This window comes from Taudactylus pleione, unplaced genomic scaffold, assembly GCF_031769625.1.
Source record: "Taudactylus pleione unplaced genomic scaffold, aTauple2 ptg000079l, whole genome shotgun sequence".
Classification (NCBI taxonomy): domain Eukaryota; kingdom Metazoa; phylum Chordata; class Amphibia; order Anura; family Myobatrachidae; genus Taudactylus; species Taudactylus pleione.
Genome location: NW_028284481.1, coordinates 3,792,241 through 3,936,419, shown reverse-complemented (window position 1 = coordinate 3,936,419; position 144,179 = coordinate 3,792,241). Strand labels below are relative to the sequence as shown.

Genomic DNA, 144,179 nt, shown 5'->3' with positions numbered 1-144,179 from the left:
GCTGTGTGGCAGACCCTGGCGCTGAAATGATTGCTTTGTTAAAGTGTGCATGTCCTGTTTATACAACATAAGGGTGGGTGGGAGGGCCCAAGGACAATTCCATCTTGCACCTCTTTTTTCTTTGCATTATGTACAGTTTGGGGCCTAGTTTTTCAAACTGCCATCCTGTCTGCCACTGCAGTGTCACTCCTAGATGGGTTATGTGTTTGTGCCGCCCACTCGTATCTCTTAGCATAGTCATCCAGCTACCTCGGTTCAACCTTTTGGACATAAAAACACTATTGTGAGGTGTGAGGTGTTCAGAATAGACTGGAAATGAGTGGAAATTAAGGTTATTGAGGTTAATAATAGCAAAGGAGCAGAAAAACCAACAAATTCTGTGATTTTAGCTGTTAAAAAAATACAGATCCAAAACCCAGAACCCAAAACACGGAATGGTGGTTTTGGCAAAACCAATCCAGATCCAAAACACGAAGAAAGATCCAGATCCAAAACCAAAACACAAAAAGTGGCCAGTGCACACCCCTATTCCAAATACATGAGAAGGGACAAAAACAATTGTTCAAATTGGTTAAACATGTTTGATTGAACCATTTGTCTTTTTCCCCCCAGTGTTCATGAGTAAATTGTCAATTTGATCCCATACACCAGATGCTCTTAAACCCAGTCCTCAGGACCCCACATAGGTCACATTTTACAGGTCACCCATTAAGCGTACAGGTATATTCGTTACTCAGACACATTTTAAAAGATTGACAGGTGTAGATAATTATCTCACTTGATTTTGTGCAGAGACCTGGAAAACGTACTGTTTGGGGCCCTGAGGACAGACTGAAACTGTACACTACCAGATTTTCATTCCAGCCAGCCAGATAATTGTATAGTATATGCCCAGCATAAAATTTAGCAGCAATCTTCTCATCCATGTCACTGCTTGACAGGCCCATCCTGTTATCTGGTAACCTAGAACAAGTTTATGTTGACACAGATGGGTCATTAGGGGGATCATTTGACCAACGTCTGTGCTCTTGCAGGTTATCCATCTAACCTGGCCTGAGAACTCCAAGAATGGAACCCAAGACTAGTGATCACATCAGGTGTTTACAACTCCATCTTTGAGTACCTACAGCAGTTCATTCGGATTTGTTTAAACTGGGCACAGATGAGTTAATTTATTCTAGTAAATGGAGGGGAGGAACCTTAAATACACCACAACTGTTGTGCTGAAATGGTCATGGGCAAGACTATGGTTACTGTAAGTGATTTTCTGCACCAACATTGCCAGGTAATAAACACTGATCTGTTATAGGTCCCAGTATTCCAGTCATCATTACAGCAGTGTGCAGGTAACAGAACACCTGCTGCAGGTGATGGAGGTGTCAGGACACTATGCAGGTGCACGTACCTAGTAACCCCACTTCTGCCAGCCATGAGAGCCACACTGTGGCTAAGGGAAGAGACATCCTATTATACAGCACCCTCCCTCTGACACGAGTGGGTACGATATACCATGCGGCCGGCGGTTCGATTCCCGTCAGCCCGACAGGAGCAGAGTGCGAAGCAGCGGAAGCCCGACAGCGCTGGAAATCCCGATCGTGGATAGGTAAGTATAGACTAACCTAACGCTCCTTAGGGGTGCCTAACCCCAACTTCCCCGCTGCCTAAACCCCAAGTCCCCCCCGCGGGTGCCTAACCCTAACCCTCCCGGGGGGGTGCCTAGCCCTAAGTCCCCCCCAGGAGCCCTAAACCTAACCCTCCCCCCCGCGGCTGTCCACTCGCGGCGCCCGGCATCACTACGATTGTGATGCCGGTCTTCCGGCGTCGGGGAAATGCGGGCGTCTACATCTAGACGCCCGGCATTTCACCCATGCCAGGTGAAGACAGTCGTGAAGCCGGCTGCCGGCTTCCCGATTGCTTCCCCTCTGACATGCTGTACAATATATGAGGATACAGGACATTCCATACACATAGCACTGAGGATAGTGCAGATTGTCCTGCCCAAAGAGCAGTTTACAACATAATACAGGCAATAATTTACCATATCAGGAGTTTACAGGCCACATGCACCATAGTCTTTAGTTAACCCATATAGGTTTCCCTTCTTTACAAAAGTTGGGATTTTAGAAACTAAAGAACTCAATATAATTTAACATTCCTGCAGCCCCATCACCATACAGTTACTTCAGTGCACTGTCAACTTGTACAACATGCCCAGATTACTGAGTGCAGGTGCCAGTTATTGCCCATAGAGACAGATCCCACCACATGGACACAATGTATACCGAGACTGACACCATATGCCTGCAGGAGCTGGTGATGGGTTATACCTACAGCTCAGGGAGCAATATGTCCTTATTCTCTGGCTGACAGGTTTCTGTCTGACAGTGTTCCGGATAAAGAACATTTTATGTAATACATTGCAGAGTCCCTGACATCAATACCAACCTTATGTAGTGCCACTTATATAGTGCCCCCAGGGTACATAAGGATAATTACAAAAAAAAAAAAAAAGCTGGAAGAAGAGGAACTGTGCTTAAAAACCAGGACACAGAACCCTATAGACATCTCACCTGTCCATAACCTCACACCCCAACTCCTCAGATTTAAGGGCAACCTTCTCAAACAGAGAGTCCATAGCAGCCTTCTCACTGTCTGACAGAGCCATCCTGTTACCTGGTGACCTCTCTTCCTTAGCTCAGTGCCCACAGAATACAGAGCTCAGCCTGCACTAATAACTAGGGCTCTAGGAGCACCTTTATATAGGCACACATGGGTCATTAGGGGACCATGTGACTGACACACCTGTGCTCATGCAGGATCACCCTAATACCTGGCCTGTCTGACAATCCTAGGACTGGAGCCTGAGACTAGTGATTACATCAGGGGATCACAACTCCAGTCCTCAAGTGCCATTGACAGGTTATGTTTTCAGAATTTATTTAATGATGAACAGGGGAGTTGATCTATTATACTGGGTCAGTAATTATCCCACCTGTTTCCACATGCAGAAATCCTGAAAGCATGGCCTGCTGGTGGTGCCTGATGATGTTACACTTATTGCACCCGTGGCTGGTTTATTGTATACATTAAACATCTCTTGTGCTATGTGCTGATAAGTGTCACTTATATTTAGCAGCATGTGAGACTGAGTAATATAATGACACCCAGCATGTGCCACATTTATCCTGTGCATGAAAACTGCGCTTCTCCTATTTGTCACATATACACCTATGAGTCCCCGGTGCCTCATTGCCTATAGGTAGTGACTGTAGTTTAGACTAAAAAAGTTTATGACAGAAATTATATACAGTATAAGACAGAAAGTTGATTTGTTATCTAGATAATGTGAGGGAAGAATGTTTTCCATTATGTATTTTGACTCCCTCTAACCATAGCACTGCAGAGATTATTAACAGTTTGTATCATGATGGATATTTTCATTTTAAATGAAAATATCTGAGCTATATTCACACTTGTGAAAGACTTCTCCTGGGGATACTTACATTGCATTTGCCCCCAGTGCCAGATTCGGGAGCTGGCAGAGGAGGGATAGTAAGATCCCTCTCCTGCAAATATGTCTCCATAGGCATAAAGTGGTTTAAATCATCTGAAGATGGTGTAAACCGACTGGGCCAAATGCCAGTAAGCTTTGCTTTTCGGAGTTTGGTACATAAGGGCCAGGTCGTAGTCCCCCATTGATAATAACTGATCTGCAGCGCTAATTAGCCTTCTGCAGGGGATTTCTGTGACATCTCCTGCATTACGCTGTTAGTACATACTGTAGCAGCAATTCATAAAATTATGCAGCAACTGCAGTTTCTACATTAGTACATGAAAATATGCTTGATAAATAGGCCCCTAAACCTATATGTTATGCTACTTTCTTTCATTTTGATGGATTTGATTGCTCTCCCTCTCCCTATCAGACTCTCCACCTCTCTACAAATCTTCAAATGGGCTCTCAAGACCCCACTACTTCATCAAGGCCTTCCAGCACTCATCCTAACCCACCTCATGCTCTTTCCTCCCTATCTTCCCCTTCTGTGACACACCCGTCTCTCTGCCCCTCCCCTTCTGTGTCACACCTGTCTGTCTGCCCCTCCCCTTCTGTGTCACGCCTGTCTGTCTCCCCCTCCCCTTCTGTGTCATGCCCGTCAGTCTGCCCCTCCCCTTCTGTGTCACGCCTGTCTGTCTGCCCCTCCCCTTCTGTGTCACGCCTGTCTGTCTGCCCCTCCCCTTAGAATGTAAGCTCTCACGAGCAGGGCCCTCTTCCCTCATGTGCTTCTCCTTACATTTTCTTCTACTCCTTACTCCCCATAAGGGCACCTAACACGTGACTGCCAACTCCCGGCTGCTTATTGTGAGTGCTTTAATCAGTATTGCAGCAATGTATATAAGTCGTGTCCTTGTCCTGCACTGTAATGTACTGTAAGTTACTTTGTCACCTATTAGTACTATGTAAGGTGCTGCAGAACACTTGTGGTGCCAAATAAAGGATAATAACAACAGAGAATTATTTTATTTTATTGTCATCATCCCCTAATTAAACTGTTTAGTGAGAAAGGTGCCACATCATGTATGGCTGCACCCATTTGTGAGTGGGTCTAGCATGTGAGATGCACCCACTCACAGGAGCATGGCATAGCACCCAGCAGCTGGAACTAAAGTAGTCACTACTGTATTAGGATGGCGGGACAGTCCCATAATAGCTGCATTTCTTGTCAGGCTGTATATAGATGCTAAAATGTAACACACAAATTAAAGTGCTTCTACTTTACTTTGTACATCTCTCATGTAAATAACACAAACAATCTATTTTCTATCATAGAGATAGATGTATGAAGGACTTAATTTTTACATAACATCAAGTCGTCTTATACACACACATTCCGCAGCATATATCCTAACCCACTGCTCCATGCTCCTTCCTCACTATCTACCCCTCTGTGTCGCCCCTGTCTGTCTGCCCTTCCCCTTTAGAATGTAAGCTCTCACGAGCAGGGCCCTCATCCCTCATGTGCTTCTCCTCCCCTAATTATAGTATCATTTACTCCTAACTCCCCACAATAGCACCTAACACCTGGTTGCTCATGTCCTGCTGCTTGTGTTTTGCAGCTGAGTTTATAACCTTGTCCTTGTCCTGCATTGTTTTGTATTACTATTAACTGTTTTTCTTGTGTGCTCATTTATGTACTGTGTAAGGCGCTGCGGAACCTTTGTGGCGCCATATAAATAAAGGATAATAATAATAATATGCCTGGTGGGGTATAAAACCCAGAGTGCGAATCCAGGGGCACTGAGAAGGGGAGAGCGGGTACTAAGTATCCAGGCCCTCGCTTGCTGTAGGGGCCCCTCTTACCTCACAGACAGCAACCCAGGATACACTGCTGTGTGCTAGGCTGCAGTTGGAAACCGCTCGCTAGCCATAGCAGTCCCCCATGCCTGTGGGGGGGGGGGGGGGAAAGGAGCAATAACATTGATCACATCCTCACCTGGCTTTGTCTTGGGCTGAGAGGCTCACAACGCACCCCTTCCCCAGCACAAAAAGTTTGTGTTTTTTTTTTCCCTAAGAGGCCATGCCTCCCATGATTAGGCCATGCCCCTTCCCAGCTCTCTACACCCCTGGGTAGATCATGTCACACTGGGATATTTATTAGTATGGTGGTTTATAAAGGCATTCCCTGGGTTATATGATGTTAACGGGGAAGGAGCTTGTGGGTTGGTTCTTGATAGAGTTTCTGGTTCTCTTCTGCATTGGCCTCCATTATTGTGTGTCAGCCTTTCCGGTGGGCGGAGAGAACGGTAACAGTTTCTGTCTTGCTTTAGGTTTTCAGGTGCTCTCCCCACCAATGCACGGGTTCAGCCGGTTCTACCCTACCTCCACCCCAGCTGGGTCTTCTATGTGTGTCATTGGGAGGGGAGTTGGACACCATGAATGCTGCGTTGGCAGTTGGACTCCCATCTAGGCCTGATGAGTAGCTCTGGCAGATGGTGCTACTGTGCAGGATACGCCAACATAGTGGTGAACTTACCACCAGTCACCACATATGTACTTATTGCATATGCAATCAGTACAGCAAAGGACAGCTCTTCCAATAAGAGCTGTCCTTTGTGATCTCCACGTTTATCCCTAATCCATCATTGGGATCTCATTTGGACCAGCACCACTCACTTTACTCCAGTCTTATGGTTTACTTATTCAAGCACGCCGCAGCAACTCCTGCATGTTTATCATGACATGATCTTTCTATACAAGTCTGTTAAATACTTACAAGCTGGTTAATATTCCTGATCACTCTATTGAGAGACCAGTGTCTGAGCTTTTACTTACTGTTGATAGCAAGTCTCAGTTCCAAATGGGCTAACAGTTATTGCTCATTGTATGGGCAGCACAGACGGTGTAATGGTTAGCGTTACTGCCTCACAGCACTGAGGTCATGGGTTCGATTCCCACTATGGCCCTAACTGTGCGGAGTTTGTATATTCTCCCTGTGCTTGCGTGGGTTTCCTCCGGGTACTCCGGTTTCCTCCCACACTCCAAAAATATACTGGTAGGTTAATTGGCTCTCCTCAAAATTGACCATAGTGTGTATGTTTGTAGAAAATATAGATTGTAAGCTCCACTGGGGCAGGGACAGATGTGAATGGTAAGATATTCTCTGTAAAGCGCTGCGGAATATGTGTGCGCTATATAAATAACTGGTAATAAATAAATAAAAATAAATAATATACCCACATTATATGCTTTCATAGTTTTTTTTTTTTCTGGAGCTAGAAACCAAATACTTGGATGATTCGTCCATATATCCTACATTCTGTTTTTAACTTTTTGTATGAAATTGAAGCAATAAATGCCATTTCCATCATATACTTAAAGTCAATTACATGTGTTTTACACCAGCCTCCATATTATGCACTAAGATGAGTTTTACTTTGTTTTTATATTTGGATAAATTAGCTCACACTATGAAAATTCTCTTATTTATTAATTTTAATGTACTTTATGGCCATTAGTCTTACAGAAGAGATGGGTGAACAGTGCTGTATCAGGAGGCTGACACCCTACATTTGAACCAGCTGCTTTGTGACAGTACCACACTGATCTGTTTTCTATTGTGCACTTATCCAGTGTTATAGTATTACTTTTCTGCATACTGCTGGCAACCCCCATAAAATATTTACAGGGGTATTAAATATGAAACATTAACTTCACTGTTGAAGTTACAGTTTTCATATCGGAGTCTTTACCTGCGTTAAAGTATCGGGCGTGCTCCCACTTTACTCATATTTAATATAAAATTACCGAAAAGGGACACTCCGAAGTTGGATTTGCGGAAAGTTAAAAAAAAATTGTAAGGAAAAATTCATAAGACCCCCTAAAGTAGTAAAAACATGGGGGATCACTATGGGTACCCCCGTTTTAGCCTTTCATTGAAAGTCGGGGATTTAAATAGCCGCAGCAGGTGTTTTTTTTCTGACATTGAAGTAATGCAGAAGAGCACAGGTTATTTTTTTTGTTTTTTTTAAGTGGTCCCATCAAATTTGGGGTACATGAAAATGGGTACTAGCATATTTTGATGTCCCTAAAGTAAGTTTTTAAAAATTCTGCATTTGTGCACCTGCCGCTATAATTCTATTCTAGAAAACATCTGCCGCATACTTAAATAGCCCTGAACCTATTGTTAAAAATTGGGGTAAAAAAAAAAAAAAGGGAAATTGTTTAAGTTTTTTGGGGTGTCCTTATTTTTTTTAAAAACTTTTTTTGACAGTTTTTTTTAAAAGTCAGTCCCAGGGGTGCAGACTTTTTTTTAAGCCTGCACCCCTAAACCCCAATTCTGCACTTTTTTTCGACACCTATTCAATGGTGAAAAGTTATCCCCATTTTTTTTATCAAAGACTTTTCAAAACTGCGATAAGTCTTTGAAATTGAATACGGTGTAAAACTAAAACCCGCGATAATGACATCATACCTCCGATATTAACGCATAAATGATGTTATCGCACCCATATTGAATACCCCTGATAGTGTATTTTAGTCTGCAAGTCATGTAATGAAGACTTACTAATGTCACTAGATCCTGGACAAATATTTGTTAACCTGCCAGATGCCTTTAGTGTATACTGATCACTACTATGACTATCCCAAGCTTCCAAGTACCAGACTCCATACAAGATCAAGTTATTCTAGAGTTACCCTTTGATATAATCGGCCATGTTCAAATACCTCATGACAGGCCTGAAGAGGAAGCACCAACCCCACATTAATTCAAAGAAGATTCCACTGTATTTAGAGATTGCATTACACCTGCAGCTGACCAGAACACAAGAGACCTCAGTGTCCCATAAACAGCCTACAGGTTACTGGCACCATCTGAAGAGTGAATCATTATCAAACCAGTTGGGTCATGATAACCACATCAGCATATGCAGGAATCAGCCTACACTTGTCCTCCATTATAAATCCAGAAATGATCTGACCACTTGACCAAAGCAAATTTACTGCATAAGTGTTGTGGTGTTGCCTTAGGCACAACTATACATTGAGATCTAGAGTTTAGAAATGTATTTTATTTAATAAGAAACATGCCCATTTCAGCACAACACATGATCAAGTAACACTCAGCATTGTGTTGGTCTTCAAGCATCATGCAGGTGGTTAGACACCAAGGTGACTGGAGCCATGTTATTGAAGACCTCACATTCTGGATACAGCAGACCATTCCTTCTCTTCCCTCTAGCTAGAGATCATGTTAGCAGCAACTGCACTGAGGAACTTGTCACAGGCCACCCGGTCTGTATCAGGGAAGTGTTTGACAATGACCTCTAGGAGGCAGTCACACATCAGCTGGGGAGAAGAAGAGTATTAGCTCCATTTAGTATAAAGCCATCCATGAACATATCATGCTGCACATACAGAAATATTGTGTGAGACTGTTGTACAGGAGAGTCCTATGATAGTCATTTGGACAATGACTTTAAACAAGCATCCTACAGTGTTTTGTACCCATTGTGTTATGTCAGCTATCAGGGTTTTACCATGCATGTAGGAGGGAGGGGGTGAGAATGATACAGCAATTAAGGATAGGTTTGGAGATTACCTATACATAATTCAGGCAGGATTTCTTTACCATTTTATTTCTTGGGCATCTTGAAGCAGTGGCGTCACAAGGGGGTGCAGGCCGTACCAGGGTGTCACACCAAGGTGCTGGCTTCCCCTCAGTGACAGGAGCTGGGTGCTGCACTATAGCACTTAGCTCCTGTTACAGCAAAGAAGCTTACACTCCGTACCTCTGGCAACCCCCCCCCCCAGTGATAATCATGGGCTGGGAGGCCACACCCTCTTTTTGGCAGTGCATGGCATCCCTCCCCACATCAGGTGTCACCATGGGGAGGGATGCCAGTCTTGAATACAGACATTGAAGAGATTAGGATCAATCCATGGGATAGCCACCGACCTCCCCTGTGACTAGGGACACCTCTATTACCCGGTTTATCCCTCTGACACAGCAGCATTTATGGTTTACACTTGTGATAACTTTGGGTAGTCAGCAGGTTATGTTCAGCTCTGTCAACATGGGTTTGGTATTGTAGGAAATAATTCCTGTTGCATATAAACGAGAGCTCCCAGCTCCACTGTGCATATACTCCATAAGTATGAATCTGTAGCAGAGACCTGGTAATCACATCTATCAGGCTTCCTGTACAGGCAATGTTCCTTTACATATTATACAGGTCACATGCTCACCTTGATTGTATCTACAGTCAGTTTCAGCTTGTTTGTGTGCATGTCTCGGAGGCTGGACAGGTTCCCTGCAAGGTCTCCCAGGTTCTTCAGGGCTTCTACACATGCACCAATGATCTTCCCTCCCTGGGTGTGTAGATACTTGGAGCCAGGACTCAGGTCATTGTCACCAAAATGGGACTTGGTCTCAGGGTGGTTCTGGAAGAGTCTGAGAGAAGATCAGTAGTTACATTGTAGAGGTTACATAAAGCCAGAATGTAAATCCTTACAGCCCCTGATTTATAGGAGGAGACAGCCTAAAGCTGGGCATCCACTATACAATTCTGTCAGATCTCTGTCCAATCTGGCAGGTTGGAATTAAAACCTGGTAGTTTATGGGAGCAAATTACAGTCTATCATGGTTTTAAACACTGAAAAAAGGAAAAAAAAAAATTGTTCAAATTGGTTAAATTTGTGTGTTTTAACCAATTTGTCTGAACAACCATTTTTGGCCATTTTCCAGTGTTTGTGAGCAAGTGGACAATTGTCATTTGCTCCCATACAGTACCAGGTTCTCATTCCAACCAGTCAGATTGGACAAGATTGTATAGTGGATGCCCAGCTTTAGACTGAGGTGTGGGGATCTGCACATCCTATTTTTACATAGAGTAATGATACTGATCTCCAAATGAGAGCTGATCCATTACACTTTATATACACAGTATGACAGTCATACATGGTGCTGTACTAGTCATTGTATTGCTGGGAAGACTGCACAGAATAGATCAGCCAGGATGGGGATTGGATCCTTTATAAGATAGGAATATGCCATTATACAGGGGTTAGCTCCATATGAACCAAGGGCCTGATTCAGAGCCGGACGCTATTTGTGCTCGTTCAGAAAAAGGGGCAGGCTATTTAAATTGAGCGCTCGCTTTTTGCGGTCTGTTGATGCCTCTATGTCTGAGCGAGCGAACGAAACATGCACTCGCTATTTTGTAAAGACACCCCCTGGCCGCTCGCATCCTAAGTCATCTCCGCTATTTGATTAATCGAGTACATCGAAAGGCGTCTGAACTGCTCGCAGTGCTTGTGGTAGGTTTATCCTACCGCAATCATGTGAACAGTTCAGGCTAAGACAACCAAGTGACGTGGTCGATGCCGCTTTGTTAATTAGGCACACCCTAAAAACGCCCGTTTGGCACGCCTGCGTTCGGATCTCCACTCCCCGTTTTCAAGCACCTTCCCCTGTTACCACCCACAAACACCTCATCCTGTCACTCAAATTAGCAGGTACTCGCTATTTGGCGAGCGCTCGATTTCCGATCGCACTGACTGTTTGGCGCATGCGCATTATGACCCATACGCAGATGTGCGAACATTGCTCGGCGCGAACGAGCGGCCGCTTACGAGCGGCTCAGAATCAGGCCCCAAGTTTATATTCAAGTGCTATCATAGCTATAGTGCTTAAGAGGACCAGATAACAGATTATTTACCCAATAGTGAGACAGCAATTGTATATCCTAAACAATATTTTATTAACAGAACATACAGATTAGCCATTTATCATTAGAACGCAGGTGTCAGAGCCTGGGGAATCAGTAATGGGTTAAACAAAGGGAACATTTAAATAAACTTAGGGAGTCTATTTACTAAGCAGTGTTAGGAGACAGTGAAGTGTGGTAAGGTGCCAGCCAGTCAGCTCCCAACTGTCAATTTTCAAACAGCCTGTGAGATGACAGTTAGGAGCTGATTGGCTGATACCTTATCACTTTTCACTCTGACTCCTAACACTGCTTAGTAAATAGACCCCTTAGAGTTAAAATGTTTTTAGGTGGATACCAAGAACATAATGAGACAGGCAGAAATCATACGAAACTTGGATGCAAGTACGCCAGGCAATAAACACCCCAAACATGGTCAGACTCCACTATGCTGCCATCACCTGGAAGGGAGTACAGAATATCTCCATTCTATAGGGAGACAGTGCAGCTGCCTAATGCAGCATTACAGAAAGGACAGTGAGTGTTATAGGGCAAAGTGTCCCAGGATCTTCCATCAGTCCATCTTCCCAGCAGATCAGTATTTGTACATAGCACAGACATCACTTACCCCAGACACATCTATTAGGTTCTATTTATTGTAATAAACATAGTAATGTAGGAATAAACTACCTAAAGGTGAAACATAGCTATATAGTCATTAAGAGCTGCACCAGTAGCCCATTATCAGTTATTGTATTGTTTTCACTAGATAACTGATCATAGGAATAGAATTGATGTCAGTTACAGATTACAGCTAGAGAAGTAGGGGGAAACCATGACAGCACTATAGGGGGGTCTCACCTGTCCATTGCCTCACACCCTAATTAAGTTTTAGCAGCAATCATCTCAGAGTCCATGTCACTGTCCAACAGACCCATCCTGATAACTGGTGACCTAGAACATCTTTAAAACAAGCATGACTGGGTCATGCATGTTATCCCTCTAACCTGGCCTGTCTGAGAACTCTAAAGATTGGAGCCCAAGATTAAGATTGGCATTTATCAACACCTCAAAACAAAAGAAGAAAAAACCCACACACCTAATTGAATAGCAAAAATCTCGCACCAGCAGGTATTGGATTTTTGCTATACACACACCCCCAAAATGTGCAATAATTTAGCAGATCTAGAATTTATAGGCCACATGCAGATTTGTTTTAGTTGGCATTTTAAAAACTCAATAGAACTGAACATTCCTTCAGCACCCCCCATTTTTAAGTACAATTGAAAATTCTCAGCACTGTCACAGGTAACTAGTACAAGATGCCCAGATTACTGAGTGTAGGTTCCAGTTACTGCCCATAGAGACAGATATCACCACAGACAATGTATACTGAGAGGCACCCAGAAGACAGGTCAGTGACACCATATGACTGCAGGAGCTGGTGATAGCCTGAGCTGTAAGCATAACCTGTCATACTATGTGACAGGTGTCTCAAGAGTCAGAGAGACCATCATGTTACAGATAAACATTTTATGTAATACTGTACATTGTGCACTGCTGTAAGAATATAGTCCCCGACACTACTACCACCATTAGTCAGGGTATATTAAAAAAAAATGGGATTTAAAAAAAAAAAAAGAAAAAAAAAAAAACACATTTCAGGCAGAAAAAGTTATTGTACTTTAACACCAGGACACAGAACCCAATAGCTGTCTCACCTGTCCATAGCCTCACACCCCAACTCCTCAGATTTAAGGGCAACCTTCTCAAACAGAGCATCCATAGCAGCCTTCTCACTGTCTGACAGAACCATCCTGTTACCTGGTGACCTCTCTTCCTTAGCTCAGGGCCCACAGACTACAGAGCTCAGCCTGCACTAATAACTAGGGCTCTAGGAGCACCTTTATATAGGCACACATGGGTCATTAGGGGACAATGTGACTGACACACCTGTGCTCATGCAGGATCTCCCTAATACCTGGCCTGTCTGATAATCCTAGGACTGGAGCCGGAGACTAGTGATTAAATCAGGGCACAGGTTCTCAATACTCGGTCCTCAGGACCCCAAACAGTCCATGCTTTCCAGGTTTCCTCACAGAATCGCAAGTGAAATAATTAGCTTCACCTGCGGATCTTTTAAAATGTGTCAGTGACTAATGACTACACCTGTGCACCTGCTGGGTGACCTACAAAATGCGAACTGTGTGGGGTCCTGAGGACCGAGTTTGAGAACCACTGGATCAGGGGATCACAACTCCAATCCTCAAGTGCAATTAACAGGTCATGTTTTCAGTATTTCTTTAATGATGAACAACGGAGTTGATCTTTTATACTTTGTCAGTAATTATCCCACATAATTCCACAAGCAGAAATCCTGAAAGTATGACCTGATGGTAATGGATGATGATGTCACACTTATTGTATCTGTGGCTGGTTTATTGTGTACCATGGGCATAGCTATAGTTCCTGGAATGACATTTTAAGCAATTGGGCCAGGCCTGTAAATGGGGACTCATCTGTGCTTATATAGGTGGTGGTCTCGGTCTCTCCCTCGCAGTAATGCTCCACACTCCTGTTGCACCCTCACAGGCACAGCTGTAAGTGGGCTTCTCATGGATTACAGCCTTTGTGAATCAAGATGATATGGGGGTTTGAGATTAAGAAGATCTCCACATAAAGTGGCATTTCCCGCTTCTATCATTATATAGACCAGGCATGTTGAACATGCTGCCCGAATAAACATTTTATGCGGCCCGACAGTGTGGGCCCAAATATATCTAATATGCGGCTACACCTCTGTCACGAGCGGAGCTCAGCTCCGACTGGGAAGTGTTTACTTTATTTAAAACTGGCAACGTTGGTCTCTGAAGCGAACAGAGACTAAAGAAGCCTCTGACCGCTTCAGAGGCCAGCGTACCCAATAATGCAGTGCATGGGTGACGTCATGACGTCACCCGCATCTCCCTCGATGAGAGGAGCCTGCGTCTGCCGCTCTGGATCTGATTAGATCCAGTCAGCGGCAGTGTCTATGCGGGACGGTGGGAGTGATGACGTTGTGGATTGGAGCGGTACCTAACGACCATCGTGAAGAAAGGTAAGTACTGCACAGGTGAGTGGGGCCTATTCTATACTGGGAGGGGGCACAGCATAAGGGGCACTACTAGGGGCATTACTGGGGGTACAACATAAGGTGCATTACTAGGGGCATTACTGGGGGCACTGCATAAAGGGCACTACTAGGGGCATTACTGGGGGCACTGCATAAAGGGCACTACTGGGGGCACTACTAGGGACATTACTGAGGGCACTGCATAAGGGGCACTACTATTTATTTATTACCAGTTATTTATATAGCGCACACATATTCCGCAGCACTTTACAGAGCATATTTGGCCATTCACATCAGTCCCTGCCCCAGTGGAGCTTACAATCTATATTCCCTATCACATGCTCACACATACATACTAGGGTTAGTTTTTTGGTAGGAGCTAATTAACCTGCTAGTATATTTTTGTGGGTGGAAACCGGAGCACCCGAAGGTAACCCATGCAAGCACAGGGGCATTACTGGGGGCACAACATAAGGGGCACTACTAGGGACATTACTGGGGCTCTCCATAAGGGGCACTGCATAAAGGGCATTATTGGGGGAACTACAAAAGGGGCAATACTGGGGGCACATTATGGGGCACTACTAGGGACATTATGGGGGGCTCTGCATAAGGGGCATTACTAGGCATATTACAGGGGGCTCTGCATAAGTGGCACTACTATGGACATTACTGGGACTCTCCAAAAGGGGCACTGCCTGTGGCGTCCCTCTCTGCAGTGTCACCAAAAAGGGGCGTGGCCTCGTAGCCCAAACCCCAGTGGTCCCGTTCTTGTTACTGCAGGGGGGTGCAGAAGGTGCCTTGTGGCAGTGTCGGCTCCCTTACAATGTCAGTAGCCGAGTGCTGCACTCAATGCTACAGTGCAGCACTCGGCTCCTGTCACTGAAGGGGAGTCTGCACCTTGGTGACACCCGGGTGCAGGCCGCACCCCCCACACCCCCTTTGTGATGCCACTGGGCTCTACATAAGGGACATTATTGGGGGCACTGCAAAAGGGGCATTACTGGGGGTACATTATGGGGCACTACTAGGGACATTACTGGGGGCACAACTAAAGGGGCACTACTGGGGGCTCTGCATAAGGGGCACAACACAAGGGGCATTACTGGGGCACTGCATAACGGGCATTGCATAATGGGCACAATTTCAGGGGCATTGCATAAGGGGCTCTAATACAGGGGGAATTGCATAAGGGGCTCTAATACAGAGGGCACTGCATTGGTTTTTATTTATAATAAACCTTTAAAAATTGCATATAAGACTTTTTTTATTGCGGCCCACACACTCTTATGGGGCATACACACGGTTCAACTTGCTTGAACATTCGTTGAACGTTTTTTCACTTTTAAAAATTAATGATATCGATGAACGATGTTAACGATTTCACCAACGATCATGAACGGTTTCATTAACGATGAACGATATTTGACAGTATTAAAATGATGAAGAATTCAAATGCCAATGATTGGTCCAAGTGTTCTTGAGGGGTGTATACTGGGCAGATGTTTCAAGAATGTTGGGATGGGCTACCATGAGGGAATAAAAGCCTGGGGACATTTTAAAACTCTGCATTTCTTGCTCTGTGGTTAGTTTGGTTTGGTTTATACCTGCTGAACGTTGTTGCATTGCTAATTTGCTCGGCTTTGTTTTTGGCTATTGTATCATGGATGCCAATCGTCAGCGAATGATTGTGGCGGACGCAGGAGTCGTGATCTTGTCTGAGAGGGAGAGGGCAGAGAGGAGGAGAAGGTCTCGCTCCTGTTGGACAAAGGAGTGACTGCTGTGGAGGAATACCATGTCCCATTTGCCTCGGTTTATGGAGATATGCAAGAATAATCCGGGCGACTACCGGAATTTCTTGCGGATGGACGAGGTGACGTTTCAGGAGTTGCTGCGCCTTGTGACCCCTGTTATCCAGAGACAGGATACCAACATGAAGAGAGCGACATCGGCTGAGGAGAGGCTGGTGGCTACCCTGTGCTTTCTAGTTACCGGAAGATCCTTGGATGATCTGAAATTCTGCACCTTGATTTCACCACAGGCTTTGCGTGTCCTCTTCCCCGAGACGTGTAAGGCCATATTCAAGGCCCTCAAGTCTGAGTATTTAAAGGTAATATCATTTTGCACTATGATATATATATATGCATTCAATGAGACACTGCACATTAGGTGCACTGATACCGCTTCTCCCTCACGTATTAATTGTGGTCTGACCGGTAAATGACAGGGGCGCTCTGCGCCCATCATTATCGGCGCAATCTACAAGATAGCATTGCAGATAGCCCAAACTATGTACGAATGCTCAGTTCGCCTGACCCTAGCAGTGCCACTGTAATGCTTCCTGCTTTGCCTCGAGGAAAAGTTGGAAATAGTCACGATGAGATGTATTAACAGGTCATCATGCTGAAGCAGGGCAGTGCTAACTTCCCCCTCCGGCAATCCCTGATAGAGATCACAGCGCATCAGTCTAGTGGTGATGAGCTGTGTTTCTTTACCTGCCACCTCCACTGACCATGTTTGAAATTTAGCAAAGATCACAAGGTAACCTGAACGTTCATGCATAGCACTTAGCAATCAACTGCTATATTGTACATAGTAGCAGCCCCGCCATTTACTGCCCAACACCCCAATTATACATGGGGGTGAAGCAGTATCTGTCCACATAACAGTTGCTGCTGCAGCTTCATCAGGTAATAATACATCTCCACCTTTGTATTAGAACTCAGGAGCACTATTTAAACACCCAGTTTAAAAAAAAAAAGTCCTTAAATGTGATGATTTAATAAAAATTAGTGTGTAAAACATTATAACTTTATTTCTTTCTATTTTCAGTTTCCTTCTACAGTCACAGAATGGCAGGGCATCGCTAGTGAATTCGAAAGGAAATGGAACTTCCCTCACTGTGCTGGTGCCATTGATGGCAAGCATGTGAGAATAAACCAGCAACAATGGTTTGTTGTACTACAACTTTAAAGGCTATTTTAGCATAGTCCTTATGGCAATAGTTACAGTCAATTATGAGTTTTTATTTGTGGACGTTGGGAAGAACAGACGCGCCTCAGATGGTGGATCTTTTAAAAACAGGTTTTGTTACGAACGGATGGTAAAGAAAACCCTAAATCTCCAATCGCCAGATCAATGTATTCATGGGCGGAGTTATGTCTTTGTTATGGATGAGGCTTTCACTTTACACAAATATGTCTTAAAAGCTTATGCCCAAAGGACATGGACGACCGAAAGGCGTATATTTAATTACAGGCTGTCCAGAGCACGACAGACAGTGGAAAAATGCATTCAGGAACCTCAGCAACAGATTTAGGGTATTTCATACAGCAATATACGAGGATTGATAAAAATTAATTGGGCGATGCTTGCCTCATGTGTTCTGCACAATTTATTATTGAGGACCACCCAAAGGTAAGCGAGATTTCCATCGGAGATTTTTACCAGAACCTGTAGCTCAAAACTGGCCCTCTCAATCGGCCGCCAGTTCCACATGCTGGCTCAGCAAGGGCAAAGGAAGTCAGAAATCTGTACCTTGCATATTTCAATGGTGAAGGTGCCATTTCCTAATTGTTAAAAATAAAAAAAATCCTAATCAGTTCTGTTGAAAATTACTAAAAAAAAAAAAAAAATTCAGAAAAAAAATAAATTTTTGGTTTGTTTTCATGTGTCAATAGGTATTTTGGTTTAACTGAATACAAAATTAAGAAATGTATGACTATTGAAGAAATTCATATTAGATTATAAATTCAATGTTTAAAATTTGACTATAAAATGGTTGTATCTTCATTAATGCATAGGTCATTAAACAATGCTTTTAGTTTTGTAAGGCCTCTAGTCCTGGGGGTGAGCAATAAGCAGACCTCCAGCTGTTACACTAAATATCCCAGCATGCCTTCCAATAGTTTTAGCATGGTCAATTAGAAAAACTGACAGGGCATGCTGGGATGTGTAGTGCTACAACAACTGGGGGGCTGCTTATTGCCCACCCCTACTCCAGGTGGACAACACAGAACTACAGGAGAGCCTGACTTCAGGTGGTAGGTACCCCAAACCACCTCTTCCTGCCACACAACAACCCTCCTTCAGTGTTGTGCAAATACCAACTCCCTGGGTGTTTTACCCTAATCGCCACCTAGGTATGGTGGCTTTACACCCCCCACAATAGACACATACTTTCACAAATCATTCCACGGTCGAAATACACTACTAGATAGTAGGGGTGTGCATCGGCCACTTTTCGTGTTTTGTGTTTTGGTTTTGGATCTGGATCTTTCTTCGTGTTTTGGATCTGGATTGGTTTTGCCAAAACCACCCTTCCGTGTTTTGGGTTCTGGGTTTTGTGTTTTGGATCTGTATTTTTTTGAAAAAAAGCATAAAAACAGCTAAAATCACAGAATTTGTAGGTTTTTCTGCTCCTATGCTATTATTAACCTCAATAACCTTAATTTCCACTCATTTCCAGTCTATTCTGAACACCTCACACCTCACAATAGTGTTTTTATGTCCAAAAGGTTGCACCGAGGTAGCTGGATGACTATGCTAAGCGACACGAGTGGGCGGCACAAACACGTGACCCATCTAGGAGTGACACTGCAGTGGCAGGCAGGATGGCAGTTAGAAAAACTAGGCCCCAAACTGTACATAATGCAAAGAAAAAAAGAGGTGCAAGATGGAATTGTCCTTGGGCCCTCCCACCCACCCTTATGTTGTATAAACAGGACATGCACACTTTAACAAATCAATCATTTCAGCGCCAGGGTCTGCCACACAACTGTGGCTGAAATGATTGGTTCGTTTGGGCCCCCACAAAACAAGCTGGCAATTAATGTGTCCCTGCACAAACTGGCTCTACGGAGGCAAGATGTCATCCTCATCCTCCTCATCCACCGATTCCTCACCCTCTTCAGTGTGTACATCCTCATCCTCACAAAGTATTAACTCGTCCCCACTTGAATCCACCACCACAGGTCCCTCTGTACCTTCTGGAGGCTGGTCTCCCTGGAAGAGCTGATAATTCATTTTGATGAACATCATCTTCTCCACATTCTGTGGAAGCAACCTCCTACGCCTTTCGCTGACAAGGTTCCCGGCTGCACTAAACACTCTTTCGGAGTACACACTGGAGGGGGGGCAACTCAGGTAAAATAGAGCCAGTTTGTACAGGGGCCTCCAAATTGCCTCTTTTTCCTGCCAGTACAGGTATGGACTGTCTGACATGCCTACTTGGATGCTGTCACCGATGTAATCCTCCACCATTCTGTCAATGGTGACAGTATCATATGCAGTGACAGTAGACATGTCAGAAATTGTTGCCAGGTCCTTCAGTCCGGACCAGATGTCCAAACTTGGTCCTGCCTGCCCTGCATCACCGCCAGCGGGTTGCTTAGGATACCTAAGTTTTTTCCTGGCAGCCCCAGTTGCGGGAGAAAATGAAGAAGGAGCCGTTGACGTGTCACGTTCCGCTTCAGCTGACAGTGTGTTCACCAGCAGGTCTTTGCACCTCTGCAGGCTTGTGTCGGCCGGAAAGAGAGACACCACATAGGCTTTAAACCTAGGATCGAGCACGGTGGCCAAAATGTAGTGGTCTGATTTCAACAGATTGACCACCCTGGAATCCTGGCAAAGCGAATGAAGGGCTTCATCCACAAGTCCCACATGCCGAGCGGAATCGCTCCGTCTTAGCTCCTCCTTCACTTTCTCCAGCTGCTTCTGCAAAAGCCTGATGAGGGGAATGACCTGACTCAAGCTGGCAGTGTCTGAACTGACTTCACGTGTGGCAAGTTCGAAGGGCTGAAGAACCTTGCACAACACGGAAATCATTCTCCACTGCGCTTGAGTCAGGTGCATACCCCCTCCTTTGCCTATGTCATAGGTGGATGTATAGGCTTGTATGGCCTTTTGCTGCTCCTCCATCCTCTGAAGCATATAGAGGGTTGAGTTCCACCGCGTCACAACCTCTTGCTTCAGGTGATGGCGGGGCAGGTTCAAGAGTGTTTGCTGGCGCTCCAGTCTTCGGCACGCAGTCGCTGAATGGCGAAAGTGGCCAGAAATTTTTCGGGCCACCCAAAGCGTCTCCTGCACGCCCCTGTCGCTTTTCAGAAAATTCTGCACCACCAAGTTTATTGTGTGAGCAAAACATGGGACGTGCTGGAATTTGCCCAGATGTAATGCCCGCACAATATTGGTGGCGTTGTCAGATATCACAAATCCCCAGGAGAGTCTAAGTGGGGTAAGCCACTGGGCGATGATTTCCCTCAGTTTCTCTAAGAGGTTGTCGGCGGTGTGCCTCTTACTGAAACCGGTGATACACAGCGTAGCCTGCCTTGTAACGAGCTGGCGTTTCTGAGATGCTGCTACTGGTGACGCTGCTGCTGTTGCTGCGTAAGGTGATACATCTACCCAGTGGGCTGTCACAGTCATATAGTCCTTAGTCTGCCCTGTTCCACTTGTCCACATGTCCGTGGTTAAGTGGACATTGTGTACAACGGCATTTTTCAGGACACTGAGGACACTTTTTCTGACGTTTCTGTACAGTCTCGGTATCGCCTGCCTAGTGAAGTGGAATCTAGACGGGATTTGGAACCGGGGACACACTACCTCCATCAATTGTCTAAATCCCACTGCACTAATGGCGGATACCGGACGCACGTCTAACACCAACATAGCAGTCAAGGCCTCAGTTATACGTTTTGCTTCAGGATGACTGCTGTCGTACTTCATCCTCCTCGCTAAGGACTGTTGGAGGGTCAATTGTTTAGTAAAAGTAGTGGTGTTCCTACTTCCTCTCTGGGATGATGAACGACTCCCAGCAGCAGCAGCAACAGCAGCAGCGGCAGCAGTAGGCGTAGCAATGCAGGATCCTCCGGAGGAATCCCGGATAGGAGAGTCAGTCATGCCAGTGATATGGCCTGCAGGACTACTTCCGATCCTGACTAAGGAGGAAATTGACGAGGAGGGAGTTGACGGTGTGGTTTGCAGGCGCTTGGATACAACAGGACAACGGGATTTAGGTGTCCCTGGACTGCTTACGGTCTGAGCCAAAGTTTCTGAACTTGACAGTAACTTTTTATGAACGCGCTGCAGGTGCCGTATAAGGGAGGATGTTCCTAGGTGGTTGACGTCCCTACCCCTACTTATTTCACCTTTACATATGGTACATATGGCAAGACAGTTGTTGTCCGGATTTGGATAGAAATATTGCCAGACCAAAGAGGTGGAATGTTTGGTCTTCTGCCCAGGCATGACCGTGATGGGCTTTTTCATCCCACGGACAACAACTGTCTCCCCCGGAGCCTGATTTAAACAAACCACATCACCATCAGAATCCTCCTCGCCAACTTCCTCCTCAGCGCCAGCTACACCAGTATCCTCATCCTGTTGTACTTCAACAGTGACATCTTCAATTTGCATATCAGCAAGTGGACTGTGGGTGCTCCTTTCAGCACTTGCAGGGGGCGTGCAAATGGTGGAAAGAGCCACCTCTTCCCGTCCAGTGCTGGGAAGGTCAGGCATCGCAACCACCACCACACTTGGACTCTCTTTGGGGATTTGTGATATCTTCTTAGAAAGCACAGTTCTTCGCTGTGCTTTTGCCAGCTTAACTCTTTTGATTTTTTTAGTGGGAGGAGTGCTTCCATCGTCATGTGAAGCTGAACCACTAGTCATGAACATACTAGGGATCGACCTTAGCCGTTCCTTGCCACTCCGTGTCGTAAATGGCATATTGGCAAGTTTACGTTTCTCTTCAGCTGATTTAAATGTCTTTTTCAAGGTCATTTTCCTGAACTTTGCCATTTGGGATTGTATGTGCCCTCTACTATGACATTGGGCATCGGCCTTGGCAGACGACGTTGATGGCATGTTATCGTCTATGTCATGACTAGTGGCAGCAGCTTCAGCACTAGGAGGAAGTGGTTCTTGATCTTTCTCTATTTTATTTTTATCGGAGAAAGTTTGGTCCTCCATTTATGTTATATCGATTTGATATATACGTGCGGCTAAACACAGAAAATAAATTTTTTTTTGGTTCGGACTGGAGTGTACTTTGTGGGTTACAGCACCCTTTAACGGTCAAGCCAGCCGGCCCTTTACTTATGACACAGGCGCACGCTTGGCACTACTTTGTTGATGCACGTGCGGCTACTGCGCACACAATTCACAAACACAGAAAATAATTTTTTTTTGGTTTGGACTGGAGTGTACTTTCGGGGGTTACAGCACCCTTTAACGGTCAAGCCAGCCGGCCCTTTACTTATGACACAGGCGCACGCTTGGCACTACTTTGTTGATGCACGTGCGGCTACTGCGCACACAATTCACAAACACAGAAAATAATTTTTTTTTAGGTTTGGACTGGAGTGTACTTTCGGGAGTTACAGCACCCTTAACGGTCAAGCCAGCCGGCCCTTTACTTATGACACAGGCGCACGCTTGGCACTACTTTGTTGATGCACGTGCGGCTACTGCGCACACAATTCACAAACACAGAAAATAATTTTTTTTTGGTTTGGACTGGAGTGTACTTTCAGGGGTTACAGCACCCTTTAACGGTCAAGCCAGCCGGCCCTTTACTTATGACACAGGCGCACGCTTGGCACTACTTTGTTGATGCACGTGCGGCTACTGCGCACACAATTCACAAACACAGAAAATAATTTTTTTTTGGTTTGGACTGGAGTGTACTTTCGGGGGTTACAGCACCCTTTAACGGTCAAGCCAGCTGGCCCTTTACTTATGACACAGGCGCACTCTTGGCACTACTTTGTTGATGCACGTGCGGCTACTGCGCAAACAATTCACAAACACAGAAAATAATTTTTTTTTAGGTTTGGACTGGAGTGTACTTTCGGGGGTTACAGCACCCTTAACGGTCAAGCCAGCCGGCCCTTTACTTATGACACAGGCGCACGCTTGGCACTACTTTGTTGATGCACGTGCGGCTACTGCGCACACAATTCACAACCACAGAAAATAATTTTTTTTTGGTTTGGACTGGAGTGTACTTTCGGGGGTTACAGCACCCTTTAACGGTCAAGCCAGCCGGCCCTTTACTTATGACACAGGCGCACGCTTGGCACTACTTTGTTGATGCACGTGCGGCTACTGCGCACACAATTCACAAACACAGAAAATAATTTTTTTTTAGGTTTGGACTGGAGTGTACTTTCGGGGGTTACAGCACCCTTAACGGTCAAGCCAGCCGGCCCTTTACTTATGACACAGGCGCACGCTTGGCACTACTTTGTTGATGCACGTGCGGCTACTGCGCACACAATTCACAAACACAGAAAATAATTTTTTTTTTGGTTTGGACTGGAGTGTACTTTCGGGGGTTACAGCACCCTTAACGGTCAAGCCAGCCGGCCCTTTACTTATGACACAGGCGCACGCTTGGCACTACTTTGTTGATGCACGTGCGGCTACTGCGCACACAATTCACAAACACAGAAAATAATTTTTTTTTTGGTTTGGACTGGAGTGTACTTTCGGGGGTTACAGCACCCTTAACGGTCAAGCCAGCCGGCCCTTTACTTATGACACAGGCGAACGCTTGACACTACTTTGTTGATGCACGTGCGGCTACTGCGCACACAATTCACAAACACAGAAAATAATTTTTTTTTGGTTTGGACTGGAGTGTACTTTCAGGGGTTACAGCACCCTTTAACGGTCAAGCCAGCCGGCCCTTTACTTATGACACAGGCGCACGCTTGGCACTACTTTGTTGATGCACGTGCGGCTACTGCGCACACAATTCACAAACACAGAAAATAATTTTTTTTTGGTTTGGACTGGAGTGTACTTTCGGGGGTTACAGCACCCTTTAACGGTCAAGCCAGCCGGCCCTTTACTTATGACACAGGGGCACTCTTGGCACTACTTTGTTGATGCACGTGCGGCTACTGCGCACACAATTCACAAACACAGAAAATAATTTTTTTTTAGGTTTGGACTGGAGTGTACTTTCGGGGGTTACAGCACCCTTAACGGTCAAGCCAGCCGGCCCTTTACTTATGACACAGGCGCACGCTTGGCACTACTTTGTTGATGCACGTGCGGCTACTGCGCACACAATTCACAAACACAGAAAATAATTTTTTTTTAGGTTTGGACTGGAGTGTACTTTCGGGGGTTACAGCACCCTTAACGGTCAAGCCAGCCGGCCCTTTACTTATGACACAGGCGCACGCTTGGCACTACTTTGTTGATGCACGTGCGGCTACTGCGCACACAATTCACAAACACAGAAAATAATTTTTTTTTTGGTTTGGACTGGAGTGTACTTTCGGGGGTTACAGCACCCTTAACGGTCAAGCCAGCCGGCCCTTTACTTATGACACAGGCGCACGCTTGGCACTACTTTGTTGATGCACGTGCGGCTACTGCGCACACAATTCACAAACACAGAAAATATATTATTTTTTTAGCACTTGGGGGGAGCACCCCTGATGGACAGAGCACCCCCTGGACAACACTACAGCACCCCTTTAGGACTGGGACACTGCACAGGACTTTGGAACTGACTGCACAACACAGTCCAGCCAGCCCCTATGGACTTTGAAGTAGTGGACACAGCCCCTATTAACAACAGCAGCACAGCACAACACAGCCAGCCCCTATGGACTTTGAAGTAGTGGACAACAGCAGCACTACACTACACTACACTACACAGCACTAACTCCCACCCTCCCTCTTCACTGTCCACAGCCGAGTGAGAAAATGGCGCCGACGCGGGTACCTTATATAGGATCCAAAACCCGCGAGACTCGGAAGGCGGGATGATGACGTTTTGCCTCGATGTCAGATCCGAGTCAGGCGGGAAAAGTCGAGCCTGACTCGGATCGGACTCGGATCGGGGGGGCTCGGGGGGGTTCGGATTTCAGAAATCCGAACCCGCTCACCCCTACTAGATAGTAGAAAGAAAGTACGATTACAGCATTGTAATCGTACAGTTGGTCCTCAGCCCCTGTACTGCCGACATTGAGTAATATATCGTTCAGTGCAGGCACCCTCACTCATCCCCAACCTGGCCAATCTGTTGTTAGCAGCAGATTGTTCTGGTGATGATTGATGTCAGAGAACCACCAGCAGGAGCATACATTGCTGGTCATTTTTTACATTAAACTTCCAGAATTATGCACTAATGAGCATTTTAACGAAGACATTATGGTTCAATCGCTCATTAATATCAAGAGGATACATGTGCCCTGGTCTTAACCTTTTTGACCCCCCCCCAAAAATTTTTTTTTTTTTTTTTTTTTTTAAATATACACCAAAAGTAAAGACCATTTGGAGTTTTTGATTTTCATATAATTTGTACTGCATAGTATTGCCTTCAGTTCTGTGGGCAAAAACTATAGTATCTTAGTCTGCAAGTTCTGGAATGAAGACTTGATGGTGTGACCAGCTAGGTGCCCCTAGTGTGAACTGGCTATGATGAATATATCAAGCTTCCACATCACAGACTCCATACAAGATCAACTCCCCCAGCCCACCCCCCCTACTAACGCACCTATGGCTACACTATGGGAGGTTCCCATCAGTACTGTAATGAAATAAAATAAAAAAATTCCTACTGTGCAAGGATACCCCAATAGGTTCACACCCTGGAACAGTTACAGTACAAGCTCAACATACAGAAGGTATCCTCATCAACTGGCTCTTGTCATAGCAAGGCGACTGGCACAGAGCATATTTGGATAGTGTGAACCCAAGTCTCAAAGCCAGGAGCAACAAAACTACATTTCTAGCTCGCATTTACAATATGTATCTATTTCTGTGCAATGGACTAAAATAAAAAGGGGCAATAGGATGCAGTGGTCGCAGCTTCTTCTCACGCCAAGTTCTGTTGTGCTTCATCTGTGACAGTTTTAAAACTAGTTCCTGTACAGTTAAAGTCACAGCCCAGTATTTGTAGTACACCAACTGGGTGTTTTGCTACATTTGTGATGTGACCATGATCCTCTGAGCAGCTGAAGTGCTCTGGGAGTCTTGTGCAGTATGACATATGGACGCTAGGCGTACTTGCCTACCCTCCCGATTTGGTCGGGAGCCCCCCGAAAATCGGGTACCGCTCCCGACCTCCCAGGATGGCAGGCAAGTCTCCAGGCTGCCGCCGGCCCCTCCTGTCCCACCGCAAGTCTCCCGGCAGCGAAGGGGGGCGGTGACGCGATTCACGTCATTTTGGCACCGCCCCCCGCTTCACACTGCCTGCAATATCGGCAGTGTGTAGCGGGGCAGGGCCAAAATGACACGAATTGCGTGGCTCCGCCCCGCCCGCAAAAACTTCCCATCTTGCCGGCCCTGCCCCCATCTGCTGCCAGTAATAAATAACCTGTGCACCAACTAGAAGATCTGGAAAACATGCACTATTAGAGATGCACTGCTATAGAGCCCAATATGTACATATACAGTATGTCCAGGGCAGTGCTAGGTTCTTCTGCTGCTCCTCCAGGCTCCTGGATTTGCGCCCACATCTAAAATATATACATTCAGCTCAGGCAGGATGGCCCTACTGCCGCATCTAATGGTTTATTGTGATCACTGGTCCTGTATATGCTGGAATTATTACACAATATACATTGTATGCTGCTTATTAAAGCTGGTTAAGTACCAATTCTGCCCTCTTCATTGACAAGCCCAACTAGCTCTAAAATTAAGCATTTGGAAACCCCCCTCTGGAAATCCTGCGTTTGCCACTGTAAGTGATTTTAAATAACCTTCTTTAGTATTCAATTAGACAAGTCATCTAGAGTTTCCCTTTAGACACGGCTGATTATACAAAGTAGCTCATGTCAAGCCTGAAGAGGAAGCCCCCACCCCACATTAGTGCCATGATAATTCGTCCCTACATATGATGGAAAGCTCCAAGATCTGTTGGTATCACACCTGCAGCTGATCAGGACACCGAGAAGAGACTACAGAGTCCCAAACACATCCTACAAGTTACTGGAACCATCTGAACAGTGAACCATTGTCAAATATGGTGGACAGTGGGCAGGGGACCATATGCAGCCTCTGTTTGGGCCCTCTCCATCGGCGGCTCAGCGGCACTAAGCGCTGTAGAATCTGGCTTCATGCCAGAATCTACTGATCATGCACGGATCTCCAGGAAAATGGTGCCCGCTTTCCAGGGGACATCTTTTCTGCACAAAGTGCAGATCCCTGGGAAAATGTCCCCCGCCATTTTTCCCAGTGAGTGCTTGCTGCTCTGCAGCACCAATCCGGCACTGTGGAGCAGCATTTCGGGAATCAGCGGAGAGGGAAGTATAATTACCTATGGGTGCAGGGTGTGTGGTGTGGTCCCCCCTGGACCCATGTGCCCTGCACACATTATAAAGATGCCTATGACAGTGGGGGTCAGATTGATGACTGCATCCACAGGCATCAGTCTACAGTCACCCTCCATTACCCAAAATAAATTAGCTGCATCAGTGTGTTGTGGCCTTGCTCTAAACACAGCTATACAAGGAGGAGGTGTACAGTTTAGAAAATAATTTTATTTGATAGCCGGACACATGTACTTATTTCAGTACAAAACATGATCAAGTAACGCTCAGCATTGATTTAGTCTTCAAGCATCATACAGGTGGTTAGACACCAAGGTGACAGGAGCCATGTTATTGAAGACCTCACACTCTGGATACAGCAGACCATTCCTCCTCTTCCCTCTAGCTGGAGATCAGGTTAGCAGCAACTGCACTGAGGAACTTGTCACAGGCCGCCCGGTCTGCATCAGGGAAGTGTTTGACAATGACCTCTAGGAGGCAGTCACACATCAGCTGGGGAGAAGAAGAGTATTAGCTCCATTTAGTATAAAGCCATCCATGAACATATTGTGCTGCACATACAGAAATATTGTGGAGGTAACTTATAGCTAGACCAATCAGGATTTTACTTATTTCTCAGGTGTTTGAGGAAACAGAAGCAATTTTAAGACCACATGGTTTTGCCATAGCTGCTGACCTCTGATCTGTTACCGATATTGGTGAAGGCTAATACGAAGATGGTTTTATAGTCTCCATGTTTTAAAGGCAACAGGTCTACTCAGCTTGTCCTACCATTCCCAACATTACCTACTAACAGGTACCAACTGAGATGCAGATTGAGCTTTAGGAGGTCACCAGGCATAAGACACTAAAGCATTCACTGCTGATTCAAATCTATTGTTTAAGATATACTGTAACATAGCAGCCTGGTCACATTAGCTCAGTGACTAACTTATCAGAACCACTGCTTCCTTGTGAAATGGTTATAGAGCAATACGTCTGGACTTTCCAGTGAATTCCAACCAGTTAGACAGTACAAATATCCAGCTATGCATCTTATGTTGTAGCTGCTATAATGGCAATCTAGGTATACTGTATATTGGGTCATAGGAGTTACACTAAGAAATGATGTAGGACAATTACCACCAGCTGCCTGAGGGAAGTGCTAGTAGCCATCTTAATAGGTAGCCAACAGCACTTGGCCCTCCAATTTGCTAATAGGAAGAGTCTACTTGCATCTTGAACTAGTAGCCAAAGCCCACTAGGTTGATTGAGGTCTTTATTGGGACATAGGGTTAACTATAACAAAGGAATCGTTATTTATGAAAGTTTTGATGGCACCATTCTATCTTTGTGACATAACCCAGTTCCATGACTACAGAATGCCATCCACAGCAGCATTTATGGTTTACACTTGTGATAACTTTGGGTAGTCAGTAGGTTATGTTCAGCTCTGTCAACATGGGTTTGGTATTGTAGGAAATAATTCCTGTTGCATATAAACGAGAGCTCCCAGCTCCACTGTGCATATACTCCATAAGTATGAATCTGTAGCAGAGACCTGGTAATCACATCTATCAGGCTTCCTGTACAGGCAATGTTCCTTTACATATTATCATATTATACAGGTCACATGCTCACCTTGATTGTATCTACAGTCAGTTTCAGCTTGTTTGTGTGCATGTCTCGGAGGCTGGACAGGTTCCCTGCAAGGTCTCCCAGGTTCTTCAGGGCTTCTACACATGCACCAATGATCTTCCCTCCCTGGGTGTGTAGATACTTGGAGCCAGGACTCAGGTCATTGTCACCAAAATGGGACTTGGTCTCAGGGTGGTTCTGGAAGAGTCTGAGAGAAGATCAGTAGTTACATTGTAGAGGTTACATAAAGCCAGAATGTAAATCCTTACAGCCCCTGATTTATGGGAAGAGACAGCCTAAGACTGAGGTGTGGGGATCTGTACCTCCTATTCTTACATAGAGTAATGATCCTGTTCTCCAAATGAGAGCTGATCCATTACACTTTATATATGGCTAGTACAGCACCGTGTGACAGTCATTCTATTCTGTGCCCCCAGCAATATATCACCTCTGATGGGGACTGTATGCATTAGAAGATGGGTATATACTATTATACAGGGGTCAGCCTCAGTGGAGCTAGAATTATATGGTATATTACATAATATAAATATATTACACAGTGTATCACAGCTACTGTAAACTGCACTAGTCAAATAGTGAAATAGCCAGGTCCTAAATAATTTTACAAGACAGAATATACATATTAGCCATGTATCATTAGAACACAGCCATCATAGTCTTGGAACGAGCTGTACAAATGAGACATTTTAATTAACTTTGGGTTAAATGATTTCAGCTGGATATTAAAGGGCCCCCTACACAGTGCGATAATGCAGGTGATCCGACTGATTATAGCAGGCAAATCGCACCAGTCAGATCACCTGCTTTATCGCACAGTGTATGGCCCAGATGTTGGACTGAGCGCGCTCACATGGGGTCGTACATTGCACCCCCTGATCTTTCTGCAGGACCATTCGATCAGGGGATGTGTGGCTAAGGGGAGGGATGCAGGAGAGATCTCTATACAGCTCCCTCCCTCTGACATGCTGTTTAATACAGAGGATACAGGATTTCTCCAGTTGAAACCAGGACATTCCATATACATGCTATTGCACTGAAGTAGTTTTGAACACAATATGCACACAAGTTAGTCAAAAGTGTATAAGCCACATACATCACCAATAATTAACCCTTACAGATTTCTGTTCTCTTACATCAGATTCATGAAACTCAATATATTAACATCCCATCGCCAACACTTCTGAGCACTGTCACATGGACAAGATACCCATAATACTGAGTGTAGGCTCCAGTTACTGCCCAGAAACAGGCCCCACCATAGACACAATGCTTACTAAGAGGCACCCAGGAGAGACAGGTAAGTGACACCATATGACTGCAGGAGCCAGTGATGGGTTATACCTACAGCTCATGGAGCAATATGTCCTTATTCCCTGAGTGACAGATTTCTGTCTTAGGGGTCTATTTACCAAGCAGTGTTAGGAGACAGCGAAATGTGATAAGGTGCCAGCCAATCAGCTCCCAACTGCCATCTCACAGGCTGTGTTTGAAAAATGACAGTTGGGAGCTGATTGGCTGGTACCTTATCACATTTCACTCTGTCTCCGAACACTGCTTACTAACTAGACCCCTAAGTATTAACTGTCATTTTTCAAACACAGCCTGTGAGATGACAGTTGGGAGCCGATTGGCTGGCACCTTATTACTTTCTTATCTCCTTTCACTTTGTCTCCTAACACTGCTTAATAAATAGACCCCTTAATATCTACACAGATACTTGGAGGATCCATCATGTTTTAGCTATAGAATATTTTGTAATGAATTGTGCACAGATGTAAAAAGACCAGAGTACCAGATGCTACTACCACCCCTAGCCAGAATACATTAGAACAGGAATGTAGAAAAAAAAAAAAAAGCTGACAGTGATAAATTCCAGCTTGAAAAAGAGGAACTGATTAAAAACCAGGACACAGAACCCTATAGTGGTCTCACCTGTCCATAGCCTCACACCCCAACTCCTCAGATTTAAGGGCAACCTTCTCAAACAGAGAGTCCATAGCAGCCTTCTCACTGTCTGACAGAACCATCCTGTTACCTGGTGACCTCTCTTCCTTAGCTCAGTGCCCACAGACTACAGAGCTCAGCCTGCACTAATAACCAGGGCTCTAGGAGCACCTTTATATAGGCACACATGGGTCATTAGGGGACCATGTGACTGACACACCTGTGCTCATGCAGGATCTCCTTAATACCTGTCCTGATTGAGAATCCTAGGACTGGAGCCTTATGCCGGCCATACATAGTGCGATTTGTTGTTGGTAAGATGTGTTGTACGATTTCCCTTGAAATTCCTCATATGATGTGGTCATAGGGTGTACAATTGATCATTAAGATCATACGATAAGATGCATACATGTGCACATTGTACACAATAGATCGTAATCAAAAGCTGCATACACACGTAAAGATTTTCTGTCCAACCATCCAACTAGTTGATTGGTTGGAATGAAAATCTGGTAACGTATGGGAGTAACTGATGATCAGCAATTTTCTCCTAAATGCCAGAAAACAGATGAAAATGGTCGTCAGCATCGTAAACACACAGAATCAACACACGATGTGCACGATCAATTGTTACGATTGATCAAAATCGTCCACATTGTGCAAAAAAACGCGCCGTCTATGGGCTGTTTAAGACTAGTGATTAGATCAGGGAATACCAACTCCAATCCTCAAACACCATCAACGTGTTTTCATGATTTCTTTAATGATGACCAGGTGAGTGGATCTTTTATACTGGGTCAGTAATTATCCAAAAAGAACAGAAAGGTGCACAGATCAGAGTAGATGGGGTTAATTGTCTAAAGGAGCAGCTATCTTAAGTGGAAACTGCAATCCACAAAAAAATAGAGATGTGCGCCGACGCCCGTGTGTTGGTTTTGGATCTGGATCTACCCTGGTTTTGGATCTGGATTGGTTTTACCAAAACCTCACCTCTGTGCTTTATTTTCGTGTTTTGGTTTTGGATCTGGATTTTTTCTTAAAAAACCATAAAAACAGCTAAAATCACATAAAATGGGCCTGTTTTTGTACCTACAGTATAATTAACATTCATTTCCAGTCATTTCCAATCAATTTGACCACCTCACAATATTATTTGCTTCATCTAGTTAAGGCCAAAAGGTTGCATCCAGCTAGCTGGCTGATTAAGCTAAGTGACACAGTAAGCGGCACTAACATGTGGGTTAAATACAACAATAGTGCACTTACTGTGACAGCAGTGTCGGCAGAGCGGAGTTGCTGATGGTGTCCTCAGTACATGGAATGGCAGTGCTGCGGTGCTGGCAGTGTCCTCAGTGAAGGGTACCGATGATGTTGGAAGTGTGGGGGTGCCAGCGGTGTCTTTAGTGCAGGTTTGCTGGCTGTGTCGGCAGTGCAGGGGTGCCAGTGGTGTCTTAGTGCAGGTTTGTTGGCTGCGTCGGCAGTGCGAGGGTGCCAACCGTGTCTTAGTGCAGGTTTGCAGGCTGTGTCGGCAGTGCAGAGGTGCCAGCGGTGTCTTAGTGCAGGTTTGCTGACTGTGTCAGCAGTGCAGGGGTGTTCTCAATGCAGGGTGACGGCGGTGTCAGCAGAGCGGGGGTGCCAGCGGTGTCCTCATTGCAGGTTTGCTGACTGTGATGGCAGTGCAGGGGTGCTGGTGGTGTCCTCACTGTGGGAGTGTCGGCAGTGTGGGGGTGCTGGTGCTGTCCTCAGCGTGGGAGTGTCGGCAGTGTGGGGGTCGCTGACGGTGTCCTCAGTACGTTAGGCAGCAGTGCAGGAGTGTCGGCAGTGGTGGTGTCGGCAGCGGCAGATGCTGCCAGTGGGGGTGCCGGCGGTGTCGGCAGCGGGGGGTGCCGGCGGTGGTGGGGGCTAATGGGCGCCATCTACTTTTCTGCTGTTTTCATATGAACAATTGAACAATTTTTCCAACGATTTGAACAATTTTACAAATGATTTGAACGATTTCAGCCTGTATTAAAATGAATGAAATCGACCAAATCTGACTGCAAACACATCAGATGTCAGATATCGTTATCTGACATGCGGGAAGGCGCATCGTTCATCGTTGCAGACACATATGTCAGATTTTCTTTCAGATATGAACGATTTAACAATTTTTAAAATCGTTAACGTTCAAATCTGAAAGAAAATCTGAACGTGTGTATGCACCATAACTTGTACCAAGTTTCCACCAACAACCTGGGTCCGACCAGAGTTTTAGGACATGGCTTCAACCCAGATAAGACCCCGTCTATACCCCTTTCACACCTGAGCTAAAACCCGGGTTATTGCAGGGTCAACCCGGGTAGCTCTTTGGTGTAAAAGGGGAGAGGGTTGGATCGCCGGGTCGAGTGACCCGGCAATCCAACCCAGGTAACTTGCGGGGTTTAACATGGGAGTAACGGAGCGTGCCGCATGCCGGCCGATTGGTCTGGCTTCAGTGGCGCTTTAACCGACAGACGCACGCTTGGCGCTGCTGCTTTGAGGATGCACATACAGTGCACACAATTCACAAACACAGAAGAAAATGTTTTATTTTTGTTGGAGTGCACTTTGGGGGTTACACCACCCTTTAACAGACAGACGCACGCTAGGCGCTGCTGCTTTGAGGATGCAGGTGCGGTTACTGCGCATACATTTCGCACAAAAACACAGAAAAAAAGATTATTTTATTGTTGTTGGAGCGCACTTTGGGAGTTACACCACCCTTTAACAGACAGACGCACGCTAGGCGCTGCTGCTTTGAGGATGCAGGTGCGGCTACTGCGCATACATTTCGCACACAAACATAGAAAAAAAGAAGATTATTTTATTGTTGTTGGAGTGCACTTTGGGGGTTACACCACTCTTTAACAGACAGATGCTTGGAGCTGCTGCTTTGAGGATGCAGGTGCGGCTACAGCCCACACAATTCACAGAGACAGAAAAAAATATATATATATTTTTTGTGGAGCGCACTTTGAGGGTTACACCACCCTTTAACAGACAGACACACGCTTGTTGCTGCTGCTTTGAGAACAGTATCATATGCAGTGACAGTAGACATGTCAGAAATTGTTGGCACGTCCTTCAGTCCAGACCAGATGTCCAAACCGGCCCTTGACTTATGACACAGACGCACGCTTGGCGCTGCTACTGTGTTGATGCACGTGCGGCTACATCGCACACAAGTCGCAAACACAGAAAAAAAATAGTTTTTTATTTTTTGGAGCACTTTGGGGGTTACACCACCCTTTAAGAGATGAGCCAGCCGGCCCTTTACTTATGGAACAGAGGCGCACGCTTGGCGCTGCTCCTTTGTTGATGCACGTGCAGCCACTTTAATGGTCAAGCCAGCCGACCCTTTACTTATGACACAGGCACACGTGTGGCGCTACTTTGTTGATGCACGTGCGGCCACAGTGTACACAATTCACAAACACAGGAAAAAAAAATTTTTTTTGGAGTGCACTTTGGGGGGAGCACCCCTGATGCACAGATCACCCCTGAACAACACTACAGCACCCCTCTAGGACTACAGCCTTTATGGGACACTGCACAACACAGTCCAGCCAGCCCCTATAGACTTTGGAGTGGACACAGCCCCTATGGACAACTGACTGCACAACACAGCCCAGCCAGCCCCTATGGACAACAGCAGCACTACACAGCCCAGCCAGCCCTAGCTCCCACCCTCCCTCTTCACTGTCCACAGCCGGAGTGAGAAATGGCGCCGACGCGGGGACCTTTTATAGAATCCAAAACCCGCGAGATCCGGAAGGTGGGATGATGACGTTTTGCCTCGATTTCAGATCTGAGTCAGGTGGGAAAAGTCGAGCCTGACTCGGATACGCCTCGGATCGAGGGGGTTCGGATTTCAGAAATATGAACCCGCTCATCCCTAACAGAAACCAAGTCCAAGTGAATAAATAAGGATCCCACGGTCTGTATTTTAACTGTGTAATAAATAGTGATCAAGCCACATCAATTTAGGCTTAGTAGATCATATAGTCGGTAATTACTGCTGACAACCTGAGCGTCACTATACACCTAACCTTCCAACTTGAAGTGTCTGCTTTGGAAAGTGATCACGTTGCTGCAGCAGTCCAGGAGATCCTCGAGCCGTTTTACCACCCGCCTGCTATATTACTGCTGGAGCTCCGGTCTATGCGGTAAGAACATTACACGCTACGCAGTTGAATCACTGAGTTTAAACTACCGGCTACATGATCTACAGAGCCTAAATTGATGTTGTTAGATTGCTATTTATTACACAGTTAAAATACAGACCCTGGGATCCTTATTTATTAACCAGGACTTGGGGGAGATGTATTAAGTGCTGAAGCAGCATCAGTGCACGTTATGTGCGCTGATACCGCCTCTCTCCCATGTATGATTGGGGGGCTGGGAGGTAATGACAGGGGTGCTATCTGCCCCTGTCATTATAGGTGCTGCTATCTACAAGATAGCAGCACCGATATGCTGGGCAATGTATGAACGGTCAGTTCGCTTGACCATTCCGCCAGCTGCAGCTATCGCTATCGACAGCTGCAGACTGGCGATGCCCTATCACCACAGCAGGGACAGCAGTGTCCCTGCTGCCAGCTCCAGGGCTGCACGCGGGATCTCTCATTAGTAATGAGATCCTGCACATGCTCAGTGGAGCCGGCCGAGAGTGAGGCACATCACATCAGCAGTAGGCTGATGCGTTGTGATCTCTAACAGGGATCGCCGGAGGGGGGAGTTATCACTCCCCCACTCTGGCTGATGAAATGGTAATACATCTCATCGTTAGTGCTTCCCGCTTTGCCTCGTTAAAGAGGTGAAGCAAGAAGCGTTATAGCGGCACGTTATAATCAGACTTGGATCACTCGGACTCGGATCACTTGTTTAGGTGCGGTAACTTGTTTCTTGGGACCATAATCATTCTGGACATATCCTTTGAGAATTTGGGTCTTTGAAACCACACCAGAATAAATTACCTGCATTTACCTATTCAGCTATCATTCTGATGTATGTACTATAACTGCAACATTGTTATTATGTTTTTTTTAAATCTGCATCTATGTTTAATTTTTTAGTATTTGTATCTGTTGAATAAATGTTAAATGTATGATCTACCAGTGCAATCTTTACATTTTTTCTCCAGAAATTATCCCACTGATTCCACATGCAGAAATCCTGAAAGCATGCCCTGATGGTGGTTCCCGATGTCACACTGATACCCCTTTTACACTAGGCTCAAAATCCCGATTACTGCACGTGAGGGCGCATCAACCAGAGTTTTGTCTAGTGCGAAAAGGACCTTAAAAAAAAAACATTTCGAGGCCACCGGTATTTCAAGCCGGGTAGTTAGCAGTGTGTAACACGGGAGCTACCCGGCTTGAATGTAAGTGCTGCCGGGTCTGACCCTGGTTATGTGATCCAGCGTTCCACCCACCCACATCTGCAGGTCCTGTGTCCTCCTGAACGGCGGAGGACATGAGAAGCCAGGTAAGCACAGCACCGGGGAGGAGAGCAGCAGCCGGTGGTGCTGTAACGTCTGCGGTGCCGGGACCACACAGTATCAGCAGCCACGGCATTGCTGTCCTCACGTGGAGGGGTGAGGCTGGAAAATGGCTCATATACTCGCATCACCTGACTGCAGTGGTGCTACTAGGGGCCAAACACTAAATTATATATATACACATACAGTATGGAGCAGTTATTTCTATAGCACACACACATTCTGCTGCACTTTACATATAGTAAGTGTCCATCTCACTCTGCACCAGTGGAGCTTACAATCTATGGGCCTGATTCATTATCGGTAGCTATTCCGAATGCGGCTGCGATTACGCACGCAGGTCTGCTGCGAAAATATGTCAGTGAATGCAATGCCATTGCACTGCCAGCATAGAGACTCCCACTACCGCTATCTCACATCTGTAATACCGTGCAGCCCTGTGTATACATCGGGAACATCGAGTAACATCGGCCCCTCACTCACAATTACAACAGGTCTGACCTTACTCAGAAATTGCTAACCTGATCGCAGGCAGTGAGTACACCTGTGTATGCCATCGCCGTGGCTAATTTATGCATGGCCAAGTAGCGGTGTTCAAACGGACAGGCACGCCTGCTTTTCTCCGACCACTCCCTTGTCACCATCACCAAATGCTGCAGTGATGTCACTCACTTCACAGTGGCTTTGCATCTCCGCAAGCTATTGCAGAGCAATCGCAATGCTAACTCACGCATGCGCAGTACGCAACAATTGGCCATCTGCATATGCCATCATAGTAGCAATCCATGCTGAATCACAACTTTGAGTTAAAAAAAAAAAAATAAAAAAATTTGTAAAAGGAAAAAATTTGGAGTGATGTATTTTTCAAATAACGTGGATGTATTTGAGAAAATAAACAAAGATTATGCAAGACCTGACCCAGGTTCAGTGTAAATGGAGCCGACCTGGGAATAACCTGGGTCAAAGTGGCAGTGTAAATGGGGTCTGACCTGTGTTGGAACCAAGGCCCTCATTCAGAGCAGCTTGCTGCTGGCGGGCACTCGCTCTGAATGTGGGTGTGGGGGAGTTCTTTCTTTGCAGCTTCCATTCTGAGATGACATTATAAATAGTAAAGATTTGTGGAGTATTTTAAGGTTTCTTTGGTGGCTACATAGCAAATGTTAAAGCACTGTATAGAGCAATAACTTCCTCTCTACAGTACAGTACTCTGCAAGATGGGTATTAAAGGAAAAGGATAGTTGTGTTTTCTCCATCAACCCTTTGCTGAACAGGGCAAATTACTTAAACAATAGGTTCCACATTGTTTAATTATTTCATTGCTGAATAGAGCCCATTGCATGATTAACTGGGTATCTGAAGAGGGAAATGAACCATGAATTTTATAGACCACAAATATAGGTGTTAATGTATCAATCAGTGAGAAGCGTCGAGAAAGAGGTCCAGTGGAGAAGTTGCCCATAGCAGCCTATCAGCTTTGAAGTAGCATTTATCAATTACAGTCTATAAAATAGGTAGGAGCTGGTCACCATGGGCAACATCTCCACTTTGATACATAAATCCCACAATGGTGGCACAGACTGGCATGTGAGTATAGGCCCTCAGACTATCATTCATGAATGTAATTTTTAAATACCATATTCAACTAGACAAGTCATTCTAGAGTTTCCCTTTAAACATGGCTGATAATAGAGTAGCTCTCATCAGGCCTAAAGGGGAAGCCCCCACCCCACATAATTCCATGAAGAATCATCCCTATACATGATGGAAAGCACCAAGATCTGTTGGCATTACACCTGCAGCTGACCAGGACACCAAGAAGAGACTACAGAGTCCATAATACAGCCTACAGGTTACTGGTACCATCTAAAGAGAGACAACTGTCAAGAATAGTGGACAGCGGGGCAAGAACAATAACCACATCAGCATACGAAGAAGTCTACACTAGTCCTCTGGATGCTTGACCCAAAACAAGTTTGCTGCATCGGTGATGTGGTGTTGCTTTAGGCACGGCTTTGCAAGGAGGAGATCTACAGTTTAGGAAATAATTTTATTTAATAGAAGGACACATACTCATTAAGTACAACACATGATCAAGTAACACTCAGCATTGTGTTGTCCTTCAACCATTATGCAGGTAGTTAGACCCCAAGGTGACAGGAGCCATGTTATTGAAGACCTCACATTCTGGATACAGCAGACCATTCCTCCTCTTCCCTCTAGCTGGAGATCAGGTTAGCAGCAACTGCACTGAGGAACTTGTCACAGGCCGCCCGGTCTGCATCAGGGAAGTGTTTGACAATGACCTCTAGGAGGCAGTCACACATCAGCTGGGGAGAAGAAGAGTATCAGTTCCATATAGTATAATGCAATCCATGAACATATTGTGCTGCACACAGAAATATTGAGAGATTCTGCTGGGCAGGAGAGTCTTATGCTGCAGTCACCTGGACTGAGGGGCCCATACTAGTGGCTGTGGGCCAGATTCAGACCTGGATGCTAAGCCACGATCGTTCGCTGCCAAAAGGGGCCGGGTATGCAATTTCCGCTATCGCACTGTGTGGTGTAAGGACACCCTCTGTCTTAGAGAGCGACTGCATCTCCAGGAAGTGAATGATTAATCGGTAAAATTGAGATACATCGGAGCTGCACGCAGTGCTTGAGGTAGACCCTACCCTGCTGCAAGCACTGCAATCCGTGCTGACTGAACTACAACCAGGTGATGTTTACAATGACACCTCAATGCCAGTTATGCATGCCCTTTAAATGCAGTTTTGATGCCCAGATATGCCTGCGTTCACAAGCACCTTCCCGTTACCACCCACAAACGACGCTGTCACTCAAGGTAGCGCTCAGTCTGTGCTACGAGTGCACAGTTGCCGATCGCAGTGACTGGCACGCACACTGCGATGCATACGCACAACGCAAACCATCGGCAGCTACGAGCCAATGCTTCTTAGCGTTGAGTCTGAATCAGGCCCTGTGTCTCCAAGCATTCTACAGCGATGTTACACCTATTGGGCAAGGTGTATTATATGGAAAATATGGTAAAAAACCCTGTTTCCAGGGTTTTACTGCATTTTCTGCATGCACTATTGTCTTGGCTGCCAGGCTCTGGTGCGGTGGGCAACACCAGCTTTTGCTGGAGTTACCCTATAGAAGCTTATGGGCTTCTACTGCATCGCGCTGCCATGAGGGATCCGATTGGAGCCCTGTGGCCGTCGCGTCACTCTGCACAGATGGACTTCTCAGTCATAAACCCGCAAGTCCAGGGTGCAGCGGAGATCGCAAAGGACAGGTCTTTTTGGAAGAGCTGTCTTTTGCTGTACTGATTGCGTATGTTAGTGCATATGTGATCAGTACAAATGCGGTGACAAATAGGGGAACCACTCCAACTGTCAGTGAGTCCTGGTCAGCAATGTTTGGCACCATTTGTAAGGTTATTTGCTGTGGCTCCCAATTTGAGAATAGCATCTACTTGTACATTGACCTGATGGCCAAAGCCCACTACAGGAGGTTGTTTGAAGTCTGTATATTGGGGCACAAGGTTGGCTGCAACATAAGGAACAGATGCACATTTATGCAAGTTCTGATGGCACCATAACTGCAAAATGTCAACAACAGCAGAGGTTGGTTACTCCCTTGTGATATATTTGGGCTCAGTAGGTTATGTTCAGCTCTGGCAACATTGGTTTGGTATTATAGGAAATCAAATTCCAGTTGTACATTAACAAGTGAACACCAAGCTCCACTGCATAAGTATATGAATCTGTAGCAGAGACCTGGTAATCACATCTATCAGGCTTCCTATACAGGCAACGTTCCTTTGCATATTACACAGGTCACATGCTCACCTTGATTGCATCTACAGTCAGTTTCAGCTTGTTTGTGTGCATGTCTCGGAGGCTGGACAGGTTCCCTGCTAGGTCTCCCAGGTTCTTCAGGGCTTCTACACAGGCACTAATGATCTTCCCTCCCTGGGTGTGTAGATACTTGGAGCCAGGACTCAGGTCATTGTCACCGAAATGGGACTTGGTCTCAGGGTGGTTCTGGAAGAGTGAGAAGATCAGTAGTTACATTGTAGAGGTTACATAAAGCCAGAATGTAAATCATTACAGCCCCTGATTTATGGGAAGAGACAGCCTAAGACTGAGGTGTGGGGAGCTGCAATTCCTATTCTTACATAGAGTAATGATACTGTTCTCCAAATGAGAATATAATATATCTGTCAGATTATAGTGTAATGAACAAATTTTTTGAACTTCAAAAATTTTTTTGCATATTCCCTTAATGAAAATTGTTGAGTTGACAAGTCTGACTGAACTACAAACGTGAACAAAAATCGTTCGTTTGACTCAGAAAGTGAACAATTTTTTCAAACGATTATCGTGTGTATGCAGTTTAAGACTAGTGATCAGATCAAGTGTTTCCAACTCCATCTTTGAGCACCCACAGCTTATGTTTTGATTTGTTTCATTATGCAGTTATTCCATTTTACTAGGTCAGTAACCATCCAACAAAACCCTGAAAACATGTCCTGTTGGTGGTTCTAAAGAATTGCTAAAGAATTGGCATTGAAATCCCTGGATTAGATTTACAACTGCAAGAGATTGCAGCTTTGAGAAATGCTACATTTAAAATTATATACATACACAAAGTGCACTGCTGATAGTCAGCATTAACCCTCCCATCCTTGGCAGAGCCCTAGAATACACCCCATCTTTGTTGCACTGAACCAGTCATGAGTGAGACACCATAATGACTAAGGAGCATATGCATCAAAGCTTGATGTAAGATAAAATTGTGAGATATACATCACCAATCAGCTTCTAACTTACATTTTGCAGGCTGTGTTTAAAAGCCGATTGGTTGGGGATATACATCTCACATCAAGCTTTGATACATATGCCCCTAATTCTGTTGTATGTCCCAGTATTCCAACACACACTATAGCAGTCTGCAGGTAAAACAACCTGCTGCAGGTGATGGATTTGTAAGAACACTGCAGGTGCACATGCCTAATATCCCCACTCCCACAAGACATGAGGACCAGTGGATGCTCCAGAGGTGATTCTGCAGCACAGTCCAAAATTCAAATAAGGAAACCACACAAACTAATTGGGCAACATATTTCAATCTACACAGACTTATAAATGTGGGAAGGGAATAATAGGACAAGACCTGAGTAATGGTCAGAAAAAAATAAAAGTAGAGAAGATGGATATTCTACAGTGATGAACAGTTATATGAAAAACAATGTTATTAAATAGTTCACAGAGATGGTCCCATGAGAATAAGTGGAGTATACAGAGACTTGTAGGACCCAGCATGTTCAAGGTAAAGAACATTTTATGTAATGCATTGTGTACAGCTGTTAGAGAACCAGAGTTCCTGATGTTATTACCACTCTTAGTCAGGGTACAGTAGAATAATGGGAAATAAAAATAGCACAATGCCAGCTGGAAAAAAAGGGATGGTACTTAAAATCCAGGAGGTAGAACCCTATAGATATCTCACCTGTCCATAGCCTCACACCCCAACTCCTCAGATTTAAGGGCAACCTTCTCAAACAAAGAGTCCATAGCAGTCTTCTCACTATCTGACAGAACCATCCTGTGACCTCTCTTCCTTGGTTCAGTGCCCACAGAGCTCAGCCTGCACTAATAACCAGGGCTCTAGGAGCACCTTTATATAGGCACACATGGGTCATTAGGGGACCATGTGACTGACACACCTGTGCTCATGCAGGATCTCCCTAATACCTGGCCAGTCTGGTAATCCTAGGACTGGAGCCTGAGACTAGTGATTACATCAGGGAATAACAACTCCAATCCTTAAGTGCCATCAGCAGGTCATGTTTTCAGGGTTTTTTTTTTAGAGATGAACAGGGGAGTTGATCTATTATACTCTGATAGTAATTATCCCGCATTTCCACATACAGAAATACTGAAAGCATGCCCTGCTGGTGGTGCCTGATGATGTCACACTTATAACTCTTTTACACCAGAGCTAAAACCCAGGTTATTGCAGGATTAACCCGGGCAGCTCCTTGGTGTAAAAGGGGAGAGGGTTGGATCGCTGGGTCGAGTGACCCGGCAATCCAACCCAGGTAAATTGCAGGGTTTAACACAGGAGTAACCCGTGAAACCCTGCTGTGTGTACGGCGCACTCCGGGTCTTGATGACCTGCAGTGCGCCGCAAGCTGGCCGATTGGTCCGGCTTCAGTGGCGCTTGGAGATGACGTCATCTCCAAGCGTCCACTTTCACACTGGAAAAGCTGGTTCTATGCAGACCCGACTGCGGTGTGAGCGGCGCCGACTCGGGAATATCCAGAGTCGGCACCGGCTAAATTCCGGGTCTGATCCGGATAGGAACCCTGTACCAACTCCAGGTCAGACCCAGAATTTTGGTGGAAAAGGGGTATTATTGTACCCGTGGCTGGTTTATTACATTATATTAAACATCTCTTGTGCTATGTGCTGATAAGTGTCACTTGTATTTATCAGCATGTGAGACTGAGTAATATAATAACACCCAGCATGTGCCACATTTATCTTGTGCATGAAAACAGTTTTTCCTCCTGCCTTTTTTTACTCTGTCCCTATTACTTTCTCTATATAGCAGAAGTTCCCAAACTCCATCCTCATGGCACCCTTAAGGTGCCCATCCACTAGACGATTAAGTTGAGCGATTGAACAATAACAATCATTCAATCGTTTGCAAATTGTTTGCAAAAATGTCTAAAACAACCAGCGATGCGCGTGCCCGGTGGTCGTTTAGACATCTATCATCGTGCAAACATGCTGGTCAACCTGCCGATAACGTCAGGTTGAGCATGTTTGCAGATGATTGATGAGCCTGCACTGAACGACTGCATGTCTGCTAGTGGATGGGCACCTTAAGAGTCCAGGTTTTAAGGATATACATGCTTGACCACAGGCGACTTAATTAGTACCTCAGTCAATTAGAATTAGCCACCTGTGCTTAACCATGGTTAACTCTAAAACCTGAACTGTTGGGGCGTCTTGATGACTACATTTGGGAATCTCTATTCTGTATAGCCCTGCTTTTGGTCACCATGTCCCATCCAACACGTACCAAGCAACTCCCTGTCTGGTTTAATGGCCGCTCTAATGGGGCACATTCACTAGCAGACTTTGAAATGACTGCACGATTACAACATTGTAATCCTGCAGTCATTTCACAGTCTGTGCTGTGCCTACACTGAACGTTCAGTCGTTCAGTGTAGGAACATCAATCATCCCCCATGTTGGGCAATCTGTCGTTATCGTCAGGTTGACGAGCATGTTCGGCTAGCGGGAGTGCGCATCGCTGGACGTTTACGACATTAATGTGCCAGATTCATGAGCGATTGAACGATAACGATATCGTTATCGTTCAATTGCTCATAGAAATCGGCAAGTGGATGTGCGCCTTAGGAATGAGAACGCATCCATGGCTCATCCTGGCTGCAGACGCCTGGCCTCTGCTAGTGGGGTTTCCAGATCACTCTCTCAGTGATACAACATGTCAACTTCCTCATGGCGCCCAGCCAGGAACAAAGCTTAGGTGCACAATACTGTGGCAGCAGTATGCAGGGCAGTAACTAGGTTAGTGTGACCAGTGCCATGGCACAGGTCACACAGGGCAGGGCAGGGGGCACTGTTTGGGCCTATCAATTTTCCTGTTTATTTTTTTTAACACTTTATTTATTAAAGCAATGCATATTAATAAACAGTATACAAAATAGTAAAAAAAATAAATAAATATTAGTACAAATTGTGTCTCTTCAGGAATACATTAAATAATTCAAATATCATAGACCAACATGTTGTATAACAAACTGTGTTTCTGACATTGTACCTTCAGAAAAAGGGAATGATCAGGTCATGTTTTCAGCATTTCTTTAATGATGAACAGGGGAGTTGATCTATTATACTTGGTCAGTAATTAATCCCAGTAATTATCCCACCTGCTTTCCATACTTGACGACAATCATAAATGTTGGTGCCCCCCCCACCCCCCAAAATTAAAATTTACCACTCCCCCAGCACCTATACCAGCCCCAGCTGCCGCCGCCCCCCTATGCAGTTCATTTTATACAGTGCCCCCAGTAGTGGTCACCCTATGCAGTGCCCTCAGTAGAGGTACCCCTAAGCAGTGCCCACCTATGTAGCTCCAGTTATGGTCCCCGTATGCAGTGCCCCCAGTAGTGCCCCTTATACAGTGCCCCCAGTAGTGGTCCCCCTGTGCAGTGCCCCATATACAGTGCCCTCAGCAGTGGTCCCCCTATGCAGTGCCCCCAGTAGTAATAATGCCCCTGGTAATAATACCCCTAAAAGTAATGCCCCCCTGTAGAAGTGCCTCCAATAGTAATGCCCCCTGCAGTGCCCCCAGTAGTAAGGGCTCCTGTAGTGCCCACAGTTGTAATGCCCTTGTAGTCCCCCCAGTAGTAATGCTCCCTGCAGTGTCCCAGTAGTAATGTCCCTTGAAGTGCCCCCAGTAGTAATGGCCCCTATAGTGCCCCCAGTTGTAGTGCTCCCAATAGTGCCCCCAGTAGTAAGGCCCCTGTAGTGCCCCTGTATGAGGCCACCAGTAGTAAGGCCGCTGTAGTGCCCACATAGGATGTCCCCAGTAGTAAGGCCCCTGTAATGCCCCCTGTAGTGCCCCCAGTATTAAGCCCCCCTGTACGCACGCATGCACGCACACACAACACCTACCTTAAACCCCGCTCCAGTGCCTGCTTCCGTCCATCCCTGGCTCCCGCTCCTAGGAACTATGGGAGTGACATCATGACGTCACTCCCATAGTGCACTGCGGGACCCGGAAGCCGGAGCCCAGGAGTGAGCTCCGTCCTTCGGCTGCCGCTGGTGCCGGGGGGGTGGGGGGAGCAGAGAAAAGGAGCGCTGATCAGCGGCGCTCCTTCTCCATGCAGCTCCTCCTCAGCAATGCCCGGAGCGGCTGGGAGACAATGGAGCCAGGTGCCCCCTTCAGGGCTGGCACCCGGTGGCAAATTACTCCATTGTCTCCGGGAGTTCCGCCACTGTCTCATATGCTGCTAAAAAAGGGACACTTAGCACATGTGTCACAGCATCAGGCACCTCCATCAGGTCATGCTTTCAGGATTTCTGCATGTGGAAATAGGTGGGATGTTTACTGACTGAGTATAATACTGTAGCTAAACTCCCCTGTTCTATATTACAGAAATCCTGAATACATGACCTGTTGATGGCATTTGAGCATTGCCGTTGTGATTCCCTGATCCAGAGGTTCCCAAACTCGGTCCTCAAGGCTCCCCAACAGTTCAGGTTTTGGAGATATCCATGGTTTAGCACAGGTGGTTAAATTAAATTGACTAATGTACTAATTAAGCAACCTGTGCTCAACCATGATATCTCTAAAACCTGAACTGGTGGGGAGCCTTGGGGACAATGTTTGGGAGCCTCTGCCCTGATCTACTGTAATCCTAGTTTCAGGCTCCAGTTCTAGGATTATCAGACAGGCCAGGTATTAGGGAGATCCTGCATGAGCACAGGTGTGTCAGTCACATGGTCCCCTAATGACCCATGTGTGCCTATATAAAGGTGCTCCTAGAGTCCTGGCTATTAGTGTAGGCTGAACTCTGTGAGCACTGAGCTAAGGAAGAGAGGTCACTTGGTAACAGGATGGTTCTGTCAGACAGTGAGAAGGCTGCTATGGATTCTCTGTTTGAGAAGGTTAACCATAAATCTGAGGAGTTGGGGTGTGAGGCTATGGACAGGTGAGACATCTATAGGGTTCTGTGCCCTGGTTTTTATGTACAGTTCCTCTTTTTGAGCCTACAATTTGTCATTTATTTTTTCCATCTTATTATTGTACTGTTTCCTGACTATAAGAGTGGTGGTAGTAGTATCAGGGACTCTGAATTTCTAACAGAAACCTGTCTCCCAGGTAATAAAGACATATTGCTCCCTGAGCTGTAGTTATAACCAATCACCAGCTCCTGCAGTCATATGGTGTCACTAACCTGTCTCTTCTAGGTGCTTCTCAGTATACATTGTCTATGTTGTGGGATCTGTCTATGGGCAGTAAATGGAATCTAAACTCCGTAATCTGGGCATCTCACTAGTTAAATGTGACAATGCTCAGAATTATTTGTTTTTAAAAAACGAAGGGGTCTATGTACTAAGCAGTGATAAGGCGCCAGCCACTCAGCTACCAACTGTCATCTTGCAGGCTGTGTTTGAAAAATGACAGTTGGGAGCTGATTGGCTGGCACCTTATCACAGACATCACTTTTCACTGTCTACTAACACTGCTTAGTACATAGACCCCCAAAGTCTGTCACTGAGGGGGAGTTGGCATTTTTAGTGTCGCCCCTTGTCAGGTGAGGCCTGCAATCCTCTTGTGATGCCACTGTGCTGGCAGTCAGAATCCTGCTGCTGGCATCCTGACTGGGTTAGGATACCAACACCTCTTGGTTAGTATGCCAAGCCTTTCCCTCTCCACTTGTGCTGGGATTCTAAACACCGGTATATTAACTGTTGGGATATTAACTGAATCCCAGGTATAGAATGTGCCGGTTTCCTCATATTGTACAGAATGTCAGAGGGAGGGAGTTGCAGGGCCGGTGCAAGGTACCAGGGCACCCTAGGCAAACGTTCAGAATGCTGCTCCCTGCAGTGCCCCCCAGTAGTGCTGCTCCCTGCAGAGCCCCCCAGTAGTGCTGCTCCCTGCAGTAAGCCCCCCCTGCTGCATGCACACATACACAAAAAAAATACTTGCCTTAAACCCCGCTCCAGGGGCACCAAAAGGAGAGGGGGGGAGCAGGTACAGATTGCACAGGCTTCCTGATGGGCCTGGCTCTTGCGTGCTGGCCCCCCTCCCTCATTGCAGCCCAGCACTCAGCGTGTGAGCTGCAGTGGGAGATTGCTTGTGGCTGCTGAGCAGCGGCCACAGCAGTCTCCTATGCCTGTGGGGGGAGCGATCACACTGATCGTGCCCCCCGCTGGCTTTGAGCAGGGCTAAGGGGGCTCAGAGTGCCCCCTCCCCAGCGCTTGCAAAGCAAAGTTTTGGGGGTTTTTTGGGAAGGGGGTGTGGCCACACCTCCCATGATTAGGTCACTCCCCCTGTTACCCGGGCCTGCCTGCTGCTGTTTGGCACCTGCTCCTTGGAACTATGGGAGTGACATGTCACTCCCATAGTGCACTGCAGGACCCGGAAGCCTGAGCTCAGGAGTGAGCTCCGTCCTCCGGCTAGTGCACCTCGGCAAATGGAGGGTGTAGGGGGTGCAATAGCAACTGCACTTCCTGCACCCTCCGTAGGTGGACTCAGAAGCGGCCTCCAGTGGCCGGCGCCCCTAAGTAGCTGCCTAAGCTTGCCTAGTGGAAGTGCCAGCCCTGGGGAGCTGTATAATAGGACATCTCTCCTCCATCCCTCCCCTTAGCCATTGTGGTTCTCAAAGTGGGGTTACTAGGTACGTGCACCTGCATAGTGTCCTGACACCTCCATCATCTGAAGCCGGTGTTACCTGCAGACTGCTGTAGTAATGACTGGAATACTGGGACATACAGTAGATCAGTATATTACCTGGCAGTGTTATAATGCAGGAGCTCACTTGCAGTAACTAGTGTTTAGTGTCATCAATGACCGGTTCAGTGCAACAAAGATGGTGTATTCAAGGGCTCCGCCAAGGAAGGGAATTGCTGGCTAAGATAGCGCTCTAATATTTATTTTACATGAATGTAACATTTATCTCACAGCATGAATTGTCCACTTGTAGATCTAACCCTGGGCTTTCAAAGTAAATCCATAAGTACCACCAACAGGTCGTGTTTTCAGGGTTTCATTCTTGGGTTATAGTTGGGAGCATTCTAGACTAAAGGGCCCTCCATACAACAGCAATCGTGCAATTTGCAATCAATTGCTGATGTATGGGGGCCTTAACTTTTATACATAATTAAACAAATCACAACATGAGCTGTGGGTACTCAAAGATGGAGTTGAAAACACCTGATCTAATTGCTAATCTCAGGCTCCAATCCTAGGAGTTCACAGGCAGGCCAGGTTAGAGGGATATCCTGCATGAGCAGTTGTTGGCACATTATCTCCTAATGACCCATTTGTGCTTGTATAAAGGTGTTCTAGGTCACCAGGTAACAGGATGGGTCTGTCAGGCAGTGATACAGACTCTGAGAATATTGCTGCTAAATCCTAGAAACTGGGGTGTGAGGCTATGGACAGGTGGGACCCCTATAGAGCTGTCATGGTTTCCCCACTACCACCCAAATTCTCTAGCTGTAATCTGTAACTGACATCACTTCTATTCCCATGATCAGATATTTAGTGCTAACAATGAAACAACTGTTACTGATGCAGCTTTGTATTACCCAATATGTAGCAATGTTTCACCTATAGGTATTAGCAGGGCTATCTTTCTGGAAAAATAGGCTCAGGAACTGTGGAAGGAGCTACTGGGGATGGAGCTATAGAAATACTATTAAATGCTTGTATATCTATTTATACATATAGTATTTAGAGAAGAAGACACTCAAAAGTCTTTAAAATGAAACTTATCTTATGAAAAATACATTTTGGCTTGTCTTGGATGCAGGGGTGGATCTAGACTGTTCTTTTAGGGGGGGTGATAGGCACTGGATGCAAGCTAATAGGAGCTTGCGGACCGGCAGCAGCTGCTGGTTCGCCCGCTCCCATTGGCTTGTGACTAGTGCTAGATTAGAATGAGCAGCGCTGTCATTCTCAAGGGCTGCTGCGGACGGTTGTGCGGTAACAAATTCGAAGCTCCTTCCACCTGGGCCCCCTCAGCAAAATTGGCCAGACCTGCTCTTCTGGAATTTGCCAGGAGGGGGTGTTCAGAGAAGGTTTAACAAGTCCCATATGAGAGCCATCTGTATGTAATTGTGTCGTGATACTATTGCTGGGCACTTGCATACACAAACTGCAAGTCTCATGGAGTGTATGGAGTGAGCTTCAGTATATAATAAAGCTGGTAGGACTGGAGAGGCAGCTACTTGTATACAGACTATCACTTGAGTGAGCACTGCTCCTACCTTAGCAGCTGAAACCCGGAGCAGGTCTACAGAGCTGCCTCACACAGGGAGGTAATTTTCATACTACAGTGCACTGCCGGGGATGACTATGACACCTCCCATTCCTGAAAACCCACCCCGAGTGTTTGTCTCACTGTACTACACTGCTGGTCCCCAGCTCCTGTCCTGCCTCACCCCATCCTCGCTATAGCCGGGTACAGTGGCAAACGCAGGATTTCTAGAGGGGAGTTTCCAAATGTTGATTTTAGAGTGAGTATGGCCAGTCCATGAAGAGGGCATAATTAGCATTTATCCAGCTTTATTGTGTCATAATTCCAGCACATACAGGACCAGAGATCACAGTAAGACATTATATGTAGCAGTAGGGCCATCCTGCCTGAGCTGAATGGTTTTTATTTTAGATGTGTGCACCATTCCATATACATAAGGGGCAGTGAGGGCACACAGCCTGCACGGTGTTCAGTGCAGGACTGACTGCTAGGGGAAGCAATCTCTCCAATCAGCCCCTCCCTGGAACTGCCACTGGTTGGAGGTTCAGGAACTGCATTCCTGCTGAAAAACAGCACTGGGTATTAGTCTTAAGCTGGCCACACACTAGACCAACTTACATCCAACCAGCCAACTTGTTGATTGGTTGGAATGAAAATCTGGTGAGGAATGAAAGCAAATGACAATCAGCAATTTGCTCCCAAATGCCAGATAATGGACAAAAACTGAACAAATTGTTTAGATCAAACATTTAACATACTTGTCTGACCGACCATTTTCATCTATTTTCTGGCATTTAGGAGCAAATTGCTGATCATCAGTTACTCCCATACGTTACCAGATTTTCACTCCAACCAGTTGGCTGGTTGGATATAAGTTGGTCTAGTGCAGGGGTTCCCAACCACGGTCCTCAAGGCACACTAACAGTCCAGGCTTTGAGGATAGCCATACTGGAGCACAGGTGACTTAATTAGTACCTCAGTTATTTTGATTTAACCATCTGTGCTCAAGCCTGGATATCACCAAAACCAGGACTGTTAGTGTGCCTTGAGGACCGAAGTTGGGAATCACTGGTCTAGTGTGGCCAGCTTTAGGCCAGGGTGTACTAATCATCACATCCACTATGTGGTACATTCAGCCCTCTTATTGAGAACATACTAGGGTTAATTACCCCTGTATGTAATTAGATATGTGATTAAAATGGCAAAGTACAGCTCTCCTAATGAGCTGTCCTTTTGAGATACCCAGACATCCCCATTTCCTAGGCAATGTCCCAGTAGTCCCTCTGGTGTCCTCTGCATGTGCAGAAAGATGCAGGAGCCACAGGGGGAGATGGGAGGGATCTGATTGGATACCTCTCAGGGGGCATCCTGAACAGAAACCCATAGGCTTTTACTGGGTAACGCCACCTAAGATGGTGTTACCCACTGGGACAGAGCACCAGAATGCATCGCATTGTGGTGCTTAGTACATATATGGAACATGTAGTAAATCCCTGAAAATTGAATTTTTTGGGGGGGTTTTACTGCATTTTTCAGTTTAGTATATATTGTCACATACTATGATGATCCCATAAAGCAGGGATGGGGAACTTTTCTTTTTTTTATCCTGCTAAGGGCCATTTTGATATATATAACATTATTTGCAGGCCTAGTTTAGGCCATGCCCCCTCCATGTGATGTCACATGGCAGCGGGGCCACAATCGCCAGTGATGACAGCAATGCCCGGAGCATCCTGAGGATGCTCCGGGGAGCTGTAAGGACAGCGGTGTGACTGTATGAAGTGCCCTAAGGACTCTCCAGACAGCACTGCTGCATAAATTCTGGCTGCAGGGTGCCTAGAATGTGAGGCTAGCAGGAAAAAAAAGCTCTGAAGGCCAGACCAAATGATTCCACAGGCCTTATACAGCCCCTGGGCCTGAGGTTCCCCATTCCTGGCACAAAGAATAGAATCCAATGGCTTTGTCTGGGGGAAGTAATGCCTGTCTGCAAATAAGGACTGGCTGCTGGGAAGATGGACTAATGACAGATCCTGGGATGCTTTCCCCCATAACCACTAGCTCTCCTGCCTGTAATGGGGCTACAGGAGGCAGCTGCAATGTGTTCTATATAGAGAATGTAGATATTTTGTACTCCCAGGTGATGATGGCATCGGGGAGTCTGACCCTGTTTGGTATGTTTACAGCTCAGTGTACTTTCATTCATGGCTCAAGGTTTTTCTAGTAGACCTATTGCAAGCTTAGTATCCAGATGGAGACTTTAAACACAACATTTATTGAAATGTTCATTTGAATGACCCATCCCTGATTCCCCCAGGCTCTGATGCCTGTGTTCTAATGATACATTGCTAATCTGTATATTCTGTGTCTTGGTAAAATATTTAGGACATGGATATTTCACTATTTGATGTACTGTATAATGGGGATATCTGGGTCTCTTGCACAGTTTAGCTGTGATAGCACATGCATATAATTCTAGGTCACATAGGCTGATCCCTGTATAATATATTCCAATCTTATAATGCATACAATACCCATTATAGGTGATATATTGTTGGGAACACTAAACAGAATAGAATGACTAGTACAGCACCATGTGTGACAGATATATATAAAAGTGTAATGGATCAGCTCTCATTTGGAGAACAGTATCATTACTCTATGTAAGAATAGGAGGTGCAGATCCCCAGACCTCAGTCTTAGGCTGTCTCTTCCCATAAATCAGGGGCTGTAAGGATTTACATTCTGGCTTTATGTAACCTCTACAATGTAACTACTGATCTTCTCTCAGACTCTTCCAGAACCACCCTGAGACCAAGTCCCATTTTGGTGACAATGACCTGAGTCCTGGCTCCAAGTATCTACACACCCAGGGCGGGAAGATCATTAGTGCCTGTGTAGAAGCCCTGAAGAACCTGGGAGACCTTGCAGGGAACCTGTCCAGCCTCCGAGACATGCACACAAACAAGCTGAAACTGACTGTAGATACAATCAAGGTGAGCATGTGACCTGTGTAATATGCAAAGGAACGTTACCTGTGTAGGAAGCCTGATAGTTGAGCTTACCAGGAATCTGCTACAGATTTGTATATTTATCATTGCCCAGTGGATCTTTGAGTTTTCTGTTAATATGCAACAGGAATTCTATTTCCTACTTTAACAAACCTGTTGACAGAGCTGCATATAGCCTGACTGCCCAAATATATCACAACTGAGTAACCAACAGACACTGCAGTGGATGACATTCTGCAGTCATGGAACTGGGTTATGTCAATAGAATGGTGCCATCAGAATTCTCATAAAGCACATAAGGCTAACTATATAACATAGGGAACATATCTCCCCGTCTAATGACCTCGATCAACTTGGTGGGCTTTGGCTGCCAGTTGGATGTACAAATAGACTTTTCCTAAAGAAGTTGGATGTCCAAGTACTGCCAGCTGGCTATTAAGATGGCTTCTAGCACTTCCCTCAGGCAGCTGGTGGACTCTGGTAACTGTCCTACATCCTTTCTTAGTGTAACCCCTATGACCAATATACAGCATCCCTAGATTGCCATCATAGCAGCTACATCATAAGATGCCATGCCCCACACAAGTGCTATGCCCACCTGGTTATTGGTATTTTTAACTGAAAGGAATTTACTGCAAAGACAAAACTTAATGCTCTGTAACCATTTTACCTCCACAAGGAAGTAGCAATTGTTCTGATAAGGTATCAGTGAGCTTATGATTAGGCTGGTATGCTACAGTATATGTATGAAACTATAGATGTGAATTGGCAATAAAAGCTTTAGTGTCTGTCTGCTCACCTTCCATATATCAGTTTGCAGATGAGTAGATACCTGATGTTACATAACCTATTACTGGGTATGTTAAACTGATTAACAGGCTTTCAAATAAACTGAGCCTCTTGTTAGACCAACTCATCCAGGCTTCATTGTTAGGGGTTCAGCAAAGGCAGCTGGGAATAGTAGGACAAGCTGACCAAGTACAGTAGTTCTGTTGCCTTCAGAGCCTGATCATAATACTAAAACTCTGTTGGCAATATATTTCCACCAATATAGGTAACTGGCTGATACCTTAAAGTTCACATCACCTTGTGTCAGAGGGATAGACCAAATAGGGTTACAGATGTGTAACTAACCACTGGCTAAACCATGAGTTAATTATTTTTTTTAATCTGGAGTCACCTCAGTTAAGTCCTGCCTGGAATAGCTATAGGTTACCTCCAAACCTATCCTGATTAGCTGCTTGATATGTCACCAGGATCATTAGTCACCCTGCCCTTACACATGCCTTAAAGCATTGTAAAAGAGCGGAAATCACACAATGGGTGCACAAATACTGCAGAATGTTAGTAGAATGCTTGCAGACACAACAATTTGCATTGGCCCCTCAGTCCAGGTGACTGCAACATGGGACTCCTGAATTTTGCTCAATATTTGTGTAACACCATTTTTATAGATGGCTTTATACTAAATGGAGCTAATACTCTTCTTCTCCCCAGCTGATGTGTGACTGCCTCCTAGAGGTCATTGTCAAACACTTCCCTGATGCAGACTGGGCGGCCTGTGAGAAGTTCCTCAGTGCAGTTGCTGCTAACCTGATCTCCAGCTAGAGGGAAGAGGAATGGTCTGCTGTATCCAGAATGTGAGGTCTTCAATAACATGGCTCCTGTCACCTTGGTGTCTAATCACATGCATGATGCTTGAAGGACAACAAAATGCTGAGTTACTTGATCATGTGTTGTACTGAAATGGGTACATGTGTTCTGTTATTAAATAAAACCATTTCCTAAACTGTAGATCTCCTCCTTGTATAACTGTGCTTATAGCAACACCACAACACACTGATGCAGATAAAGTTTTGGCCAGATCACTTCTGGATTTATAATGGAGGACTAGTGTAGACAGTTGCAGTTGTTGCACCACTGTCCACCATGCTTGACAATGGTCCACTCTCCAGATGGTACCATTAGCTATTTCAGGGAACTGCAGTCTGTGTCCTGGTCAGTTGTGAGTGTAATGCCAACAGGTCTTAGAGCTTTCCATCCAATGCAGGGATGAATCTTAGAATTAATGTGGGTGGGGGCCTCCTCTTCAGGCCTGACATGAGCTACTTGATGTGATCAGCCATGAATAAAGGAAAATGCTAAAATTGCTTGTCTGATTGCTGTATTTTTAATCTTAATGATCAAGTAAGTCTGAGAGGCCTCTACTCACAGGCCAGCCTCTATCACAATTTATTTGTAGTCTCATGTTCTTAGATCATTGCTCTTTGGCATATCCAGGTTGACCATAATGATTGAAGTCTATTGTTTAGGAAGGTGTCTGACCACTCTTACAATAATAGCTCTTATGAAGGGTGGTCTTGCCTCTTCATCAATATAGCATTGAGATCTCCCCTGACCTTGATTGATTATTTGTATGAGCTTGTAAATATTACAGGGTATGAAGTCGTATAGGTTATCTTGCACTGTAGGCATAACTTACAGTTCCATTACTAATGTGACCCTCCCGTAGTGTAGCTATAGATGCGTTGGGGGCTAATGATGAATGTGATTTGGAACCTTGGTATATTGTTGGTGGTCATATACACTAGGGACATTTTATTGGCCTATAAATTTTTATTCATTACAGGCTAAACCTCTAGTGTTAGCCCACAAAACTAAATGTAATGCTATGAGGTACGAAATACACCTAGTTTTGCCTTTAATGGTAATGCTATATTAGACTTTGCCAGCAAAAACCTAAACTCTGGTTGGGGCAGTGTAGTCTATAGAAGAAAATAATTATATTATGCGCTCACCTATCTATAGAAAATGGAAAGTAACAATGTTGCGATATTACTCTGTAAAAAATGAAAAAAAATAGCATACAGTATCGTTTAATTTATTATTGGGAGACACAATGCTCCAATGTCTATAGTAACTATAAAAAGTTCTGAATGTAGATGGTTATAAAGGGAAATTAGACTCCTTCAGGGTGTCTCTATCTGTAGTGTCCCTGAAACAAACTGCATCTCCTCTAACATATAAAGTCCAGCGTGGGGTATGGGTGATAGGTGTGCCCTTTGAGGGGGTTACCTTCCATAATTAACTACGTCACCCTGTAGTTAGTAATAATCGTCAATGGTGATGTTGGTAAAAATACTGGGTAAAGGATGTACCCTTGTAGATTGATCTGTGTTATGGTATCTAACACCTCTGGAAATCCAGAATATAATCACCCTGCTGTGGGTAGGGATGTGAGGAGACCTAGGTTACTAGGCACCTCTCCATATGTAACCCATACGTCTCCTAAAATGTGTTGCTGTAATAGTCTGATGGGGGGGGGGGTGTGCCTGTGTAGCCACGGCGTCCCGCGTGTGAGGCTTACCCGTCGATGTCTTCAAAAAATCCCCGTGCTCCGACACTAGCACTCCGGAGGTAATGAGTGGTGGTATCCCTTGATTACCCACCGGTGCGGCCGCACTCTCGCAGTGTCCTCCGGCTGGGGCACAAGCAGGGGCTGGTGTCCAGATGTCTGAGTCTGCAGTATGGAGAAATCCTGTCTCCAGTGGCAGCGTGGAGCTGTGCGCCAAGAGTGTCCCTGCTACTGATCAGCGTGTGTCTGCTGGGTCATGTGCTAAGGCCACACCCCCAGCAAGCCCATGCCCCCTCTTTAGCCACAGTCCTTAGGGGGGGTTTATTATGCTGCACTGGGTGTCACTGACCTCAGTGCCCCTACTAATGTTCACCCCTATGGGATGTAAAGCAGAGTGATTGTGCCAATAACTACTGTCCCTGTGATGCACAAAATGACATTTGTTTAATTTCTTCTGTACAATTAATTTGCCAAGATCAATGTCCATGCCACCTTCTCCAATCCTCCAGAAGCTGCTCCATATCATTTTGTCAAACAACTTAGGGCAGACTTCAGCAGTCAGTGGCTCTGGTGTTATACCTGCCCATATGATGCCATAATGGATGTCCTGCACCTGACCATAATGACATCACTGCCGCCAAGCTGGAGGAAACCAGTATCTGTATTTCCATGAATGGGGCTGACTTGCTGAAGACTAGTGTACACAGTGTTTCCACAATCTTACAACAAAGCACCAACCACTACCCCATAAGCAGCGTGAGGTTGGTGAATCAGAACTGTACCGGTACAATAGTGACACATGGTACACTACATTCCCATCTCTGAACCATTGCTAATGTCATGGCTTCCATTGAAGTCTGCTCAATCCCAAACATTACTCAAACGCCTGCAGCACCTAATTTAGAATCTGTATGAGATGCCACTCAAATACTGATGTGATCTTGTAAAAGGGGAGGGAGGCAATATGGGTACACACTTGAATGACCTGGCAATTTTGTTAAAAGGGTGGGAGGTGAACTGGTAAAGCATAAATTGTGCAGTGTTTACATGATGTATCATAAGATTCAGGGGGTCTATTTACTAAGCAGTGTTAGAAGAAGTGATAAGGTGCCAGCCAATCAGCTCCCAACTGCCATCTCACAGGCTGTTTGAAAAATGACAGTTGGGAGCTGATTGGCTGGCACCTTATCACTTTTCCCAACTGTCATTTTTCAAACACAGCCTGTGAGATGGCAGTTAGGAGGTGATTGGCTGGCACCTTATCACTTTTCAATTCTAACACTGATTAGTAAATAGACCCCTCAATGTTACAGTACCACATTCTGGGCTGCATGTACTAGGGGGACAATGCATCCAAAAGGCCACATTTCCCGTAAGTACTAAGGTGTCCATAAGGAATTATTTTTCAGAGCTTGGACCGAATGTGCCATTGCCCAATAGAAGCCAATAGACTTTTCACATTGTGCACTGAGCGTCAACAAATACCTCCCACCAACCCCTGCGGTGTGTGTCACATGAAGTATGCACAGAGGGACTCCCAGGTCAAAACCCCATACATCTAATGATTGCAAAGGACAGCTATCTTTAGAAGAGCTCTCCTTTTCCACTAACATACTGATATTAGTGCCAGTGTGTACCTGATACATGGAGGGATGTACCACATCCAAAATGCAATACATCTCACCCTGTATGCCGTATCATGCTGTCTGATGTGCAGCACATCAGATGGGAAGATGTGACCACACAATTCATCAAACAGTGAATTGGTACAGACAATAGAATGGTCCTTGCAATCCATCGTGGCTCACAGGATTGGTCAATCAGGAGCATATCTATAATGGGAGCAGGGTGTGTGGTACACATGGGTCCAGGGGGCCCACACATAGTCTCCAATGTGCTGTTCTGCAAAGCAGTGAGAAAATGGTGGTGGCCATTTTCCCGGTGACTCACGCATGTGTCCTGCTAGCCCCGGGAGAACAGTGTGGGCACCATTTTCCAGGAGACCTGCACAGTAGATTCTGGCACTAACCCAGAATCTACTGAAGTGAACACGCCACAGCACCACTAGAGAGATGAGGTAGCCCGCACTGAGTTTGCACACAAGCCCCCTCTCTTAAAATGCCCCTGTGGCCAATATATGCTATAGTGTGTACCCAGCTCTACAGAAAATTCAATTTATATATTGATATTTTTAGCTCTCAAATACATTAGTTGTTCCTAAACAATCTGTAAAGTCCTAATGGCTGAGAATAAACACTAATGACACAGACACGTGGAGGGCAAAAAAGGTAAGCTTTATTTACCTCACTATGAATTAAATAAAACATATGATGAAGAAAGAACAGCCCCACTCACAGTATCAGTCTGCCAGATCTACTCATCAGGCCTAGATGGGAGCCCAACTGCCAACACGTCACACAGCACTCATGGTATCCATCTCCTCTCCCAATGACACACACTGAAGGCCCAATTGGCTGACACCATCAGGGTAGAATAAGCTAAATCCGTGCATTGGTGGGGAGGGCAAATCAAGATCTATAGCAAGATGGCCACTCTCACCGGTTTTTTTTTTTTTTTTTTTCAGTCAAATGAGATTCCATGAGCCAAAAAAGCCACCTGGGCCTTAACTAGGGTAGTGAAACCAGGGCTATAGCACAGGGCACCGCAGGCCAATGGGTGCTGTTTAGGCCTGTCAATTTTCTGTTATCATTCTCACTTGTAGCTGCCTCTTGTTTTATCCTCAGCATCTCCTGGCCTTCTTTCTCTCTTCCCTGGCCCTTCCCTATGAAGCCATGGGCCTTTTTTGGGGTGTGCTTCTTATGTCCCTATTTGTAAAATTGGGGGAGGGTGGGGTGCCAATGCTCTTTCTGGCACAGGGCACCGATAAGTCTAGTTATGGCTCTTACTGCCACCATACTTCTAAACCAATGCCCTTCGCACTACCTATTAATCTTCTAGAAACAAATTTAAACCCTCTTCATGAAGGTGAACACCATCAGATTTATAGAGATGGCCATTTTGTTTTGTTTTTTTAATATCAAAGGGTGATCATTCCACTACCTTCCATGACTAAAACACAATGGGCCACAGAATTAAGATACCTTTGGGCAATATCTAAATCTACCACACTCTGCTGACAATGCCACATCCATTTAGGAGTAATTTGTGACCAAATAAACTGACAAAAGGTCCAAAAAGCCACCAAGTGTTCCAAATCATGTCTAATGGCCAAATGTAAATCCAGGGAGGTTTGATCAACCCAAATTAATTAAAATGAAAAAAAATTGATAACCATGAACCTCAATAAGATAAAACAAATAGCCCAATAATGACCAATGCATTCCCCAAACGCCCAGCCAACAAACTAATGACAACTCAAGAAAAAGGTCCAAACTAGAAGCAAATGCATTTGGCATCCAATCTTCTCTCTGCAACAAACTATGCAGATAATGCTAAAAACAAACAAACTATTCAAACCAAAAATTAAGAGGCAGAAAATGAAAAGCAAGAAGGAATAGAGAAGTGGGAGAGGGGGGAGGTGCCCTTACTTGACTTGAGGTGAAACACAAAAAACCTACCAGAGTAGCAAAAGCTGAAAGTTGATTAAAACCAGCAGGGACCCAAAGGTGGCGAGTTTATATACATTAGATTTCCAACGCACAAATAAACCCACCGCAGCAGCCGAAGTAGTAGTGCACATTCTGAGACAATTGGTCCAAAAACTAGAAAGTGCATTAGCAACCAAATTGCTGGCAAACAGGCTGCTTGTTGACAATTTATTTCATGAACTACGCCAAGATTATCACACCAAATATTACATTTCTACCCTGCAATAATTCAAGTAGCAGGAGTTTTTGAATAAAGCTTTGTGATACCCAGTCCCCCGGCCATGGGACTGCGCACCACAGCCCACTTAGGTAAGCCCCAAAACTAGAGGAGTCAGCAGCATTGGAAAACAAATAAAGGACCAAATATGGGCCCTCATTCAGAGCCGTACGCTCTGAGCAGAGCGCACGCTCTGAATGAGGGCCGGGCTCCATTTTCATGGAGCGTCCTCCTGGACGCTCGTATAGCTGTGGGTCACCACCCACAGGCTATACGAGCATGCATTGTGATGGTCGAGACCATCGCGACCATCGAATTTGCGAGCCGGAGCCTGCGGTTGAGGTTTTCAACCGCAAGCTCCGGAGTGATTTTGGCTCTATCAGAGCCAAAATCACTCCCACTGACATCACTAGTGATGTCAGTGGGCCGGCTTTTGACGGGAGGCGTTCCCGTGGGAACGCCCCCGTCAGGGAGGCACGCCCCTGGCACGCCCACCAAAGGGGGCATGCTGTCAATCAACATTGACAGCACGCCCCCTTTGATCGGACACAACGAGCGAAGGACTTTCCTTCGCTCGTCGCATCTGGCGCATGCGCACGACAGAGCTCCCTCCGTCGTGCGCATGCTCAGTCCATAACATCGACCCACTTGCGAGCGGACAGCCGCTCGCGAGTGGGTCTGAATCAGGCCCATGGTGTTCCTATCTGGAGGGGAAATCCAGATCTGAACACTTAACTTCTCCTGTGGGTGGGCTTCTTCTTGCAGATTACCTTCAGACCTCTGCAGATAGACAAAATGATGGAGTATGAAAGCTCCGGATAGCGCATACTAAGGGGTCTATTTACTAAGCAGTGTTAGGAGACAGAGTGAAAAGTGGTAAGGTACCAGCCAATCAGCTCCCAACTGTCATTTTTCAAACACAGCCTGTGAGATGGCAGTTGGGAGCTGATTGGCTGGTACCTTATCACTTTTCACTCTGTCTCCTAACACTGCTTAGTAACTAGACCCCTACAACTTGTGACAAAAACAACCTTACCCATGTGTATAACCCTGCACACAAAAATTTCAACAAAAATAGCAACGACAGTGCCTGACCCAAGGAACCCCATGAACAAGCAGCAAGCAACGTAAAAACCGTCAGGGAGGTGGAAACCCATGAAATGGAAGGAATCCGGGTGCAAGGGTAACATCCAGTCAGCAGACTCAACATCTATCTTAAGCTGCATACACAAGGGATGATTTTCCTGAGCGATAACGATATATCGTTCATTTTTATGCAGTGAACGATTGACCAACAATGCACGTTCCCGCATGAACTATAATGATATCTATGGTATTTCATGCATGCAGGCCAACTTGGACGAAAAAAAAGCCCTCACTGAAACCTCTCATTAAAAACTCAGCAGCCTCATGGATAGGATACCAGGACTGCCATTAATCCATAGCATGCACAGAAACCTGGTAAGGAGCCCTATTTAGGACTAGTGTAGTGGTGAGAAGGGGAACACAAGAACCCACCAAAGCAAAAACCAGCACATTCTAAGGAGGACGCAGCAGGCTACAAATCACCTGACAAATTTAGCCCAGCCACAGCTCTACTTTTAGCAAAGTCAGCCTGGGTAGCAAGCAACCCAGACCCCTGAACATAATTACTGTGACCAGCCTGGCTGGCACCTGGAGGAGACCAATATAGTAGCGCCCTGCTGCTGTTTCTGCCTGACCCTGAGGGAGATGGCATGCCACAAAATGGGACAGCTCTTTTAAAATGGCTGCCATGTGGGGCAGCAGCTGATGAACAAACTGCCTGCTGCCTACCAGCAGTCCCCCCTGCCATGGGGTTAATAGCTGCATTCCCCCTCCTCCCAGTGTGAGTCCTCCAGCAGCTCCAGACAGTAGTGCCCTACTGCTGTTTCTGCCTGATCCTGAGGGAGGTGGCATGCCACAAAAAGGGATGGCTCTCCCAAAATTGCTCCCATGTAATGCCTCCCGATCTGTGTTGAGAGGCCCTGGCTGCTGAACAGACTGCCGGTTGACTACGAGCAGTCCCCCCCCCCCCCCTCCGTCATGCTACTTGCCATGGGAGTCATAGCTACAAGCCCCCTTCTCCCAGTGTGAGTCCACCATCCTGCACTGCCTACAGCTGCCACAGTATTGTGCGCCTAAGTGGTTGTTTCTGGATGAGAGCCCCGAGGAAGCCGGCATGTCGGATCGCTGAGGCGGTGATTGGGAAACCCCACGGTCAGAGGCGCTGGTGACCAGGCGCCTGTAGTCAAGATCAGCAATGGATCCATCCTCAATGCTGGAGCAACCATGATCAAAACAGGCAGGGAGATTCTTGGTAAGTGTTGGGTGGGACATGGTGACCAAAAGCAGAGCTGTACAGCGTTATCCAGCACAAGATAAATGGTGCACATGCTATTTGTCATTATATCAATCAGTGTCACATGCTGCTAAAGATAAGCGACACTTATCAGAACATAGAGAAACAGGGCCGTAGCTAGGGTAGTGCGGCTGGTGCCATCGCACAGGGCACCACAGGTCAGGGGGCGCTGTTTGGGCCTGTCAAATTTCTGTTTATTATCATTCTTGCTTGTTGCGTCCTCTTATTTCATCCCCAGCATCTCCTGGCCTCTCCTATCTCTTCCCTGGCCCTTCCCCATGAAGCCATGGCCCTTTTTTGGGGCATTATGTACTTTGAAAAATGAGGGGGGCACCAATGCTCTTTCTGGCACGTGGCACCAAAAAGTCCAGTTACGGCTCTGTAGAGAACCACTGCTTTATATATCTCATGTCCTATCTCGATCCTCAGGACCCCACATAGTTCATGATTTACAGGTCACTCAGGAGGTTCACAGGTGTATTCATTACTCACTGACACATTTTAAAAGATCCAAAGGTGGAGATAATTATTTCACTTGCGGTTCTCAAACTCAGTCCTCAGGACCCCTAACAGTGCATGTTTTCCAGGTCTCCTCACAGAATCACAAGTGAGATATTCGCTCCCCCTGTGGATCTTTTAAAATGTGTCAGTGAGTAATGAATACACCTGTGCACCTGCTATAGGTGACCTGAAAAACGTGAACTGTTTGGGGTCCTGAGGACCGAGTTTGAGAACCACTGAGTTACATCATCAGGCACCACCATCAGGTCATGTTTTCAGGATTTCTGCATGTGGAAACAGGTGTGATAATTACTGACCCAGTATAATAGATCAACTCCTTTTTTGATCTTTAATGATCTGTTGATGGCACTTGAGGATTGGAGTTGTGATCCCCTGGTCTAATCAATAGTCTTAGGCTCCAGTCCTAGGATTCTCAGACAGGCCAGGTATTAGGAGGATCCTGCATGAGCACAGGTGTGTCAGTCACATGGTCCCCTAATGACCCATGTGTGCCTATATAAAGGTGCTCCTAGAGCCCTGGTTATTAGTGTAGACTGAGCTCTGTATTCTGTGAGGACTGAGCTAAGGAAGAGAGGTCACCAGGTAACAGGATGGTTCTGTCAGACAGTGAGAAGGCTGCTATGGACTCTCTGTTTGAGAAGGTTGCCCTTAAATCTGAGGAGTTGGGGTGTGAGGTTATGGAAAGGTGAGACATCTATAGGGTTCTATATCCTGATTTTTAATCACAGTCCCTCTTTTTCCAGCTAAAATCCTGACTAATAGTGGTAGTAACATCATTGAACTTTACAGCTGTGCATAATGCATTACATAAACTGTTCTTTATCTGGAATATGATGGGTCCTTCAAGTGTCTGTGTATAGTTCCCTGAGCTGTAGGTATAACCAGGGCCGGACTAAGGTCTGTGGGGGCCCCTGGGCAACAAACATGTGGGGGCCCCTATTAAATGTGACAAACTGGGGGTATGCGCAATGGGGACCTTATGCAGAGCCCCCAGTAGTGTCAGTGCCCACAGTGGTAGTTCCCCGTATGCAGTGCACCCAGTAGTAGTGCCCCTATGCAATACTCCCATTAGTAGTGCCCCCTGTAGTAATGCCCTCTGTATAAATGCCCCCAGTAGTAATACCCCTGTAGTTGTGCCCCAAATAGTAATGCCCCCCCAGTAGTAATTGGGCGTGTGCCCAATAGTAATGCCCTAGTAGTAATGCCCCCTGTATAAATCCCCCAGTAGAAATACCCATGTAGTTGTGCCCCCAATAGTAATGCCTCCAGTAGTTATTCCCCCTTTAGTAGAGCCCTCTGTAGAAATGCCCCCAGTAGTAATGCCCCTCTATTAGTGCCCCAATACTAATGCTCCCTCTCTAGTAGAGCCCCCAATAGAGATGCCCCCAGCAGTAATGCTTCCCCCCCCCGAATAATGTTCCCAGTAGTAATTCCCCCCCCCAGTAGTAATGCCCCCAGTAGTAATGCCTCCCCCCTCCCCGAGTAATGCCTCCAGTAGTAATGCTCCCCCCTGAATAATGCCTCCAGTAGTAATGCTCCCCCCTGAATAATGCCCCCAGTAGTAATGCTTCCCCCCTCCCCAAGTATGCCCCAGTAGTAATGCTCCCCCCTGAAGTGCCCCCCGCCAGTAATGCCCCCCGTAGTAATGCCTCCCCCCTCCCTGAGTAATGCCCCAGGTATAATGCTCCCCCCCGAGTAATGTCCCCTTTAGTAATGCCCCCCGCCAGTAATGCCCCCAGTAGGCCGCTTGCACTAAAATAAATAAATAAAGCTCATACTTACCTGAACCTTAGCCCCGCGTCTGCTGCAGTCCGCTCGGCTGCTCCTCCACACTATGGCAGAGACGTCATGACGTCTCTGCCATAGTGCTCTGCGTGAGCCGGAAGCTGGAGCTCATGTGAGCTCAAGCCCCCGACTCCGGCTGCCGCTGCGGGGATGGAGCCGGGCGTCCGCTGTTTACAGCGGGCGTCTGCTAAAAGGAGCCTCCCTGCGGCGCCGGGGTTAGGTTGGCCAGAGGAGGAGGAGGAGGAGGAGGAGGAGGAGGAGGAACTGGCTCCGCCTCCTCCGGTCCACTTTAACCCCGATGGGTGTGGGGGGCCTTAACGTGTGGGGGCCCAGGGATGATCGCCTTTGTCGCCCCCCCTGTTAATCCGGCCCTGGGTATTACCCATCACCAGCTCCTCCAGTCATATGGGGTCACTGACCTGTCTCCTCTTGGTGCCTTTCAGGATACATTATGTATGTGGTGAGATTTGTCTATGGGCAGTAACTGGAACCTACACTAAGTAATCTGGGGATCTTGTACTAGCTATATGTGACAGAAATCCGAATCATAAATTGTACTTAAAAATGAAGTGTTGAAGATGGGGGGGGGGGGGGGGGGGGTCTGCAGGAACCCCCCCCCCCCCCCCCCCTTCATAAATTCTGTACATGGGATAATTGACAATGATGCATGTGGCCTATACACTTCTAAACAGCTAAACTATTGCACATAGTGTTGTAAACTACTTTCAGGTGTATCCTTAGTGCTGTGCCCATTCTATGTCTATGCAATGTGATGGCTTCAACTGGAAAAATCCTGTATCCTCATATTGTACAGAATGTCAGAGGGAGGAAGCTGTATAATATGCCCATGTTAAACCCTGCTAGTTACCTGGGTTGGATTGCCGGGTCACTCGACCCGGCGATCCAACTCTCTCCACTTTTACACCAGAGAGCTGCCCGGGTTAACCCTGCAATAACCTCGGTTTTAGCTTCGGTGTAAAAGGGGTATTAGTTACCATAGTGTCTCTCCCATCATAGGTTCTGTTCTAAAATCGTTTGATAATTGTTCAAACATCATTTGAAAATCGTTTGAACGATGATGGATGTCTAAAAGACCAAATTTTCAAACATGATGGTCAACCTGTCGATATCGTCAGGTTCAGCATGTTTCCAGATGATTGATTGTGCCTGCAGTGTAGCGAACGTTATCGTTCAGTCTTTTCACTGTTGGGTAGTGGATACCCTCCTTAACTTGCAGGTTTTAACACTGGAATGACCCGTGAAACCTTGCAGTGTAAGCGGCGCAATCTGGGTTGCGATGACTTGGATCGCATTGCATGCTGGCCGATTTAGCTGGCTTCAGTGGTGCTTGGAGATGTCATCTCCAAGCATCCACTTCCACGCCATAAGAGCCAGGTCACTGCAGACCTGGTTGCGGTGTGAATGGTGCAGACTCTGGAATATCCTGGGTCAGCAGCGGCTAAATTCCAGGTCTGATCCGGTTTGGAAGCCTGTTCCAACCTCTGGGTCAGACCCGGAATTTAGGTATAAAAGTGATATGAGGCGGTCTCTTTCCATAAATCAGGGGCTGGAAGGATATACATTCTGGCTTTATGTAACTCTACAATGTAACTACTGATCTTCTCTCAGACTCTTCCAGAACCACCCTGAGACCAAGTCCCATTTCGGTGACAATGACCTGAGTCCTGGCTCCAAGTATCTACACACCCAGGGAGGGAAGATCATTATTGCCTGTGTAGAAGCCCTTAAGAACCTGGGAGACCTTGCAGGGAACCTGTCCAGCCTCCGAGACATGTACACAAACAAGCTGAAACTGACTGTAGATACAATCAAGGTGAGCATGTGACCTGTATAATATGCAAAGGAACGTTACCTGTATACAGTGGTGGAACTCTCAGACAATGGAGTCATTTGCCGCCGGGCTCCAGTCCTTAAGGGGGCACCTGGCTCCATTGTCCCAGGGCCATTCCGGGCACTGGTGGGGGCTTTCTACAGGGGGCATTAGTGAGGGCACTAGGAGTTTACTACTGGGGGTACTGCATAGGGGGACCATTACTGGGTGGCACTGCACAGGGGGACCTCTACAGAGGGCACTGAACAGGGGGACCACTACTGGGGGAACTGCGTAGGGGGGGTGGCAGCTGGGGCTGGCATAGGTGCTGGGGGGTGGTACATTTCAGTTTAGGGGGCGCCAACATTTATCTTGCCTCCGGGCACCTGGGATGAAGTTACGCCACTGCCTGTATAGGAAGCCTGATGGATGTAATTACCAGGTCTCTACACATTCATATACTTATTACTGCACAGTACAGCTTGGAGTCCTCTTGTTACAATGCAACAGGAATTCCTAAAATACTAAACCTGTGACAGAGGTGAACATAATCTGATCACCCGAACATATCATAAGGGAGTAACCAACATATGCTGTGGTGGATGGCATTCTGCACTTACCCCCCCCCCCCCACACCCTCCTTTGCAATTTTCTAGATACATACCAGTGATATTATTGCCGGTGTGTAAAGTGTCAGATGCATTGTTTGATATATCCAGCCCTCAGTAAGCTAATGTGACTAGGCTGGTAGGTACAGTATATGGTGGTGGTTCTCAAACTTTTTTACATTGGCACTCTAGAGTATCGGCTTTGTTCTCATGGCACCCCTAAGGCTAAAGTTTGAGAAATTCTGAAAAAAATGGAAGTGAAGTAGATTGTTCTAACATGTCATCCTCTGGTTCAGTTATGTGGTGGACAGGTTTGCGCTCCTGTTTGGCCACATATTTACATTACATTGACCATAAATTTGATTTGGTGCTGGACCACCAACCTGAGGCACCCCAGAGTGCCACGGTGCACAGTTTGGGAACCACTGGTCTAGGGTAAAACTCTAGAAGTGAATTGGCAATGAAAGCTGATACCTGGTGACCTCCTAAAGATCAGTCTGCATCTGAGTGGGTACCTGACATGTTATGCAACCTATTACTGGGTAAGTGGCTAAATTTTGTGACAAAGGGGCCTATTCATCAACGCTAAAATGTTTTAAGGACACTTTTCCTTAACTTTTTTTTAATTCAATAACACAGGAGATATCACTGACAACTTCTAGTTAAGTCTGTCTGTTAATTTCCACACTCTCCATACTTTTTGATGTGTATGCAGAAATTGGGCTATTCATCAGATTCTGAAAATAGTGTTTGGTTTTGTTTTTTTTCAATTTGATGGTATTGCCATACGCCATTCTCAGGTGGTGTATAGCGGGTTATACATACCTGCTTGCAGGTTCTTCTCAACTCCCTGGTCCCTCCTCTGGCTGCTCTGACGCTGTTCTCCTGGCAGAACACAGTAGTTAAAAAAAAAAAAAAAAAAAAAAAAAAAAAATCTTCAGTCTGCCTGGCTGCACTGTCCACTGCAGACCGGGGCTGGGCGGGAGGTCAGGGTCCACGGCTGCAGCCTTTGACAGGTGGCCAAGTAGGGAGTGGATGGACACAATTACTACAGCTGTAATCAGAGCAGCATGCACCACTCTTGTGAACGTAACTATGCATGCGCAGCACTGATTACAGCTGCGGTAAGTTAGAGCAGGCAGGGAAACTATCTATTTTCTGAAAAGCTGTCATCGCAAAAATGACAGCTTTTTGGAATAGATACTGATGGAGAGGAGGAATGATTAATTCCTCTGGTACTTGGGTAGAACTCCATGTGAGTTCTGAACCTAATTACCTCCATCTGTGGCTTTTTTTTTTTTTTTTTTTGGTAATGATGAATAGGCCCCAAAGTCTTTAAATTGAACATCTTGTGTTAGACCAGCTTGTCCAGGCCTCCATTGTAGGGAATCAGCAGAGGTGGCTAGGAATGATAGGACAAGGTCAGAGAGGGACCTGTTGCCTTCGCTCTGAAGGCAACAGGTCCCTCTCTGACCTTGTCCTATCATTCCTAGCCGCCTCTGCTGATCCCCTACAATGGAATACTGGAACTTTATTGTGGCTGTAGACTTCCACCAATATAGGTAATGGGTGAACTTTAAGATGTCTATCACTTTTTGTCAGAGGGATGGGCGCAGCAGGGTCACAGATCTCAGGGGAGGTCAGCAGAAATAGCTAACCCATGGATTGATCCTAATTGCTGCAATGTTTTGTGTCAAGATGCCTTAAGTTAAATATTTGTCTGGGTTAACATTAGGTTACTATCAAACCTATCCTGAATTTCTGCATGCTATACTTTGGTACATTTTTACCCCCTGCCTCATATGGTTAAACATTGATTGCTGACATCACCCACAATGGGTACAACATGCTGTAGGCTGTTAGTAAAATGCTTGGAGACACAACCATTGGTATGGGCCCCTCTATACAGGTGACTGTAACATAAGATTCTCCTGCGCATCAGAATCTCACACAATAAGTACATGGATTGCGTTATACTAAATGGATCTAATACTCTTCTTCTCCCCAGCTGATGTGTGACTGCCTCTTAGAGGTCATTGTCAAGCACTTCCCTGATGCAGACCGGGCGGCCTGTGACAAGTTCCTCAGTGCAGTTGCTGCTAACCTGATCTCCAGCTAGAGGGAAGAGGAGGAATGGTCTGCTGTATCCAGAATGTGAGGTCTTCAATAACATGGCTCCTGTCACCTTGGTGTCTAACCACCTGCATGATGCTTGAAGACACACACAATGCTGAGTGTTACTCTATCACATGTTGTACTGAAATGGGTACATGTGTTAAATAAAAACATTTCCTATACTCTATCTCCTTTTTATAAAGCTGTTCCCTATGCAACACCAGAACATACTGATGCAGCTAATTTGTTTTGGGTCAAGCAGGCAAATCACTTCTGGATTTATAATGGAGGGCTAGTGTAGATGGATACCTGCATGTGCTGATGTAGTTGCAGTACTTATTCTGACACCAGAATATCAGGTAACTTGTAGGATGTTTCCAGGACACTGCAGTCTCTTCTCTGTCCTGGTCAGCTGCAGGCAGGGCTGCCATCAGAAATGGTGGGGCCCGGGACTGTCATAATAGGCAGGGCCCCCCTCAACCTTCACAAACCCCCACCACTTCCCAGAACCCCCCTTCCCCCGCTACCATACCTATACACAATATATATGTGTGTTGCCCCCTGTAGCTTCCCCCCGTGCAGGCGCACACACACAAAAAAAAACTTACCTTTATCCCGCTCCTGTGAAGCCACCGACCGCCCTGTCGCCCGCTCCTCAGCACTATGGGAGTGACGTCATGACGTCGCTCCCATAGTGCACTGCGGGACCCGGAAGACTGAGTGAGCTCCGTCCTCTGGCTGCTGCCGGGGGTTTGAGTAGGAGCCGGGCGTCCGCTGGTAACACAATCTCAGCGGGCGCCCGGCATAAGGAAGGTGCAGGGGGTGCGATCGCTGGGCCGGCGGGCCCCATAGCAACCGCACCCCCTTCACCCTCCATAGTTACGCCATTAGCTGCCGGGTCCGGCTGGGTGAGGTGACAAGTCACTTAACTGTGACTAATGTGCGGCGGCAGATGTATAGTAGAGGATGCTGCCAGACCTGTCACTGTGGCACTTGCGGCCAGGGGGTTAGTAGTAGTGGCTGGCAGTATGTAGCAGGCGCTGGGCGGGCCCCCCGAGTGTCCGGGCCTGGTACTGCAGTACTGGCAGTCCCCCCACCCCCCCCGCTGGCGGCCCTGTAATGCCAACAGATATTACAGCTTTCCATCACATGTAGGGACGAGGCCTATAATCGCAAGCTAACCTGTGCCACTGTTATAGATGTGATCTAAAAATGTCATGGTTCATTCCTCTATTTTGTAATAGCCTTTTATAGTAATGCTGTATTATATTCTGCAGGTGGCTACATTGAAAGCAACAGTTTAGTAAAACACCCTACAGTAAATCTAGTTTGGGGAGTGTAGTCTCTGGCTACTGTATCTCAGCAGTGTCTGTGGATCTTTGTTTCAGGTGGTGAGTATAAAATACCTCCTGGCCTTTACTTACCTCACATCCACAGGCTGTTAAAGAGAGGAGGGGCCCATGTGCAGTCTCCATGTAGTCGCCTCTGTCACCAGCCCAGTCTACTAGGCTGGGTCAGTCCACTAAGCCTGCACAATTTTGGGGGAAAATGGCACTAGGTGATATCTTTGCTGTGCGTGCGATGGTGTCTGTGGTGCCAGCGCTGAGGTAAGTACACTCTATACATGCAAGGTGTGTACACATTATAGCTATGATCATGCTCTCTGCTACACTGGTATGCCCTTGCTGTACTTGGACTATACCTGCACAGCACGTCCCCAAACTTAATCTGCAGATGCAGGTCAGTGACACTTATACATCCTAATACAGAGGTATTTAAAGACCTGTTTAATAGGCACAGGCCCAAAAAAGGGGACACTGCATTCTACTTTAAATGGTTCCCAGAGTATCTACCATGTATAACCACATGTAACAATGAAATCATTTATCATCGGCAGAATAAAATCCAGGGACATGTATAACTTGTGGCTAAGTAAGCCTGAAGACTGACATTTAAGTATGAGGGACATTAAACCACAAGTGTTTTGAATTTTGCGAGTTTAATAACGTGTTGGATATTGCCCCTTTAAGTTTTAGCTGGTCTTGCACAGCCAATGAATGTTTCATGGGGAGTGGTCTAAGAGTATATAATGGAGTGATGTATGTAAATCTGCCTCTTTGTTGCAGCTTTTCCCCACCCTCCTTCCCTCTGTTTTTCATTTGTTGAATGTATGATGGTTGGTTTGGTGGTTGCGGAAAAGAATGACACTTGGAGTTACTTTGTTAATAGTTAGGCTTAGTGGGTGCGCTCTCATTAAAGTGGAGTAAGGCGACAGCCCATTGTCCTGGATGGGAAATGGCTATACCACCAGGACCGGTGGTTAAAGGTAAAGGAGAGTTGATCACCAATGCTTGGCTTGCGTGTGTGTTTGAGCTGTTTGGCTTTTGTTGTCCTGTGTGTTCTTCTTGTGCCGTCAACATTATTAGTATTAACTTATAGTCTAAAATTTAATGACTTGTCAAATATACATTTGACAAAATATTTAAACTGAGTTATAAAAAGGAAGAAAGGCAGTTGATGGTGCACTTCTCAAGAAAAGAATATAATTTAAAAATTAACCTTTATTAGGTATTCATTAAAATAATATCCCTTTAATAAATTAATGGTAAGCTTAGCAAAATATTAAACAATAAATAAATATCAATAGTATTGAATATTCATCTCATATTATTGCCTATTAATCTTAATAAACGAGAATACTCAAAACTGCATCTCTTATTACAATGTGGATAGCGATTATTTTCCCTGACAGCTACTTTGTTCAATTAATATTACACTTGATTATTACAGCCCAATGTTATTTTTCATATGTTTTTTGAGCAGATAATATCGCTGTCTTTATTTATTCAAGTAACAGATTAACTAATCATATAGAGCCTTATAACTAATACTGTGGAACTTCATATAATATATCAACAACAGAGTCTGCCCTCCAGCGTTTATTATTGTCACTGCCCAGGCTGATACAATTCTATAGCCATTTGATTCATTAATACATTTTTAACATTGTACCAAAGCGGGTGAATGCAGAGTTCCCTGTTAGCTTTATTTGTTCAATTGTTGATAGAGTAGGATCTTTAAACTAATACTGTGGAGCTTCATACAATATATGATCACCAGCGCTTGCCTAATCACTACTAGTCATTGGCAGAGTTTAACGTTGGGACACAAAAAACAGACTCATAATATTGATTAGTTCCATACATAGACATTTACGTCTACCCTCCGGCGCTTATTTTTTTTATTACTGCCTGGCTGACTTAAAATAGTTTTTGCATTAACTATGGGACACGTGCCAGACACCTGCGTCCCAGCCTAACCCCAGAGCCTTGTAAATGAAGCCAAGCACGGTTACTTGTCTTTCTTTGGGCTGCACCCACTCTATGGCATGCCTTACCACGCACAATAAGACTTTCCTCTAGTCTCCAATCCTTCAAACATTCCCTGAAAACTCACCTCTTTAGGCAAACTTATCAGATTCCAGAATAAATAAAAGCAGCGAGAGTGTCAGTAAAAATAAAAAAACGGGCAGCATGGAGGGCAGTGAGGACCTGGATGGGGAGTGTAGTGCCGCAGAATAGGCGGAGATCTGAAGCAAAGAGAAGGGTCTCAATGAGGGCACTCAGGCAGGGCTGGAGGCTTGATCAGCCCCCATAAAACTGCTGATGTGAGTCCTGTCACTGCCTCCCTGTCTGGATTAACAGACCAATGAATTTTATATAGATAAGGTAGATAATCAAATGTCCTGACTAATACCCCTTTTCCACTAGCTCCAATAACCTGGGTTTTTGCACATGAGTGCGCAGCATCTCGGGTTATTGTGCTGTGAAAGGGCAGGGTTGAAATAAGCCAGGTCATCAGAAGGGGTAACGCATGTTCAACCCTTCGCAAGTGATGCAATGTTAACAGGTAACCCAGGTTGATGCCACCTGAGTCCCGTTCCTTGCATAGGTAGAGCTGGTGCTTGGAGAGGAGATCAACACGTGACACCAGGTTGGGCCGTCTACCTGACTGGTCTCAGCCGGGTCACATCTGGGATGGGTGCATGAACCTAATCCTGGGTGTGACCCATCAATTTAGTGGAAAAGGGGTAAAACCGTAGAGAATATTCCTTCCATGACGTAGGTGCCCACTAAGAAAGGATTTTTCAAAATTCTCCTCCTAAGGGTGAAAAGGGCTAAAATGTTTCCTCTCCCTGTGCAGTGTTATGGCTGACTTAATATAGCGGTGAGTAAGAGAACGCATTACTATAGAGGTGAAGGATTAATGTGTTATTGGAGAGGTGAAATGGAAACATAAATATCTAAGGTTTACCCAGGTGAAACTGGGCACATCAGCTAGTAATAAATTTGAATGCATATACACATATCCATATGTCACACATACATTATGCATATAAACACACCCGTTCCAGCAACTGCGGCTTATATATGGGGAGGGGACCAGGCAACGTGTTAGGCACCCACCTAGCAACAAAATTCTGTGATTCTCAGGTCAATTGGGAGTGGCCCAAATTACATGATTCTAACGCCTCCTGCCCATGTTCCTGTGAATCGTGGGCGGGCTTAGTAACATGGCACCCCTGGTCTTGTGTCTGTCAAAGGGGTTTCTATGTGCTCAGAAACTATCCCTTCATGCTCCACTGTGTCTTATCTGGAGTAAACCCTGTTGGTAATTGGGAGGTTGTCTTGCACTCTATTCCCAGATCTCTGAGCATGTACAGGAATCCTGGAGGGAACATTTTCCCATTTCTCTCCATAGCTACGGGTGTGCGACCAGTGTGGGCACACTGTGCACAGGGCTCATTGGGCAGCACTGTCACCACCCCACAGGCCCCTGCTTCTGGGTGCCTGGAATAGCACCCTGCAGCCAGTATTATTGTGGCAGTGCTACCTATAGCACCCATTGGATGCCATAATTACAATTGCCAGAAGCGTCTTGAAGATGCTTTGGGCACTGTAGTCATTTGGGGTGCCTGCAGTCCTGCGCCCTTATGTGTGACGACATGATATATGTAAAGGGGGTGTGGCTGGCACAGGGCGATCAGAGCCCTTGTTACGGCTCTGCCTCTACGGGGGAGATTCACTTGTTTTCGCCCGCAGATGATGGTGCTGGGCACCTGACAGCGCGATTCAATTGTTGCGCTGTACAGTCAGGTGAGCACACATTTCTGCTCGTAGCCCCCAGGCAGGCGGGCAGAATTGTGCGAGAAGTCGGCACTTTGGGGCGCCCGATGCAGTACTTTAGGTAGGGTTTAGCCATGTAAAGCAGATAAACTTGTCTACTTGAGCGCGATATGCATGGACGCCCAAAAACAATTGAATATCACACCCCGATCTCCCACCATTTTAGATGGGAACTAGGGTGCAATAAAACAATTGAATCGCCTCCTAAGAGACCCATGTTCCATGCCTTAGAGAACCATCTTATTGCCTATGATCTTGTTCTGTGTCTCAGGTATTATGTCCTCTGCTAAATGCAGATGCTGCAGGATTATGATCTGAAAAGATTCATCTAAATGTTGACTAATTAATAACATGAGCTGCAGGAATAATAATTTAATTAATCATCTGTTAACAGTGTTAAGGTGCCCATCCACTATCAGATATGAAAACAACTGCAGGATTACGACATTGTAATCGTGCAGTCGTTTGTCAGTCTGTGATGGGCCTGCACTGAATGAGCAGTCGTTCAGTGCAGGCTCATCAATTATCTACAATCATGCTCAACCTGACGTTATCGTCAGGTTGACCAGCATGTTTGCACAATGATAGATGTCTAAACGACCAGCGGGCACGCGCATCGCTGGTCGTTTTAGACATTTTTGCAAATGATTTGCAAACTATTTATGAACGATTTAAAGATTGTTATCGTTCAATCGCTCAACTTAATCGTCTAGTGGATGGGCACCTTTAAAGTGGGAATCAGTTCAATGTGATGTTATGCTGGATATCACCGTGGTTTCTGGTCGCACACATTACCGTCTATAGCAGGGGTCTTCAACCTTGGCCCTCCAGCTGCTGTGGAACTACACATCCCAGCATGCACTGCCACCTTTTTGATATAACAGCATGCTAAAACGATGGCAGTGCATGCTGGGATGCAGGGCCGGATTATAGGCGGGGCGTTAGGGGCGGTTGTCCTGGGGCCCCCCCACACTGTTCCCAGACATGCCACTGCTACAAACATGGAGAACAGCATTTAGCTGTCTCCGCTCTGGTCCTCTTCGGCGGCTTAGCTGTCCGCGGCCGCCGAGGAGCTTCACTAGTCAGAGCCACTGAAAATCTCTTTATGCTAAAGCCTCGGCAGCTCGGCTCTGACTGTCAAAGTCTTGCGAGATGATGATGTCAAGTCTCGCGAGAGTTTGACTGTCAGAAGCCGAGGCTGCAGCATAAGGAAGATTCTCAGTGGCTCTTTCGTCCTCAGCCTTCCCCCCGTGATGCCGCCCAGACTCAGCAGTGCAGTTATACAGAGCTGACATGCAGGTAGCCCACATACATACATACATACATACATTATACTATATATATATATATATATATATATATATATATATAGTCAATCATGATCCGGCACTCAATGGTACAAATGTTTACTTCACCGGGTGCCCTCCTCAATGAGCCTGATGTCCTCAAGCACACTGTCACATAACAATCCCTCTGGCGGCACTCCGGATAAGAAACTTCAGACAAGCAAAGCTGTGTTTAGCAACGTTTCAGCGCCATTAATAAGTGCTTTTGTCAAACTTACAATACGTATTGTAAGCTTGACAAAAGCGCTTATTAAAGGCGCTGAAACGTTGCTAAACACAGCTTTGCTTGTCTGAAGTTTCTTATCCGGAGTGCCGCCAGAGGGATTGTTATATATACACACACAAACACACTCAGTATATATAGCTATATAATACATATTCATATATATATCCTGTGTGTGTGTGTGTGTGTGTGTATATTACTTTTGCCCTCAAATATCAAATTGCTGGAATGTCAGGTTCATATGTATATTTATATATACTGTGTGTTTATATGTACACATACAGTATATATAGGTGAGTTTGTATGTGTGTGTATGTATATATATATATATATATATATATATACACACACAGTATATATTCAGTAGCTTTTATAATATATATATATGTGTGTGTGTGTATGTATATATGGTATGTGTGTATATGTATATATATATATATATATATATATATATATATACACACACACACACCATTTGGGTTTTGGACTGTATATATATTTAGCTGTTTTATAGGGGCCCGCAGTTCCACAGCAGCTGGAGGGCCAAGGTTGAAGACCCCTGGTCTATAGTGTTCAGTAGAGAAACTTTACTAACTTTCCTGTGCACCCCTATGGGATATAAAAGTGAATGTGCAGATAACTCTAATGTCCATGTGACATACAGAATGACATATGGTATAAATAGATAGGTACAGCGCTTGGTCTAAGGTGATCGTATTTATGATCAAATAACCTGATAGAATAGATGGGTATATGTACCACAGTGTGTTTTACACCAACATTGTGGTTATGTGAAGGAGCAATGGTCATAAGACTGCTAGGGTAATAATGGTAATGTTTACTTCAATTATTGGCAGAAAATACATAACAACAACACAACTAAATACAAATGGTAATAACCATGAAGTTATTAAATAAGCAATGTAATCAATTGTTGCCTCAAAGGGTAAATAAGATAAGTGTTCCCAGTGTTCAACAGAGAGAGTCTATTTGTAGCATATGATGAAAGTCAAGAAAAATAAAAAGTGTGGCGTCCCGCTACTTTGTTTGTAGTGTTGAGAGTCCGATCAAGCTTGTGCGCATACCGGTGTCTATGTGTTAAACTCTATGTGGTGCGGTGGGCAGAGTATGGAAGGTGGTGGGTAGACAGTACTCCGGATCGTGCCGCACTGTCTATAGGTCCGGTCTCCGGTGATGAACCCGTCCGGGGTCGTCCACTGAGTGATGACTCTAGAGACAGCGAGCCATGATCTCAGGGGTGGCAGACTCGGTTAGTGCTCCAGGGAGTCTGTTACAGAGTGCCCCGTCCCTTACAGAGGGTCAAGGCCACTAGCACTCACCATAGGCTCCGTTGCGCTCTACACCTGGAGTCGTCGTCTTCCTTCTTCTGGCGCTGCTGCTCCGTTTCTGCCGTGCCTCCAGGTAGGTCGTGCTGCGTGGATCTGCTAGTCGGGAACGTAATCCTAATGCCTTCTATGGGTTCTATTGGATACTATCCAAGGATACTTTGTATGTGGTGCCCCAACACGTTTCAGCATTCTTCTAGGAGGTAATTGTGTTCTACAGAATGACATGTCTGTGGTATTACTGCCCCGTACATCTCACTTACCAAGATCACCATGTCCTCTCCACCTTCTCTGGTCCTCCAGAAGCTGTCGTAACGATCTCCTACTGGTGTTGTCAAAAACATTTTTGAAACAAATTAGACCAGACTTCAGCAGCCATATCAGGAACTGAGGAAATGCCACTGATGGTCCTGTGCTCTGGTGTTATATCTGCCCATATGATGTCATGATGGATGACCCGCACCTGACCATAGTGACATCACTGCAGCCGAGATGGAGGAAACCAGCTGCTGAGTATCTGTATTTCCATGAATGGAGCCGACTATTGCTCTGGACTAGTGTACATCGTATTTCCACAATTCTCACAACAAAGCCCCATACACTACCCCATAAGCAGCGTGAGATTGGTGAATCAGGACTGTACTTGTACAATAGTGACACATGGTACATTCCAATCTCTGAGCCATTACTAATGTCACAGCTTCCATTCAACTTACTCAAATGTCTGCAGCACCTAATTCATATGGCTCCATGTATAATATAAATCATTTATGGAAATGTTTTATTTTCTGCAAACCTTTATGATGATCAGTAGCTCTGCAGCATGAAGGGTTAATGTTCTCTTAGCAACATTGGGGTCTATTTACTAAGCAGTGTTAGGAGACAGAGTGAAGAGTGATAAGAAAGTGATAAGGTGCCAGCCAATCAGCTCCCAACTGTAATTTTTCAAACACAGCCTGTGAGATGACAGTTGGGAGCTGATTGGCTGGCACCTTATCACTTTCTTATCACTTTTCACTCTGTCTCCTAACACTGCTTAGTTTGTCATACAATGGGGTCTATTTACTAACAGTAACTGTGGAACCCCCAAAAGTCTGATTGTAGTGAATAGGGGAGGGAGGCGATGTGAGATCTCAGTCTAAAGATGGGTACACACACTTGAACAATCTTTTGATGGCCCAACAACATGAAGATCTTGCAACAACACGATACGCAGTAAGATGACATGTATATACAGTATATATATTGATAAAGGATTAATGTTACCGCACTACAGCGTATGACGCATCTTTCCATCTGGTGTGCAGCACATCGGATGAGATGAGGCAACCACACATTTCATCAAGCAATGTATTGGGGTACACACTGTATGTTGCGATTCATCGCGAATCGTAGGATTGGCCAGTACATGGTATAGTGTGTGCCCAGCTTTACATCAAACTCACTTCATGTCAGATGAAAGTCTTAGCTCACAAATATATAGTGTAGAAACAACTTTATTTTATGCTTATATTGCCACCAGGAAACATAATAATAATAATAATAATAATAATAATAATGATAATAATAATAAAGCTCCAATTATCATCTTGCATCATTAATTAGGGTATAATAATAATAAACCATAATGACGCAATTTCCGCCAAATATGTCAGCTAAACTGCGCCAATAGAAAAACACAATTTGCGACAGCATATTATGTAAAATATACTAATAGCTTATCATATGTCAATGGCGTTTGACTTCAGTGTATTACAGTGGGGATCTCACATTGTCTGATGATAGACCGTGGGGAATCTCCTCTGTACATACAGAAGTGAGAAGCTGCTTGTTTTTCATCAGCATCAGGGCTCCATAACACTGTACAACAAATTAATACTTTTAATTTGTTTCCTTTCTAAAAATAGTCATACATTACTAATAGTCATACATTACTAATAGTCATACATTACTAATAGTCATACATTACTAATTTGAGGTCAAGAAAAACTAAAATGATTTCAGAATGTTGTTACTAGCTCTATTTTTTGAGCTACACTACTTGCACTATACTGTATGTACATTAGTAATATAGTCATAGTGAAAAGCTATTTTAAAATAATCTGATATTTTCTTGATAGACACGAAACAAACATACAGCATAGGAAACAAACATACAGCACAGGAAACAATCATACAGCATAGGAAACAAACATACAGCACAGGAAACAATCATACAGCATAGGAAACAAACATACAGCATAGGAAACAATCATACAGCATAGGAAACATACATACAGCATAGGAAACAATCATACAGCATAGGAAACAAACATACAGCACAGGAAACAATCATACAGCATAGGAAACAAACATACAGCACAGGAAACAATCATACAGCATAGGAAACAAACATACAGCATAGGAAACAAACATACAGCATAGGAAAGTACTATGTAATATAGAGGCCTATACATGGGGGTGCTTTCTCTTTGCTTGTCGCTTGTACTCCTCCTCTGGGGCATCTCTTGTCACTGTCACCTACCCTGATATCTTTGTCCCATTGCTGAGATGTCTTGGTGGAATCGCTCCCTATGCTGTCACTCAGTGCACCACAGTTATCTTATGTGGGTAATCCCGTGAATCGCATATATTTGAATAGGGGAGGGGACAAATAACTGATTAATTTAATTGGGTCATTAGGCCCCGCCCCCTCTGTGCAGAACGCAGATTGCTGGTAAGATTCTCTCCATTCTGCCCACTTCTCTAGGAATACCTCTACATCGTCATAAATGGGCTATATCTCGGAACTCAGAGCTAACTGAGGGCCTGATTCAGAGCCGGATGCTATTTGCGGACGCTCGTTCTGAAAAAGGGGCTGGCTATTTAAATTAAGCGCTCGCTCTTTGAGGTCTGTTGACGCCTCTATGTCTGAACGAGCGAACGAAACATGCGCTCAGTATTTTGGAAAAAACGCCCCCTGGCCGCTTGCATCATATGTCATCTCCGCTATTTATTTAATTAATCGAGTACATCGAAAGGCGTATGAACTGCTTGCTATTCTTGTGGTAGCATTTTCCTACCGCAATCATGCGAGCAGTTCAGGCTAAAAGACAACCAAGTGACGTGGTCAATGACGCTGCTTTGTTAATTATGCACACCCATTAAACGCCCGTTTTGACCATTTGGCATGCCTGCGTTCGGATCTCCACTCCCCGTTTTCAAGCACCTACCCCTGTTACCACCCACAAACTCCGCATTCTGTCACTCAAATTAGCAGGCATTCGCTATTTTGCGAGCACATGATTTTCGACCGCACTAACTGGTTCGCGCATGCGTACTACAACCCATATGCATGCGCAGATGTGCGAACATCGCTCGGAGCGAACGAGCGGCCGCGTACGAGCGGCTCTGAATCAGGCCCTGAGAGTTTTAAATGTCATACTCATTCTTTGCATGCTGAAATCAATTAGAAATAACTATTTTCACATTGGAAAAATTTCCATGTTGTGCAGTGTAAGCAACAAATTATTAATTAATGCAAGTTTTTATATTTTCAAGTCATGGGAGCCTACAATGAACAAATACAACCCCACATCCCCCGGACTTAAGTGAGCAATACACTAGGGATGGCCATCAACCATCGATGAGTGATAATCATCGATTGTTTATGGCCGATGTCAAATGCTTTTGCCATCGATAGGGAAGAACCAGATGGTTTCCCTCCATCGATGTTTGAGTATAACCAAATGATTTTTTTTTGGTTTTTTTTTACAGGGTGCTGGGATGTGTAGCTCCACCCTTGCCACCCATGAAGCCCCACACTTGATTGGCCCACAGGCCAGTCAGTCAAAAATACAGAGATGACCATCGGTTGGTGAAACCATCGATGGTCATCAATTGCAGAGTTGATAACCATCGATGGCTACTTGCTATTTTGTCATCAATGGTAACTACACCGATGGCCATCTCTACTGTACACTGATAAACAAGGCTACAAGGAGATTTATTAAATCTTGGAGAGAGATATAAAGGACCAACCAATCAGCTTCTATCATTTTTCTAGCACTCTGTAAAGTGACAGAAGTTGATTGTTTGGATCTTTATATTTCTCTATTTTATCTCTCTCCAAGATTTGATACATGTCCCCCTTTCTGTGGCGGTGTATTACACTCTAATCATTTTTTTAAATGAGATATCATGAGTCCTGGCAAGTCTCTGTCCATCAAAATGTTTGAAAGTAGCAGAACATCCGGGATTAGAGAATGTCATTAATACATAATGTCACTGAAAGATCTTATCCAAACTACAGTCACTACCTATAGGCAATGAGGCACCGGACACTGATAGGTGTATATGTGACAATAGGAGAAGCGCGGCTTTCATGCACAGGATAAATGTGGCACATGCTGGGTGTCATTATATTACTCAGTCTCACATGCTGCTAAATATAAGTGACACTTATCAGCACATAGAACAGGAGATGTTTAAGCTTGTAATAAACCAGCCAGGGGTACAATAAGTGTGACATCATCAGGCACCACCAGCAGGGCATACTTTCAGGATTTCTGCATGTGAAAACTGGTGGGATAATTACTGACACAGTATAATAAATAGATCAACTCCCCTGTTCATCATTAAATAAATCCTGAAAACATGACCTCATTATGGCACTTGAGGATTGGAGTTGTTATCCCCTACTCCTGAGGTTCCCAAAGTCCGCCATTATAGTCCACATTTTAGGGATATCCATGCTTGAGCACAGGTGACTTAATTAGTACCTCAATCCATTTAATTTAACCATCTTTGCTCAAGCTTGGATATCCCTAAAACGTGGACTGTAATGACGGACTTTGGGAACCTTTGCCCTATTCCAGGGGTTCTCAAACTCGGTCCTCAGGACCCCACACAGGTCATGTTTTCCAGGTCACCCAGCAGGGGCACAGGTGTACTCATTACTCACTGACACATTTTAAAAGAGCAACAGGTGGAGATATTTATTTCACTTGTGATTCTGTGAGGAGACCTGCAAAACATGCACTGTTTGGGGTCTTGAGGACCGAGTTTGAGAACCTGTGCCCTATTCTAATCACCAGTCTCAGGCTCCAGTCCTAGGATTGTCAGACAGGCCAGGTATTAGGGGTATCCTGCATGAGCACAGGTGTGTCAGTCACATGGTCCCCTAATGACCCATGTGTGCCTATATAAAGGTGCTCCTACAGCCCTGGTTATTAGTGTAGGCTGAACTCTGTATTCTGTGGGCACTGAGTTAAGGAAGAGAGGTTACAGGATGGTTCTGTCAGACAGTGAGAAGGCTGCTATGGACTCTCTGTTTGAGAAGGTTGCCCTTAAATCTGAGGAGTTGGGGTGTGAGGCTATGGACAGGTGAGACATCTATAGGGTTCTGTCCTGGTTTTTAAACACCGTCCCTCTTTTTATAGCTGAGAGCTATAACTTTTTTGAAATTAATTAAAAACTAATGGAGGTATTGGCATCAAGGACTCTTGTTGTCTTACAGCTGTGCACAATGTATTACATGAAATGTTCTGTATCTGGAACATGATGGGTCCTACAAATCTATGTATAGACAGACAGAAACCTGTCACCCAGAGAATAAGGACCTATTGCTCTCTCAGGTGATGATATAATCCATCACCAGCTCCTGCAGTCATATGGGGTCACTAACCTGTCACTTCTGGATGCTCCTCAGTATACATTGGGGGTGACACAATTGTTGGCACTGGTGGCTGTCCATGCTGGGTGCCTGACTGAGAAATTCAGTTGTTGCTCCATTTGGGTGTGAACAGGTGCTGGCATTTGTGTTCTCCTCCTCTCCTGAGGAGGTGAGCTGAAATCTGCAAAAAAAAGTCCATGTTTTTGTTGCCCAAATGTTAGTTTGGATGCCCTAGCCAGGACTTAAATTGGCTAAACCAGTCTAATGTGGCTAGACCTGGTTTTAATTTGGTGTGATAATGTGTACCAAAAACAACTCAACTGTAATAGCGAGCGTCCATTAATAACCATGTTCAACAATTGAATTGTCCCCACTGTCTGTAACTATGTCCCTTTGAGCAGGAACTGGATTTCAGTAATCTGGGCGTCTTGTACTAGATCCATGTGACTGCGCTCAGAATTTTAAATCTTGCTTAAAAATGAAGTGTTAGAGATGGGGGCTGCGGGGATGTTAAGGGTTCCAGATCCCATTAAAATAAATCTGCATAGGTCAATTAACATTAATGATGCATGTGTACTGTACATGTCTGATCTGCTAAATTGTTGCACGTATTAACTACCCTAGGGTGAGACTAACTGCTATGTCCTCAGTGTTGTGGCTATATAATGGGCATGATTCAGATTCAAAGTTGCTGTTTCACGCAAGTGGAGAGACTGTTCGCCATTGCGCATGTACCTGCGCTGCAATGAGCATGTGTAGCGGCTGTAGCGTGGTCCAAAATTCAAATAGGGGAGGTACACCAACTGCCAGTGATGGTTGCTAGCAACTGGGGCTCCCCTATTTCAATTTTTGGGCACTATGGAATGTCCTGGGCCGGGATGTACTTAGATTTTGGTGACCATTCCACCAGTCACCGCAACCTTACTAATCGCATATGCAATTAGTATTCCAAAGGACAACGGAATATTCAGTTATCCAAAATACACCCGGTCCCAAGCGGTGCTGACCCCTGCATAATGGTGTATTATAATACATACAGTCCCCATCAGTGGTGATATATTGCACAGAATAGAATGACTAGTACAGCACCATGTGTGACAGCCATATATAATGTGTAATGGATCAGCTCTCATTTGGAGAACAGTATCATTACTCTATGTAAGAATACGAGGTGCAGTTCCCCACACCTCAGTCTTAGGGTGTATCCACATGTAGCATTTTAAATGATAGATTTGAATGTTTACGTTCAAATTGGTCTTTTAAATAGACCCTACCAACTCGCATCAACAAGCGATTCGTGGCCACTTATGGACGATGGCAATATCGTCCATTGTCCGTACATATGGGCAATTTGCTCATTATCGAGCAGGTTACTATAGGGACCAGTGATCATTTATTGCGGGTCGCTATAGTTGTGAGTAGGTGGTGTGCTTGATGATCAATATCTATCATTCAGCACACCAAGGAGGGTGCATGACTATCAGCCAGCGATATATCACTGCGTGTGTATGCACCATTAGACTGTCTCTTCCCATAAATCAGGGGCTGTAAGGATTTACATTCTGGCTTTATGTAACCTCTACAATGTAACTACTGATCTTCTCTCAGACTCTTCCAGAACCACCCTGAGACCAAGTCCCATTTCGGTGACAATGACCTGAGTCCTGGCTCCAAGTATCTACACACGCAGGGAGGGAAGATCATTGGTGCATGTGTAGAAGCTCTGAAGAACCTGGGAGACCTTGCAGGGAGCCTGTCCAGCCTCCGAGACATGCACACAAACAAGCTGAAACTGACTGTAGCTACAATCAAGGTGAGCATGTGACCTGTATAATATGCAAAGGAACGTTACCTGTATAGGAAGCCTGATAGATGTGATTACCAGGTCTCTGCTACAGATTTTTTTTTTTCTTGTAGAAAGAGCAGTGCTACTGTACAGACTCCAGTCTTTCTGTTCTCCAGGGAGGCTTTACCCTCTGTTCAAAGATGGGCAGGCCTTACTACTGAGCATGTGCTGGGGCCATCCTGTCCCTTTACATGGAGAGTGACATGGTGGGGAAACAAGTCTCCTACTTGTAGGCTTGCCATACTATCCCTTTAAACTAGGGGTGAGCGGGTTCGGATTTCTGAAATCCGAACCCCCCCGATCCGAGCCCGATCCGAATCAGGCTCGACTTTTCCCGCCTGACTCTGATCTGAAATCGAGGCAAAACGTCATCATCCCGCCTTCCGAGTCTCGCGGGTTTTGGATCCTATATAAGGTACCCGCGTCGGCGCCATTTTCTCACTCGGCTGTGGACAGTGAAGAGGGAGGGTGGGAGTTAGGGCTGTGTAGTGTAGTGTAGTGCTGCTGTTGTCCACTACTTCAAAGTCCTTAGGGGCTGGCTGTGTTGTGCTGTGCTGCTGTTAATAGGGGCTGTGTCCACTACTTCAAAGTCCATAGGGGCTGGCTGGACTGTGTTGTGCAGTCAGTTATCCATAGGGGCTGTGTCCACTCAAGTCCTGTGCAGTGTCCCAGTCCTAAAGGGGTGCTGTAGTGTTGTCCAGGGGGTGCTCTGTCCATCAGGGGTGCTCCCCCCCAAGTGCTAAAAAAATAATATATTTTCTGTGTTTGTGAATTGTGTGCGCAGTAGCCGCACGTGCATCAACAAAGTAGTGCCAAGCGTGCGCCTGTGTCATAAGTAAAGGGCCGGCTGGCTTGACCGTTAAAGGGTGCTGTAACCCACAAAGTACACTCCAGTCCAAACCAAAAAAAAAATTATTTTCTGTGTTTAGCCGCACGTATATATCAAATCGATATAACATAAATGGAGGACCAAACTTTCTCCGATAAAAATAAAATAGAGAAAGATCAAGAACCACTTCCTCCTAGTGCTGAAGCTGCTGCCACTAGTCATGACATAGACGATAACATGCCATCAACGTCGTCTGCCAAGGCCAATGCCCAATGTCATAGTAGAGGGCACATACAATCCCAAATGGCAAAGTTCTGGAAAATGACCTTGAAAAAGACATTTAAATCAGCTGAAGAGAAACGTAAACTTGCCAATATGCCATTTATGACACGGAGTGGCAAGGAACGGCTAAGGTCGATCCCTAGTATGTTCATGACTAGTGGTTCAGCTTCACATGACGATGGAAGCCCTCCTCCCACTAAAAAAATCAAGAGTTAAGCTGGCAAAAGCACAGCGAAGAACTGTGCTTTCTAAGAAAATATCACAAATCCCCCAAGGAGAGTCCAAGTGTGGTGGTGGTTGCGATGCCTGACCTTCCCAGCACTGGACGGGAAGAGGTGGCTCTTTCCACCATTTGCACGCCCCCTGCAAGTGCTGAAAGGAGCACCCACAGTCCACTTGCTGATATGCAAATTGAAGATGTCACTGTTGAAGTACAACAGGATGAGGATACTGGTGTAGCTGGCGCTGAGGAGGAAGTTGGCGAGGAGGATTCTGATGGTGATGTGGTTTGTTTAAATCAGGCTCCGGGGGAGACAGTTGTTGTCCGTGGGATGAAAAAGCCCATCACGGTCATGCCTGGGCAGAAGACCAAACATTCCACCTCTTTGGTCTGGCAATATTTCTATCCAAATCCGGACAACAACTGTCTTGCCATATGTACCATATGTAAAGGTGAAATAAGTAGGGGTAGGGACGTCAACCACCTAGGAACATCCTCCCTTATACGGCACCTGCAGCGCGTTCATAAAAAGTTACTGTCAAGTTCAGAAACTTTGGCTAAGACCGTAAGCAGTCCAGGGACACCTAAATCCCGTTGTCCTGTTGTATCCAAGCGCCTGCAAACCACACCGTCAACTCCCTCCTCGTCAATTTCCTCCTTAGTCAGGATCGGAAGTAGTCCTGCAGGCCATGTCACTGGCATGACTGACTCTCCTATCCGGGATTCCTCTGGAGGATCCTGCATTGCTACGCCTACTGCTGCCGCTGCTGCTGTTGCTGCTGCTGGGAGTCGTTCATCATCCCAGAGAGGAAGTAGGAACACCACTACTTTTACTAAACAATTGACCCTCCAACAGTCCTTAGCGAGGAGGATGAAGTACGACAGCAGTCATCCTGAAGCAAAACGTATAACTGAGGCCTTGACTGCTATGTTGGTGTTAGACGTGCGTCCGGTATCCGCCATTAGTGCAGTGGGATTTAGACAATTGATGGAGGTAGTGTCCCCGGTTCCAAATCCCATCTAGATTCCACTTCACTAGGCAGGCGATACCGAGACTGTACAGAAACGTCAGAAAAAGTGTCCTGAAAAATGCCGTTGTACACAATGTCCACTTAACCACGGACATGTGGACAAGTGGAACAGGGCAGACTAAGGACTATATGACTGTGACAGCCCACTGGGTAGATGTATCACCTTACGCAGCAACAGCAGCAGCATCTCAGAAACGCCAGCTCGTTACAAGGCAGGCTACGCTGTGTATCACCGGTTTCAGTAAGAGGCACACCGCCGACAACCTCTTAGAGAAACTGAGGGAAATCATCGCCCAGTGGCTTACCCCACTTAGACTCTCCTGGGGATTTGTGAGATCTGACAACGCCACCAATATTGTGCGGGCATTACATCTGGGCAAATTCCAGCACGTCCCATGTTTTGCTCACACAATAAACTTGGTGGTGCAGAATTTTCTGAAAAGCGACAGGGGCGTACAGGAGACGCTTTGGGTGGCCCAAAAAATTTCTGGCCACTTTCGCCATTCAGAGACTGCGTGCCGAAGACTGGAGCGCCAGCAAACACTCTTGAACCTGCCCCGCCATCACCTGAAGCAAGAGGTTGTGACGCGGTGGAACTCAACCCTCTATATGCTTCAGAGGATGGAGGAGCAGCAAATGGCCATACAAGCCTATACATCCACCTATGACATAGGCAAAGGAGGGGGTATGCACCTGACTCAAGCGCAGTGGAGAATGATTTCCGTGTTGTGCAAGGTTCTCCAGCCCTTCGAACTTGCCACACGTGAAGTCAGTTCAGACACAGCCAGCTTGAGTCAGGTCATTCCCCTCATCAGGCTTTTGCAGAAGCAGCTGGAGAAAGTGAAGGAGGAGCTAAGATGGAGCGATTCCGCTCGGCATGTGGGACTTGTGGATGAAGCCCTTCATTCGCTTTGCCAGGATTCCAGGGTGGTCAATCTGTTGAAATCAGACCACTACATTTTGGCCACCGTGCTTGATCCTAGGTTTAAAGCCTATGTGGTGTCTCTCTTTCCGGCCGACACAAGCCTGCAGAGGTGCAAAGACCTGCTGGTGAACACACTGTCAGCTGAAGCGGAACGTGACACGTCAACGGCTCCTTCTTCATTTTCTCCTGCAACTGGGGCTGCCAGGAAAAAACTTAGGTATCCTAAGCAACCCGCTGGCGGTGATGCAGGGCAGGCAGGACCAAGTTTGGACATCTGGTCCGGACTGAAGGACCTGGCAACAATTTCTGACATGTCTACTGTCACTGCATATGATACTGTCACCATTGACAGAATGGTGGAGGATTACATCGGTGACAGCATCCAAGTAGGCATGTCAGACAGTCCATACCTGTACTGGCAGGAAAAAGAGGCAATTTGGAGGCCCCTGTACAAGCTGGCTCTATTTTACCTGAGTTGCCCCCCCTCCAGTGTGTACTCCGAAAGAGTGTTTAGTGCAGCCGGGAACCTTGTCAGCGAAAGGCGTAGGAGGTTGCTTCCACAGAATGTGGAGAAGATGATGATCATCAAAATGAATTATCAGCTCTTCCAGGGAGACCAGCCTCCAGAAGGTACAGAGGGACCTGTGGTGGTGGATTCAAGTGGGGACGAGTTAATACTTTGTGAGGATGAGGATGTACACACTGAAGAGGGTGAGGAATCGGTGGATGAGGATGACATCTTGCCTCCGTAGAGCCAGTTTGTGCAGGGACACATTAATTGCCAGCTTGTTTTGTGGGGGCCCAAACGAACCAATCATTTCAGCCACAGTTGTGTGGCAGACCCTGGCGCTGAAATGATTGATTTGTTAAAGTGTGCATGTCCTGTTTATACAACATAAGGGTGGGTGGGAGGGCCCAAGGACAATTCCATCTTGCACTTCTTTTTTTTTCTTTGCATTATGTACAGTTTGGGGCCTAGTTTTTCTAACTGCCATCCTGTCTGCCACTGCAGTGTCACTCCTAGATGGGTCACGTGTTTGTGCCGCCCACTCGTGTCGCTTAGCATAGTCATCCAGCTACCTCGGTGCAACCTTTTGGACATGAAAACACTATTGTGAGGTGTGAGGTGTTCAGAATAGACTGGAAATGAGTGGAAATTAAGGTTATTGAGGTTAATAATAGCATAGGAGCAGAGAAACCAACAAATTCTGTGATTTTAGCTGTTTTTATGCTTTTTTAAAAAAAAATACAGATCCAAAACACAAAACCCAGAACACGGAAGGGTGGTTTTGGCAAAACCAATCCAGATCCAAAACACGAAGAAAGATCCAGATCCAAAACCAAAACATAAGTGGCCGGTGCACACCCCTACTTTAAACTAGGACACTCCTGAATTGCACAGGTTCTGTGGCTGGGTGACTTCAAGCCTGCATTTTAACTGGTTTTAATGAACCACAGAACCTGTGTAATCCATGAGTGTCCCAGATTAAAGGAGTGCTGATACGCCTACCTACTTGGCTCTTATAAAAGAATCTGGTCAATGCCTGCAGTCAAAGCTATTCCTGCACTGCTACCTGTTTGCAGCTTACAGTCACCACATTGTGAGTTGCATAGAGCCCTGCTCCATTAACAGTGAGAACGGCTGTACCTACTATACTTCAATAAACCAACACCATTGAGTAACTGAGCTGTTCGTAGTTTGTCATCTGCTGGTGTCTACATAACTCTGCAATATAAACAGCACACACACAATTTCCAACAGTTACTGTACAATGCAGCTTGAAGTTCTCTTGTCAATACCTATAACAGTAGTTTTTGCTACAATTTCCAAATGTATTGCTGGAGGGCTGAACATAGCCCGCTGACACCCAAAACTAGTTTTGGGTGCCAGCAGGCTATGTTCAGCCCTCCAGCAACACATTTCCTATTAAAGGGAGTAACAGACATGCTTCTATGGATTCCATTCTGCAATCATGGAACTGGGTTATGTCGCAAAGATAGAATGGTGCCATCAGAGCTTGCAGAAAGTTCATTTGTTCCCTATGTTGCAGTCGGCCTCATCTCTAGTATAATGACCTCAAACAACCTATTGTACTGATAATTGTTCAATGTACAAGTAGTCACTTCCGATTAGCTGACAGCACTTAACCCTACAATTTGCTAAGTACTAACAGACTCCCAACACTTCCCTCTGGCACCTGGTGGACTTGAGTAACTCTTACTTTCTTAGTGCAACTCCTATGACCCAATATACAGCATCCCTAGATGCCATCATAGCAGCTACATCATAAGATGCCCCACACCAAAGAGTGCTATGCCCAACTGGTTTGAATTAACTGGAAAGTCCAAACAATGCTCTGTAACCATTTTACCTCCAAAAGGAAGCAGCAGTGGTTCTGATAAGTATCAGTGAGATAATGTGACTTGGCTGGTAAGCTAAAGTATATGGTAAGAACCTATAGATGTGAATTGGCAATGGAAGATTTGGTTTTATGTCTGATGGCCTCCTAAAGATCAGTCTGCATCTGAGTAGATACCCTGAAATGTTATGTAACTGATTACTGGGTAAGTGGCTAAACATGGTTAACAAGTTTTCAAATATACTGAGAACCTCTTGTGCTAGGGCAGCTGGTCCAGGACTCATTGTAGGGGATCAGCAGAGGTGGCTGGGAATGGTAGGACATGTTGGCTGAGTAGACTCGTTTTCTTTCAGAGCATGAATACTGAACCGCTATATTGCCAATGGATTGCCATCAATATAGGTAACTGGTTGGCTTTAAGGTACCAGTCTTTCACCTTGTGTCAGAGGGATTGGCCAGCAGGATCAGATGTGTCTGACTGTAGGGGATGTCAGTGGTTATGGCTAACACATGGGCTGTTCCTAAACTTTTTCATGCCTGGTCTCAAGATGCCTCAGAAATAAGTAAAATCATGCCTGGATTAGCTATAGGTTATCTCCTAACAAATCCTACATGTATTGCATCCTAATGTTGCCTAGATCATACCTCCAATAATAAATATATATTCTCTTCCTAATAGTGGATATAGCACAACTGGTAATAAATCACTGTAGAATGCTTGGAGGAATTCATTAGTATGGATCCTCAGTCCAGGTGACAGCAACATAGGACTCTCCTGCACTAAAGAATCTTGCACGATATGTTCATGGATTGTCTTATACTAAATGTAGCTAATACTCTTCTTCTCCCCAGCTAATGTGTGACTGCCTCCTAGAGGTCATTGTCAAGCACTTCCCTGATGCAGACCGGGCGGCCTGTGACAAGTTCCTCAGCGCAGTTGCTGCTAACCTGATCTCCAGCTAGAGGGAAGAGGAGGAATGGTCTGCTGTATCCAGAATGTGAGGTCTTCAATAACATGGCTCCTGTCACCTTGGTGTCTAACCATCTGCATAATGCTTGAAGACTAAAACAATGCTGAGTTACTTGAAATGCTTTGTACTGAATGACTGTCCTATTAAATAAAATAATTTTCTAAACTGTAGAACTCCTCCTTTGGTCATTTGGGCAGATATATTCTGGATTTTTAATGGAGAATTAGTGTAGACAGATGCCTGGTACTGTGTATTCTGATCCTTCTGCTCACCATGCCTGACAATGATCCACACTTCAGATAATACCATTAACTTTTAGGCTGTTTCAGGGAACTGCTGTCTCCTCAGTGTCCTGATCAACTGCAGGTGTAATGCCAACAGATCGTACAGGTTTTCCATCGCATGTAGGGATATTTTTTTTTTTTTTCCCATGGACAAGTCAATGAGATGACTTCTTACCTCATTCTGAGATCCAGAACTTAGCTGGGGAAACTCTAAACCTGCACATCTCTGAATATAAGCAATGTTTAAAGAATGACTTGTTTAACCAAATATTAAACTAGCTGGGATACCCAGCAGACTGGACCCTGAGGTACATCCTGCCTTTATTTGTTTAAATTGTCACACTTAACCCTATTCCATTGATCCTGAAAAGGACCCCACTGTTCACTAGCAGAGGTGTAGAGAGCCTGGCTGGGCCCAGGTGTAGGTGTGGCCTAATTGTGGGAGTGGCCACACCCCTTGAGACAAAATTCTTATAGTGACACTGAGGGTCGGAGCTTCAAGCCTCGCGCAAAGCCAGGGGGGCGACGATCAGTGTGATTTCCTTCCACCTCCCTCCACAGGCATACAAGGCTGTGGTGAGCAGTCTCCCACTGCAGTCCAGCACACGCTCTGTGGGGGGGGTGAGGTTGCTATGGTGCCAGAGCTGTCTCTATGGCCTGCCACTCCTCCTGCACCCAGTCATGCACAAGGAGGGGTGGTCCAGTTAGGGCAGTCAAGGGGGGCCTGAGTAACAGCGATAGTTTTTTTTTTTTTTTTTTTTTTTTGGTGCTGATTACAACTGGTGCACTGGCAAGTCTTCTCTTGAAGAGACTGCTCTGCTGGTCGGAGGAGGAGGACCAGCACTAGATTCAAGTTGTGCTGTCCTCAGCCACTGTTGCACCAGCTGTAATTAGTTAGCAGCCTGGCCCCAAATCCACATGTGATGGCACACTGGGAGGTGAGAGGCTGGAGGAGGGACACATACACACATACTGTATATATTGCAGTTTTTACAACTGCCTATGCTTGTATTGAACTGTACAACCTTCTGAATAGATTACAAGAGTGTTTTTACCATGATACAGCCCAGTGATTGGAATCTGGTAATACACAACATTTCAATTTTGAAAGCCTGAAAAACATGGAGGCTAATGGGTTGCTATCTGCAGCCACTGTGGGAACTCATGTGAGTCTGCTCATATTGTTAAATTGGCAATCATTTTAAGGTTTGTGGGGGTCCAAACAAACCAATCACTTCAGCAACAAAAGTGGCAGTCCCTGTCGCTGAAGTGATTGGGTTGTTAAACTGCATGTCCTTTTTAATATACATTATAAGGGCGGAGAGCTAAAGGACAATTCCATTGAGTAACGCTTTTCATTTTGGCTTTACGAAGATTGTGTGTTTGACATGCAGTGTACTATATAACTGTACTTTTACTAGGGTGTTCATTTTCTTTTGGATCTTGCAATGCCATCCATCACCAGCTTCTCATCCAGTCATATAGGCTCCATTTCCTGCAGCTTCTCAACAGTTAAATCTGAGGGCCCTGTGAAATGCTGTAGAATAGATCAGTTAAATGACCAGCGGGGGTGTAGTTTAAATAACTGGCGGCCCAGATGCCATCTGTCAAAATCCCAATGGCTAATGCCCGACAGGGAATTTAAGATAAACATTGGCACTTCAACGCCTATCTTAATCCCAACGCCGGTCCCCAGAAGAATGCCGGACTGAATGTGGTAAGTCCAGGGCAACCTTACTGTTAGCTGCAGGGGGGAGGGTTAGCTTTAGTCACCCCTGGGGGACTTAGGGTTAGGCACCTGCCAGGGAGGCTTAGGGGAAGGGGGGGTTAGGCACCCCTTAAGATAGGGTTAGGTGGGGGACAGGGGAGGGGAATAGTACTTGCCTGCCCTAGTTGAGATCTTCATCCTGTCGGCCATCCACAGTCTGTATTTGGACCGGTGGCTATACAGCCGCAGGAATTTCAAAACCATTCTATGAAAAAGAACTGATTCATAAACCATGAAACAAACTGAGGAAACATTTGCAAGAAAGTGGGAGGTGGATAAGTCATCTAGAATCGGAGGCCCACAGAGCTATGAGTGCAGCCCTACAAGGAATTCATGACCACGAAGGAGTTAGTAACATCAGAGGACCACCCAAGTGCAACAAATATAAAATCCCAGCCAGAGACTTAACAAAAATCACTTGAGATTGACCACTCTAAAAGAGTCACCACACAAACCATAAAATCATCTGAAGGCAACACTTACTTCCGTTAGCAGACTGCTGCCACTCCATTCATGCCAATTGGTAAGTCTAAAACACCCCAGGGGCCAATGCTAAATGAGCTAAGCCCTCAATGCCATTTTTGATAACCTGCCAGACATAAGAGTGTAACTCATCATCCAAACTCGCATGAGGCACCGACATTTGAAAATGCGGCCAATCAATTTGAGACCGCATATCAGCAATATCTCTCTTTGCCTGGCACATATTTGGCATGCAAACATTTATTGTATCGCAATTTGGGACAGCAACCAAAGTGACAGCAAACAGGCTGTGCATTGACGATTCATTACATGAACTACACCAAGAATATTGCACAAAAGAATTACCCTACTATCCCTCGATTTGGCCCCCCACAGCTCCAACACTACTATAAAGTAGGGATGTGCAGGCTCGGATAGGTTCGAGTTTGCACGTTGAGTTCGGATTGTTCTCTCCAAAAAAACGGAACTCAGAAAGAGGCAAAACGTCATCTTACATGGACGAACATCATCATGTCCAGGAATGATGTTTGTCCATGTAAGATGACGTTTTGCCTCTTCTGAGTTCCGTTTTTTTGGAGGCTAAAATCCGAACTCAACGTGCAAACTCGAACCTATCCGAGCCTGCACGTCCCTACTATAAAGGGGATAATCTAAGTAGCAGGAGCTTTTGAATGAACAGCATCAGTAAACAAATGAAGTCCCAAATTAGAAGCAGGAGGGAAGATCCAGTCAATTAAACTGTAACAGGAATTCCACCCACACAAGAAGATCCCTCTGGACCTTCGTTGATAAGCAATTAAAAATATGGATTTTTAGGGCCATATTCAATTTGAGGTGAAAAGTCCGTTGCCGGACTTTTCGCAATGATCTGAGGTTTTGGAAGTGAAAAGTTATCGCGCTCATCCCCGCTGTTCCCCGTATTCAATTTCAATTCGGCGAAAACAGGACCCAGCGAAAAGTAAATTGATGAAAGTTCCTGTCATTTTAGGGGAAATCAGCCTGACATCCTCCAAAATATGCTCTGACATGCGGGATCACTATGGGTACCCCCGAATAGCCCTGCTTAAGGTATGTGGGCTCTTTAAACGGTCTCAATAAGTGCTGTATAGTGTCTTTGGGAAAATGGTGAAGAATAGTATTTTGCAACTTTTTTTGAAAAATAAGGTGTCCCATCAAATTTGGGGTACATGAAAATGGGTACTAGCATATTTTAAAGCTACTAATGTGAAGTTTTAAAAATCGTGAAAAATCCACCTGCCGCAACCACCTGCAATAAGAAAAACACCTGCCACATACTTGGGGACCCCCCCCCCTCGGTCTATTTCACTAGTTTAAAAGTTTGTCTCCTATTTTTTGTTTGTCCCAAAACGAAAGTACATTTTTGGGGGGTGTCCTGTGGAACTTTTTAACATTGTGTTGACACAGAATACCTTTGAAGGACAGTCCAAGGGGTGCAGGGTACTTTTTTAAAGTTTGTACCCCAAAACCCCAATTCTGCATTTGTTCTCGTTACCTATTCAATGGGGACTTTTTCGCTGGGTTCGAACCTCGGACTTTCCGCACCTGCGAATAGTCATCCAAATTGAATACAGGGATAATTGAGAATAGCGAAAATTACGTCACCAGCGATAAAGTATCGCCGATAACCGGTTTTCGCTCCTAATTGAATATGGCCCTTAGAGTCCCGGCAAAGGCATGCTGAAACTTGCATCAAAAAACCTTATCCATGCGTATAACCCTGCATGCAAAATTCAATAAGCCTAACAACGACTGTTCCTGATGCAAAGGGGACTTTCCAGATGCCAAACCCAAATTAACGGTATGTTTCAGCACTTTGTCAGCAGCGAGGTAACATCAGCCACCCATGGTATCAATTTTGGTGCCCAGGTAAGAAAGCTGCTTTGTCTGGAATGACATTTTGTCATGGGTGATAAGAACACCGAATTCAGGGAAAAAGGCGCACACTGCCAAGAGCAAATTGGTACAAAGAGGGGACCCAGCCGGACCCATTCACAGGAAATCATCAAGGTAGTGCGCTACCACCCCATGTTCACCTGTGCCTGCACATCCTCATGCAAGAAGAGCTAAATTGGGGGCATTCAGTGTGATTGCTCTCCCCCCACACAGACTGTGGAGACTGCTGATCAGGGAGGTCAGCCTCCCTGGCCCCACTGCAGCCCAGCACACAGCAATGTGTGCAGGGGTGAAAGGTGGCAGATCTGAGTCCACACTGGGCCCCTCCAACAATCCCAGACTTGTTTAATTATTACCAGCTCCCCTTCCCCCTCAGTGGCCTTGGCCATAAGAGTCCCTGGGCCAAAGGATCTCACCAAAGGCAAAGAGCCTTCAAACAATTGATAAAAAAACTTAATAAAACCCCAATGGTATAGCATCATTGACCGAGAAGACAGATGTTGAATAAGCCTATATTTCCCAGGGGACTTCTTGGGCATTATTCCCATAGATTACAAACCTAAATTGGAACAAGGAGGCACAGAAATAGGCCAAACCGTGCGCACCGGCAGAACCTCCTTCATAGCTTTAGCCATTAGGGACTGCCTCAAAACGTTCACATCTTGCATCACCAGAGGAGACAGACCACATCCACCACAAGTGAGCCTGCAGCCAATAGGGTGCTCGCACCACCCCTGCACAGGTACAAGTGGTGAGAAGGGGAGCAAAAGAGTCCACCAAAGATGTAAGCAGCTCATTGGCTAAGGTGGATGCAGCCAACAAATCTAGCCCAGTCACAGCACTACTCCTAGCAGGGTCATTCTGGGTAGTAAGCAATATAGACCCCTGCTCATAATTACTGTGACCAGCCCAGTTATAACCTAGATAAGCACTAAAGTCCACCAATGGTGCAGTAGCTCCAGACAGCAGTGCCCATCTGCTGTCCCTTTCTGACCCTGAGGGAGCCAGCTTGCCGCAAGATGCACTGTCTCCCCTGAAAGGGCTGCCATGCGGGGACCGCCAATCTGTGTAGCAGGGCAGCGGTTGATGAACAAACTGGCCGCCACATACCAGCAGCTCCCCCCTACCCAATGCACTACTTGTGATAGGGCTCATAGTTGTAAGCCCTTCAGCTGGACGTGAACCATCTGTCCCATTCCGTATTCACGAGAGAGAGAGAGAGAGAGAGAGAGAGAGAGAGAGAGAGAGAGAGAGAGAGAGAGAGATATATATGCAGGGAGAAAAGACTGAAATAATTGAATAAAACTAGTGCTCGAAGTGAGACTATTGAAGTGGGGGTATGGCAGTTTCATTTGAAATCACCCCATTACCCCATCACACCCTTCTCTCCACCCATCCCCTGCACATCACACTAAATACTTCCCTCTCTTACCCCCCATCCCGAAGTCAGCGCTGACAGTCTGGCTTCTCCTCCCGTCCCCCGGCTGGCAGTGGAGCTCCGCGGCAGATCAGCATCCTCCTTCCAGGTTAGACTTGGTGCCGGCTGTAAACCAATCACTGCAAAGACCAGCAGCCAATCAGATGCAGCGGCGTGGCTGCTTCTGATTGGCTGCCGGTCCATAAGCCGTGATTGGCTAGCGGTCAGCACCAAGTTAAAATGACCACCGCGATGATTCTCGAGTCCTTAATTGGCCGCCGATACGTGATTGGTTCACAACTGGCGACGTTTTTGTAGTACTGTGGCGTAGCCGCATCTTTCATGGTGCCGAGATCCTCACCTCATGCTCGGTCAGGCCAGCGCTGCGGGACACATCTCCACATTATGCTGCAGCTGCTCTTTAACTCCCAGCGCCGAGAACAAGTTGGGACACTGGCTGAAGTAGCGGTATGGCATACCGCTGCTATTCGAGCCCTGAATAAAACAATAAAAGACATGTAGAAAGATGCCCAGGGAGAAGACGGAGAGGTTAGAAAAGAACAGAAAGAAGCAAAGTAAATTGCAGCCAGAATCACAGTAACAGCAGGACACTACTTCCCTGGTCCAACATCAAACGCAGAAGAGATCCAGGAATTTCCATAAACTTCCCATCAAGTAACAGCCCACCCACAAAGCTCCTCCCCCTTTATCGTCATATTACCCAGGGGAGGCCCCTATAAACCTCCATACTAATAGTTATAACCCCTACTTTGCCAGTGCGACATGATCCACCCTCGCGGTTTAAATCCACACCAGGCATTAATTAAAATACCTTCTGTGACTCATTCTTTTTTTTTTTATTATGGGATAATAAAACAAAAAGTGGGGCTCTTTTGGAGTCAGATACAGCTCAAGCCAATAATGTCGACTACACTGCACCAATAGAGAGACACAATAATATATACAAATCTGGTATTTTAAGAGGACTGTGACTACATATATTATGTATTTTTCATAATGTGAGGAAGATGTACTAAGCTCTGGAAAGTGATAAATTGGAAAGTGATAAACTACCAACCAAACAGCTCCCAACTGTAACTTTTCAAACACAGGGCCTGATTCACTATGGATCGTTATTGTGATCGCAGCTGGGATTACGCAGGCAGCCCCACTGCGAAAATATGCTAATGAATGCTATCGCAATGCCGTCACACAGCCAGCATAGAGACGCCCACTGCCGCTATCTCACATCCGTAATACCTTGCAGTCCTGCGGATACATCGGAGTAACATCGGCCGCTCACGTAGAATTACAGCAGGTGTGACCTTACTCACAAATTGCTAATCACATTGTACGCAGTGAGTGTATGCCGTCACAGTGAATAATTTATGCATGCCCATGCAATGTCGTTCAAACGACCGGAACGCTTGTGCTTCGCCAACAACCACGCCGTCACCACCTCCAAACACTCACTGCCTGTCAATCACTCTGCGATGGCTCTCCATAGTCTGCGTGATCACAGTGATGCCTTCGCGCCCCTCGATGCATACACATGCGCAGTACGCAACAATCGGCCGTCTGTATACGTTTAAACAGTTGCGATCCATGTTGAATCAGGCCCGCAGTCTGTAAAGTGACAGTTAGGAGCTGAGTGGCTGGTAGTTTATTACTTTCTAATTTATCACTTTCCAGAGCTTAGTACATCTCCCCCTATATGTGAATAGCACAAAATACACATTCCCCGGACCTACGTGAACCATACGAAGGTAAACAAGGCTTTGTGTTTTTCTTTCTTTAACATTTTTTTTTAACCACTTGCCTGGCACGGTCGTATCAGATATGACCATAACAGACTGGGCTTTCCCTGACATGGTCATATCTGATACGACCAGTCAGGAACACACAGTGGGCAGCATGCTGGAAGTTAACTTCCAGCAGCCGCCCACCTCAGAGAGACCTGCTGGTCCCTCTACGCCTGCGCCTCCTCCTCCTTTGTGTCCCGATCACTGCTGGCCACAGTGATCGGGCCCCGGTGGCACCCCCCTAGAAGCATCACCCATGGCTCATGTAGCCGCTGCTGCTGCTGTGACCCGATCACTGTGGCCAGCAATGATCGGGCAGCCGGACCGTCAGAAGCAGTAGCGGCAGCTCTGGCAGCCTCCGCCGCTGCTATGTCGCCGGGCCGCTAGCGGGACATCCAGCCGCTGCGGCTCCGGAACAGTGATCAGTGAGATCACTGTGTGTGTACAAGCAGCAGCGGCGGTGGCTCTGGTAGCCAGGGGCACTGAGAGGGGGGGTGAGCGGGTACACTTTACCCGGGCCCGGGCTTCCAGAGGGGCCCGGCGCCGCCCCCCCCCCTCCCTTCCTCCCGCCTCCCTCCCTCGCAGCAGCCCAGCACGTGGGAGATTGCTAGCGGATGCTAAGCAGCAGTCACAGCAATCTCCTCTGCCTGAGGGGGGGAGCGATCACACTGATCACGCCCCCCCTCTGGCTTTGCGCCGGGCTGAGGGGCTCACAGTGCCCCCTCCCCGTCGTCTTCTTCAAGATGGTGTGGCCACGTCTCCCGCAATTAGGCCACACCCCCACCTTACCGGCGCCCTGCGCCGCTCTCTATGGCCCCTACTGGTAGCCGCCGCCATGTCTCCGGGGATCAGTACGATCAGCCTAGTGCTGATGCACTGTGTCTCAGTCCCGGCCGGCTCCACTGAGCATGCGTGGGATCTTGCAAGTATCGCGAGATTCCCGTGCGCAGTCTGGAGCTGGCAGCCACCGTAGCAGGGACAGCACTGTCCCTGCTGTGAGGATAGGGCAGCGGGCCAAACGGTCAGGTGATCTGATCATTCATACATGGCCCAGGCTATCGGCGCTGCTATATTGTAGATAGCAGCGCCGATACTGACAGGGGAGGCCCCTATAAACCTCCATACTAATAGTTATAACCCCTACTTTGCCAGTGCGACATGATCCACCCTCGCGGTTTAAATCCACACCAGGCATTAATTAAAATACCTTCTGTGACTCATTCTTTTTTTTTTTATTATGGGATAATAAAACAAAAAGTGGGGCTCTTTTGGAGTCAGATACAGCTCAAGCCAATAATGTCGACTACACTGCACCAATAGAGAGACACAATAATATATACAAATCTGGTATTTTAAGAGGACTGTGACTACATATATTATGTATTTTTCATAATGTGAGGAAGATGTACTAAGCTCTGGAAAGTGATAAATTGGAAAGTGATAAACTACCAACCAAACAGCTCCCAACTGTAACTTTTCAAACACAGGGCCTGATTCACTATGGATCGTTATTGTGATCGCAGCTGGGATTACGCAGGCAGCCCCACTGCGAAAATATGCTAATGAATGCTATCGCAATGCCGTCACACAGCCAGCATAGAGACGCCCACTGCCGCTATCTCACATCCGTAATACCTTGCAGTCCTGCGGATACATCGGAGTAACATCGGCCGCTCACGTAGAATTACAGCAGGTGTGACCTTACTCACAAATTGCTAATCACATTGTACGCAGTGAGTGTATGCCGTCACAGTGAATAATTTATGCATGCCCATGCAATGTCGTTCAAACGACCGGAACGCTTGTGCTTCGCCAACAACCACGCCGTCACCACCTCCAAACACTCACTGCCTGTCAATCACTCTGCGATGGCTCTCCATAGTCTGCGTGATCACAGTGATGCCTTCGCGCCCCTCGATGCATACACATGCGCAGTACGCAACAATCGGCCGTCTGTATACGTTTAAACAGTTGCGATCCATGTTGAATCAGGCCCGCAGTCTGTAAAGTGACAGTTAGGAGCTGAGTGGCTGGTAGTTTATTACTTTCTAATTTATCACTTTCCAGAGCTTAGTACATCTCCCCCTATATGTGAATAGCACAAAATACACATTCCCCGGACCTACGTGAACCATACGAAGGTAAACAAGGCTTTGTGTTTTTCTTTCTTTAACATTTTTTTTTAACCACTTGCCTGGCACGGTCGTATCAGATATGACCATAACAGACTGGGCTTTCCCTGACATGGTCATATCTGATACGACCAGTCAGGAACACACAGTGGGCAGCATGCTGGAAGTTAACTTCCAGCAGCCGCCCACCTCAGAGAGACCTGCTGGTCCCTCTACGCCTGCGCCTCCTCCTCCTTTGTGTCCCGATCACTGCTGGCCACAGTGATCGGGCCCCGGTGGCACCCCCCTAGAAGCATCACCCATGGCTCATGTAGCCGCTGCTGCTGCTGCTGTGACCCGATCACTGTGGCCAGCAATGATCGGGCAGCCGGACCGTCAGAAGCAGTAGCGGCAGCTCTGGCAGCCTCCGCCGCTGCTATGTCGCCGGGCCGCTAGCGGGACATCCAGCCGCTGCGGCTCCGGAACAGTGATCAGTGAGATCACTGTGTGTGTACAAGCAGCAGCGGCGGTGGCTCTGGTAGCCAGGGGCACTGAGAGGGGGGGTGAGCGGGTACACTTTACCCGGGCCCGGGCTTCCAGAGGGGCCCGGCGCCGCCCCCCCCCCTCCCTTCCTCCCGCCTCCCTCCCTCGCAGCAGCCCAGCACGTGGGAGATTGCTAGCGGATGCTAAGCAGCAGTCACAGCAATCTCCTCTGCCTGAGGGGGGGAGCGATCACACTGATCACGCCCCCCCTCTGGCTTTGCGCCGGGCTGAGGGGCTCACAGTGCCCCCTCCCCGTCGTCTTCTTCAAGATGGTGTGGCCACGTCTCCCGCAATTAGGCCACACCCCCACCTTACCGGCGCCCTGCGCCGCTCTCTATGGCCCCTACTGGTAGCCGCCGCCATGTCTCCGGGGATCAGTACGATCAGCCTAGTGCTGATGCACTGTGTCTCAGTCCCGGCCGGCTCCACTGAGCATGCGTGGGATCTTGCAAGTATCGCGAGATTCCCGTGCGCAGTCTGGAGCTGGCAGCCACCGTAGCAGGGACAGCACTGTCCCTGCTGTGAGGATAGGGCAGCGGGCCAAACGGTCAGGTGATCTGATCATTCATACATGGCCCAGGCTATCGGCGCTGCTATATTGTAGATAGCAGCGCCGATACTGACAGGGGTGCATAGCGCCCCTGTCATTTACCGCCAAACCCTGCTCATACATCGGATAGAAGCGGTATCAGCACACACGGCGTGCGTTGATAACGCTTCTGAGCTTCTTACATCTCCCCCAGTCTCACATGCTGCTAAATACAAGTGACACTGATCAGCACATAGCACAAGAGATGTTTAATGTTTGCAATAAACCAGCTACAGGTACAATAAGTGTGACATCATCAGGTAATGCTTTCAGGATTTCTGCATGTGGAAACAAGTGGGATAATTACTAACGCAGTATAATAGATCAGCTCTGCTGTTTATCATTTAAGAAATCCTGAAAACATGACCTGTTGATGGCACTTTAGAATTGGAGTTGTGATCCCCTGTTTCAGTGGTTCTCAAACTCGATCCTCAGGACCCCAAACAGGTCACGTTTTGCAGGTCACCCAGCAGGTGCACAGGTGTTTTCATTACTCACTGACACATTGTAAAAGATCGACATGTGAAGATAATTATTTCACTTGTGATCAGTGAGGAGACCTGGAAAACAAGCACAGTTTGGGGTCCTGAGGAACTAGTTTGAGAACCTGTGCCCTGATCTAATAACTAGTCCACAGGTTCTCAAACTAGGTCCTCAGGACCCCAAACAGTGCATGTTTTCAAGGTCTCCTCACAGAATTACAAGTGAAATAATTGGCTCCACCTGTGGAACTTTTAAAATGTGTCAGTGAGTAATGAATACACCTGTGCACCTGCTGGGTGACCTGCAAAACGTGACCTGTGTGTGGTCTTGAGGACTGAGTTTGAGAACCTCTGCACTAGTCTCAGGCTCCAGTCTTATGATTCTCAGACAGGCCAGGTATTAGGGAGATCCTGCACGAGCACAGGTGTGTCAGTCACATGGTCACCTAATGACCCATGTGTACCTATATAAAGGTGTTCCTAGAGTCCTAGTTATTAGTGTAGGCTGAGCTATGTAGTCACTGAGCTAAGGAAGAGAGGTCACCAGGTAACAGGATGGTTCTGTCAGACAGTGAGAAGGTTGCCCTTAAATCTGAGGCGTTGGGGTGTGAGGTTATGGACAGGTGAGACATCTATAGGGTTCTGTTTCCTGGTTATTAAGCACAGTCCCTCTTTTTACAGCTGACATTTGTTACTTTTTAAATTATTCTAATAACTAAGGGCATACTTGCTGACTTAGAATTTCTTCTCCTTTGGAGAAGGCTGGGGAGGAGAAGCAGGTGGGTGGAGTTGGGGGTGGGGCTGGCAGAAATCTTGTCATTAAACCCCGCCCCTCATGGGAATTCATCATGATGAAGCATATTTTGATTAGGGGGTGTGGCTAAATGACACAATTATCATAGAATTTTGTCATTTGGCCCTGCCCCCAATGCATAGAACCTAAGTGGGCAGAATGCAGGAGAAGTGCCTAACTTTCCAGGGGTGTGTGTGTGGGGTGGGGGGGGGGTTACCCAAAACATTGTGAGCCTCTGGTGAATTTTAGGAGGGTAGGTACGTATGACTAAGGGTGGTAGTAGCATCAGGGACTGTGCACAATGCATTACATAAAATGCTCTTTATCTGCAACATGATGGGTCCTACAAGTCTGTGTACTGAAACCTGTCACCCAGAGAATAAGGACATATTGCTCCCTGAGCTGTAGGTATAACCCATCACCTGCTCTTGCAGTCATATGGGGTCACTGACCTGTCTCTTCTGGGTGCCTCTCAGTATAGTCTATGTGATGGTAACTGGAACCTACCTGTACAATCTGTAAATGGGCATGTTGTACTAGTTACATGTAACGGTGCTTGTGTGTGTGTTTTAATCTTTTTTCTTAAAGTGTTGGGGATGGGGGCTGCAGGAATGTTAAAAGATATCTTAAATTCTTGAATTTCGAAAATCCCAATTTAAAAAATAAAATAAAAATCCTACATGGGTTAACTATGATGAATCATGTGGCCCATGTGTTTCTGATTTGCAGATCTCTTGCATGTAGTGTATAGTAAACTACTTTACGGCAAGACAAATCGCAGCATCCCCAGTGTTGTGGCTATGTTATGTCCTAGCCCAGTGGTTCCCAAACTGTGCGCTGTGGCACCCTGGGGTGCCTCGGGACACTTGCAGGGGTGCCTCATGTTGGTGGTCCAGCACTAAATCAAATTATTTATGGTCAATGTAATGTAAATATGTGGACAAACAGAAGTGCAAACCTGTCCAACACCACATAACCGGACCTAAGGATGACCGGTCAGTACAATTTACTTCACTACATTTTATTCTGAAATTTTTAATAACTTTTGGCCCAGATGTGCTGTGAAAACAACGCTGATACTCTAGGGCGCCGTGATTCCAAAAAGTTTGGGAGCCACTGTCCTAGCCTATTCTGGATAAATCATGCATTCTTTTAGTCCAGAACAGGGGTGGCCAACCAGTCAGAGGCAAAGAGCCAAAAAATACCTGTAACTAAGCTAAAAAGCCGACAGGAAGCTGGCGCCGAGGGGGTGCACACAGAAATGGGGGTGTGGCCTAGCTGTCACAAGGCTGTGCCCCGTTTTTGTGTACATGCCTTTTTTGTATGACCTTTGCAGGAGCATGACCTATTTGTGCCCCCTGCCCAGTACTTACCTGAGCGCCTGGCTCCCGCTCTCTGCCTCTGCTGGATCTAACTAGATCCAGCAGGCGCACAGGGCGAGTTCCTCACATCACGGGTGACGTCATCCGCACAATGCATCACTGGGAACGCTGGGCTCTAGGGTGATCAGAGGCTTCTTTAGTCTCGGATCGCTTCAGAGACCAGCGCTCCCAGTTCCAGTGGGGGGAGCCGCATCTTAGGAACAAGAGCCACATTCTGGGAACACGTGGTCCATAATATCAGTGGAAGGCAGAGGGGGTGGGGAGTAGGTAATTTCCCATTCTCCCATCCATCCGTTTTCCCAGGATACACTGCAGGTGGGCCAGTAAGCGGTAGTAATCTCCTCTGCATGTGTTGGGAAGAAATCACACTGATCACATTACCCAGGTTCTGTGGCTGGCTAAAACCAGGTGACATGCAGGCTTGAAGTCAGCCAGCCACAGAACCTGTGTAATTCATAAGTGTCTCAGTTTAAAGGGATAATATTGTGAGCCTACAGTACCTATAGGTATTTACGTCTTATTCACCATATTTATTATCTAAAGAGTAGACTAGAATCCAATAGCTTTGTCTGGGTGGAGTAATACCTGTATGCACATACTGACTGCTGGGAATATGGACTGTTGGAAGATCCTGGGACACTTTGCCCTATAACCACTCACTGCCCTGTCTGTAATGGGGCTTTAGGAGACAGCTGCACTGTCTTCATAGAGAATAGAGATATATTGTACTCCCTTCCAGGTGATGGCAGCATTGGGGAGTCTGACCATGTTTATTGCTTAGTGTACTTACACTAAGGGGGCATGGCCTATTTGTGGGTGGTGTGGCCATGCCCCTTTAGTGGTAAAAACCAAAACATGTGAGCTTGGGAGGGGGCGCTGTGAGCCTCTCAGCCCGATGCAAAGCCGGGGGGGGGGCACGATCACTGTGATCGCTCCCCCTCACAGGCAAAGAGGAACGCTGCTGCAAGAAGTTTCCCACTGCATCCCGGCACCCATGCTGTTGTATGCTGGGCTGCCTGTGAGGTAAGAGGGGGGGGGGTGGGAAGGGAGAGAGGCATCAGACCCAGGCCCCTCCAGCAGGCCCAGGTAATTAGTAAACCTCCCCCCTCCTCTTGGTACCCCTGGACATATTGCTGGGGACGCTGCACAGAATAGAATGACTAGTACAGCACCATGTGTGACAGTCATATATAATGCGTAATGGATCAGCTCTCATTTGGAGAACAGTATCATTACTCTATGTAAGAATAGGAGGTGCAGTGCCTCACACCTCAGTCTTAGGCTGTCTCTTCCCATAAATCAGGGGCTGTAAGGATTTACATTCTGGCTTTATGTAACCTCTACAATGTAACTACTGATCTTCTCTCAGACTCTTACAGAACCACCCTGAGACCAAGTCCCATTTCGGTGACAATGACCAGAGTCCTGGCTCCAAGTATCTACACATTGAGAGAGGCCTACAGACTAAAGTGAATCTTGAATACGTAAGTGTATTGTGAGTTTGTATCAGAAGCAGGAGAGGTTAGAATACAGAAAATGGTGAGTTATTATACACAAACCGCATACTTGCCGATATCCTGGCTGCCCTATACGGGAGGGAGCAGCCAGGTCGGCTTAGCAGGGGGGCGGGACCAGCAAAGGGGTGTGGCTGGGGACATTGTATGTTGTTTAGGGTTGTGGCTATGGGCAGAGCCATGTAATCGCCCCTGCTACACAATGCTGACATTTTTGGCATTGTGGAGCAGGAGGCGTGGTCATTATGACGCAATTCAGCAAGAATTTCATCATCAGCCCGACCCTGCTGTGGGATGCGTTGTGGGGGGACTGGAGGGGCAGGGGAGGGTTGCCTACTTTTCCGGGGAGCTGGGAGCAGCACCTGATTGTCTGGAGGCTACCGGCCAAATCGGGAGAGTAGAAATGTATGAAACAGTCACATTTCCAATACCACTTACATCTGATACCATGTTTGGCCTAGTGCAGGGGATGTAATGCATTTGTTTTGCAGGAAGAATGCTGGAGACTCAGCTGCTGCCCAATCTGTAAGCAATCTCCTCTGCTGCAAGAGGAGATGGCAAAACTGCATGCTGAGATATGTAGGATACAGTACTGGTGGTAAGTTGCGCTCCTCTGAGGTAAGTAACCAAACTTGGTGATCTTGCAAGTGGTAATGTCCCCAGGAAATGTCCGTAATTAGTCTCTTCACGGTCTCAACAGTTGGAAAACTTCTTCCCAATGAGATAAATGTATTTCCAGACTGTCTGTCTCCTCCTCTGGGCTGGCTGTGGGGAGGGGGGGGGGGGACGGGACGGACGGAGATCTTTCTCCATAATAACCTTCACTGATTTGGAACACAATCCGGCTATATTTGTTTTCTCCCAACAGGTTGTGATTTTTCTGGATGAGGAGGGATTTTCATTGACCGTCCATAGCCACGCCATCTGGCAAGATAGAAGCTTCTACAAATATGATGGCCTGCACCCATATTCAAAAGGAACTACTATGGAATACTGAGTGAACAGATTGAAAGTTTCACCAAGACCTACTTAAACCAGAAGAGGGGGACAGTGAACCTTCCGGGAGGGAGCAGCCAGATCGGCTTGACTGGGGGGGCGTGGCCAGCAAATGGGGGAGATTGTGTGGCTCCACCCCAATCATGTCATTTTGGCCCCGCCCCCACTACACACTGCTGATATTACAGGCAGCGTGAAGCAGGGGGCGGGGTCAAAATGACGCGATTCGACGTGAATCACGTCACAGGCCCCCCGCTGCCGAGGATTTTCCTGTAATTGCGGTGGGTGGCAGGAGGGGTCAGCAGCTGCTGGGAGACTTGCCTGCCTTCCCGGGAGGTCGGGAGGATAGGCAAGTATGCAATAAACTATTGCAGGACATCACTAAAATGGCATTAAAAGGAGAGGTTATAATCATGGGAGATTTTAATCTACCCAATCTAAATGGGAGGTGTCTGTGGCAAGTTCCACTAGAAGTAGGGACATCCTGAATTCATTGCAGGGAGCCTCCCTCCAGTAATTGGTGAGGGAGCCCACTCGGAAAAACGCAATATTAGACTTAATACTTATACATCAGATATTCTGTCTCCATTTGTAAGTGGGTGAAAACCTGGGATCCAGTGATCATCAATCAAGCAGTATGGTTTAGAATAAAGACAGATACCGACTCACCGCATGCAAAAACAAAGGTGTTAAGGTGCATACACACGTAAAGATTTTCTGTCCAACTAGTTGATTGGAATGAAAACCTGGTAAGGTATGAAAGTAAATGACAAGCAGTAATTTGCTCCCAAATGCCGGAAAATGGACAAAAACTGGTTGAACAAATTGTTTAGATCAAACATTTAACAAACTTGTCTGAAGTCCATTTTCATCAGTTTTCTGGCATTTAGGAGCAAATTGCTGATCATCAGTTACTCCCATACGTTACCAGATTTTCATTCCAACCAATCAACTAGTTGGATAGATCTTTACATGTGTACCCAGCCTTAGATTTTAGGAAGGCTGATTGTGCAGGGATGGGAAGATGTGTAAGCAAATCTTTGGCAGAGTGGAGGAACTTGAAAGGAGTGCAGGGGAGGTGGGAAAATTGTAAAAGTGCAATATTAAAGGCAATTGACCTTTTGTATCAAATGGGTTAGGAAAACCACAAGGAAAAGGAAGCCAGTGTGGTTTGGGAAAGAGGTAGCAAAATTGAAGGTGGATAAATCAATGGGGCCAGATGGGATACATCCAAGGATACTCAAAGAGCTTAAAGGGGTCCTGGTAACACCATTAATGGAATGATTCAACCAGTCACTAGCTACTGAAGTAATTCCAGAGGACTGGAAAAGAGCAAATGTTGACCCACTGCACAAAAGTGGAAGCAAGGAAGAGGCAAGTGACTACCGACCAGTGACCTTACATCAGTAGTAGGGAAATTGATGGAAACACTCTTAAAAGAGAGTCGTAGATTATCTCAAACCCAGCAATTTGCAGGACCCCAAACAGCATGGATTTACTGGGGGGAGATCATGTCAAACAAATCTTAATGGCTTTTTTTTGACTGGGTGACTAAGGAAATAGATAAAGGGGGGGGGGGGGTGCATAGATGTAGCTTATCTATACTTTAGTAAGGCTTTTGACACTGTTCCACATCAGACTGTTAAACTGGAAAGCATGGGATTGGATACAAAGATGGTTGCATGGATAAGATCATGGCTGCAGAATAGGAAACAGAGTTGTAGTAGACGGAGTGCAGTCTCATGAGGGAAATGTTACCAGTGGAGAACCTCAGGGATCTGTACTTGGACCAGTGCTTTGTAATAACTTTATTTGTGACATTGCAAATGGTATTGAAGGGAAACTATGCTTTATCGCAGATGACACAAAGATATGCAACAGGGTAGACACACCAGGAGGGATAAAACAAATGATTGATGATCTAGGTAGACTAGAGGAATGGTCAAGAACATGGCAACTACAGTTTAATGCCAGAAAATGTAAGATCATGCACTTGGGTCTCAAAAATCCAAAGGCTAAATATAGTATTAATGGCACTATACTGGAAACTACTGAAGAGGAAAGGGATCTAGGAGTCACTATTTCAGGTGACTTAAAGGCAAGCAAACATTGTATCAAAGCAATGAGGAAGGCAAGTCAGATGCTTGGTTGCATAGGGAGAGGAATCAGTAGCAGAAAGAAAGAAGTGATAATATCACTGTATAGGTCATTGGTACATCCTCATCTCGCATGCTGTGTTCAGTTGTGGAGGCCATATCTCCAGAAGGATATTAATACATTAGAGACTGTACAAAGAAGGGCAACTAAAATGGTGCAAGGTCTACACCACAAACATACCAGGAAAGACTAAGAGATCTTAATATGTATAGTTTGGAGCAGAGAAGGGAAAGGGGGAACATGATGGAAACGTTCAAATATATAAAGGGTTTTAACAAGGTAAAGGAAGGAGACATTCTTCAAAGAAAGAGATGTATTAGAACAAGAGGACATGTTCTGAAACTGGAGGGAGGTAGGTTCAGGGGAAATTTGAGGAAAAATTACTTCACAGAAAGGGTAGTGGACAAGTGGAATAGCCTCCCATCATAGGTGGTAGAGGCTAAGACAGTAGAGCAGTTTAAACATGCATGGGATAGACATAAGGATATCCTTCAGAAGTAAGGATCAATAAGGGTTGAGGTAACAATATGTTTAAAAATGGGGCAGACTAGATGGGCCAAGTGGTTCTTATCTGCTGTGAAATTCTATGTTACACACCCAGGGAGGGGTGATCATTAGTGCCTGTGTAGAAGAACCTGGGAGACCTTGCAGGGAGCCTGTTCAGCCTCTGAGACATGTACACAAACCAGCTGAAACTGACTGTAGATACAATCAAGGTGAGCATGTGACCTGTATATATGCAAAGGAACGTTACCTGTATAGTAAGCCTGATAGATCTGATTACCACATACCTCCCACATTTAGTAGGACAGTCCCATTTTCCCTGGCTAGTTTTGAGATGTGTAGCCCATATTTAAAATAAAGTTTATTACAAGTCATCAACTTGACAAGCATAATGCAAGTATGTAGTTAAGCAATGTACAGGTCGTGTAACTATTAAATAATTATGTATTAAGCAAATGTATGTGTTGGTTTAACTACTAAATAAATATTTAACAATGTTTGGTATAGCTATTTATTAAACAATGTATGGGTGTAGTGTAACTTGGTTAATAAACATTGTACGGATTGGTTTAACTATTGAATCATTATATGCCTGTCATATATTCTATCAGCAACAAAGCAAAATGGCATTACATATGATGTATAAAAATAAAAACCTGTTTGAATTATTTTGATATAAACAATGATATAATTTAGTATTTGCATTGTTTAAAAACTGTAAATTAACTCACTATACGATGTAATACCTTTTTAAAACATAAAGAATGTGTATAAGATAAGTAGATTACACTAAGCGTGGAAAGGATTAAAAATTATACGACCGTTAATATGTTCAAATTATATCTTGTTTTAACAGCCAACAAACCAGACACTTTGAGGCTTCTGATGATAAAGTGCTTATGTGTCTTTCTCAAAACAAAGATGAACAGCAATATCAACCGCTAAACCGTAAGTGATTATACATTGTTCAACGCTGTCTACATGTTTTTCATTTCAATTTAAAATTTTTGCATTATTATCCACACACAGGCTCTGTAAACAGCGGCGGTGAGATGGGAACAACCGGTCTGTATGGCCCAGGATATGCATTTTGGGAGGATCTTTTGACATTGCAGAACACATATGCAACATACAGTATGGTGATTTACCAAGATCGCGAAACAGCTGTAAGTATATTAATGATCCTATGCTGACTATGATTTTATCTTGTTAAAGGCAATTGTAATTTACAGATAGTCCAGTGAAGCCATACGACAAATCAGATGTTGAAAGACTTATACATGATGTTACCAATCCACCATAGATGGAGGAACCAGTTCAAACAGATTTTATACAGAATAAGTTAACCAAATGATGCTATAGGTTTGTTAGATGTATCTAATACAATGATTTTTTTTCCACAGCGCAAACTGTTAATCATGACTTAATATCTAATTTTTTTTAAATTAGAGCGTTTAGATAATCTGATGCAGTGCCATGCTATTAACAGGTTATATCGGAGGACGGAGTGTCAGAAGAACCTATGATCTGGACAAACGCAGGCAGAACACCCGCGTGGCGACTGACCAACCATCGATAATGTAGAGAATCAACAAGTGTCAACCTCTGAACAGTCATTATCATTTAGATCATTCTATGCCAATGATTATAAATCAACTATATTGTAAAATCAAATGAATGAGGTAATACCAACACGTTGGTTATAATCAAAATGCAGATTGTCTAAAGTGAAAGATGGTGTAGAGCCTAAAAGAAACAGGTTGACACAGTTACAAGATGTAACAATGCCAACCGCTCTGAAAGACCTGGCACACAGCCCACAAAAACTGTGTCCAAACTCTCAAAGGTTTTTGGGTTCTGTAGGGGTCATAAACTCTGACCCCAGTGTAAACGATGATGCTGACACTGCTATTGTTATAATAACAGACACTTCGGTTGCTGAACAAAGAGTCCGTACTGGTGTTAAAACTGTTAGTCTGCGAAAGTTAAAAAAGCTTGGAGCCTCTCAAAGAAAACTTAGTAACAAAGTAACACACATCACCGACAATAACATTATCACAGTCCTAGACACACATACCGTATTAGCCCTTATAATTATATCAGATATTTACAGTTCACACAAAGTAAAGATGCAGTAATAAACACTGATGAATGCTCAAGATTTTATACACCGTATAGAACAGGGGTTCCCAACCATGATCGTAAAGGCACTATAACAGTCCAGGTTTTAGTGATATCCATGCTTGAGCACAAATGGTTACCTCCAAAATAACTGAGGTATTAAGACATCTGTGTTCAAGCATGGCTATCTTTAAAACATGGGCTGTTAGTGTGCCTTTGGCTCCATGGTTGGGAACCCCTGATATAGAGATATTAGAGGTTTTAGACACACAGAATAACTGGGGCAATGTGGAGACAGGGGAACACGATTCTGCCATGACGGATGAGAGAGCTGCACAATCAGATGGGTGACAAAACACAGCAGACAAAGCCGCAAGGACAGAACACAGTCAAAGAAGCAAAATGACAATATCATGTGCTGATAAGTGTTCCAAGATAGCAATTGCATGGAACAAATGGCAAAAGAAAAGAATATTACACAGTTGCAATAGCGATCTCTGTAGTCTTAAAAGTTTTATTAAACAATATGCTGGGGCCTCCCTTAAAATACAGAAATTAAATCTAAGGAAATGTGGTCATTCATATGTGAATATGTATTTGTTAAAAAAGAAGAAATGACTAATTATGACCTGGCGCGGTGTGAACTGTGTTGTAAGTTTTGTCACAAGGTAAAAAAAAAAAAGAAAGACATTTAAAAGTAAAACCTGCTGTAAGAATGTTACTAAATATTAAGAAACCAGAATTTTTTTTAGACTGGGACAGAGGGTGACGAGCGGGGTTAGTTAACAGAGTATCACGAACACGTCCAATAGATCCTGATCCATCACAGGCAGACAACCGCAGACATACTGTACCTCTTAATCAGAACACAAAATAGTACCAGATACATTACCGGCAAACACTGTTCCATCCATAGCCTCACCCTTACAAGAGGTAACACACAGGCCAGCACAATGGGTAATAATGAGGAGATGCACCCTGATTTTTTTTTTTTTCTTTTTTTAGAATCCACTGATGGATATGAATGACAATTTCCCCAATTTCGGAGTGTCTGAATTCCACCATTTTTGTTTTGTCATTTTGGATAGGGCTATGTCCTTTTGTAGATGTGATGAGGGCCATACGTGATGCTATACAGCTTATGCTTTATAGTTGAGTATAGGTACTCCTAATATGTTTTCAAAACCAATATTTTTGCTTTTTTTTTTTTTTGTCTGCTTATTTGAGCTCAATGTTTGTAATTCGTTGTGAGTAACAATTATATTAAATTTATAAATATAAGTGAAGTTTTGATTATTTCAAGAGTGCCCCCAGAAATTTTTTTTTTTTCCCTTGTCTTTTACTGGGGATAATACATGTACTCTCAGGGGTGCGCCCCCACATCGGTGTAATTATCCCAGGATAATAAGCACTTATTTTTTAAAAGTGGGTTCTATATTGCTTGAACAATTCTAATTGTATAATTCAAATTTCTCAACCTACCAGTGCTTGGGTTCTCCCTTTTCTCCTCATTTTTATCTGCTTGATAGTTACATGGATAATGTTGACCCTAATGATCATGTGCAGTTAAGTTGGAGCGTGGTGGGTTACACGATGCCATCTATTCACACCATAAGCTGAACGATACATTAGACGGCTGACTTTTTTTTTTTATTTTTTTTTTAAATCCGATAACAAATTCCGCTGCAAAGTAACTCTCTGAATTTTTATTTGATATGGAGTTGAAATTTGTGATCTCTGTTTTTTCAGGAATCGTGTAGGTGGAGCTCTGATAGGCAGACATCTACGGAGAATACCACAGTCTTATTATTGAGAAATGCAAACTTTTGTTATGAAGGCCATAACATCGGTAATAACGTGTGTGGCCGCTAGCCTCTGCAAACTTCTGGACAAATAACGATGTGGATCTCATACGTGAGAGGGCGCTCAAGCTTCATAAAGCTTTGAATTTACTTCTTGATAAAGCGATCCGCTGTAGTAGTGTTTTTGGGTTTTTTTTGTTCCACTACTATGGCATTTTAGATATAAAGGCGTTTCTTTTGTACATTTTGCCTCACAGCGTACCATCACAGAAAATAATCACATGTGCCTCTTCTTTTGTAAGGCCTGTCTCTGACAGTCGTGTGTTTGATCCAGGTAGGTCCACGCTAAGATGTACGGTGTATAGAATGTTTTGCAGGTAAACTCAGTGTTGAGAGAAAATATTAGAATAGTACATCTCTAAAGATGCTGTGATCAAGGCGGATTGTATACCAAACCCAACCACGAATGTCGGGGGTATGACATTTGCAAGGCATGTGTTGCCAGTTTTGCTTGGCAATTGTGTAACATACAAAACACTAAACCTGCTATAAATATATATATATATATATAATATTTTATGATTTACACGCTAACGTTAGCGTATAAGATATCCTGGGAGTTTAAGGATCGCTGCTTGTATTGAATATTTAGTAAAACCATTCATGAGACCAAAATTTGAGGGGTACATATTCATAGCCCATAATGTCGGTTGTTATGATGTGTCATTTGTAATGTGCCATCTGATTAAGGAGAAGTCCTAAGAGCGATGTGCGGGTGCAAGGTGGTAAACTGATGTGCTTAACAGCGACCAATGTAATTGATAAGATTTAGCGTCTCTAAATTTTTTGCCCATGTGCCTCAGCCGTTTACCAAAAGCTATGGGATTTCGAAAAAGGCATTTCCCACATTTTTTTTAACACAATAGCTAACCAAAATTACATAGGCCCGATGCCCTCAATACAATGTTTTGGTATGCAATAAATGATTGATGATCAGCGGGAGTTTACAGAAAGGTATAAGAAAAACATGCATGTGTCATTTAACTTTCAGGAGAAGCTTAAACGCTATAGCAAGGAGGATGTAGTAATATTACAGCGGGCTTGTAAGTCATTCCGAGATGCTGTTAGATCAATGACAGAACGAGAATTTGTCATACATAGGAAGAAGGGGCCGGTCGTTGTTAAGAGGCATGTTGACCACGAGAACTTTCTGTTTATCTCACAAGAACTTTATCAACCTATTCACATTGAAAAATGTATGATTACTCGCAGTCTCATTGTGAGTTTTTATATTGGAATTGGATGTATTTGTTTATTTGTAATTTGTTACTATGTATGTAATTGTACTTTGTACAACTTTGATAATATGGTGTTTCAATAAAATGTTTTCTTTAAAAAAAGTAAGCACGTTGACCCCGTTCAACTGATCACATTAGCATCGGTTTGCATGGCTAAGTTCCGATGCAAATTTTTAGAGGAAAAACACGTTGGCGCTTGTACCAAGCGATAACTATCACAGAAGCGTTAATGTAAACAAGAGTGTTGTCTTTATCACAATATAGTTTGTCATTTTTGGCAGCAGGCCCGGTGATTTGGAATCCACCGTTGGGTGATTATGTGAACTGACTAGCAAAATCCCGGCGGGTACACCTATAACCGTTGTCTCATTGGGCCCCAAGCCTTATGGTTACCAATTAAATAATGGAAAAACCCAGTTTAAAAGTTAAAGGGATCACGCTCAATGTTGATAATGCGCAACATGTCAACCTTGATAACCTGTTTTTAAGGTGCCCATCCACTAGACTATTTGTGAGCGATATAACGATATCGTTATTGTTCAATCGTTCATAAATCATTTGCAAATCGCTTGCAAAAATGTCTTAAACGACCAGCGATGCGCGTGCCCGCTGGTCGTTTAGACATCTATCATCGTGCAAACATGCTGGTCAATCTGACGATATCATCAGGTTCAGCATGTTTGTCAGTCTGTGATGAGCCTGCACTGAATGAGCAGTCATTCTGTGCAGGCTCATCAATCATCTGCAAACGACTTCACGATTACAATGTCGTAATCGTGCAGTCCTTTTCAGATATTTAAGTGGATGGGCACCTTTTAAATTTATCCTTTAAACCCCGAAGGCGATGATCAGATAAAAACTGTGATCCGCCAACCTGGTATAGTCCGGTTAAAAAAGTATTGGCAGATTGAAACACGCATGCTGCAGAAAATGCAAAAGTGCGTTTACAGTAAACGGAGACTTACAGATCACTTCACGACAGTTCTGCTCAGGTATTCAGGTGGACATCTCATGTATTTTAAAAATAATAAATGGGAACCTGAGCTTCAATAAACGGATGCTGCACTTCAATCCACTGAGGTGGTCATACAACACCTCTAGAACAATAATGAACAAGAACATTGTGGACAATGGCGCAACCTTCTAATATATCGGTACCAGATAAAACGAAAGATAGTCCCAACTATATTTCACAAGTTCACTGGAAATTGAAGGAAGCGTCCTTCTTCAGCTTTCAAACAGAACCAATTCCAACAGGTAAGGTCCTCTTAGATGACATGCAAATGAAAAAGAATCGCAATATAGCGTAATACAATTTTAATCACATAAAAGAAGCAAATGACACATGTCTAAAACATAAAATCCTCCACTCCACTCACTCAAACGTCTGCAACATCTAATTCATATGGCTCCATGGTTAATAAAATATGCAGAGATGGTTATTTTCCTGCAGCCCTTTTTAATGATCAGTTGCTCTGTAACCAATCATTAGTTCTACATTGTCTAGATAGACAATGGAAGATAGACAGGCAATAGATAGACAGGGACTGAAGGTCGACACACTAAATGTCAACAGGTACAGAAGGTCGACAGGCAATAGGTTGATATAGGTACTAAAGGTCAACAGGCACTAAAGCTCGACGTGCAATAGGTCGACAGAGTCAGAAGGTCAACGCACTAAAGGTCGACTGGTAACAAGGTCGACAGGTATGGAGATTGACAGGCAGTCGGTCGACACTCATATAGTCAAATGGTCGACACATTTTTTTTTTTTAGGGTTAGTGTCAGGGTTAGGCACTTACTCCGATGGGTCAACTAGTAACAAGGTCAACAGGTATGAAGGTCGACAGGAAGTAGGCACTTTGGGTTAGGCACCAAGAGGAGGGTTAGGAATAAAGATTAGGGCAAAAAAACAAACAAAAACGTGTCAACCATTTGCATGTTGACTATGAGTGTCGACATGTGTCGACCATTTGCATGTCGACCATGTGGTGATGTGATGACCATTTGCATGGCGACTGTGTCGGCCATTCACTCGACCATGTGTCGACCATTCACATGGTGAACATGTCGACCATTCACATGGCGACTGTTAACATGTGGCGACCATTTGTACGTTGACATGTGCCGACCATTTGAATGTCGACTATACGAGTGTCAACCATTTGCATGTCGACTATGTGTGTCGACTAATGACAATGTTGACCTTCGGCCTGTCGACCTTCATACCTGTCGACCTTATTACCAGTCGACCTTTAGTGTGTCGACCTGACCATGTGGACCAATTGCCTGTTGACCTTCTGTCCCTGTCGACCTATTGCCTGTCGACCTTCTGTACCTTTCGACCTTCTGTCCCTGTCAACCTATTGCCTGTCGACCTTTAGTGTGTCGACCTTCAGTCACTATCGACCTGTTGCCTGTCTATCTTCCATTGTCTACCTAAACACTGTCTATCTAGACAATGTAGACCTAAATACCAGATACCAACCAGGGCAACCCCAAGTCTGATTGTAGTGAATAGGGGAGGGAAGTGATGTGAGGTTTCAGTCTAAGGGGCAAATTCAATTAGCCGCGATAAGCCGTTTTCGCCAAAAAAGTTTCACCGATGACGTCATTTCGCCAGGCGAAAACTTATCCCCGTATTCAAGTCAATGCATTGGTATAGGCGAAAAAGATTTGCCTATGAAACCAGGTGGAAAAAAGTGCAGAATTTTTGGTTTTGGGGTGCAAAGGTGGGGAAACCACCCTGCACCCTTGGGACAGGTCCCCAAAAGTTACCTGCGTCAACCCCCCTCCCCCCCAAAAAATAAACACCCCAAAAAATTACATAGAAAAAGGGGGTGAAAAAGTTCAAAGTTGGGGTACAAATGTAAAAACTAGCAAAATAAGCTTTTAGGGGTTCTGCAAGTATGGGGGAGGTATTTTTGTTATTGCAGGTGCTTGCTGAAGGTGCGTTTTTAAAAAAAATTTAAAACTTCACTTTTGCGATTTTAAACCATGCTAGCACCCATTTTCATGCACCCCAAATTTGCTGGGACTAGTTATCTTCTTTAAAAAAAACCAGCTAAATTGTATTTTTCACCACTTGTGCAAAGACACTAATTAGCAGCTATTGACAGCATTTAAGTACCCCAAATAGCTTCAGTAGGGCTATTCGGGGGCATCTGCATTGATACTCAATGTTAGTGCATCTTTTGGGGGTGTCAGGATGATTTCCCCAAATCTTACAGCACTTTTCACCTGTTTGAGTTTTCGCCGGGTTCCATTATCGCGTCCTTTGGAACTGATAGGATGAATAGAGGGGCCGCGCACAAAGTTTTCGCCTCCAAAACATGCCAAGTCGGCGAAAAGTGAGGCATACGAAACCTTTCCAACTTTTCGCGTCTAATTCAATATGCCCCTAAAGCTGGGTACACACTCCCGCACCCCGCCAATCTTGCGATGGTCCGATACAATATCTTGTGTCTGTGTACACACTACATCTTCTGCCGTGCAATATATTGTTAGAGGACTAATGTTACCATACTGCATCATCCCATCGGACGTGCAGCTCATCAGATGGCATGATGTGACCACACAAATCAGCGGATGATGAATTGGGGGCTGCACTATACAATATTCCTTGTGATCCATCACGGATCGCAGGATTGGCCAATTTATGGTATAGTGTATACCCAGCATACGGTCCAACTCAACAATTTAGCTCACAAATACATAATTTAGCAACAACTATAATCTATGCTTATATTGCCACCAGGAAAAATATTTATAATAAAGTTCACATTAATGCCCGGTTTCAGGTGGAGCAGCATCCTGTGCAAGAACAGGTCATTGCCCGTTAACCCCCCGTGCACGTCGAAGATGTGTGCCTGAAAGGGGGTATGGTTTATTTACCATAGACTGCGACCCTTGGATAATGTTTCTTGGGGATGTGACCGTTTGGCACGCCTCCTGTTTCCTGTCAGGCTGGGGGCAAGCCCAGGACTCCACCAGCAGCTGGGCTGCCCCATCAGCTTCTCCAGCACTGGCGCGCTCTGTTAAGCAAAGCTGAGGCGTTGAGGGTACGCCGACCGCCCACGGGACACTAAAGCCCGCAGATGGGACAGTGCCGGATAAATGGGACTGTCCCTCTGAAATCGAGATGGTTGGGACGGGTGAGCCCTCTATGGGGTGGCGCACCTGTTCAACCGCACTGGTCTAATGCACCAAGAGCCGGCCCAGCACTTAGACAAAACATTTGTGAAACTCCGAGTCCTTACTTGACTTATCTAAAATATTGACACTGAGACATATGATGAGGGGAAAGGGCTCATATTTATTTTATCTAAATTAAAAGTAATGAAATAGAAAGTATGATGGAGAGGAAAGAACGGCCCCACTCACAGTATCACCATCTGCCAGATCTACTCATCCGGCCTAGATGGGAGCACAACTTCCAACGCTTCACACAGCACTCGTGGTGTTCAACTTCCCTTCCAATGACACACATACTGTTGGAGGCTCACCTGGGACAGAACTGCTGCTTACTCTAGCATTGGAAGGTTCAATAAATAAGGTAACAAGACCTCTCGTGTAATGTTCTCTATTTCATTTTAATTTCCCACCAGGCCAGAGCAGGTAGACCCAGTGTTCTTCCCAGAAATTTTATCCAGCCGGGTGGCATCAAGAAGTAACCGGAAGGGGGATTTGCAATAATAAAATGTTTTAAACCCTGACCTTATAATAATTTAAACTTGAAATAATATTTTATATATTAATTCTCCTCTTCTTATTAGAGGCCCAGTCGTCTGATTATGAAAAAGCTGCAAAGTCTGTAGGATCTGGATCTTTTTGTACAGCTCCCAGACACTGGGCTTGATTCAGACCCGCTTGCGAGCGCTATGCGCTTGCAAGTGGGTCGATGGTGGCCCAGTGCGCATGTGCACGACGGAGCCAGCTCCGTCGTGCGCATGCGCGAGACCTGGATAGAAAAAGGGCTAGCCGTCGCTCTGGGTCTCGCACCAAAGGGAATGTGCTGTCGATGTTGAGTGACAGCACGCCCCCTTCGGTGGGTGGGCCGGGGGCGTGTCTGCCCAGACGGAGGCGTTCAAATGGGAATGCCTACCGTCTGGGGCCGGCCCCACTGATATCACAAGTGATGTCAGTGGGAGTGCTTTCAGCTCTGTTAGAGCCGAAAGCACTCTGGGGCTTGCGGCAACGAGACCCTACCACAAGGGTCTCGTTGCAAGCCTGATGGTCGCGATGGTCTTGACCATCGCGACCATCTTCCTGCCCGCTCGCTATAGCTGTGGCTGGTCACCCTCAGCTATGCGAGCGGCCAGGAGGCCGCTCTAAAAAAGAAGAAGGCCGGCCCTGATTCAGAGCGAGCACTCTGTCAGAGCATCCGGCTCTGAATCAGGGCCACTGTCCCCACTTGCAGGCTCCCAAAGTGCCGGGTGGTGCACCCCAAAAAAACAGCCTGGGGAGAACACTGTAGACCACTGCTTCCTCTCATGGCCGTTGGCTATTACACTGTCCCAACATCAGTTGTAAGATAGAGGGGCTGGCAGAAACATTCACAAACATTGAGGTGTGTAGCGTGATCAGATTTCTGCATCTAAAGGGCACATCAGCAGCTGAAATTCATCGTCAACTTGTTGAGGTGTACAGTGATAGCGTCATGTCACAGAAACAGGTTTGGGCTTGGTGCGCTGCCTTTGATAATGGCAGGACGGACATTCAAGATGAGCAGCAATCTGACCGGCCAAGCACGTCCACCACAGATAACCATTTGTGCCACATTGCAGGTCTGATTCAGAAGGACAGATGCATTTGAGTTAGTGATATTACTGATGAACTGAACATCTCAGTCGGAGCTGTGCACAACATCGTTCATGTGCAACTGGGGTACAGGGAAAAGTATCATGAGGCGGAGCCGTAACTAGACTTTTTGGTGCCCTGTGCCAGACAGAGCATTGGCGCCCCCCTCATTTTTCAAAGGGACATAATGCACCCAAAAAAGGGCCATGGCTTCATGGGGAAGGGCCAGGGAAGAGATAGGAGAGGCCAGGTGATTCTGGGGATGAAATAAGAGGAAGCTACAAGCAAGAATGATAATAAACAGAAATATGACAGGCCCAAACATCGCCCCACTGACCTGTGGTGCTCTGTGCGAAGGCACCGGCCGCACTACCCTAGCTACGGCCCTGCCATGAGTGCAAAGATGGGGGTTCCGGACACCAAACCCAATCCTTGGACAGCCCTTCAATCTGTAAGCCTGGTGAGAGAGTGGAAGGGACGTGGACTTGTGGACTTACAGATTGAAGGGCTGTCCAAGGATTGGGTTTGGTGTCCGGAACCCCCATCTTTGCACTTGCTTCTAACTTCTGGTACCAGTATACATGTGAATCCCCATATTGTGTCAACTTGGCGATGCCATATGTTTGTTTATTTTTATAATCATGTGAGTGTAATAAAAGCTTGTTTTTTAATTAATTCAGTATACGGAGTTACACTATATATACTTTATTGTTTCCTTTGAGGAAGAAAGGTATGATTTATTGAAGAACAAAGGGGATAAAGAAGAAAAAACACAATTTAATGGACTCTGAAAGACAATATTTATTGAGAAAGTAAGAGACCGTTTCTTCCCCTATCTCTTTTTGAACTACCAACCGCGCCTATTTAGAACTCTTTTTTTGTCTAAAACTGTCTGTAAAGGTTTATAAGGAATCCTTTGGTGTTTTATTGTGCTGCAGTTGTTGCGCCAATCAGTTTTCTTTTTATTTGTTTTTGGCCCTACCATGAGGAGGAAGAGCAGATCCTGGAGTGTATTGTTACTGTTGATGAAACGTGGGTGCATTATGTGACACGGGAGATAAAGCAAGCATCCATGGCATGGAAGCACACATCGTCCCCACCTTCAAAGAAATTCAAAACAACTTCATCAACAAAAAAGGTTATGGCAGCTGTGTTTTGGGACCACAAGGGCGTGCTTCTTGTTCATTTCCTCACCAAGTGACCTATTCATCAACACTAAAATAACGGTTTTAAGGACATTTTCCTTAATTACCGTTTTTAGTATTCATGAACACACTAACACAGGAGATATCACTGATATCTCCTGGTTAAGTCCGTCTGCTTTAATTTCCACACTCCCCATACATTGGTATGGGTACGTTAGTACATTAGTATGGGGATGTAGAAATTAGGCTATTCATCAAATTCCGAAAATTATATATTTTCGGAATTTGATGGTGTTGCTCTACGCAACTCTCAGGTGGCGTATAGCGGGCTACACTTACCTGCTGTCAGCTGGGCAGGTCCTCCGCCGGCTCCCTCCATCACTCTGGTCGCTTCTCAGGGTCGGTCTGCCCGGCAGAACACAGTAAAGTTTAGAAAAAGAAAAGAAAAAACGTGTTTTTTTTTCTAAACTTTACAGTGTTCTGCTGGGAGAACACAGTGTCAGCACAGCAGACGGAGCCTGAGAAACGACCAGAGTATCACAGAATTACCGCAGCTATAGGCAATGCTGTGCATGCGCTGGTTTTATTTATTTATTAACAGGTTTTTATATAGCGCAACATATTACGTTGCGCTTTACAATTGGAAACATAAATAGCACAAAACTGGGTAATAACAGACAGATATACAGGCAGGAAGGCCCTGCTCGCAAGCTTACAATCTATAGGGCTTTTATGGATGTAATGGCGCATGCGCAGCACTGATTACAGCTGCGGTAAGGTAGAGTAGAGAGGGAAAAGTATCTATTTCCCGAAAAGCTGTCAACGCAAAATTGACAGCTTTTTGGAATAGATACTGATGGAGAGGAGGAATGATGAATTCCTCTGGTAATTAGGTAGAACTCCATGCGAGTACTAAACCTAATTACCTCCAGAGAATTTTTAGTAATGATGAATAGGCCCCTAAGTGAGATACTGTGAATGTCTATTATTGTGATACATTGAGCTGGTTGCAGAGGGCAAGTAGTCTAAAGCAACCTGGGTTGTTGCAAATAGGTGTTTTTTTGCTGCACAATAATGCCAGGCCACACTCACACCCAACCACACACGAGTTGTTACCATTGGGAGGTACTGGATCATCCTCCCTACAGCCCTGACCTGGCATCAAGTGAACAACTATAAGAAACTGGTGGTTAAGTATTCTAGAATTGGTGGCCAATGCGGCTATATGAGCAAAGCCCTACTAGGCCTCAGTGACCACAAAGGACTTGGTAACATCAGAGGAACCACCCAAGTGCAACAAATATGAAATCCCTGCCAGGGATTTAACAATAACCACTCTAAAAGAGTTCCCGCACAAAACATAAAATCATCTGAAGGCATCTCTTACCTCCAGGGGCATGGGGAGGGCTGTTCTGGTGGAGCCCAAGCTCTGGGCACCAAACAGGTCAGAGGGTGCTAGTTGCGGTTGAAGTCCAACACTGGCATTTGTTTATTAGCCGACAGACTACAGGACACTGGCTCCAGGTGCGCTGATTCTGGCAGTATCAAGCGTGCAGGGATGAATCCAGGGGAGGGAGGGGCCCGATGTTCACCCTGTAACACACAGCCACCCACAGCGCACACTCACAGTCTGCAGCTACCAGTTGCAGCCACGTTGGCATGATGGTTTGATAGTGTGAGCTCTCACCTTCCTCCCTCCTACTGTCTGTCTTGGTGTCCTCCTAGCTAGCTTACTCCAGCCTTATAAAGAGAAAGAGCGACCAATCTGTGTAGCAGAGCCCAGGCTGATGAACAAACTGCCTGCCACCTACCAGAAGCCCCCTCCCCCTACCCCCCGACTTGCTACTCACAATAGGGTTCATAGATGTACGCCCCTTCTGCCCATCATAAAACAACTGTCCCATTCCGTGTGCACCACTGGGAGAGCCACCATGTGCATAAGAACCTGAGTGACTGTCCCCGGTTGGCAGCCTCAAGGACACCTGTGGGCCGAATCGCCGAGAGGGCAATCCGCAAAACTTTGCAGGCAGTTACCCTGGTGACCGGGCACTCGTAGTCATGATGAGCAGTGGACACATCCTCACTGCTGGAGGGGCCATAATCAAAACGGGTAGGTGGACGCATGGTTGGGCAGGACATGGTGATCTTAAGCAGGGCTGGACAGTAGACATAACACTATAGAGGGAAAGGGATAAAGAAAAGAGAGAGAGTAGTAATGCAGAGAAAATACTGAATAATAGAATAAAACAATAAAAGAAATGTAGAAAGATGCCCAGTAACAGGGAGAAGGAGAGGTGAGAAAAGAACAGAAAGAAAGGATGAAGCGAAGTAATTTACAGTCAAAATCACAGTAACAGCAGGACACTACTTCCCTGGTCCAACACCAAATGCAGAGGAGAACCAGAAACTCCCCATCATGTAACAGCCCACCCACAAAGCTCCACCCCTTTAGCTTCATATTACCCAGGGGACAACCCTATAAGCTTACAAATAGTTTTAACCCCTGGCTTTGTCAGTGTGACATGATCCAGCCATGGGGTTTAAATCCCCGACAGGCATTTAAAATGCCTTCTGTGACTCATCATTTCTTTCAATAGGGGATAATAATAAAACCAAATAGGACTCTTGTAGATTCAGACACAATTTATGCCAAAATTGTCAGCTAAACTACTGTACGTAAAAAGAAAAACACAACTTGAGTAATCTGCAATCCTTCAAATGGGCTCTCAAGACCTATTACTTCATCAAAGCCTTCCAGCTCTCATTCTAACTCCCTGCTACATGCCCCTTCCTCCCCAACTGTGTCGAACCTGTTTTGTCTTCCCCTCCCTTTTAGAATGTAAGCTCTTACGAGCAGGGCCCTCTACCCTCTTGTGCTTCTCCCTACTTTAGTTTCATCTACTTCTTACTCACCACTAGGGCACCTAACACTGGGTTGCTTATGCTCTGTTGCTTATCTGGGTGTTATGGTCGCTAAGGTACAGTAGCAATATATATTATCCATGTTCTGGTCCTGTATTGTATTGTTCTGTAAGTCGCTTGTCAACAATTTGTTCTCGGAGAACCGGACCCGCTGATCTCTACTCCTTATACTGTCATCTGCTCCTCACTCAAGCGCCTAACACCTGGTTGCTTAGGCCCTGTTGCTTATGTGTTATGATCACTAATGCAGCAATGTGTATAAACCTTGTCCTTGTCCTGCATTGTTTAGTACTGTAAGTCGCTTGTTCACTTATTTCATATGTACTTTGTAAGGCGCTACGGAACACTTGTGGCGCCATATAAATAAATGATAATAATAATCTATATATTAATAGCAGAAGGATGACTTTTATGAGTGACAGTTCTCTAATGTCGTTATCATTTACCACACTAAAGGTCTTGGTCCATAGATTTGCAGAAAAATATTGGGGTTGTAATTGGTTTCTTCTTTTCAGAGTTATGTGGCAAAATGTTTGCCCACCATTTACAATGCATCCCCATTGTGCTCTGGAAAATGTGACAGTTGGTAAACTCTCCCTGTGCACCTATTGGGTGACCTGGAACATGTGACCTGCTGGGTAGTCTGAAAACTGTGACAGTTATTTGCAGCCACATATATCAGCTCATCTTGCAGGGACCTCAATCACCAACTGCTGTGTTATTTCTTTATTCATTTCTACAAATTTTGTTTATACCAAACATGCCTAGAGACCGACCTCGAGGACGTCGACATGGTGGAACCCTTACAGATCGTCTGGAGCACGCACTTCAAAAATCTTACAGCCAAGAATATTATCATCACAACCGACGTATAACAAGATCAACTGAAACGCCACTCGCAATAGACATGACATACTCACCACTATGGATGTTCACTGTGTGAACTGTGATGCCCTACACTTCTTGGTACAGGAGATTAAAGGCCATTTTTCAGACTGCTATGACAATGTGGGTATTCCACCATATTTATCAGAACTCTTTATGACAAATACCCTCACATTATGGAATTATTATTTTCAGAATATCCTCCATAACTAAAGTGGTTACCGCAGGGATTCCCCAGTATATGTAAAACTGTTTTTTAAGATGCTTGCGACTGCATACTATGTAACATATGTGTTTTTCATAATATACATTAATAGCATAAAATACACATCCCCCGGATATCACTCGCGATACAGACTGTTAATAATCTCATCAGTGCCACAATAATTAATACATAGGCCCATTAGAGAGCGTCAATAATATATAATGAGAAATATTCTGCCCTCACATTATCTAGATAGCAAATCAACTTTCTGTCGGATATATAATTTCTGTCATTGAAAGATTTTATCCAAACTACAATCACTACCTATAGGCAATGAGGCACCGGACACTGATAGGTGCATATGTGACAATAGGAGAAGTGCAGTTTTCATGCACAAGATAAATGTGGCACATGCTGGGTGTCATTATATTACTCAGATGCTGCTAAATACAAGTGACACTTATACCCCTTTTACACCAGAGCTAAAACCCGGGTTTTTGAAGGGATAACCCTGGCAGCTCCCTGGTGTAAAAGGGGAGAGAGTTGGATCGCCGGGTCGAGTAACCCGGCAATCCAACCCAGGTAACTAGCAGGGTTTAACACGGGCGTAGCCTGTGAACCCCTGCTGTGAGAACAGCGCACTCCGGGTCACGATGACCTGGAGTGCGCTGCTAGCCGGCCGATTGGTCCGGCTTCAGTGGCGCTTGGAGATGACGTCATCTCCAAGCGACCACTTTCACTCCGCAAAAGCCGGGTCTATGCAGACCCGACTGCGGTGTGAGCGGCGCTGACTCGGGAATATCCCGAGTCGGCGCTGGCAAAATTCCGGGTCTGATCCGGATAGGAACTTTGTTCCAACTCCGGGTCAGACCCGGAATTTAGGTGCAAAAGGGGTATAGGTGTGACATCATCAGGCACCACCATCAGGTCATGCTGTCAGGATTTGTGCATGTGGAAATAGGTGGGATAATTACTGATTCGGTATAATAGATTAACTCCCTGTTCATCATTAAGGAAATCCTGAAAACATGACCTGTTGATGGCACTTGATCATACTGTACGGTCTCAAACGCGGTCCTCAGAACCCCAAACAGTTCATGTTTTCCAGGTCTCCTCACAGAATCACAGGTGAAATAATTAGCTCCACCTGTGGGAATTTTAAATTGTGTCAGTTAATAATGAATACACCCTCGCACCTGCTAAGTGACCTGCAAAATGTGAACTGTTAGGGGTCCTAAGAACCGAGTTTGAGAACCACTGCACTTGAGGATTGCAGTTGTGATCCCCTGATCTAATCATTAGTCCAGTTTCCCAAACGCGGTCCTCAAGGCTCCAAAACAGTTCAGGTTTTGGAGATATCCGTGGTTGAGCACAGGTGTTAAATCAAATTGACTGAGGTACTAATTAAGTCACCCATGCTCAACCATGGATATCTCTAAAACCTGAACTGTTGGGGATCCTTGAGGACTGCATTTGGGAACCTCTGCACTAGTCTCAGGCTCCAGTCCTAGGATTACCAGACTGGCCAGGTATTAGGGAGATCCTGCATGAGCACAGGTGTGTCAGTCACATGGTCCCCTAATGACCCATCTGTGCCTATATGAAGGTGATCCTAGAGCCCTGGTTATTAGTGCAGGCTGAGATCTGTATTCTGTGGGCACTGAGCTAAGGAAGAGAGGTCACCAGGTAACAGGATGGTTCTGTCAGACAGTGAGAAGGCTGCTATGGACTCTGTGTTTGAGAAGGTTGCCCTTAAATATGAAGAGTTGGGGTGTGAGGTTATGGACAGGTGAGACATCTATAGGGTTCTATGTCCTGGGTTTTATGTACAGTCCCTCTTTTTCCAGGTAGAATTTGTCACTTTTTTTTTTTTTTTTTTTTTTTCTGAACTATTATTCTAATGTATTCTGACTAGGTGGTAGTAATATTATGGACTCTAGTCTTGGTTGTGCACAATGTGTTACATAAAATGTTCCTAATATGCAACATGATGGGTCCTACAAGTCTGTGTAGACAGAAACCTGTCACCCAGAGAATAAGGACCTATTACTCCCTGAGCTGTAGCTATAACCCATTTGGGATGCAGTCAAGGCCGATGGCTGAAATGCCGGCTTCCTGACTGTCAAATCCCAGCAGGGTACTATTGACGGGCGTTGAAATCCTGATGCCTGTCACTATGCTGGGAGCCCAACGCCTGGCATACTGAATGATATCACTAACCTGTCTCTTCTGGGTGCCTCGCAGTATACATTGTGTATGTGGTGAGATCTGTCTATGGGCAGTAACTGGAACCAACACTCAGAAATCTGGGCTCCTTGTACTAGTTACATGTGACTGTGCTCAGAATTTATTTTCTTTTTAAAATTAAGTGATTGAGCTGCAGAAATGTTAAAACATATATTAACTCCTTGACTTTCTGGAACCTCAATCTTTAATAAATGTGTTAATCAACAATGATTATGCATGTGGCCTATTCATTTCTTCTCTGTAAATTGTTGTGCTGTAAACTACTTTATGACAATACAAACTGTTATATCCTTAGTCCTGTGACTGTGCTATGTCTATGGAATGTTCTGTATCAATATTGTACAGAATGTCAGATTGGGGGAGGGGTGGCACTGGCCCCTCCAACAAGCCCAAGTAACTTGTACCATTTTCTCCCCCCCCCCCCCTCCAAGCGCCCATGCACAGACTGAGAATGCTGATCTTATGCTGGGGATACATAGACAATTCAGATATTTGTCCAATGTGGCTGGTTTGAATGAGAACCTGGTAATGTATGGGAGCAAGTGACACTTGACCATATAGTTCCAAACACTGGAAAACCAACACATTTGTTTTTAATCTGTTTGTCTAAACCAGTGGCTCTCAAACTCAGTTATTAGGACCCCACACATGTCACGTTTTCCAGGTCACCCAGCAGGTGCACAGGTGTAGTCATTAATCACTGATGCTTTAAAAGCTACAGGTGGAGCTAATGTTTTCACTTGTCTCTGAGTAGACCTTGAAAACATGCACTATTTGGGGTCCTGAGCAGGGGCTGGCTGGCAACTTTTAGCCAGGGGGGCAAATGCATGCAGGCGGCCCTGGCAGAGGGGTAGCGTGTAGCCAGGGTGCCCGAAGAATGTGCGTGCTACGGTGCCCCCCATCAAGTGTTCCAGGGAGGAGGCGGGTCCATATGGGATTAATGTAAAGTAAACAAAGATTAGGAACAGCCCCATCGTGGTGCCCCCTGTGCCCCAGGAGAGGACCCCCTTATGCAGGTCTCCAGTAGTGATCCCCTCCTAAGTAGTAGTGACCCCAGTAGAGGTCTCCCTCTTGTAGTGGTTCCCCCCCTTGTGGTTCCTGCAGGGGTGCCGAGAGGGGGGGAAGCGGGTACAGATTATCCGGGCTTCCTGAGGGGCCCGGGTCCGGCACCGCTCCCCCCTCACAGCGACCCAGCACAGTGTATGCTGAGCTGCAGTGGAGACTGCTCGTGGTTGCTGAGCAGCAGCCACAGCAGTCTCCTATGCCTGTGTGGGGGGAGCGATCACACTGATCGTGCCCCCCCTGGCTTTGCGCCGGGCTGAGGGGGCTTAGAGCGCCCCCCCCTCCCCAGTGCACGGTGCTGCTAATCTTTTTTTTTTTTTTTTTTCACCAAGGGGGTGTGGCCATGCCTTCCATAATTAGGCCACACCCCCTATTACCAGGGCTCGCCATGGCTCTTGGTGGGCCTGGGTGCCCCCAGTAGTGCTCTCCCCCTTGTAGTGCCAGCCCCCCCCAGTATACACATAGTAAAAAAAAACCACTTACCTGAATTCCCGCTGTCGCCATCCGCTCCTCCGTCTGTCCTTCCCAGGCTGGGCTGCTCTGCATTATTGGAGAGACGTCATGTGACATCATGACTCCTCTCCCATTGCCCACTGCGGGAGCTGGAAGATGGAGCGGCTCCTGCAGTGGGTGCAGCAGCAGCTAATAAATCTGACACTCTCGTTGGCTGCTGGAGCCGGTGGCTGTGTGTTTGTCACTTGTGTAGCGCTGACCAAACTCTGTTCGGTCAGCGCTACAGACGTGGTGCAGTCTGTCAGTGACCCAGACTACCTGCGGCCCGCATGACGCTGCGGCCTGGGGGGCACATGGCACCCTGGCCCAGCCTGCCACTGGTCCTGAGGACTGAATTTGAGAACATGTGGTCTAAACCATTTTTCAGTGTTGGTGAGAAAATGGTCAATTATCTTTTCCTCCTATATAATAGAGTTGAATTCCAACCAGCCATATTAGACTGTGTATGTATGTGTATGTGTGTATATATAAATTTAGTGTATGCCCAGCACTAGAAATTGGGGTGAGGTGTGCTGTAATGATTTTCACCTCTCTAGCTGTATCTTGGTCACTCATCCATCCATCCAGTGTGGGACCCGGCTGAGATCTGTTAGACAGGTGGACCGACTAGCACTAATGCTGGGTTAATGACTCAGTAATCTGTATCATGTGATGAGCCGGTGCTTCCTATGCAGTGAACAGGACTCAGGTTACCTGTACACACTGCATGATATGCCAGGTTGAACACTCATTCAACCCTTCTTGTGAGCAGGGTTGAAATGCTGGGTCGCTCGACAATAACTAATGTTACTGTTGCAGTTTCCTTAATGATTGTGTAGCGATTTCACCTAGAAATAGGGTTTACATTCTATCCCTCTACACAGGACACATGAATTACACAGGTTCTGTGGATGAGTAAAACCAGGTGACATGCAGGCTTGTAGTCAGCCACCACAGTACATGTGTCCAGGTTTTAAAAATATAATAGTGTGAGTGTACCTATAGGTATTTTACTCATTCACTGTTGATCTAAAGATTAGAATCCAATGTACTGTGGGGGGGGGGGGAGAGAATAAGAGTGCATACCCTAATTTTAAATTAGCAGTGCTACCATGCTGAGATTTGTAGTACAATGCAGGGGACAGAGTGTAGTTGCACACTCTAGGTACAGTACAGATAACCTCTTGCTATACTGTCTGTAAAGGGGCATTAGTAGATGGCTGCATTGTCTTCTCCATACAGAATGGACATATTCTGTACTCGGGGTCTGACCCGGTTTGGGGTGTTCATTGCTTACTGTACTTGCATTCATGTCTCGTGGGGTTTCTGGCTGTCGCATTACATATTCTTAGTATCAACTGTAGACATTTAACCCAACTGTTACTAAAATGTTCCATTCATACATCACATCCATTTCCCTAGGCTCTGATGCCTGCATTCTAATATAGCTAATCTGTATTGTTAGTATTAAAATGAACCTCTATATACCCCTGCCTGAACCTTCTAAAATCCTACCTATAAACCTCTAAGGATGACTCTTAATTTGCATATGCAGTCAACAAGTAAATAGAGTCCCCAGACTTAGAACATGTGGTTCCAAAGCACAAAGTATTAAAGTAAAAAGTACAGTCAGTTACACGCTATTGATCCAGACACAATTAGACACAAAGGAATTATACAGACCCCCAAGTACAGTATACATACGCTGCGCTTCCGGACCCAGTGATAGGCATCAGCAAGAGACCCCATTGACATTCAGCAAGAAGACTAAAGACTCAGTGCTTGAGCACACATGTTTATACCCCCCCAGAATAGACAGGACAATAGATAAGTTTCTTGCTTATGCCATTGGTTCCCAGGGGAGAAGCATATGTTACAGTGCATTTAACAGGCTGGTTCAAATACTCACCCAGCCTCTAACAACTGAGGGTCTTTTCCCTCCCGCCTCCCCATGCTGCATCCTTACAGTTGTTCCTAAAATATACATTTTGTTGCTTGTAGGCTCTGCGATCCATAAGTTGAGAATGCATGATGCAATCTCCACACCGATAGTACCAGAATTCTGTTGAAAGAGTATGCATCAGACACTGCTGTCTTAACATGTATAGAACCTTAGTTATCAAATATCTTTATTTCACAGCATTTAAACTAACTGAACCAACTTAAATCATATACTTTAAAGCTTATTAAACCTTGTGTGAATATGTAATGTGTGAGTATTCGGGGTTTGATATAAAGACGTATTTGTGTAGGAGGAAGGAAGCAGTTAACTCTCACTGAGAACATTTTAGCAGTGTGACATGCTGGGCCAGATAGTTCCACATGCCCACTCTGTGAGCAGTCCCCCCCCCCCCCCCCCCCCCCACCTGTCCCAGACTTCAAAAGAAAAACTTTTATTCTTCCAGTCTCTTGTGTGAGATGCAAATAACCCAGCTACAAGAGACATAAGATGACACTCTAGTCTTTGAAATCATGTAATTGCAGGAAGCTTGCTAATGTAGGTGTGTATTCGAGCCAGACGACCTGTTCTGAGGGCAAACACTGTCCAGGAAGCTTATCTACACAAGCTAGTTGTCACATAGTCACTTGCTTTATTCAGCTAATGCAATCAATTTTGGCATACTGTAAAGTCATTTCTGAAATATATCCTTTATAATATGTAAAGTCATGAAATAGGCTTCTGGGGAATCGCCGTAACTTGCTAATAGTATTATCACCACATGTACTAAAGTGTGTATCTAAAATGGCGCTTAGGCAGCCATCTCGCAAAATGGCGTTTTGCGGCCAGTCGCAGGATGGTGTTGCTGCAATTCAACTTTAAACTGATCTTGTCTCAGCCAATCTAGTTTTGAAAATATATTGTCTTGATACCATATTTTAGGACATGGTTATTTCAGTATTTGATGTAAAGTGGGGATATCTGGGTCTCTTGCACAATTTAGCTGTGATAGCACATGCATATGTTTACTGTGCAGTTGCCCCTGTATAATAGCATATTCCCATCTTCTAATGCATAGTCCCCATCAGAAGTGATATATTGCTGGGGACACTGCACAGAATAGAATGACTAGTACAGCACCATGTGTGACAGTCCTATATATAAAGTGTAATGGATCAGCTCTCATTTGGAGAACAGTATCATTACTCTATGTAAGAATAGGAGGTGCAGATCCCCACACCTCAGTCTTAGGCTGTCTCTTCCCATAAATCAGGGGCTGTAAGGATTTACATTCTGGCTTTATGTAACCTCTACAATGTAATTACTGATCTTCTCTCAGACTCTTCCAGAACCACCCTGAGACCAAGTCCCATTTCGGTGACCATGACCTGAGTCCTGGCTCCAAGTATCTACACACCCAGGGAGGGAAGATCATTGGTGCCTGTGTAGTAGCCCTGAAGAACCTGGGAGACCTTGCAGGGAACCTGTCCAGCCTCCGAGACATGCACACAAACAAGTTGAAACTGACTGTAGATACGATCAAGGTGAGCATGTGACCTGTATAATATGCAAAGGAAAGTTGCCTGTATAGGAAGCCTGATAGATGTGATTACCAGGTCTCTGCTACACATGCATATACTTATTACTGCACAATGCAGCTTGGGGTTCTCTTGTCAATTAGAACAGGAATTCTATTTTATATTTTTTCATAACAAACCTGACAGAGCTGAATATAGCCTGCTGATTACCCAACTATATCACAATATGTGCCACTGTGGATTCCATTCTGCAGTCATGGAACTGGGTTATATCACAAAGATAGAATGGTGCTAACAGAACTTGCATAAGGCACATGTTCCCTATGTTGGTCATCCTCCTCTTCCAATATAAAGACCTCAATCAAACTAGTGGGCTTTGGTCACTAGTTCCATGTAAAAGTACTCTTCCTATTGGCAAACTAAAAGGCTAAGGGGTCTATTTACTAAGCAGTGTTGGGAGACAGAGTGAAAAGTGATAAGGTGCCAGCCAATCAGCTCCCAACTGTCATTTTTCAAACACAACCTGTGAGATAACAGTTGGGAGCTGATTGGCTGGCACCTTATCACTTCTCACTCTGTCTCCTGTGTGCTGCTAGCAATTAAGAATGCAACTAGCACTTCCCTCAGGCAGCTGATGGTAATTGTCCTACATCTTTCTTGCTGTAACTCCTATGACACAATATACAGCATCCCTAGATTGCCATCATAGCAGCTACATCATAAGATGCCCACCTGGATATTGGTATCCTTAACTGATTGGATTTTACTGGGAAGTCAAACATAATGCCACGGCTGGCTCCGGCCTGATAAGCTGCACCCTGCTGTGCGCTTTTGAAATTGGGGGCGTGACCTAATTACCATAGGCCATGCCCCTAAGTGACATTATTTGGAGGCATGCCCACATGGCACGACTCCATATGTCAGGCTTGGGGTAAAGCCCAGCCTTCAGTCAGTGAATGGATGCCACGTGCAGCATCCATTCACACTCCGGGGGTCCAGCACTGCTGCACAGCTGCGGCAGTAAGGGTCCCCAACCTCCCGATTTGACCATCACTGTCCTGCTGAAATTGCTATGTTGGGGAGGGGTGCACCCTCTGAGTGGTACCCCTAGAGCCGACCCTGCGTAATGCTCTGTAACCATTTTACCTTCACAAAGAAGCAGCAGTGGTTCTGATGAGCTAATGTAACAGGCTGGTATGTTACAGTATATGCTAAACTATATATGTGAATTGGCAATGAAAGCTTTAAATGCCTCTTACAGATCAGTCTGCATCTGAGTGAGTACCTGACCTGTTATGTTGCCTATGACTGGGAAAGTGGCTAAGTGTAGTGATCAAGGGTGAGATGCAGCAATGAGAAAAATGCGGTCAAACCCCAAAAATGCAGGTTTGACCACATTTCTCATAAGCACCAAGCCCCGAGTGCTATGCGCTCTGTGGCTTGGTTGCAGTGGGTAATGCTATCTTCCTGGTGGCGTTACCCATAGAAGCCCATGGGCTTCTTACTACAGAGTGCTGATGGAGGGATCCAATGTGATCTGTCCCAGCACCCACCATGGCACGCGCATCCTTCTGCACATACGCAGAAGGACACCGGAGGCTTCTGGGTCATAGCATTTTTTTTTCTACATCTTTCATTATACTATTGCTTACCAAGCACTAGGATAATTGGCTTTTAAGAAAAATATCAGCTAAGTGAATTCACTAAGTTCATGGATGGCTTTATACCACAGGTTCTCAAACTCAGTCCTCAGGACCCCAAACAGTGCATGTTTTCCAGGTCTCCTCACAGAATCAGTGAAATAATTAGACATGTTTTAAAAGATCCACAGGTGGAGCTAAGTAATGACTACACCTGTGTCCCTGCTGGGTGACCTGCAAAACATGAACTGTGTGGGGTCCTGAGGACTGAGTTTGAGAACCACTGCTTTATACTAAAGAGCTAATACTCTTTTCTTCTCCCCAGCTGATGTGTGACTGCCTCCTAGAGGTCATTGTCAAACACTTCCCTGAAACAGACCGGGCAGCCTGTGACAAGTTCCTCAGTGCAGTTGCTGCTAACCTGATCTCCAGCTAGAGGGAAGAGGAGAAATGGTCTGCTGTATCCAGGATGTGAGATCGTCAATAACATGGCTCCTGTCACCTTGGTGTCTAACCACCTGCATGATGCTTGAAGACTAACACAATGCTGAGTTACTTGATCATGTGTTGTACTGAATGGGTACACGTCCTGTTAAATAAAACAATTTCCTAAACTGTAGACCACCTCCTTGCATAGCTGTGCTTTAAGCAACATTACAGCACACTGGTACAGCTGATTTTGTTTTTGGTTAAGTGGCCAGATCACTTCTGGATTTATAATGGGTTGGTGCAGATGGGTACCTGCATATGCTGTTGGTTATTCTGACACTACTGACCACCATGCAAATAGAAAGTATGGTGGTTGCTCACATCAGCTTAATGATATTGCTCAGGTGCTTGTAAAGGGTGGGGTTTACACTGAAGCACAGAAAAAAAGATTCCCTCCAGCCAGGGCCACCATCAGGGGGGACTGCCGGGCCTAGAGTCCCGGGCCCAGAGAGAGCAGAGACAGGGGGGGGGCCGGCTGGCTGCAGTGCTTCACCAGCAGCCATAGTCAGGGGCAGAACTGGCGCCGCTGCCCGCCAACCTGCTCTTGAATCACCATTAATTAAATGGTTGGAGCAGGGGCGGGCCAGCTTTGGCTGCTCTGGTTCCTACAAGACAGACACCTGGCCCCTTGTTATGATACAGCGTGCATGATGTCACGCGCTGTCAAAACAAGGGGCCGGGCTGCTGGAAGGGAAGAACAAGGCAGAGACATGCTGGGGATGGAGTGAGAATGAGGCTGCTGAGCTACCATGTCCTCCCCTCTCTGCCCTGAGCCTCCCCAGCTAGTTCAGCCAGGCTTTCCTGTCCCCCTCAAGCATTCCCTGCCATGCCCCAGTCCAGACAGCCCCCCCTGCCCCTGTGTTTCCCCCAACCCCCCAAGTCCTGCCAGCCATCATTGTCCTGCCTATCGCCACCCCCCCAGTCCAGTCAGACATTCCTGGCTTTTTTTGTGCGTCCAGGTTTTTCAACATATTTTATGTGGTTATGGCTTGTCTGTCTGTCTCCCTGTCTCTGTCTAACGGAGAGACAGGTCCGAGGCGCAGGGCAGCCCAAAAGAATCCAGCCAAGGACCACTCCCAGGGCATCACACGAAAATTAAAAGAAAGGTGATAGTGAAGTGTAAAGTATAGATGTGTCAAGATAATCAATAAGTGTTAATATAATAGATAATTAAAATTACATGCATAATAAACAAACTAATAGAAAGGTGATGAGAAAAATGTGTGAATTAAGATGTGATGCCCTGAATAAGGCCCAGCCAGATCAACCCCAGGGACCCCACGCCCAAATGCTCACCCCCAAAATAATTATTGCTACAAAATGGTAGCACCCACTCTGGGTCATATAATTACAATTAATGTACTGCATAATAACAGCACATGTATAAGCTGAGAGCTGACTCACCTAGGAGGTACCCCAAAAACCTGCAAATGGCACTATTTGGACCAGCACATCCTCCCAATGCTGGCTCCTTTCATGCCTCTCAGAACTGCAAATAGAAACCTTTCTTCCATTTTTTGTGTGATGCCCTGGGAGTGGTCCTTGGCTGGATTCTTTTCTGCTGCCCTGCACCTCGGACGTGAACCCCTTAATGTTAGGGATGCTGGTATAGAGGAGCCTTGACGCTGGCCCGGCACTTAATCATATATTTGCAAATGTATCCAACCAATACCTCCTGAATTTCTATTATGTAGGATTCAAGTATTTTTGCAAATATTGATGCAGTGTACTGACCACCATGGTCAGGGCAGCTTCTAGACCATCTTGCTCTCAGTGCAAACAATTAAAATGTGCCCTGCCTTGCCCAAACTCACTGGTATCTTCAAGATCAATAACCTTCTTGAGTGTGCCATAATTTCACTTGTGATTCTGTGAGGAGACCTGGAAAACATGCACTGCTTGGGGTCCTGAGAACCTGTGCACTAGGTTGCAGCAATAACTTGGTGTTTAAATGTGAAATTAGTTGTGTGATGTGATGCTGGCCTGTGTACATTAGTCTATTACAGACACTATCCTATGCACACCTATGGGATATAAAGCTGAGGGAAGGTGCTGGTAACTCACAACCATCAATGTCACTGACAGACTAGGGTCTTTGGTATTACTGTACCATACAGATCACTTACCAAGGTCTCATGTCCACTGCACCTTCTCTGGTCATCCAGAAGCCATTGAGAAACATTGACTTTGATGGCAGATAAGAACCACTTGGCCCATCTAGTCTGCCCCATTTTTAAACATGTTACCTCAACCCTTATTGATCCTTACTACTTCTGAAGGATATCCTTATGTCTATCCCATGCATGTTTACATTGCTCTTAGCCTCCCATCAGCGGTATTAGAGGCTATTCCATGTGTCCGCTAACCTTTCTGTTAAATAATTTTTCCTCAAATTTCCCTTGAACCTACCACCCCCCCCCAGTTTCAGAACATGTCCTCTTGTTCTAATACTACTTTCTTTGAAGAATATCTCCTTCCTTTTACCTTGTTAAAACCCTTTATATATTTGAATGTTTCCATCATGTCCCCCCTTTCCCTTCTCTGCTCCAAACTATACATATTTTTTTTTCTATAATCTTTTAGTCTTTCCTGGTACATTTTGTGGTGTAGACCTTGCACCATTTTAGTTGCCCTTCTTTGTACAGTCTCTAATGTAGTAATATCCTTCTGGAGATATGGCCTCCAGAACAAAACACAGTATTTGAGATGAGGACATACCAATGACCTATACAGTGGTATCACTTTCTGCTACTGATTCCTCTCCCTATGCAACCAAGCATCTGACTTGCCTTCCTCATTGCTTTGTTACAATGTTTGCTGCCTTTAATTCACCTGAAATAGTGATTCCTAGATCCCTTTCCTCCTCAGTACTTTCCAGTATAGTGCCATTAATACTATATTTAGCCTTTGGATTTTTGAGACCCAAGTGCATGATCTTGCATTTTTTTGGCATTAAACTACTTGCCACGTTCTTGACCATTGATCTAGTCTACCTAGGTCATCAATCATTTGTTTTACCCCTCCTGGTGTCTACCCTGTTGAATACCTTTTTGTGTCATCTGCAAAAAGGCATATAGTTTCCCTTAAATACCATTTGCAATGTGACAAAGATATTAAAGCACTGGTCCAAGTACAGATCCCTGAGGTATTTAACAGTCTGCGATGTGAAACAGTGTCAAAAGCCTTACAAGTCTAGATAAGCTATATCTATGGCCCCCCTTTATCTATTTCCTTAGTCACCCAGTCAGTCAAGATTTGTTTGACATGATCTCACCAATCCATGCTGTTTGGGACCCTGCAAATTGCTGGATTTCAGATAGTCGTAGAGTTTCCATCAATTTCCCTACTACTGATGAAGGCTCACTGGTCGGTAGTTGCGTGCCTCAACTTTTGTGCAGTGGGACGATGTGTGCTCTTTTCCAGTCCTCTGGAATAACTCCTGATACTAGTGACACGTTGAATAATGGTGTTACCAGCACCCCTTTAAGCTCTCTTAGTATCCTTGGATGTATCCCATCTGGCCCCATTGATTTATCCACTTTCAGTTTTGAGAGTTCTGTTAGGAACAAGCACATTTACAGAGAAGATCCTACCTCATTTTTCTGATTACAGCTGCAACTTAACTGTAGCCTCTTGCCCCTCTCAGTAGTGAATACTGTACAAAAATACTTAAGATGATCAGCAATTACATTGTCTCCCTCAACAAGCCTCCCTCTTTCTGTCTTTAGTCTTTTTATTCCACATTTTGTTTTTCTCCTTTCGCTTCTATACTTAAAAAAAAAAATCTAAAAAAATTTGCCCCCTTTACCCACTGACTGTGCCATCTTGTCCTCAGCTTTGCCTATCTGACTACTTTCTTAGCCTCCTTCTGTTCTACAAGATACCCTTTGTCCTCATTATTTTGCATCTACTTGGATTTCCTAAAGGCCATCTTTTTGCTTTCACAATACTTGCTACCTCTTTCCCAAATAGCACTGGCTTCCTTTTCCTTGTGGTATTCCTAACCTTTTTGATACAAAGGTCTGTTGCCTTTAATATTGCACTTTTTAAATTTCCCCACCTCTCCTGCACTCCTTTCAAGTTCCTTCACTCTGCCAAAGATTTGCTTACACATCTTCCCATCCCTACAAAATCAGCCTTCCTAAAATCTAACACCTTTTTTTTGTAACTATCTCCTACTCATGTCAATTTTTTTTTTTAAGCAACTTCAATCAAACTTTTGCAGCTATCGCCCGTATTCAATTTGAGGCGAAAAGTCCAGACTTTTTGCATGTTTTCATGGTGGAAAAGTATCGCGTGTGTGTCCGCTATTCCACATATTCAATTTCAAAGTAGGTGAAATCAGGAAATAGCGAAACTTGGATTGGTGAAAAAAATTTGAATTTTTGGGAAATAATCCTAGGACCTCCCTAAAGATGTGCAGACATGGGGATCACTATGGGTACCCCTGTTTTTGCCTGCAGAAGAAAGTTGGGTTTTTAAATAACTGCAGCAGGTGCATAAATGTGGCTTTGAAGAAGAGCATTTAGAAGTTTTTTAGGGAAAAATAAATATGGCTATCAAATTTGGGGTACTTAAAAATATGCTTACCCTCCATTTTCAAGTCCCTGAAATTATTTCGTAAAATTCTGCGAAAATGCACCTGCTGCCTCTCCTGCAATGAAGAAAACACCTGCCATGTATAAGGGAACCCCTCTGGACTCAATTCCACTAATCTAGAAGTGTGTTCCCTATTTTTTTTTTTAAACCCCAAAATTTTAATTTTTTTGGGGTGTCTCTATTTTTTTTTTTAACAGACTGTTTTAAGAGGGCATTCCCAAGGGTGCAGGCTATTTATTTTAAGCCTGCACCCCTAAACACCAATTCTACACTTTTTTTTTTGCCAGGAAAAGGCTGGTGAAAAATTATCCCTGTTTTTTAGGGCTGCAGGTTGTTTTTTTTTTATAAAAGCCTTCACCCTTAAACCCTGATTCTGCACTTTTTTTTTGCCATGTATTACATGGCGAAAAATTATGCCTATTTTTTTAACATTGACTTTTTGCACTGGCGAAAAGTCAATGTAATGGAATATGGGGAAATTGGCGAAAATGATGACATCGGCGATAAATTATCACGATAACTGACTTTTCACCACATATTGAATATGGCCCTATATCAGGAACTGCCACTGATGGTCCTGTGCTCTGGTGTGTTATACCTGCCCATGTGATGTCATAATGGATGACCTGCACCTGATCATAGTGACATCACTGCAGCCAAGCGGGAAGAATCATCTGAGTATCTTACATGAGCAGGGCAGACTAGTGTACACAGTATTTCCACAATCTTTACAACCGAAGCCCCCACTACCCCATAAGCAGAATATTGACATTCAGGCCAGTGGCAAACGCAGGATTTCCAAATGCTTAATTTTAGAGCGAGTGTGGCCAGTCAATGAAGAGGGCAGAATTAGTACTTAACCAGCTTTAATAAGCATCATACACAGTGTATTGTGTGTAATAATTCCAGCATTACAGGACCATTGATCACAGTAAGCCATGAGATGTGTCAGTAGGCCATCCTGCCTGAGCTGAATGTATTTATTTTAGATGTGGGCACCATTCCAGATCATGGGAGCAAGTCCGGGAGCCTGGAGGCGAAGCAGAAGAACCTAGCACTGCCTTGTACATATATGTACATATTGGGCTCTATAGCAGTGCATCTCTAACAGTGCATGTATTCCAGATCTTCTAGTTGGTGCGCAGGTTATTTATTGCTGGCTGATACATGTTAAAAGATCCACAGGAGGTGCTAATTATTTCATTTGTGATACTGAGAAGATCATGCAGCACTAGTAACAATCTATTATATTACTATTTCTATTGTGGTCATGGTGTGGGCTGGGTGCGGGGGGGGGGGGGGGGTGGGTTTCCAGGCAGACGGAAACCCCCTCTGCGTTTGCCTATGCAGGCATATGTGGAAAAGAGGTCAACTTTGTTCTAATCAACTAGAATTAAGATATAACAAAAAAAATAAAAATCTTACTGAAGAAGAAAGAACAGCCCCATGCACAGTATTGCCATTTACCAGATATACTCATCGGGCCTAGATGGGAGCCCAACTGCTAACACATCACACAGCACTCATGGTATCCAGCTCCCCCCTCCCCCACATTGACAGGTATTCAAATAGCAGCAGCGTTTATCCCCGTGACTAATTGCTGGCCAAAATCTCTGCGGTGCAGGGGAAAGCTATTCAATAAAATAGCCTTTTTCGCGTGCAGAAAAATCTGGACCCATCTGTGGAAACACACTGATTCCGTGTAAACCATGTCCAATCTCCTCCCCCCCCCCCCCTACCTCGATTTGGTGGGTATTTTTTCTACCTCGCACCTCCATGAGCTGCGAGGTAAAGCCTGAATGTGGGGCCTCACGTGAGGAATCCCTGCTGATTGAATAGGTCTGGCGTGACAGTTAGCTGCGGGGCAACCCCTGCAGCTAATTGAATATGCCCCATACTCTAGGAGGCCCACCTGGAACAAAGGTGCAGCTGACTCCAGTATTGTAAGAGGGTGGTTCAATAGATAAGGTTATAAGACCTCTCATATGTGTAATGTTCCCTAATTCATTCTAATTTCCTGCCACGGCTATTAGACTGTGCCTCATGTCAGTCATACTGTCCCAACATCAGCTGTAAAATGGCAGGGTTGGCAGAAACATGGTCAGACATTGAGGTGCGTAGTGAGATCAGATTTCTGCATCTAAAGGGCACATCAGCAGCAAAAATTCATCCCCAACTTTTTGAGGTGTACAGTGATAGCGTCATGTCACGGAAACAGGTTTGGTGGGCTGCCTTTGATAACGGCAGGACAGATGTTCAAGATGAGCAACGATCTGGCCGCCCAAGCACATCCACCTCAGATAACCTTTTGTGCTGCATTGAAGGTCTGATTCAGGAGAATAGATGCATTTGAATTAGTGATATTACTGATGAACTGAACATCTCAGTGGGTACTGTGCACAACATCATCCGTGTGCAACTGGGGTACAGGCAAAAAAGTGTTCACACAAAACTAATAGGATGGGAATGTCTCTAAGGGCTCTATTTATTAACGTTAGTTTTACTAAAATAAAGTGAAAAAGGGTGTTTTCACACCCTTTTCACATTATTTTAGTATCACCTATAGTTATTACAGGGCAATTGGAGTAGAATTCATAAAATTCTACTCCAACCCCTAAGTATCACTTACTTTTAGTAAAGCAGATCGCATTTCCCATAACTGTAATGGGAAATGTGACCTGACCAGAGTTACTAAAAATAAAATGTGAAAAAATATTGGGGAAAGCCCTGTGATAATAACACCATCTGGAGATGGCGTTATCCAGGGTCTCCCCCGGTTATCCGGACTCCTGCCCTGCTCTGACGGGGAGAGCTGAGCCGGGAGTCGGTCCCAGTAATCAGCTGGGTGGTCTAAACAGACCGCAAGCTGATTACTATTTTTTTTTTCTTTTTTTTTTCAGTAAAGAAAAAAAATTTACTTACCTGACACCAGGGACCGGTGATCGGACCTCCGGTGATGACTCCCCTCCGGTCAGCTGGTCTCCCATAGTGCACTGCGGCCTGGTCATCAGGTGATCGGGTCCCAGTGCAGTATGGGAGATCACCTGACTGGAGGCCTGGGGCATGCAGGTAAGTAATTAAGGGAGGGGGGGATCTGTGATCGTGGGGGTGGGGCTTAGCGCCGGGGGGGGTGTAGCAGCGGCGACCGGTCGGCGCATGCGCGGGCACTTAATCACGGTATTTTTTGCGAAAATACCGTGATAAGGCTCCGAAGGGGATTCGCAGGGACAGAACTTTATCGCAAGCTCTGTCCCTGCAAGGGATTTGTAGTAAATCCCTATGATATTGCCTGAATTCGCAATGCAAATTCAGTCGTTAATATCACACTACAATCTGCATTCAATATGCGGATTGTAGTAAATAGAGCCCTATGGCACATGATGTGCTACCATGGGGATGTAGCAGTTCCTGCAGCTTGTTCTTAGAGGTGATGAAACGTGGGTGCATCATGTGACAGTGGAGACAAAGCAAGCGTCCATGACATGGAAACACCCATTGTCCCCACCTTCAAAGAAATTCAAAACAACTTCATCAGCAAAGAAGGTTATGGCAGCTGTGTTTTGGGACCACAAGGGTGTGCTTCTTGTTTTCCTACTGTGAACATTGTCCGCTATTGTGACACAATGCCTTCAGCAACTGGCTCAATTTGTCGAAAACGACCTGAGTTACTGCACGATAATGCCAGGCCACATTCCGCCAACTACACGCCTGAGTTGTTATGGCACTTCCTTTGGGAGGTACTGGACCATGCTCCCAACAGCTCTGACCTGGCACCGAGTGAACAGCTACAACAAACTGGTGGATAAGTCTTCTAGAACTTGTGGCCAATGGGGCTATATGAGCAAAGCCCTACAAGGCCTCA

At 45.4% G+C, this 144,179-nt stretch overlaps 7 protein-coding genes and 2 long non-coding RNA genes across 9 annotated transcripts in view; 5 read left to right on the top strand and 4 right to left on the bottom strand.

The window, feature by feature from the left end:
* The window catches only part of LOC148532345 (hemoglobin heart muscle subunit alpha-type-like), a 9,655-nt gene extending 6,916 nt beyond the window's left edge, over positions 1–2,739 (bottom strand). Inside the window, exon 1 of the mRNA XM_088467955.1 lies at positions 2,571–2,739. Coding sequence (XP_088324081.1) covers positions 2,571–2,665 — 95 coding nt within the window. The 5' untranslated portion in view covers positions 2,666–2,739. The remainder of the gene's footprint in view (positions 1–2,570) is intronic.
* Positions 2,740–8,548: 5,809 nt separating this feature from the next.
* LOC148532344 (hemoglobin heart muscle subunit alpha-type-like) lies at positions 8,549–13,094 on the bottom strand. The gene is made up of 3 exons (XM_088467954.1): positions 12,927–13,094; positions 9,746–9,950; positions 8,549–8,845 (listed from the first exon to the last, which is right to left on the bottom strand). Exons 1-3 carry the CDS (start codon positions 13,019–13,021, stop codon positions 8,735–8,737), a joined length of 411 nt encoding a protein of 136 aa, XP_088324080.1. The 5' UTR covers positions 13,022–13,094; the 3' UTR covers positions 8,549–8,734.
* A 14,708-nt stretch (positions 13,095–27,802) lies between these two features.
* LOC148532343 (hemoglobin heart muscle subunit alpha-type-like) lies at positions 27,803–31,353 on the bottom strand. Its single transcript, XM_088467980.1, has 3 exons — positions 31,183–31,353; positions 29,233–29,437; positions 27,803–28,104 (listed from the first exon to the last, which is right to left on the bottom strand). The coding sequence occupies exons 1-3, from the start codon at positions 31,275–31,277 to the stop codon at positions 27,994–27,996; spliced, it is 411 nt and encodes a 136-aa protein (XP_088324106.1). The 5' UTR covers positions 31,278–31,353; the 3' UTR covers positions 27,803–27,993.
* Positions 31,354–38,783: 7,430 nt separating this feature from the next.
* On the bottom strand, positions 38,784–42,359 carry LOC148532342 (uncharacterized). The gene is made up of 3 exons (XR_015877737.1): positions 42,227–42,359; positions 40,564–40,758; positions 38,784–39,039 (listed from the first exon to the last, which is right to left on the bottom strand). It is a non-coding gene; the product is annotated as an uncharacterized LOC148532342 (long non-coding RNA).
* Positions 42,360–46,306: 3,947 nt separating this feature from the next.
* Positions 46,307–54,550, top strand: LOC148532341 (hemoglobin heart muscle subunit alpha-type-like). Its single transcript, XM_088467979.1, has 3 exons — positions 46,307–46,469; positions 52,537–52,741; positions 54,254–54,550. Exons 1-3 carry the CDS (start codon positions 46,375–46,377, stop codon positions 54,362–54,364), a joined length of 411 nt encoding a protein of 136 aa, XP_088324105.1. The 5' UTR covers positions 46,307–46,374; the 3' UTR covers positions 54,365–54,550.
* An 8,810-nt stretch (positions 54,551–63,360) lies between these two features.
* On the top strand, positions 63,361–69,359 carry LOC148532340 (hemoglobin heart muscle subunit alpha-type-like). The gene is made up of 3 exons (XM_088467978.1): positions 63,361–63,523; positions 66,253–66,457; positions 69,071–69,359. Exons 1-3 carry the CDS (start codon positions 63,429–63,431, stop codon positions 69,179–69,181), a joined length of 411 nt encoding a protein of 136 aa, XP_088324104.1. The 5' UTR covers positions 63,361–63,428; the 3' UTR covers positions 69,182–69,359.
* A 13,117-nt stretch (positions 69,360–82,476) lies between these two features.
* LOC148532339 (hemoglobin heart muscle subunit alpha-type-like) lies at positions 82,477–91,568 on the top strand. The gene is made up of 3 exons (XM_088467977.1): positions 82,477–82,642; positions 84,540–84,744; positions 91,277–91,568. Exons 1-3 carry the CDS (start codon positions 82,548–82,550, stop codon positions 91,385–91,387), a joined length of 411 nt encoding a protein of 136 aa, XP_088324103.1. The 5' UTR covers positions 82,477–82,547; the 3' UTR covers positions 91,388–91,568.
* Positions 91,569–111,194: 19,626 nt separating this feature from the next.
* Positions 111,195–114,285, top strand: LOC148532338 (uncharacterized). Its single transcript, XR_015877736.1, has 3 exons — positions 111,195–111,300; positions 111,624–111,816; positions 114,005–114,285. It is a non-coding gene; the product is annotated as an uncharacterized LOC148532338 (long non-coding RNA).
* A 13,641-nt stretch (positions 114,286–127,926) lies between these two features.
* On the top strand, positions 127,927–135,848 carry LOC148532337 (hemoglobin heart muscle subunit alpha-type-like). The gene is made up of 3 exons (XM_088467975.1): positions 127,927–128,100; positions 133,391–133,595; positions 135,555–135,848. Exons 1-3 carry the CDS (start codon positions 128,006–128,008, stop codon positions 135,663–135,665), a joined length of 411 nt encoding a protein of 136 aa, XP_088324101.1. The 5' UTR covers positions 127,927–128,005; the 3' UTR covers positions 135,666–135,848.
* The last annotated feature ends 8,331 nt before the right edge of the window (positions 135,849–144,179 follow it).

Excerpts from the sequence above, each read along its gene's own strand:
- LOC148532344 (XM_088467954.1), bottom strand. The coding sequence starts at position 13,021 with ATGGTTCTGTCAGACAGTGAGAAGGCTGCTATGGATGCTCTGTTTGAG. Across the intron at positions 9,951-12,926 it reads GGGTGTGAGGCTATGGACAG|ACTCTTCCAGAACCACCCTG; the intron begins GTGAGACAGCTA and ends ATCTTCTCTCAG. Across the intron at positions 8,846-9,745 it reads TGACTGTAGATACAATCAAG|CTGATGTGTGACTGCCTCCT; the intron begins GTGAGCATGTGA and ends TCTTCTCCCCAG.
- LOC148532343 (XM_088467980.1), bottom strand. The coding sequence starts at position 31,277 with ATGGTTCTGTCAGACAGTGAGAAGGCTGCTATGGACTCTCTGTTTGAG. Across the intron at positions 29,438-31,182 it reads GGGTGTGAGGCTATGGACAG|ACTCTTCCAGAACCACCCTG; the intron begins GTGAGACCACTA and ends ATCTTCTCTCAG. Across the intron at positions 28,105-29,232 it reads TGACTGTAGATACAATCAAG|CTGATGTGTGACTGCCTCCT; the intron begins GTGAGCATGTGA and ends TCTTCTCCCCAG.
- LOC148532341 (XM_088467979.1), top strand. The coding sequence starts at position 46,375 with ATGGTTCTGTCAGACAGTGAGAAGGCTGCTATGGATTCTCTGTTTGAG. Across the intron at positions 46,470-52,536 it reads GGGTGTGAGGCTATGGACAG|ACTCTTCCAGAACCACCCTG; the intron begins GTGAGACATCTA and ends ATCTTCTCTCAG. Across the intron at positions 52,742-54,253 it reads TGACTGTAGATACAATCAAG|CTGATGTGTGACTGCCTCCT; the intron begins GTGAGCATGTGA and ends TCTTCTCCCCAG.
- LOC148532340 (XM_088467978.1), top strand. The coding sequence starts at position 63,429 with ATGGTTCTGTCAGACAGTGAGAAGGCTGCTATGGACTCTCTGTTTGAG. Across the intron at positions 63,524-66,252 it reads GGGTGTGAGGTTATGGAAAG|ACTCTTCCAGAACCACCCTG; the intron begins GTGAGACATCTA and ends ATCTTCTCTCAG. Across the intron at positions 66,458-69,070 it reads TGACTGTAGATACAATCAAG|CTGATGTGTGACTGCCTCTT; the intron begins GTGAGCATGTGA and ends TCTTCTCCCCAG.
- LOC148532339 (XM_088467977.1), top strand. The coding sequence starts at position 82,548 with ATGGTTCTGTCAGACAGTGAGAAGGCTGCTATGGACTCTCTGTTTGAG. Across the intron at positions 82,643-84,539 it reads GGGTGTGAGGCTATGGACAG|ACTCTTCCAGAACCACCCTG; the intron begins GTGAGACATCTA and ends ATCTTCTCTCAG. Across the intron at positions 84,745-91,276 it reads TGACTGTAGCTACAATCAAG|CTAATGTGTGACTGCCTCCT; the intron begins GTGAGCATGTGA and ends TCTTCTCCCCAG.
- LOC148532337 (XM_088467975.1), top strand. The coding sequence starts at position 128,006 with ATGGTTCTGTCAGACAGTGAGAAGGCTGCTATGGACTCTGTGTTTGAG. Across the intron at positions 128,101-133,390 it reads GGGTGTGAGGTTATGGACAG|ACTCTTCCAGAACCACCCTG; the intron begins GTGAGACATCTA and ends ATCTTCTCTCAG. Across the intron at positions 133,596-135,554 it reads TGACTGTAGATACGATCAAG|CTGATGTGTGACTGCCTCCT; the intron begins GTGAGCATGTGA and ends TCTTCTCCCCAG.